Source organism: Magallana gigas, chromosome 3 (assembly GCF_963853765.1).
Source record: "Magallana gigas chromosome 3, xbMagGiga1.1, whole genome shotgun sequence".
NCBI lineage: Eukaryota > Metazoa > Mollusca > Bivalvia > Ostreida > Ostreidae > Magallana > Magallana gigas.
Window position 1 is genome coordinate 30298912 of NC_088855.1, and position 119433 is coordinate 30418344.

Sequence of the window (119433 nt, forward strand, 5' to 3'; positions counted from 1 at the left end):
GAATCTCGTTGTTTTCAAACGGGTCTTTTCCTTAGACCAGAGACATAAATGTTATTTATGTCTCTGCTTAGACGCAGAGAGAGATTCTATGAAATTACATTTGTCATTGATAAGTAATCAATTGATACTACCTAATGAGGAAGTATATGTAAGTAAACATTAAATTTAGAATGTTATATAGCATGTTTAGTGCAAATGTAAGGTAAGTAATGGTATAATATGTTTAAAAAAGACCAGTGACGTCACAACCACTATACTTGCCCAAACATACAAGGTTTTGAAAATCAATTTAAATGTCAAGAAGATAACTAAATGCCTGCCCATTATTTACTAAATAATAACATTATTTGGCTTTAAAGATTATTATTTGTATCTATGTTTACAATTGTACTTCAGACTATGTTAACTTGAAAGCAATATTTTTAAATTATAATTACAGAAACATACTTATACACATGTATAGAACTATACATAATGTCTTTATCAATATTTTTGAATTGTTTATAGATCCAAGTCCGTTATCCCCAAGATCTCCCAATATGCATTTTCCCAACTCTTCCATGTCAAAAAATTCAATCAGAAGTCCCAGCAAACAAAAGCTGCACAAGACCAAAGATGGGGGAGATGAAAAGGGGGGAATGGAAGCTACCTCCAATAAGGAGAATCCTCTGAAAATTAGTGTAAAGGCTCCAGATTTACAGGTAGGGTGCTCGAAAGGAGAAAACTATGAGAAAGGAAATGGCAAAAGGTCCGTGACAGACGAATATGATGAACCCCGTCCTTTGATGAAAAGTATGAAAACAAGCAAAGAAGATGCCAATGGGTATGAAGACGACGTAAAGTAGCTTGAAAGAGCTGCAAAAAGCTTATTATTTCCATTCCTTTCAACGGATTTCTGAAGTTCACTAAAGCCAGGTTCAGATTATGGAGTCTGAAAAAATCACAAGTTATCATACCCACGATACCAAACACATGAATTTGTGAGAGTGAAAATAGAAATATCAGCGAGTGACTTGATTCTTCATTGGACGTCATCGTGAGGGAAATTTTGAAGATTCCAAAAAAATTCCATAATGTTCTCATGTATTAACAAATGAAAAAGAGGAAAAATAAAAGGTTGTGGAATATGTACGGTTGCATGTGTGTGAAAAAAAATCTAAACAAGTGAAAAAAATAACAAAGGGAGAAAGAGACACACACAACCTTTAAAAGACTGCAATGTCAGATGTGTAAACATTTAATTGTTGTTTCTAGCAAATTCAATGACATAATTCTTTGATAGAATGAGAAAATGTTTACATAGCATATCAGATTATAAAAGTCACATTTTTATTCTGCATGTACTTTGTACAATATTGTTATTGTGTACTTGTTTGAAAAGCATGACTCTTGTTTGTTTAAAAAAAAAACAAAAAAAAACCCAACTAAATATCCAAAATGTTGTATTGCACTACAATCTACATGTATATTTGCAAATAAGTTATTGTACTAACAAAGCGGCAATGATAATTAAAGTGTAAGCCTTTTTTTTTATTAATCTTAGTCATGATTTTGTAGCGACTGTATTCAGGATTAGTCATCTCAGTAAATAAGTTATATCCTGTGCATTAAATTATGGCTGCATTATATGGGATGTATATAAAAGCTTACAAATTAAAATGTAACACTTGCTTTTTGTTTTTGTGTACATATAAGGACAATGTAAGATCAAAACGTCCTATTCTCCTGGTTCCGATGTATTTTCCAGTAAAAAGGGAAATCCCTTGTACAGAAATCTTTTGTTTGTTGTTCGTACATAATGCTCCTGATTTTTAAAAAACCAATTACATGGATTATAATCACATTTCAAGAAACTGAAATATCTTTTTCCCCAGGACTTTCTGTATTAAAAAAAAATTTTACTACACAAAAACCTCTGATATAATATTGATATGATTGTTAATCACTGTCATATTTCCAATTCCTTAAGGAGGCTGGATGGTCAACAAATTACCCCTCAGATTTTAAATTTTTTTGATATGGTATTTTTAGCCATAAACTACCCGTACCTATTATTCATCAAAGAAAAATTCCAACGATTTTAGCTTTAAAATTTGAATGTTTTCATACATGTCTTAAGATATAGCTCTTCAAAATAAGTTTAATGAAGTCTAAAAATTGCCAACCAACCAACCCTCTTTAGTTGTTTTTTTTTTAAAAATTCTCCAACAAAAAGGAAAAGATCATTTATGTACCCTAGCTTTGAATGAAACTTTAAGTTCTAGAACAATTAATTTTGTTTTAAGGTGGGTCGCGGGTTTGCTTTCATCATCAATTTCTGTACACAACTTTGACGACTTGAGCAGCCGTTTTGTGTACCGTGGGTACATTTGTTTATGACATCACGATCGATGGAGACATTTCACACTATTTACATTATATAACTTAACTCCACAGGTTATATTAGAAAAAGATATCGTTTGATTCTATGGCTTTTAAAATTCATGTATGAGTTATAAGGAGGAAGTGCAGGAACAATACTAAGTTTGAGGTGGTTTTGCATGAAAATAATTTAGGCTAAGTTAATAATTTTTTTATATAGCAAAGTTTAAATGCTAATAAACAAATTGACAAAATTTCAGGGTATGTTTTCTCGTGAGATTTTTTATGGGGTAAACCCGCGACCCACCTTGGATTATTAAACAAAATTCAACTCAGCACTTGTAGTATGATATTTATTAAGGTCAATAGAAATAACTTTAACAATGAACATTTGCATCATACATATTAAGTATACATTTGCACATGCTAGCACAGAATATCACATCATATTAAATATAAAATTTGGCTAGCTAGGATGTAAAAATAAAAGAAAACTGCAGATATGTTTAAAATAAATTAAAAGAAATGACTTAGTAAAAAACTCAACAATTTCACTGTAACTCAGCGAGTTGAACAGATCGCATTTGTTGAGTTTATTTAAGCCCGAGCTGCTACATATACAATATATATGATCAAAATATTGAATGCAGATATGTACTGATGTACTTTTACAAATACAGTAAAACCTGTACAAACTTACAACATTTCAAAAATTATTTCTGTAGAATGAACAAACTGTCATAAACGACAGTGCCATTTTGTTATCATAATGGACAGAAAAAGGGATTAAACAGGCTTCTCTAATACTTGAAAAATTCAAATAAATTGAAGGACACTGTACAATAACAACCAATATTGGTCCGTAAGATTTTCTTATGAATTATGGTAAGTATTCTCACCATTTGATTAAAATAGTATTAGGGACTAAGGCACCGCATTCTTTTGATACCATACTAGTGGCGGTGAAGATCAATTTAACATACCGTTTCTAAAACTATAAATACCTTTTTAAAAAAAAAAAAAAATATATATATATATATATATATATATATATATATATATATATATATATATATATATATATATATATATATATAAAATTTAATTCTAATTGTAACGCCTCATTTGATTGGCTAAACAAATTCATATATATCGTATAACATAATTTGCCTACGCCACAATAAGACGCGCCAGCAAAACGTATTAATCCGCTTGACGTTACGTTTAAATTTTGTACAAATTAACATTTTTTAATTAATTAATGGGCCTTAATATCTAATTTAAATAGTATATAATTAAATTATAAGGAATAAATTTAATTTCTACCTATGTTATACGAGTATAACATAACTTGGAACAGTTTACGCTTTTTTATAAATCGCTTCGCGGTTTATAAAGTGTAAACTGCCCCAAGTTATGTTATATCGTATAACATAGGTAGAAATTAAATTCATTCCTTATATATATATAAATATATATATATATATATATATATATATATATATATATATATATATATGATCAAACTGTTACCCTATACAATCCTGTCTGAAAATTGATCATACATGTACTAATATACATGTACATATGAATGAAAACATATCTATCAAATCAGAGATTTACGGTTAAATAAAGTGGAGCCTTTAATATCACATAATGACATCATGTACTGTTAATAAATACATGTACTTGATTAGGGGAAAACACATTCTATCCCATTGTACTAAAGATAACACATTACATAGCATTATAAATAAATTAACTTACCTCTGATAAAAATATCATTGGATGAGAAGATATAAATTCATTTCCCTCATCCAAATGACACAGAGACCAGAAGGACCCAAGTTCATATAAATTTGCCCAATGACTTGTAATTTTTTAATATGCCCATGTTAAAATTGCTATACATATATGTAATTGAAAATAATAAGTTACTAGACATTAGTATGAGTACTGTGTTCATTATATTCGCCCCATTTTATTTTCACCTTTTTACCCTTGTTTTCAGTGGCATAATTTAAGACTAGGTCAATTCAAAATAATTTTTAAATAACTGTTAATTTTTAATAAATTTTTGGACGAATTGGAGGCAGGATGAACTATTTGCAACTGTGGAAGGGCAAAATAAGCACAGGGAGAAAATAACCGTGTATACAGTATATTAATTTAAATATCAGAAGGCTTCTGCTGTAAAATACTGGGGCTGCCTAACAACCTCTAAGAATTCATGTAAATGACAGCAGCATTAATTAGCAGCAGAATACCTGATACACATTTTAAAGGGACTTGGACACGATTTGAGATCAAAAATTTTATTTTTATTTTACTGTATAAAATGGTTTACTGGTGCATTTTAAATGATTGACCAAAATATTGAACGTTAAATCAAGTTACAAGCGAGATACAGAGGTAAGAATTGGTTGTTATGTAAACAAAGCTCGAGTCTTATAGTTGTTTACAAAATATGTAATGCAGAGATTTACCATTCCTTTGACAAAATGACATGTAAAAAACAATTTAAACTTACCCAATATCTTCATAAATACTAGTATCAACAAAAGAAAGATACATTTGATTGAAACTTACACCAATACTACAAATGTGTAAAAAATGACAATATTCAGCTTTGTTTACAAAACAAAGAATTATTAACTCTGTATCTTCCTTATAACTTTATATCTGACTTTCAAATTTTTACATATAGCATTAAAAACTTCTATATTTATCAGTATAAACATTGAAGATGGAAAAATAAAATTTGAAAATTTGAGGTCAAATCGTGTCCAAGTCCCTTTAAATCATACATTAATACCTGGTGAACATGAATAAGTCTTGTCAGGACATTTTTTTCTGTATAATCACTAATTGATAGTTAAAATCCTCAATTCAATAAATTAAACCTCAGTCAAATTGAGAAATGGATATCAAAACATGCATACCCAGGTACGTCTTGTCAGGACATTTTTTTCTCTCTGTATAATCACTTGATAGCTAAAATCCTCAATTCAATAAATTAAACCTCAGTCAAATTGGGCAATGAATATCAAAAAGTCTTCTTTGGCTTATTGCATTCAATTCAAAACCAATTGAGTTCTAAAACAAACTGTCTCTGGAAAAAGGCCATCAACTCTGTTTACCAAAGTTCATTCCAAACATGTCATTTTGTAGGGAGGTTAGAAAGTCCCTGGAAATAAATACAAAAAATTCTCTAACTATCATGGATATAGATAATTAAACCCTTTACTAAGGATCAGATTTTCCCCAAACCAAATCTCAATCTATACCCATTTGGCAAGGTGGAGTCATTTTGAAGGTAAATATGGTATACACCTTCTAATACTGTGGAATCATTAGATTTTGTGGTGGCTCAATCTTCATGGAATTCGTGGGTAACTCTCAACCATGAATTAAAATCCTCCATGAATTAATAAATACGGGTTATAAAGTCATATACCTACTTTTGTAGGTATAAAAAATATAAATTTCACCAATCCACTAAAGTTACCCTCCACGAATTTTAATGATTCCACAGTTTTTCGGGAAATTGAAATGTCTTACCCTAAGTCTTCCTTGTCTTGTTTTCTGGTTGGGAGCCCTTCTGCTGGCTTTTGTAATCTCTCGTAACTCTCTGATATAAAGAAATATAAAGATGACTACCTATAGATCTACCAATATTCAATATTTCATGACCTGGTATATATTCTAAACTCTCAATAACAGGTAAATTATGATTACAATTACCAGTAATAAATTCTATATACTTATCAAGTACATTAACTATGTTCATGAACAAAAGATTTTATTGTCATTAAGACAAAAAAACTGCATCAATTACCGGTAACAAAATACATTCATGCATAAACTAAACGTTCAGAGCCAAGGAAGATAATTCATGTAATTGTAATTGTACATCAATAATTTGTTTTATTATTGGAATACAAAGGTTGCCAACATCTATAATCTATACAAGTATAAATAAATCTGTACTTGTACAATTATATATGATAAATAATGATACAAAATAACCTACCTCCAAAAATACTGCTAGTGTGATTGGACTGCTTTTTCTCTGTCTTCCTGAGTTCGTCATTTGACTCTTTTAACATCTGCGAGATTCGCTCCAGCTGTCGGTCATAGTGACTTGCACCTAACTGAACCACAGAGGAACCGTTCACAGGACTGCTGAGGTCAGCTGCATTTGGACCATTGGTGGCTCTCCTCAACTCCTCTAGACTTATCTGTAATTCAAACAAACATGTGACAACACTGTTGAAAAGAAAAGAAATGTATAGCTTAAAACAACTTGACACACTTTCTATAAACATGAGATAGAAATAAATGTAGCCTATAAATAAGTGACAAATATTGTTTTTTTTATTCTAAACACATTTTTGGAATAAATACAGTAATACTGTATAACGGGTTATTTTTGCCCCATGTTATTATCGCCCTTCTTCACTTGCAAACAGTTTCGACCCTTCTTGATTTTGCCCAGTTGTGATTAAAGAGAGATAATTTGAGACATTGGAATTAGCTCAATTTTTAAATTTGTCCGCTGACAACGAGGGCGAAAGGGACCAAAATAAAACGGGGATGAATATTTCCCTGTATACAGTATTCAAATGTGGTCTGACTTGTATGCTATATATTTTTGAACCAGTATTTGCAATTTCCATTTTACATGTGTGTTTACCTCTCTCTTGAGTCTAGGTTGTCTCTCCATTTCATCAAAAGAAGTGTTTTTCATGTATTCAACAGCTGCCTTGAAGGTCACCAAACAGTAACTGAAAAACAATCCATGATAACAGGTATTTGTCAACACAGAACCTTCATTAAAAACACATCTTGCTATACACAAAATATTATTAATATAAATTGTTCACAGATCTTTTTAATATTTCACTAAAGAGTTACTCTGCTCGATATAAACGTTTCACACACCTCAGGTTGCCTCTGTCGTTGGCCTCGGATGCCCAGTGGAATGTTTCTATGTAGTGGATGTTGCTGGCAAAATATCGACACTGGGCCTGGGCAATAACTGTCACCTACAGCAAAATTAAGAAACGGTTCAATTTCTTACAGTACATGTTAATAACTTCACCTCAAGAATTTCTTTTTCCACAATTATAATCCTACACAAGAGGGATGATTTTAAGGGAATGGGATAGTGCTAAAGTTCTTTTTTTTAATACATATACTTTATAAAAAATCAACAATCACTATTAAATGGAAAGTTTGATAAATTGCCTATTCTTACCAATATAGGAATGAGATCATCTGAGGTCAAACAATAGTCTATAAAATAAAACAAATTCATGATAATACAAAGAAAAATACTGTATTTAAATATGATACACATTATTTAATAATTTTTACATGTATAACAATTTAATATTTTGAAGATACATTATTCAAGTTTGAATGAATATTCTACAAGGTACAAAGATCAGCCCAACAGTTCAAAATAGTAACAAAAACTTCATAAATAAATAAATAACAGACTAACAGACAATATTAAAAAGCAGACTTTTATATTTCTTTAAGTTCTAGGTAAGAGAAGTTGCTTACTTTCCTCAGCGGCTGTTGATACAGGAGGTACTCGGTTTTCTTCTAAATGATTCTGTATGGTTTGGCTTGCATTGTCCTTCAAATAAATTCAAACATTCTCACTTTATAACATTTTTGACTTTTAGACAAAGACGTAGAGTATCTTCTAGTATCCCTTTTATTCTAAATTAAAATCATTGCATGACTTTCCCTAAAATAATACTTACAATGGTTGATTTCAGACAGAACAATTTTTCCAGTGGCGTCCGGAGTCCATCCAGATTTGCTAATTCTACAACCTTCAATAAAATACATCTTGCAATAGTGTATGCATCAACATTTTGATTTTACATTAGACTTTCATTGAACAAAATTTAAAAATTAGTCAAAAACATTTAACATTCATATGTCTATGGATTTGAACAAACAGCAATATTCCAATGGTGCATAAAATGCTGATTTATATCATGTACCATAATCAATCCAGCATATTTTTTTTATGAATTATAAAATTAAGACTAACCGCTTGAGGAAGAGGACATGCTATCTTCTTGTTGACCCCTAGCTGCTCTGCCGTCACATTGTGGAGTTGTCTGCTCTTGGTAAATAGTACTTTATCATCTCGCTCATATGTTTCCTTGACAACAGAAAACACCTTACTGTGGACTGTACCCATTACATAGCTGAAAGCAAAAACCACAGATTTGAAAATCCACACATAGTAAAATTATGACATTTTTTGTGGGAAACAATATTCCAGGAAATTTGTGGGTACCTTTTCCCATGAGTTTACGACAACACAATTTCATGTGTAGTGACCCACTTTTTAAGTTGAATAACGGTTTATTCAGGAAAATCATTTCTTTCTGCAAAATTACTCCCCAAAATCCGTAAAGTGTCCTCTTTGGTTATACATGTAAATGATTCTACATCAATAATGGCTTTAAGCTATAAAGTGAGAAAAGTGGAAAGTTGAATACACACCTTTCGACACTGTAATCTAATGTCTCTCTGAATTTGGGATCCTGCTGTTTAGCATACTGAGAACATTTTAAGCAATCCTGTGGATAAAAATATATACACACATTTACACAAACACTCAATAAAAGTTTCATCTAAACATCCACTGCACCTGATAAAAATCCAAGAAAAAATCTACCAGATGTGCCCTTAACCTATGGTATGTTTTCAAATACAGGAACATACACATCAGTATGAAATAATATTTAAGCTTTTATTGACTATGAATGGCAAATGCTATTTCACCTGTAATTTATTTACAGTGTCTAAATCATGGAGACAAATCTATACAATCATGTACAGGTAAAATAAGAATTACCTGAGTAACTTGCTGGCATAGAGACTTCAGTTTGTGCTGGACTTCAGAGAGGTAATCCTTGAGGATCATATAATTAGCATTAAACTGTTTCAGATTCTCATCCACCTGTCGTAAAACCTGCAAAATAAAGCCACACTCTCGAGTGACCACTCATATTTGTACACAATATTAGTTTTTTTTTTTCCTAAAGATTCTCCTTATTGTAGTCATACAATAGAAGTGGTCAGGGAATGGGGAATAAACTGTACTGAATTATGCTTTCCAACTTCAAAACACACAAAAAATCTAACAAAAATTTTAATACATGTAATAATAGGATATTTTAAACATCAAAATTAAGCATGACAAAATATTCTTACCATTTTGTACTCGGCAAAAGATTTTAGGAAGTTACAAGATCTGTAAAATTATAAACAAACAAATCACTCTTTCTCTTACTGTTAATTGGGGTAAGAGTGTAAATTCAGGGACTAAAATATGAATATCTTTAAAATTTATTATTTTGTAATGTTTAATTACTAAATAGACATAAAGTGTAGCAGACCACTAAGGCATGACATATGAGTTAAAAATACTCTGTAAAAACATACTTTTATACTCATTTTGATTATGCGTTGTTCTGATATGCTATCACATCAGAGTTGATTTAACTCTGATTAGTACATGTCATTAACAGAAAAGTTTAGAATTCAACAATTATAATACACATCATCGACATGTACTAATGCAGCACTTACTCTGTGTATGTTTGAAAAGCAGAGAAAGAATTAGTAGTGGCCGGTGTCCCATTCCTTGTTGCTTTAACCTAGACAAACAAGAAATTTCTGACAGTAAACTGCCTAGACTAATAAAACTAGAGGTACTGTGAGCAAGCTCACAATTGATACCCCCCGCTAAGAAAAATCATAACTCATGTATTTTTTCTATTATAGAAAATATTGAATGAATCTATTTCATCGTCCATTTTCTATAAATAACAACTGCTCTATTTTTTAAAACTGTTAATGCTTATATGAGTACACAAACCAATTTCTATTCTTTAAATTCCATTTTAGTTCAAGTTAACTGTTAATGCATGAGGACATTTGCATCCTTATGTTAACAAACATGACTCGAATCAACGAAATTCCAATTTTGAATTATTGGTATACTGAGCCCGATTTTTTTTTAACAATGACCTTGAACTTCCTCAATTGACCTTTGGTCAAGGTCATGACATACTCTCAGGTTATAAGCATTCTAGATGTGAATTAAGAACTTCCAAAATTTGTCCATTAGAAAGATATGGACTGGACACGAGTTTTATACTTTTATGCAAGTGACCTTGGCCTTGCCCAAATGACCTTGGGTCAAGGTCATGACAAACCCTTATCTTATAAGCAATCTTTGTGTGAACTGAGAACTTCCAATGTTTCTCCAGAAGAAAGATATGGACCGGACAAGAATTTTGCGTTTTTTTTCTGCCATTGAAATTGACCTTGTCCAAATGACTTTAGGTCAAGGTCATGACACACCCTTAGATCATAAGCAATCTTTGTGTGAAGTAAGAACTTCCAATGTTTCTCCATTAAAAAGATATGGACCGGACACGAATTTTGCACTTTTTTCTGTCAGTGACCTTGACCTTGCCCGAATGACCTTGGTTCAAGGTCATGACACACCCTTAGGTCATAAGCAATCTTTGTGTGAAGTTAAAACTTCCAATGTTTCTCCATAAGAAAGATATGGACCGGACACGAATTTTGCACTTTTTCTGTTGGTGACCTTGACCTTGCCCGAATGACCTTGGTTCAAGGTCATGACACACCCTTAGGTCATAAGCATTCTTTGTGTGAAGTAAGAACTTCTAATGTTTCTCCATAAGAAAGATATGGACCGGACACGAATTTCGCACTTTTTCTACCAGTGACCTAGACCTTGCCCGAATGACCTTGGTTCAAGGTCATGATACACCCTTAGGTCATAAACAATCTTTGTGTGAAGTAAGAACTTCTAATGTTTCTCCATAAGAAAGATATGGACCGGACACGAATTTTCCACTTTTTCTGCCAGTGACCTTGACCTTGCCCGAATGACCTTGGTTCAAGGTCATGACACACCCTTAAGTCATAAGCAATCTTTGTGTGAAGTAAGAACTTCTAATGTTTCTCCATAAGAAAGATATGGACCGGACACGAATCGAACAGACAGACGGACAGACGGACGGACGGACGGACGGACAGACGGACAGACGTACGGACGGACAAGGTGATTCCTATATACCCCCCCAAACTTCGTTTGCGGGGGGTATAAAAAACAAATAGTTAGGGGCTTCACAGGATTTGGTCATGTGACCAACAAAATTCATATCCTGGTGAACTTTTTTACTTTCTGTTTATTTCTTAACCACTTAGAGTTATCAAAAAAAAATTCTTACATTCAATCAGATGAGAGCATTTTATTGGTTTATATTGGGCATTGCACATTCTGAGAAATTGTATGCAGTCTGACATTTCCAATTTTGAATTATTGGTATACTGAGCCCGATTTTTTTTTAACAATGACCTTGAACTTCCTCAATTGACCTTTGGTCAAGGTCATGACATACTCTCAGGTTATAAGCATTCTAGATGTGAATTAAGAACTTCCAAAATTTGTCCATTAGAAAGATATGGACTGGACACGAGTTTTATACTTTTATGCAAGTGACCTTGGCCTTGCCCAAATGACCTTGGGTCAAGGTCATGACAAACCCTTATCTTATAAGCAATCTTTGTGTGAACTGAGAACTTCCAATGTTTCTCCAGAAGAAAGATATGGACCGGACAAGAATTTTGCGTTTTTTTTCTGCCATTGAAATTGACCTTGTCCAAATGACTTTAGGTCAAGGTCATGACACACCCTTAGATCATAAGCAATCTTTGTGTGAAGTAAGAACTTCCAATGTTTCTCCATTAAAAAGATATGGACCGGACACGAATTTTGCACTTTTTTCTGTCAGTGACCTTGACCTTGCCCGAATGACCTTGGTTCAAGGTCATGACACACCCTTAGGTCATAAGCAATCTTTGTGTGAAGTTAAAACTTCCAATGTTTCTCCATAAGAAAGATATGGACCGGACACGAATTTTGCACTTTTTCTGTTGGTGACCTTGACCTTGCCCGAATGACCTTGGTTCAAGGTCATGACACACCCTTAGGTCATAAGCATTCTTTGTGTGAAGTAAGAACTTCTAATGTTTCTCCATAAGAAAGATATGGACCGGACACGAATTTTGCACTTTTTCTGCCAGTGACCTAGACCTTGCCCGAATGACCTTGGTTCAAGGTCATGACACACCCTTAGGTCATAAACAATCTTTGTGTGAAGTAAGAACTTCTAATGTTTCTCCATAAGAAAGATATGGACCGGACACGAATTTTCCACTTTTTCTGCCAGTGACCTTGACCTTGCCCGAATGACCTTGGTTCAAGGTCATGACACACCCTTAAGTCATAAGCAATCTTTGTGTGAAGTAAGAACTTCTAATGTTTCTCCATAAGAAAGATATGGACCGGACACGAATCGAACAGACAGATGGACAGACGGACGGACGGACGGACGGACAGACGTACGGACGGACAAGGTGATTCCTATATACCCCCCCAAACTTCGTTTGCGGGGGGTATAAAAAACAAATAGTTAGGGGCTTCACAGGATTTGGTCATGTGACCTCCTGGTGAACTTTTTTACTTTCTGTTTATTTCTTAACCACTTAGAGTTATCAAAAAAAAATTCTTACATTCAATCAGATGAGAGCATTTTATTGGTTTATATTGGGCATTGCACATTCTGAGAAATTGTATGCAGTCTGACATTTAGAAAATGCAAACACTTAATTAATAACTTACTCATAGTCATATTACAAGATAGAAGTGTCATCTTACCTTTAGTGATGGATCAAATGGACATTCCAAAATAAGTATTTTGTATGGTTTATAATCCTACAAATATGAACACAAATATTATCACTTAACGAGGCCGAGTACAGAACAAGTACGCACGCTTTCGCGCAGCGTTTCATTTGTATTGTGACGTCTGTTTTTTGCGTTGTTGACGCCATGGCGTGATAGTTTCAACTGCAGATATTCAGCGAAATTTGCTGAAAATAGCTCATTTGCTGCGTAAAATTGATTTCATATTGTGGAATAAACATAAATGTCTCAAAGTATAAGCTATATTTGGGCTCGGGTCAAAAAGGTGAAGAGGGTTCAGCAAGCCTAGCCCTCTCACGTTTTCTTAACCTGCCTCAATATAGCTTAATTCATATATTTCAAGACAGAAACCATGTATTTTATATTAATGACCCTAAATATGTGATGTTATATATTTATTTATTACTTAAATATGTCTGAATGTTTTAATAATGCTATAAAGATCACCATTTCCATTTTTGTCAAATAAAAAATAGCCATTATCTGACAAACTGGGAAATTGGGTATAGAAAAAAACAACTTTGATAAGATCCCTAGAACAAACCAGGAGGTAAAAGGTTTTTTTTATTTGACCATTTGATGCCTTTTAGCAATAACTTTAATATGTAGAACAGAAAAAGAAATCTCTAGGGCAGAAGTTTAACAAGAGGCCCAGGGGCCACATCGCTCACCTGAGCAACAATTGCCTTAATTCTGATCAAATTAGCATTACAGTATCAAAATATCTTGACAACTAAGTACAGTAGATCTTGCTAAAAAAAATTGAAAATCTGCCAATTTTTTTTCCACCTCTTTCTTTTGGTAAATACCAAGCCCCTTTTGTTGTTGTACCTGTAAGATAATTTTTCTATATACCCCCTCCCCCCCCCCCCCCCATTTTGTTGCCCCACTTTTCTCTAGGGTATCATGGTTTCATCAAACTTATATCTGCATAACCTGTGCTTTCACACTAAGTACTGAGTTTTGGACCGAAAAACTTTCCCAGAATATTTTTAAAGATTTTCTCTATATATGTAAAAATTCAAACCGCCGTCACATCCCCCGCCCTACCACTAGGGACTGTGATTTTGAATTTACACTACCCGAGGATGCCTCTACACAAGTTAAAGCTTTTCTGGCCAAATGGTCTTTAAAAAGATTTTTAAAGATTTTCTCTATATATTCCTATGTAAATCTTGATCCCCCAATTGTGGCCCCACCCTACCCCCAGGGATCATAATTTGAACAAACTTGAATCTACACTACCTGAGGATGCTTCCATTCAAATTTGAGCTTTCTGGCCTAATAGTTTTTGATAAGGAGATTTTTAATATATATTCCTATGTAAAAATTGATCCCCCCATTGTGTCCCCGCCCTACCCCCAGGGACTATGATTTGAACAAACTTGAATCTACACTACCTGAGGATGCTTCCATTTTAATTTGATTTTTTCTGGCCTAATTGTTTTTAAGAAGAAGATTTTTAAAGATTTTCTCTATATATTCCTATGTAAAAATTCATCCCCCTATTGTGGCCCCACCCTACCCCCGGGGACCATGATTTTAACAAACTTGAATCTACACTATCTGAGGATGCTTCCACTCAAATTTGAGCTTTCTGGCCTAATAGTTTTTGAATGAAGATTTTTAAAGATTTTCTCTATATATTCCTATGTAAAAATTCATCCCCCTATTGTGGCCCCACCCTACCCCCGGGGACCATGATTTTAACGAACTTGAATCTACACTATCTAAGGATGCTTCCACTCAAATTTGAGCTTTCCTGGCCTAATAGTTTTTGAGAAGAAGATTTTTAAAGATTTTCTCTATATATTCCTATGTAAAAATTCATCCCCCTATTGTGGCCCCACCATACCCCCGGGGACCATGATTTGAACAAACTTGAATCTACACTACCTGTGGGTGCTCCCATTTTAATTTGAGCTTTTGTGGCCCAAGTGTTTTTGAGAAGAAGATTTTTAAAGATTTTCTCTATATATTCCTATGTAAAACTTGATCTCCTTCTTGTGGCCCCTCCCTACCCCCGGGGACCATGATTTGAACAAACTTGAATCTACACAACCTGAGGATGCCTCCACACAAGTTTTAGCTTTTCAGGCCAAATAGTTTTTGAGAAGAAGATTTTTGAAAAATACCAACAAATTTTCAATAATTCTCAATTATCTCCCCTTTAAAGAGGACGTGGCCCTTCATTTGAACAAACTTGATTTTGAGAAGAAGATTTTTAAAGATTTTCTCTATGTTCCTAGTGGTTCTTGAAAAGAAGATGAAAATGTGAAAAGTTAACGACGACAACGACGACGACAACAACGACAGACAACGGACAAATTGTGATCAGAAAAGCTCACTTGAGCCTTTGGCTCAGGTGAGCTAAAAAAAATGTAAAAAGTGTGCAAAATTGATACATTTCAAGCAAAATCCCATCGGGTCCTATGTTAAAAATTAACAAACTTTGAGATGACCCCTTAAACAAACGGTGTGGTAAATGTCTTATTTTTTTATCTTAAAATAATAATTATATCAGTAGAAATTCATGTAAAAAATTTCATTAAAAAATCTAGGGCAGAAAAAATTAGACCCGGCCTCGTTAATTCAAAGATTTAAAACACCTGCAAGCATGTAGATTATTTGAAAACAAAATATATATATACATATTTGACATTTTTTTATTTACCTGATTGTACCCCAACTCTTCATTTAAAATCTTCACAGCGTGTTTTTCAGAGAAACCTGATACAAACAAATATATTGTCAAAGGCTTATCAGTCTTATCATTGCTTATTACATGTACCGAGATTTATATTTTGTTATCCCATTACATCTATAATTTATTTATTTATCTATTTATTTATCTATTTATTTATTATTTGTTTTTCAATTCATTTGTTCATCTATTTTTATCTAGTAAGTACAAGCAAAAACATGAGTTGGCGTACCTTCCACTGTCTGAAATTCTTTTCCATTCTCTTCCAGCTGCACCACTTTGGCAGATGATTCCAGAGTTTGGTACTGGCTTAAAAAAAATAAAAATATTAAGGTCAAGTACCCGTACCCAGATTGGCAATATTCACTGACTTCGGGATTTTTTCTTTCTTTTAAATGGTATCACAAATTTTAATAACTCAAGAATCTTATTTTTCCTGCTTAAAAATACACACTAGAATACCGGTAATAGAAATTTAGTTAGTACATGAACACTAAAATTAATTACTGGCATATCAATTTTTGTTCAAGTTGATCTTTCTGAATATACCGGTAGTCGGTACATGTATTTAGAAAACACTTTTTGCTCAGATCAAAGGAATTCCTCACTTTGATGTTCTGTCTGGTGAAAGTTTTGTTTTCAACACTTGCCCATAGAAAAATCTTACCTTTTAAAGTATGGTGATGGCTTCAGAATATGAGTTTCTGTAATTCAAATTAGATACTCTCAATATCTGTTGAGTAATTTATGATTGATTGTTTTCACTGAAAATTGAATAGATTTTTTTCACATCATGATACTCCATTTATTTGAACCTATTACAAGATCCCTTGGGGTAAATAATTTATCTCATGTTAATTATCTCACTCATTGTATTCTATAGCCTACTGTAGAATCATCAGAATTCGTGTTTGCTCATTTTTCTTGGTATTCATGAGTAGCCCCCCCCCCCCCCCCCCAACCCACAAATTTACATCCTTGACGAATACTATTGAGAGAGTTACTTCTTTTACTGAAACTGAAAACCGATACATCCATGAAATTCCCACAAATAAGCAAAAAACCCAAAATCCACGAAAATTGACCCCCATGAATTAAAATGATTCCACGGTATCTATTTTTCCCTATGACATGCAAAGAACACCTTTTGCACACTGCTGAAATGAACAGTACATGTACCAGTATCAACATTAACCTAGAAACAGTAAATTTTATATGAAATTTTCAATTGATGTGAAAAGAGGTAGCAAAGAGTTGTAGGCTTATTTACTCTTCATTCAGTCTCATAAATGCGTCTAAATTATTTTACAACCATCACACTCATAAAATTCTATGAGGGCTACCTTACAAATTATCAAGGACCCACCCCTTAAATACAATCTGGGACAGAGTAAAGTATTATCATTATAATGTGACAAAATCTAGCAACTGAAAATATATCTTCTTCTGTTAGTATAATTAGTAATAATAATAACAGTACTCTCAAAAGGTCTATATAACAAGTACATGTACATGAAGTATTAATGACCTCATCAAGAGACTATAAAATTCATAGTACCATCATATCACATTACATAACAGTGGATGAGTCGGAGCATACCAGCTAGTTTCCTTGTGACTGTAATATTTGCCAAAGAGGAAGTCTGTGGAATACACACAATGTAACAATTCTCCTGTGCTTTTTCATACAATCCCAGGTATTCTTTCTGCAAAAAGTAACAGATTCAGATCAATAATCCATGATACTAGAATCTGAATATATACACATTTTTTGATTTAAAATGTGGTCTATTCATTGAAGTCTGTAATGCATATATGACTTAAATTCAAACTATCTAAAACATCTAAATAAATCCAACTCCTCACTATTTCATCACGTTAAGTCAAGGACCAATATATATACCAGTATAAGTTAGACCCCCCCCCCCCCCCTTGGATGAATCACTCAAAACCCTTAGAACAGTGTCCATCACAACTGTATATTCTGCTTCACACAAAAAAAAGTTGGAGTGGAGGTGTACTGACACTATCAATTCTTCACATGCTCTTAATTGTCATTACAATACCAGTAATAAACTTAAGTAGACATTGTCTTGATTATAAGTGGCTAAGATTTCGAATTTACCATACCGACTGTCTGTGCATGTGATTTGTATAACGTTAGTACATATATATATGTGTACACAGGTACAAGTGTCCGACAGTGTCACATCACATTTGATGCTAAAACGTGAGCTACACGGCCTTCTCCTTCTCGACATTTTACGCATCAAAATTGTGTTATAAAACCTAAATTACCTGCAATGCCCTAAAAAGGGGGTTAACATCTAACTCATCAACCTCTGTCATCTTATATCCAATATTTGTGTATTTCATGTGACTGTCATTTTCATCCAAGTTATGTTTATTCGGGTTTCCTCTAAATTTTTGCTCGTTTCCTTTTCCTAAATATCCGACGGGTACCGAAGACCAATTTTTTTCATCCGGGCAAGTTCAAGATGGAAGCGCAGTGATCAAAAGCGGGGAAAATTTCTTGTATGTTTGCATTTTATGTTTATATTGATGCATTATGAATATATTTTTAGTAAGGCAATTGCCTGTAACACATTCCAGATTAGAGCTGTTCTTGTTTATATAAATATGTTGAATAATCCTTTATCTATTGTAATCAATTTTAACACAAGACCTAAAACCATAAAATTTAGCGTCTATGTTGTCATATATATTTATGCATGATCTTACATATGGATATGCAACTTTCTATGGCCATGCACATGAGTAAGAAGTTCTCAACATAAGACATAAATGGAAAAATATTCTACACGTCTCTGAAAAAGTTTTAAACTCCAAGATAAGAATACAGTTTAACATTAGAGAGAATAATCTTTCCAAATTCAAGTTGATATGAAAGTGTTTTTGCATAGTGAAAATCCTAAAACATAAGCATTGAATCATCACCTCCACTCACATAGGCTTGTGTAGAAAAAAAAAAAAATTTAAAAGTGGGGACCTCGAAGGAAAAATAATAAGGGAGGATGCAACCTTGGATACCGCCTCGCTTCATCAGCTGATTTCTCTTTGAAAATGTAAACTAGAAACTTGCGCCGATTCATATTCCTTTATAACTGATTCTTCTTTAAGACCTCACCTCCAGTTTAACTCTATTTAACATCTCATTCAATAAATGTTCTCTTTTTCTTGCATGGACATCCGAAATCTACAACTCCTTAGCTCTTCCCAGAACAAATCGTATGGCAAGAGATTTCACGTGCTGTACTTTCGCTTTTTGCAGAAGCCAAGGAGTTGTCGATTTTGAAAACACAAGTAATCAACAAGTTTATTAATCTTGGTGTAAAAAATAACTAAAACAGAGTTAATATATCAAAGAATGCGAATCAGCCCATATGTCTAGTTTAATGTTTTAAATGAGAAATTAGCTGATGAAGGAGGCGGTATCCAAGATGACTTCCACCCATGTAATTTTTTGAGGTACCCACATTTTCTTTTTCTTCACAAGCATCTGTGCCCCACTGATTAATATATCAACACGCTAATAGGGTTTTTAGAGTCAATAATAAGTTATCAGTGTGGGGAAAAGTCTGAAATGGGTAGTAATCAAAAATAGAATCAAAACTTTTTGATTGTAAGCAGAGCAGAAATCACATTATAATGGATCTTGCATTAAAAACAGACTCCTGTGGTGTTTTTAAGAAATTCTTTAGCCTGCAGATTATAGTTCGAATGCAATTAGAAATATAACAATCACAATAAGAAGTTCAATTTACATGAATATAAAAACTAATAAGATGTATTAATTTAAGCTGAAAGTCATATTTGCATTTGTAATCAAATTACAATAACTTAATTCTGGTTGTTATGTACTTTCTCATTGGCTAAAAAATTATTTTATATCGTATAAAGAATGTTGCATACGTCATAGTAAGACTAACGTCAATAAATAAATAGCCAGAATGAGGAAAGTACAAGTTAGACTTTATAACTAATTTCTTCAAAGATGTTACTTTAAAATATTCAACCGTTTAGGATTTGGGTATCAACTTATTTAATAAATGAAATTTTGTGCTGTAATTATTATGATTTTATAATTAAGTATTATTTTTTTTAAAACCTGTCTTTCCAGAGTTGTGAAGTTTACTTTTCTAGAATAAAAGACAGTTGATGACACAGTGTCAAAAATCTTATATTACGAATCATTATTTTCTTGCAGAAATCCAGGATGTCATCCAAGCGTCCTGCTGAGGATCAGGGTGGGGGCTCCAGCTCTGGACCCCCAGCAAAGAAATTATTAACCAGATTTGAACCAGTGCGGATTGGCACCATTGGAAATCTTGTAAGTGTAACAAACATGTAAAAAGCATTGAAATGTTTGTCCTGGTTTATCTATTTCTGAATCGATATGTTGAGTTTTCTTTCTTGTACTATTTCATTAATTTGTTTTCTTAAAATGCTTGTAGGAAGAGCTTGATATGAAAGTTTTGAGATTTCAAAATAAAAAGCTGGCTGAAAGAGTGGAACAGCGAAAGAGAGCTGAGGATGAGCTGAAGCGACGTATTGACCAGCTGGAGAATCGACAGAGGACAGACGATGCTGTCCTCATGATCGTCAATCGTTACTGGAATCAGGTCAGTCTATTGTCTGTTTGCAAATTGATATTCAATCAATATGATTTTAATCTGTGAAACTGAAATGGTTTTTAAAAAATATAAAATGAATAAACAAGTAATGAATTGTTTTTTGTTTTTCTTTTTTTAGCTTGATGATGATATAAGACTTCTTTTGCAAAGATTTGATGCAGAAACAGCAGATGAAATAGAGACTAAAAGTGAGTGGGTGATATGTTCTACTGCTTTATTCAACTGGTAGAATCCAAATATTGTTCATTTGCAGTAAAGTATTCCAACAGTTTTACTGAACAATTCAATTGATTTTTTTGTTATTTTGTAGATGAAAGTGATGAAACAAAAGCATTTTTGACTCTTTTGTCAACATGGGATAAACAAGAGTTAGAGCAAAAACTTGGGCAGAGAGTGGAATTCTCTAAGCGTGCCATTGGTAAGTTACTGCAGGCATTTGATAGACTGTTACAGAGAAACGAAAAGCTCAACAAAGGCATCCAGGAAAAGGTCAATCAAGAGGTGGAGGGGCTGAATCTCTCGGCAACCTCAATCAAAAAAGAACCCAGCGATGTTAAGATGGAGGTGGATGAGAAGAAGGAAGTCGAGGAAGAGGCGGGAGAAAAGTCAATCAAGACCGAAGAGGATAAAGAGATCAAAACTGAGCCAGAGGAAAAAACTGAGGGTATGGATAAATGTTTTACAAATTACCAAACACTTTGCATAAGCTTGAAAATTTAGTTTAACTGTTAAATAAAAACATATCAAAGAAGAGCTGGAGAAAAAATCTCCAGAGGGTATAAATAAATTCTTTATTTCCAATTTTAAACACTTGAGACACTTCTTCAAGAATTGTAAACACAGTGATAAAATGGACAGGTTTTTTTTCCATTAATATATGATATACGGTGCACTGCTACATTTATTAGGTATTTGCATTTAATATACACATGTGACAGTTATCAATTTCAATGTTTTCTCTATTAGAAACTGAGAAAACTGAAGTCAAGAAAGAAGAAGAAACCTCAGAAACTGAGACCAAAGTCTCAGTGAAGGAAGAGGAGCCCTCTGAAGAAAAGCCAGAAATCCTGTCTCTCCAGGGGATTGTAAAGGAAGAACTGGCAGAGCTTCAGCGAGAGAATCGTCGCCTGCACAACACTGCCACCTATCTACACCAGAGACATCATGAGCACACACTTGAGGTTATTGTACATTGCAAAAAAAATATTATATCTGTCAGAGTATAAGATTTTTATCCAAATATTGCAACCATTTTTCCTACTCATAATGTGTTTTCTATCCGAGAGTCTTGATGAGAACTCACACAGATAAGTGGACAAAAATCATTTACCATCACATATCAAGAGAGATTCTTTTTATCACGTATTTTGTTGGGTTTTAATGTGAGCATTCCTATTTTATAGGGTTTTGATAAAACATAGATCCTAATAGCATTTCAACAGTATTGCGTAAATATCCAGTGTGACGTCATCACAATGTAATATGTTAAACTTATTGCATTGGTTATCCACTGCATATTGGTGCAAACGTGTAATAAAAAAAACATATATTATAACACTTTTAAATAGTACTAGTGGGTATAATGCAATGCTGATGTTATTTTTTACAGGTCGCTGAGTTGCAGGATAAATTGACAGCTGCAGAAACGGAGATTGCGGAATTGAAGAACAAAATGGATGACCTTGAGTATTACCACGGCTGTGCCAGTCAACAGGTGGATAAGCTGGACAGACATCTAAATGATGCCCTGCAGAAACTGAAGAGCTTTGAGGACACTACTGTGGTGCACGACGGCTCTGGCAAAGGTGTTACAGGTGTAGCCAAAAGCAAGGTAAATTATCATATATTGGCATAAGTCCCTCTTTGGACATTGTTTGTAAGCCCTTTCCTAACTCATTTGTTGATATTTTTATTTTAATTATTTCAAAGGTGCATGAAGATTCTAATTCGAAACTAGCTATATTTTCATTCGCCTAACAGATAATACTTAAAATGTTACAAAAAATATCAGAATCTGGTGTTTTCTCATCAGTTGGGTCTGATTGTTACTGTACATGTATCAAACTGTTGATTCTTTTGTCTGATAATATTGTATTTTATGTACAATAGTAAATTGATTTTGTAATTTGCTGTTTATAGTTTGATGAGATGATGTACGAGCTAGAAGAACAAAAAGAGCTGGCCACGAATCGACTGACGGAGCTAGAGAAACTCAGCAAAGATCATCAAGAGGCTTTAACTGAGATAGAAAAACTTAAAACCGATGTAAGTTACATGCATCATACATCATTGTATTGGGATAAAAGAACAATTTCTGCATAAACTAGAAAGTTACATCAAACTGAAAGTCTTACTGAAAAGGCTCTATCATTTTTTTGGTCAATATTGGGCTAGCCATATTGTGTTTGTAGCTTCAACACCTGCCAGAACATATAATCGTGGACAGCACAGAGTACAAATGCCTGCAGTCCCAGTTCTCTGTGCTGTACAATGACAGCATGCAGATCCGGACACAGCTGGATGACACCCGGAACTTACTCCAGACCAGCAAAAACACACATCTCAGGCATCTGGAGCAACTTGAAGTAATTGTTTTAATACATGTACTAATCTTCATATGGACTGCATTTTAATTGTGAATAAACTCTATGATGTTGCAGATGTGTAATGTTAAAAGAAATGCTAGATGCTTAAAAAGAAATATATTTAGAGAATGTTTTATGTTTGATAGTGTGATGAACTTGAGACTCAGAAAAAGCTGAGGTCAGAGTGCTTACAACTGGAAGACAATCTGGCTCAGGTCAGGAGAGAGTATGAAATGCTGAGGATCGAGTTTGAGCGAACACTGGCTCAGAATGAACAGACAGGTTAGTGTCCATAACCAGAATGACTGGTGTTCAAGAATACAATTCATTGAAATATATTTTGCTGATTATTTTATGATGACAAAGATAGTTGCATGTTACATGTTCTATTAGCTCCAATAAACCATGAAATGAGAAGCCTGATCCAGAGTCTACAGAAACATAACCAGCAGTTGAAAGCGGAGGCTAGTCGCTCCAGAAGAAGAGCTCGGGAAATTCAGGCAGATATGAACAAGGTCTGTTAATGCAAATAGATTTACAAAAAAACTGACAGGGATCTTTTTGTGAAAGAAAAAAATCGCTTTTTTATGTGTTTTTGATGACTCTTTCCAAATGTTTGAGAGGGTAAAAAGTGTGAAGTAACATACCCTTAGGGCTATTTATGTCTACAAGCAATAACTTTTGCATAAAAAGATTGTGGATAAGTTGATGAGGAGACAACCTATTTCATTCTGAACTAGATGAAGGCAGAAGGATTCAAACCTGAGGAGAAGCCAGAACAGACCGAAAATCCTGCAGGGGGGAGTGATCAGGGTGAGAGTGGGGGATCAGGAGGGGGAGGGGAGCCAGGGACCTCCACCCCCACCCAGTCAGCCCCCTCACCGCCCCACCCAGGCATGAAGACTGAGGGGGACCTCGGGAAGGAGGAGGAGAAAGAGGAGTTTGATTACAGAGAAAAAGGCAAAACAGACATGGAGGTCATCAAGGAATTGAGAGCTCAGTTAAAGTAAGTTGAGATTTATCTGTGATATTGTGTATATCCATGGATGAAATGTATGAAAATGGTTGGATTACATGTATTGTATTCTATTTCTGTACATTGCATATTGAATCAATCTTGAATATTTCAATTGTAGAAGTCTTTTTACATTAAGTTTATATACAGCATAAATCTGCATATTATATAGTGTAAACATAAATCCACTAAGGCCTTGAAGAAGCACTCATACTGAAGATACAGAGTACATTCATTTGATACACCTTGGTTTCATTAATATTTATGGAATTTAAAAAAATTCACAAATTTGGGGATACTTAAATTTGTGGACATTGGTACAATGTATTGCCAATACAATTTGTAATTGCATGTCTTATTTCTATGAGTTCTTGAATTTGACAAAGAAGTTAATGAAAATTGGATCTTTCAGATGTATTGAAGAAACCATAGTATATGATATTCCAGTGTTTCATACATTTATGTCAGCACATACATGTATATGAAAGAAACTTTTAATTGATTTACAAATTCTAATCTGTGTTGGTTGATAAACATTTCTTTATTAGGTTTTATAAAAGGTATGGTGTGAACAGCTGAATGCATTTTGATTTTTTTAAATTCTACATTGTATAGATTTTAAGAAGGCTGCGCAGTCATCAGATCTACCTTAAAATTTTAATTTAATTTTATCTATGATTTTTCTAGCTGTAAACTATTCTCTGGTAAAGAAAATTCCATATAATTTTAGTTTTAACTTTTACTTTCCTTTATCTGGATTCAGAGCTTTTCTTCTCAAGGAGATCATTTTAGTCCAAAAATGGCCACACCATTCAGCCTTCTTAATTCTCAAAAGTGGAAGAAAAATGATTTTCTATTTATATTTTCTGATGTTCATTTGTTTTATGCTACAATGATTTGGACAGGGACTGAATCAATAATTGCATGTAAAAGTAAGAAGGTGAAGAAACCGAAGATGTACACAGGAATGTACTTTGAAAGTTACAAAATGAGATAATACTCATTTTATGCCTTCAAAACTTTTGAAAACTTAGAAGTTGTTACATGTAAATGAAGAAAAAGGGAAAATCATCAAAACTTTAAACACAATATCAATATTTACTGACAATGTTATTTTGATCTTTTTCTGCAAATTAATTAAAGAACAGCTATGTATTTAAACTAAAAAAAAATTTTTATTTCTATGGGAAATTTTTTTTATTAGATTATTAGGGTTACTACTGTATAGATTTATTATATGTGGATATATCATAATATTCTAAAGCATACTGACAAGTTCTTTCCCAATAATTCAGACAGTCGCAGGCCAGTCAGAAGGAGCTGAAACTGTTACTGGATATGTACAAGAGTGCTCCAAAGGAACAGAGAGATAAAGTCCAGGTGTGTACATGTATTTTGTATCTGATAACTTCCAAAAAAAAAAACCACATGAAAATAAGAGACCTTATTTTGAGTGTGTTACAACACATGGCAATTAGCGACTTTGGTAAAGGCTAAAATAATATCCTTGTTTTGAATTGCCTCCCACCTATTTGAAACATTTTTTATTAGCAAAAGTTAAAGCTCTTTTTATCAATATGGAGATTTCTATTTTTTACCAATTTTTGATTGATGAAACTTCAGGTTTGAAAAACAAACAAAAAAATTCCTCCCTACCTCCTTGGTCTAGAAACCTCCAGGTAGCAATTCTAAACCAAAGAATTTTTAAAGTTGGCCTTATAAGACTGCATTTTTTTAAATACCAGGTAGTCGTTTTCATGTTAGTTCATGTACATGTTTATTAGCACTGAAGGGTATTGTATTATAACTGTTTTATTTTTTCTTTGGGTGATTTCAGTTAATGGCTTGTGAAAAGAAATTTCGACAAGAAATTGATGAACTCAAAGCGCAGATCAAGAGAATGCAGGAGAATGAGAGAAAGGAGAAGAGGAAGCTTGCGGAGGAAGATGCCATCAAGAAGATCAGCAAAATGGAAGAGAAAATATCTGAGCTGTCCAAAAACCTAGCTACACAAAAACAGGTATATTTATGGTGGTTATTATACAAATGAAATCATGCTCAGCTCCGTTAAAAAGATAATATTGAAACTGGGAATAAAATTTAAGTTGATGTACTTTAAAGAAGATTTTGTACAAACTGTAAATTGAATTTGTCAAGGCAATTTTTCATATCAAAAATTGAGAGATGTGCTTAATAGCAATTTCATAGAAGGACACCTACCTGAACTTGTAATTGTGAATTAGTAGAGTGCCGATTCTGTAAAAGGAGAGTACCAGTATTCTATGGAGAATAGAGTCTGACATGAAGGAGTGTGCACATAATTCAAAATAAAATTTAAGTTGATGTACTTTGAAGAAGATTTTGTACAAACTGTAAATTGAATTTGTCAAGGCAATTTTTCATATCAAAAATTGAGAGATGTGCTTAATAGCAATTTCATAGAAGGACACCTACCTGAACTTGTAATTGTGAATAAGTAGAGTGCCGATTCTGTAAAAGGAGAGTACCAGTATTCTATGGAGAATAGAGTCTGACATGAAGGAGTGTGCACATAATTCAAAATCATAGCATTACTCACAGAATTTAAGATCAATATATTTATAGCAATAGCAATGCTGTATTTCAGAGAGAAGAAGCCCTACTGAGTGAGATGGAAGTAACGGGTCAGGCTTTTGAGGACATGCAGGAACAGAACATGAGGCTTCTTCAGCAGCTGAAGGAGAAGGATGATGCTAATTTTAAACTCATGTCAGAGGTAATGAAGCAGCTGATATTTGATTTTACTCCTAAACTAATGGGACTCTGCCGGTATGAAGAAAATTGTGCAAACTTTTAGAGCTTTTATTACTTTATATGAAGCTTCTGAAGCTTGTTCCTTGAAGAATTAAATTAAAAACACATTTGGCTTTTGCACAAGGCTTAACCTGTCAAATTATAATTAATGTATGAAATTTAAGTAAGTAAAAGTAGCTGAATACGGATTCTACATAAGTTTTGACATCTCTCAGAAGCAATATCATAAGATACATGTTCTGTTGAATACACAGAGAATAAAAGCCAACCAGATCCAGAAGTTGCTGAGGGAGGAGAAGGAAGTTTTGGCGGACCAGGTGGCGACCCTGCAGTCTCAGGTGGAGGCCCAGAATCTGGTTGTACGCAAGCTGGAGGAGAAAGAGCAGATCCTGCAGAACACTGTCACCACCATGGAGAAGGAGCTAGGGTAAGAACTTTCAAGCCTGACACTCAGTCAGAAGAATGCACTTATGATCAAAGTACTTCGATGTAAATGTATTAAACATTTTGAAATAGGTCCTGGTCCTGTTCCTACAGTATCAATTGCACATCATGATTCATGACCACACTGATTATAGATGGGAGTTTTCGAAAAACTATGCATTTTTCATCATGATAAAGTCAACAAATCAACAACTCCCATCTATAATCAGTGTGGTCATAAATAATGCATAGTGTAGAATGATAATCTTTTGCATGGTCATTTCTTATCGATCAATTTCTTAAACTGTATGTGTGCTTCAAATGTTATTGTATGATGTTAGTGAAATTATTTATCTAAGCCATTGTGTTGTTAACACTTCAAACATTAGTATGACTTTTCTGTAGGTTAACACAGCAAGCAATGGAGATGCACAAAAGGAAAGCTGTGGAGAGCTCGCAAACAGCGGCTGATCTAAAACTTCACCTTGACAAATACCAAGCCCAACTCAAAGAGGCTCAAGTCTCGGTAGCTGAAAAAACAGGTGCTCTGGAGCAGGAATCTTTCAAATATAAACGCATGCAGGTAAATTTGTTATATAAGCAATGCAATGTTTGGTACTGATTTACATGTACATATTTGACCCCAACTTTAAGTATTATAGACCTTGATATTCAGAAAAAATTGAAGTTATGTTTGAGGTGCGCGACAATGATTGACATTTATTGATTGATGTATTAAGGAAATAATGAGTGACTTCGTTTTTTTAAAAGCATTACAATACATGTTTCACCTAGGCAATTGTCATGTAAATTGAAAAAAGAATCTCAAGAAAATTGAACTTTAGAATCATTTGATTTTGTGGTCAATTTTCTGGGATTGTTAATTTTCATATTTTTGCCTATGTTGGAATGTTTTTTCATCAATAAGCTTGAATGAAAACTAAAAAAAAACACTGTTTCTAAATTGCATAGGGATGGATGTAACGTTTTGGGTGAGGGTTATTGATGAAATCCATGAAAATTGAGCTGCCTGTGTGGCAATATATCAATTCTTCATTGGCGCATGTAGTTCTTCTTTATTACATGGACGTGCACTTATGATATTAAAGAATTATAGGTATTGAATGATGACATGTGTAATGAAAATGGTAAACAATATACCCTGGTAAACAAAACATATCTGTTCGTCTTTCATCAGGAGGAGATAGCTAAACTTCAGAGAAAGTTGGAGAGAAGCAAGAAAATTGAGATGGCGGGAGCTGCCGATGAAGTACTGATGGCAGAGATAGCCGAGTATAAGGTCAGTGGGGACTTCTTGTTTGACGTTTATTTCTGTGTCATAGGTGTTGTATTTTTTTACTGTCTGAGTTATACGAGGGATGATGGTTTGAATTAGATTGATACCTGTTAGTACCGGTAAGTTGAGTTAAAGGTCTGAGGAGTTTCCTTGATTGATATTTGCTGTGCCTGTATGCTTATCTTTAATTTGAATTCTAGGACAATAAATTTCACAAGGTCTGTGAGAACCTTATCCCAGGAAATATTTGTGAGCCTGATCTAGTAATTTAATGTCTCACACATTTGTTTAAGAGATCTTGCGTAGTCTTGTGTTTTAAAATAAGTAGCCTCAAACCAGTGTACCAATGATGAATTGCAGAATAAAGTAAACATGTTCTGGAGAAATGTTAGATGCGAATGATTTTGTAGAACTCCTATGTTTAGGAAATATGAAGGCAAAAGGTTGTATCCTGAGATCATATAAAAATCAGCAAAATCAGGTATTATGTGGACTTGTTATAGCTTGTAATTCCTTTCATCTACAGTACAACATAGTCCTAACACCCCAGTCTATACATCTATGTTTAAGACAAAGTGGAAATTTTGTTTATAAAACAAACCATATTTCATTTTGTTATACTTTCATGTTAAATACTGAAATCTGATTGGTTAAGACGCAGTTCATAATCCTTTCTATTACCCTTAGCGTTAGAAACGCACTTAGCAACAGGTAACATTAAAAATTGTTACATGCGCGAAAATTATGCGCGTATGGTTCGCTGTAGAATTCACGTTATTCCTATATGAAAGCAGTAAAATTTTCTTAAAAATTAAGACATTCAGTATAACAAAATAAATAGTGCCTGTTTGGGAGGATAACAGTTGAAATTGACACCCCTCGAAAACCATTGTCAACCTCCGCTTCGCGTCGGTTGACAATGGTTTTCGAGGGGTGTCAATTTCAACTGTTACCCTCCCAAACAGGCACTATTTATATAGTGTTGTACAAATATTAAAGTGTTAAATCACAAGAAAAAATGTGCATTTGCATTTGGCTTCCAGAGTAATAGACAAGTGACTGCTTTGGCATTATCGGTAATGGTAATGTTTCAAGGCAATCAACAACATATTTCTTTTAAGCATTAATTAGTTTAGTTTTCGTGTGATGGAACATACCCTTTTGAAGGACTTGCAAGTGTAACATGCTGTTGAATGATTAATAGTGTGGTTAGCATTCTATTGAATTTCTTCCCTTGACCCGCCCTCTAGATCCATGCAAGATTAAAAGACAACAAATCTTCATCAATAAAACTTGTTTTATTTTCTCCACAGGAGCAGTTGACTTGTCCGTCCTGCAAAGTGAACAAGAAGGACGCGGTACTGACAAAGTGTTTCCATGTGTTCTGTCTTGAGTGTCTAAAGACTCGCTACGAGACTAGGCAAAGGAAGTGTCCCAAGTGTAACGGCGGATTCGGCGCCAACGACTATCACCGACTCTACATCTCCTAGCAGGTATCGGAGAAGAGAAGTTCGCCTCACATCATTAATATTCAATATTTAAATCTGTTCATTTTTGCCAGAAAAACTTTGACTTCTCGTCTGACGGAAACATTTAAAAGTTATGCCTGTGGCCACATGATCATTCATTTATACAATCAACATTTTTATTCCATCATCATATTTGTGTTTGTTTGGACTTATGGAAGAAGAGATGCTTCATTTTGTAAGGATGGGAGATTTGATCCGGATTGGGATCTGATCTAGGATTCTATACGAACGTTTTAGATGTGTATGTTGTGTGTGAATTACGAAATTTGTTTGGAAGGCATATTTTGATGCCCTTGTATTATAAATATAGATACATGTATATGAATAAATTAATTTTATACATTTTGTTTGTTGTAGTGATTTTATAACCAAAAAAAAATATAGAGATCAATATTGTTATGATTGTATTCGTCAAAATATGAAGTAAGTTTACTCAGGTCATTTCGATTTTGTGAGATAAACGAAATGTAGTATTGTTTATAAAAATAGAATTTATATTCAATATTTTTAATATACAAAAAAATTAAAATACTTTAATAAAAAACAAGAAATGTTTTTGAAACATATACAGTTGAACTTTGGTATCTCGAACACTGATATCTCGAATACAATTGATTTGTCTACGTGATTTGTAAGTCCCAACCACTTATTTCTTCACTATTTTAACCTCGATTTTTCAAATACTCGGATATCTCGAAGTTTTTAAACAGTCCCATCTTGTTCTGTATACTGTTGACTGTGTACCTTTCCAAAGGGTCAACTTTTTCACAGAGTAGTGAGTGGACACGCATTCATTTTATCTATGACCCCACAACTTGAAAATAACTCCCTATTGGGTACCAGTGTCAAGGAAAGGGTTATCAGAATACTAAGTGTGCATTATTACAGTTTCACCATTGATCACTTCTTCACATGATACTGGGCCTTAGGGTAATATAGGACACCTCCATATTGTGACGTACTTCCTTTCAAAAAAATAAAAACAAATATAATTTTATATTTTTTTATCTTTCCCCAAGTTGTAATCTAACAGCATAACGAGATGGTTTAGATCGTTGACTACGAATATGTAAGTCATGAGTTCGAATCCCGCTGGGGCTTTTATATCTTTTACATTTCCAAACATTTCAAAAAACACGGGGTTTTTGGGGTCAAATATTGTAAAATTTGAAATTTCTAAATCGGTGAAAGTATTTGATTACAATGTACTTTTAACCACATTCATATCGACAGGTGTCCCATACCACCTCGAGTACATGCATGTATTAATGAAAAACAGCGTTGACCAACTTCTAATTTTATTGCATTTCATAAACAAAAACAAACCGTTGAATTCATCACCAATTGCACTTTATTGTGGCAGGACGTTTTCCTTGAGTTTCAATAGGAGAAACAGTTGCAACGTGGATGTGTAGTGTTTCTTCTCTTTTACTTTTGGTTTGTAAAAGTTTGTGTTTCATCTCACGCAATTTGTTTTTCTGGTACAAATCGTTGAAGTTCGTTGCAAGAATTGCCACCGGCATTGCTAAAATAAGCATCCCCGAGAAAGCGCAGACTCCACCCACAAAGTAACCAAAGGTCGATTTTGGGAACATGTCGCCGTATCCAACGGTTGTCATAGTTACCACCGACCACCATATTCCTATGAAAATGTCTGGAAACGTGTCGGTCACATAGAATTCTGCATAGTAGATAAAACTGGCGAAGAACAGAGACGCCAGAAGAAACGACAGCGATAACAGTAGAAGGTCTTTGAGGCTTGCGCGGATCGACATGATCATTATTCGTAAGCCTGAGTAAAGTTTCATCAGGCGGAAAACTCGAAAAAGACGCAACACAAACAACGATTTCATCACCAAATAAAACTGCACAAGTTCATATGTCGTCACTAGTAAGGTCAAGTCTTGTTCGAGGGCATAGGTCACCCACATGGCAATTACCAGCAGAAGGTCAATGACATTCAGTGGGTACGTGAAAAATCGGGTCTTTCTGGGACAAGAAATGAAGTGTAGCATTAGTTCTATGGTGAAGAAAACCGAGGTGAAAATTTCACAGTCCCTTATTGCCTGGTTCGGCAATGATGTTCCAAGCATGACTTCTTTCGGGTTTTGCAAATTTAGTTCATCAAAGAATCGAATGTTTGAGTACGCGATGATGAACAAGAGATAGCTGTGTGTCAGTTTTTTCTCTCTGAAGGATGGGTGTGATCCAAGGACGAAGGTTACCATGGAAATTACGACAACTGTCAAGAAGAAGAAATTGAATCCCTGAAATAGAAATTTAGCTGTAATGTTCACGTGGTATCAAAAACATATTCTTTAAATCGTCGTGTAAATACTCTCTTTGGTCCTGAAAAATGGTTGATGGGTTGTGCTTAATTTCATTTTTTGTGTTCGAAGTTGACGTAGCTCTGGCGTGCATTTTTTATAATTATTTGTCATTTTCTGAAATTTTTTTTTTAATAATTAACATTTTTTACCAAATATATATTTTGATAAGTGTACTATCTTTTTTATACTAATTAACGCACATTAATCGAACAGTTAAACAGCCCGTTTTGTATTGCATTTAAATATCGTAAAAGGTGCTTTTTTATTACATGTATATTACAATTCCTCTATTCGCTCAAGACCAGTTCACTGGCATAAGAAGTTCAACAAAAGTATATACAAATGAAAACAAAAACAGTCAAGGGTCACATGCATGATGTACAGTAGTAGTAATAAAGATTTTTTTTAAAGTTGAGTTGAACAATACAATAGGTTGTATAGGTTTGTGTTAGGAAGAGCAGACTGAGAAAATTTTCTTAACAAATCTTGACAATATTTTTAGTTTTTCTACATCATAAGTATTCATCAGCTCGTTAAATTTTATAATATTTTGGGTTTTCATAGTATTTCTTAGATAAAACATTTTTCTATCGTTTGCAAAATGTGAACATTCTAAAATATAATGAAATAAATAACGGATACATATCGGCTTAAAAAAATAAGCCATTTATTCTTACGGAACGTATCCCTAATGAAGGTAAAACGCAAAAAGATAAGCTAACACTTTCCTTAAATTCATGAAACCTACAAATATTTGAGGTCCGACCTCACAATTTTTGCCTACATCGCCTCAAATCAACCCTTTGGGGTTGCTTTCACTGTAGTGTAAAATGAAATGGTCCTTTGCTATGCCAATGCTAATTTAAAAAAAAAAAAAGATATTCCAACTGTTAATGTTGCTTTATATACAGGATACATTTTTTGTTACTTGCAGACGCTAAAATAAATTCCATTTGATAACTTTAGGTAAATTCTGATGGAATATAATGTAAAATCTAGCTTTTGTAAATTATCTTAAACAAAGATTTGCAGCACTTGACGGTCTCTAAAATTCAAATTTAAATAAAATTTAACAGTATGATTGTCATGACCCTGTTATTAGATTATATCTCAAAATAATGAAAATTTGACGGCGGCGGGTTTTATATTCATTGAGGTTTAAGTATATTTGACTGAGGTGTTAATTAATAAAAAAAAAACTTTGATGACGTCATCATATTTGACCTTTTGAAATGACCTTGAAATTTGATAGACATAAAGTCTGAACAATGGTGATAGATGTGTATAAATCTCAGGTTTTTACTATGAAAGGAACACTTTTTACTTTTTTTTATGATAGAAGGCCAAATTTTACAAAAATCAAATAAACACCATTCAATCGTAGGTTTTCAAATCACCAAATACCTCAGGTTTCTTTTCTGCATTGAGTAACTCATTGGTATTATTATTTTATATTTCTTAAGACAATGGATTGAAATTAACTTTTACATAATATTAAGCAATTAGTTTGTGTATATTTGAGAAAATATTTCAAATAATAAATTTCACCGGTGTTTCATACTACCTTCAAGATATTTAAAGTAATTGGTTATCTATAAAAGATATTAAACCCCAACATAAATTAGGAAATGTAACAGAAGTAAAATTTTAAACACGGTGATTTAGAAAATGTAAACATAAAAAAACCATGCGTGGATCTAGACGGACCCCCCCCCCCCCCTCCCCCCTAATACTTTTTGTTCGTTTTAAGAAAAAGATTTGACGTCATAGGCCTGTGGGATTAAACGTTGAAAAAAGGGCTTTGAAGATGGAAAATAGAAAACGCACAGCTCGCTGGATAAAAATCATATCCCATCACAAAACAGGAGGGGTGTTTTTATTACATGTACATACGAGATTGTGTACGTATCTCTTTCGTTGGCAAAGATGACGTCGCCGGCCGAGCCATTGTTCTGAACAAGTTACTGATGTGGTAATATTCATTGAAATTTTTTCCCGGTATGATATTCCCTAGGTGAAACTGTTTATAAATATTATATACTTTTTTAAAACAAAATTCACCGAAATATCAAGCACGTTTTAGTTCTACTATACAATATGCATTATTTATTATTCAAACGAACTCAAGTTCACCCCTCGGGTTTCGTTCAAATATCGCCATATATTGCGTAACATAGGTTATTATATGAAGAGATAAACTAGATACTGATCAATAAATAGATTTCAGGAAGTTCAGAGGAAATATTTTTGTATCATTACGGATATTAATATTTCATTTATTTCTTTGAAATAAGGCGATTGAAATTATAATAATTTGAACCACACGCTATAAATTGTGTCAATGTTGGTTAGATGTAAGGTCATCAACACAATCATCTGGAAAACGTATTGCATACAATCCCAAACTTCTTTATACCTTAGAGACGTGAAATTCTACAATGCATTCGATTTGCAAACAAGGGAAAAGGTTCAATTATTTAAGGAATAAAGAACCATTCTTTGATCGAGTTTTATGAGGTGATAATTTCGGTCAAAGCGTGGACAAATCCAATAAAGCCCGAAGGGCTTTATGATAGATTCGACCACGCTCCGACCGAAATTATCACCTCATAATATTCAAAGAATGATTTCTTATTACTTATATTTATATTATTTCGAATATCTCTACACTTTAAAACAACATTTTAAAACCAGTATTTTTTTTCATGTACAGCACATGTTATGCATGCTATAAGACACACTCATTTCATGAAAATGTAAACATTTTCCAGTGCCTTTGCCTGCACACATCAACATGATAACACTACGAATCAATTTTTGTACTATACATCCAATAAACTCAACGTGTAATTGGGGCGCAAGCGGGGTTTATTTATATTTAAATATTCAAACGTATAATTGCTGAATATAATATAAATATAAGTATTAAGGAATCATTCTTTGAAAATGTTGGTCGGGACGATATCAAATCTAACATAAAGATAAAATAAACCAATGAACCGGTCGGGATAACCATCACATATTCATGCATGGGGAGAATAGATATAAAAGTATATATGTATACGCTATGAACAGATTTATCAATTCACGAAATATCTCTACATGTATACTCAACAAAAGAAAAGAAATTTTCCCCAATCAAAACAAAAATTTTAGCAGGAAGTTTGGTTCCTGTAAAATATATTTCCAATGCAGTGAAGGGGATTCTTTTCATTACTTTGGGTTAAAATAGAATTGATCGGAATAGAACATCGCTAATGAGAAGAATACATTAATGAAATAGAATAGAAGTTGAAAAGTTTGATACTCAACATGATTTCTTGGTCTTAAAATATTCAGAAATGCTTTCAATCTCTATTTGATTAAAATTGGATTAAGTTAAAAATATGGGATTCTATTTTTGGTTTCTTTTATTTACTATATGCAACGGGTCTGTCTCGAAAACGTCGTTAGATGTTATCTAGTACTCATTGTCCATGACCAATTGCTGTTATTACAGTAGTATTTATTTACATGTATTAATTAATTAATTATATATCTGTTATTTATTTATTTATTGCGCTGCTTTTATCTAAAATAAAAGTGGTCATTATAGTTGGTTTGAAAATATTCTATTGTTAAGATGGTATATACAATAGGATCGGGTACAAATTCTGTAAACTGTAAACACCTGTGAAAACTTGACACTATAACGAAAAAATGACAACATCAAAGGTCATTATAAAATACCATCATTGAAGTTATGCTAATTCAACGATATCTTTTATGTTTAACGCTCTCGGGTTTCGTAGCAAAATGTTTGCCGATGAATTGCTTTAAAACAAATTATGGCCGTGCGTGTTAATAACAATTGTTAACTATACACCCATATACTCATGAATGTAAATTGAACACCTACTGTTCCGTGATTAAAACGTGCAATAGTTAAAAAAATAAACCAATCCTTTCATTCATAACTGTGCATTTGCTAAACACATAAATTTACTTGAAATTACAATCCATTGTTACATTATTAAAAATGTAGAAAAAACGATATCTTTCGATTTGGAGGTGTTCGTTTGATGATCTGTTATCTAAGTAGACTTCACAGACATCATCACATATAAAAGACGGGTTTTAATTGATCTGAACAATATTTCATATTGTTGCATGTTTACATACAAGTAAATAAAGATAATTGAATGCTAGTTCTAACTTACAACTTAAAAAAATTTGTTCTTAGACAATTATATTCAAATGTAATTTATGAATTAGGAAACAGAATAGAAGATATAAAAGAAGGAAAGTTGATACATGTAAATTGAATTAAATTTAGATTAAACAAATTATTAATTCAGATTAAATAAAATTCACTGATTCAATGTACACATAAAACCCATTGAGGTCATTTTCGTAGGGATATTTTTTTTCTTTTTGTGACATAACGCGAACTTTTTGCGAATAAACGCGCAACTTTCGTAAATAAACGCATTACTTGCGCAAATAAACACTAAACTTTGCACACAGTGTACGAAATGTGTTGCAATATAGAGCGTTCCACTTAAAAAAAAAATACTAGTAAGCATCGCCCCCACCCCCCATTCTTGACCACTTGGAAAAATGTACATAACCAAGTGTATCACCAAAAAAAACACGTTGTTCAAACTAAAAAAATGTAAAATGGTGCATGCTTTATCTCTGTATCATCTTTGATATTTTTTATTTGATATAATTTTTAAATGATTAAAAAAGGCTAATAATTTATATCTTTCTGTGAAAGAGAAATACGAATTTCGGCATGTGACTAGAAAAAAACCCCGATTACACCTATAAAAAACCTAACAACTTCTTTTTCGTATTCTTGACATGGTCGCTGTATGTTAAGTTTCGCATTAATCCGCGAACGTTTAGTGTTTAATTGCATAAAGGTAACATATTTTTGCAAAAAAAAAAAACACCAAAAAAAAACTTCATCATTAAGTAGCAAAAATATTTGAGCTCCAACATCTTTCGTACATGTGCACGTGCTGAATACTTGATTTTAAATGAGGAAACTAAAGTTTAAAATCAAAATTTTATTTTCATATCGCCCCCCCCCCTTTTTTTAGGGGGGGGGGGGGGTTTACATGAAACGGACTTATAGAGGTACATGTATGAAAAAGATCGTAGCCAATACCACCTTGTTTTCAGTATACCAATATTTATATGTAAATACTCAATAGGTATAAAATATATCAGTTTTGTTCCATTAAAGGACAAAGATAGTCGGACTGTTTAGCAGATCAATTGTTTTTGATCGTCCTGTCCGAAATATTTACAAGTGCTCCTATGTATTGTCCGAAAATGCAAAACTAATAATACGCCGGTTCAAAACGGAAGTTATAAATTGTATTCAGTGGACACGAGTGTCTATATAATATCTTTTACTGTATTTGTCCATTTAAAAAAAATGAAGTAAATTTATTTGTTTAATTTTTATCTTTAAATACTGATCGTACCTAACTCAATTTATTCATGTTAATATTGCATTATATAAATACATGAAACCCAATTGCTATTACCGGTATTTATTCACAAGGAAGCTATAGGCGAAAAATTTGAGAGTAAATATTCATAATTTTAATTATTTGTATACATTTTTAAGCAACCAAAGTGTTGATTTCAGTTCAGCCGACGATAAAGGTAAAATAAAAAAAAGTCGTTATAACGAGATAAAAAGTCGTGACGTGGAAACAAAAATACTTTGATAGTCGTTATTAACGGGATAAAATAATAACGTGACATAATGACAAAGAAAAGTTGCAAAATAATGTACGGTTTATATATATAATTGTTTCCTCTTCCTGTCCCTTAGAAAGTTTTAAAGTGATCCTATGACACACGAAGTCCAGCACGATACTAAGTACTTATACCCGAACTGCCGTCTGCTTTCAACATCCGACGCAGAACTAGAAATCGAATTGCATGCTCGTAAACTTCACAAAAATATATACTAGAATCAACGATATCTATTATCTACCATTTTCTTCTAAATAGAAGTTGTTCTGCTGTCATTCCAAGCAAAATTAATATCGAGTTCCTTAATGAACTTCACGGACATACTGTCATACACGTAATGACCTTTTCTGTAGTATTTTACGACGTATCTCATAAGGACTTACAATATCGTTATATCGTCAAAATAACTCTACATCTTTTAATTACTACTTTCAATCGTCTCGTTATGACGACTTTTCATCTCTTAATACACTTTTTAGACTTTATTTCAATTGGAATTCACTAGGAGAGAGAGAGAGAGAGAGAGAGAGAGAGAGAGAGAGAGAGAGAGAGAGAGAGAATGAGAATGACCTTGGCTAGTCTAGATGAAGATGGTTCTTCTAGGAGCAGCCAAATTTTCCGAAGAATTCGTTTCCGTTTACTTGTGCGGCACTCTTCATCCGTGTAATCCAGACCGTAATGCTCAAATGTCTCCCTCAGCGTCCGAGTAGAGTTCATGTCTCCCTCCGATTTCAGATACTGCTCAAAACAGCATTCACCCAATAGTCCGGGCGAAATTTCCCAAAACTCGAGTTCATCTTGAATGATAGTTCCACAGAGATACGAGGGAAAATGGAGGGATCCTGTACGGTAAAGATCCAGGATGGAAACAAAAATGTTGGGGTTTCTGTCAAAAAAGTAACATTTCCGTTTGTTATCGTAAAACTTAGACTTTTGCGAAAGTCTTCCCAGCAAAGTGTCCGGGTATCTTGCGAGAGTTGAAATCTTGGTTTCGAAAGATAATCCTCCAACGTTAATTTTGATAATATTTTCCGCCATCCTGCTCTCTCAGCGGCAGATAGAAATATGATTTCGAAAGATGAAAGTGAGGCATGATAGAGTAAGCGGCATTAAAAAATTAATACTCATTGATTTAAGTTAAATCACTACAAAGCAGACACTCAAGCTAACTCGGGCCTTGTTATTTGTAGTTCAACGTCAAAACTGATATTGTACAGTATCGATCACTTACACATACATTCACGAGAGAGAGAAAAAAAGTAAAAGAAAAACAAGACCATTTATTTTCTTTATTTTTAATTCGCTAAAAAAGTGATCTATATTTTAATTGAATATTTGCTATCTATACATAGATTGAACAAGAGACTAACCATCGTAATTATATAGAGGTTACAAAAGGCATTTTCATTTTGCCATTAATATCAGATTAGAAGAGCGTTTTCTGGGGAACAAGGTATTTTCTGTCAACAAACCCTGGGGTTCCGTAATTCCTGAAATCTGCATTATTAATCAACCAATAATGCACGGTCATTTTTTTCTTTAGAAATACATACATTTCTTTTCATATTTTCCCCCAATATGTATAATTGACCGAATACCCCTGCAATAGAATTATTGAGTTTGTAAACTATTAATTAAATAAAAACTGTAGAAAAAATGGAACTTGGGCGTGTTCAAATACTGTGTTATTAAATTATTAAATAATGTACAGCCCAGAATCATATTGATACTTTAAGCTATTCTAAAAAATAATAAACATTTGCTTTAACCTATTGAGTTTAGCTGAATACATAATGATAGATTTTTATAGATGCCTAAAAGTTTTAGTATTGTAACAGTATTGAATGAGATTTCTCCTGCTGGTAAAAGAAAACCGTCATCTGTGGCTATTCTGTTAAAGTTTGCCTTTTTAATATAAAATCAAAATGTTTAATACACAAACAGTTTTTCAATAAAAAAAAAATAATATATCATGGATTAAGTTTAACACAGCATTTGAATACTGGTACAATTGCCCCTAAAATCACATCTTTGATGACTAATTTCACCTGTATATAAATACATGTATACATAATATATCTACTTTATCTTTCCTCATTTTTGTTATATATATATCTTATACTAGTATATAATTTTACATACTGATATGACTTAAAAGTTTTCAAAAAAGATGGCCCTTTAATAATACAAAAGTTTAACTAAAATATGCAAAAAAACAAAGAAATGTATAATATCACAGATTTTTTTCTACATCAATTGACAGACAAAATTATTTGTACAAGAAAGTGAAAAGACCACGAGAACTTGATCTTTTCAATGGCTTAAAGAGGACTAGGCCCTATAGCTTGCAAAATCTAATACCATTCTAGAAGTATGAGTCAGTGCTTAACAGACTTGAACCCGACTACCTTAGACACCAGTTACCTCCATCCTAAATCTAATCGTTTATATTAATGTGACAATTACCATATTCACCTAACTTACATCACTCTCCCTTCATAAAAAAAAAAACTATTACAATCATGTAATGCCCCCCTTTTTATCACTGAGTTAAACTTATCATGTCCAAATTTTATGCATTTATTTCAATCCAAAGAGAATTTTGAAGTAATGGAACTGCTACAAAGCAAATCTTGATAAATAATTTAATGTTTTATCTGCTTTTTTGAACAATCAATATCGAATAAGATGAAAAAGCATTGTCTAATCCTAGATTTTTCCTGATTCTGTTTTTAAATAACAGACACAAGTCGCAAGTAGGGTGAATACAGAAGAGTCCTGCAAATTAGTACAATTAAAATTTCTCTTTTTCTAATTAAATACAAAATGAAAATGAATAAAACTTCATCATTCATGGAGTGGGAGTTGCTATGAGTGACTAATTAACATGTGCAACAATCAAAATACAACTGAAGAAACAGAAAAAGACTAAAGAAAAGAAAAATTAACAAAATAATACATAGGACGGCTTTACATTTAAATGTAGGAATGTAATAAACTTTGAATACAAAACTAGATAGCAATAAATAACACATCTTGTAAAATACCTAGAACAAACGTTTCAAGGTACATATAACACATATGGACGGATTTAATGACTACAATAAATACAAACTTTTCTTCATATCTATAATAAAATTTGCCATACATTCAAATAAATTTTAGTAAAAAAGAGGGACTGCAATATGTATTCATGTTATAATATAACAATGCATACCGTTTACACAGTGACTAAAAAAAAAATTCACTACCTGGTGTTTCATTGACAAACAGGAATATATCAAAAGTTAATTACATTCTGGTTACTGCTTAGTTAAGTTGAAAACATTTTTACCCAAATTCAATTTTGTTTATGAATACATGTATTGTCAAACATAACTGATTTTTGACCCAAAAAATTTATAAAAGAAAACTCTCTTTTTTCTGTTTCTAACTGTTTAATTGTGCTCCAACTTTGTGCAATCAATCTAGTAAGCTTAGCTATTACACATTGATTTATAAAAGACATTTATTATAAACATAGTAAATGTATTTTCATCAATCAAAGTCAAAATGTATAAATACACATAAATATTTACGATAACCTCTCTAAGTTGCACAAAACATGTACATGTATTCTCCGATAACACTCTCGACACCCACACATAATAAATAACTGTGCTCTAAATTTTCTTCGTTTTTTCTTTTTCAGACCAATAATAAATTAAAGAATTGAGAATATATACAGTATAATACATATCTTTTATATCACAGACTACAATTTAATGGAAGCTGCACTTCACATTACTTGACGTATAAAAAAATACCTAACTCCACTTTCTACTCTGGCTGAAAATAAGATACACGAGAACAGATTTGATAAATCACAGTTGATCGGTGAGGCACGGCGGTCATGATCGACCAGTAGGGGGGCGGGAACGTCTGGTGTGGGGGGAGGGGCTTTTCCCGTACGTACTGCTACGGGCACTGCTCCTGCCGGAGGGGATTGGAGGTTTAGCACTTGTGGGGGTCATTCTGGCGGTTCTGCCGTCCTACAATAACATCAAACAAAATGTAATATATACAAGAAATGTAATAAAAATGTAATGAAAATGTTATAAAATTTCTTTATCTAACAAAGACATCAAGAGCAGCAGTATATTTTACTCTTACAATAGTACAATCAACACTTTGAATCGAGTTGTGTTTTTTGTGGGGTCAACCCAAATGACAAAAGAGAAAAAATGCAGCTATTCCTTTTCTGTGAAAATACTGTTCATTTGCTTTTTACATTTTTTTTTTCTATTATGGGTAGCTATTATATCATGTCATGTCACTTAAAATTGGTTGTCATCTTTAATTGCAGAAAAATCTTCTGGTGTCTTACAGGTTGTTTCTTGTCTTTCCATCTTATGTTTCTGCAATTAAAGATGGCAACCAATTTTAAGTGACATGACCTTTTGAAAGTGTGGATTCAACAGATGTACAAAAGCTTTGGAAAACTCAAGATTTCTCACTGGTTTCTCACTGGTTATTAAATTATGCATATTTTCAATACTCCCATTATTAAAAATAGCCATACATGTAATAATTATTCATACACATATACATGAGAATTCTTGGAGAAATGAACACCACAGACTATATACCCATATTGATGACCTTTCAATATATGACTTTATTATTTTCAATATATATACATGTAATCTAATACTGTAAAAAGAAAGTTTTAGTTCATTTTTTTTTTCAGAAATAAAGCTAATTCACCCCAACTTTAGCCACAATTAAAAAGCTATGTATGAAAATCACTCTGATTTATGAATAATGCTCCCACTACAGAACCAAAAAAGTATAAAGTACTGTACAAACAATTACAAGACTCCCTTAACACATCATTTATGATTCTACTCAAAGAGTTTGACTTAAAAGCAAGATGTACTGAAGGCCCAGTATAATGCACCAGTTTCTGCAGTCTGTTCTAATTATATATCAACAACTCTAGCTTTGATTACATAGTAGATAATCAAATTGGTTAGAACTTTATAAAACATGTACATATGAAAAATATCTGTGGCTACTTAATAGATAATAGTTAATGGATCATTACTTAAATACACCCAGGCTTCCAATCCTTATATTTTACCATGAATGTTACCACATGTATTGCTGGTACAATGGATGATCATCTCTTCTAACCTTCATTCTTAAGAATAATGGAAAACTAATTCCAAATGAGTATACCGGTATTTTGACAGTATCGATTTTCTCTGTTATTTCAGAACTGCATTTCTAACAAACCAATCTAACAGTATATCTCCTTTAGTTTCATTTTACAAAATCAGTTTTCCCAACAGACTTTTTTTAGACTTTCACTATAAACACATACAATATCATGTTATTTGGCTTATTGTATACTCTGTGCGTTGCACTTCCTGGTCCTGGATTTTCTTTTATATTCAGAGAGAATTTAATAATCAACCTGTATACTTTTTAGTATGATTATAATTGTGTATTATACAAGAGAGTAGTGATGAACAACAGATTTGATAAAAATAACTGCTAGAATAGGAATGAAAATTCTGGTAGATAAAATGTTTACTAGCTTGCTCCCAAAAATTGTCACTGCTTAGTTGTCCATTTGCACACATAAAAGAAGTAAAGAGTATACTTGGCTTACTCCAAACATTTATCCAGTTATTGTTTTTGTTTTCAGACCTTAACTTGAGATAGCAGTGCAAAGTAATTCATGGATAATCAAATACTGATTAGATTTGACACATTTTGTTTTTTCTAATTCAATTCAAAATAAACAGTGTTTTGCCATTCTTCAACTGGGGGTTTTGTTCTGGTCAAAGGTACATTAATCGTAAATTCTTTGGCAAGTTTGCAATGAATATCATGTTGCTGTTACATTAACTTCGATTGAATTCATAAGATTGCTTGAATTTGCATGCCCTTGACCTTTGTCAGTCAAACAGTCAAACCTTGTTATCTTGAACTCAATAGGTCTATATATAGGAAAACCATCGAGATATCCAAGGTCTGTAGAATAATGAGGTTTAAAAACAGAGAGACACACTAGTTGAGACTTCGAACACATATACTTCAACATACTGTATACCGGTACATGGTTATTTTCGCCATTGAACACTTGCAAATGGTTTTGCCCAGTTTTAAATTTGTGTATTATAAAAGAGATAACTTGGAACGTTGGAATTCGCCCAGTCTTAAATTCGCCCGCTGACAACGAGGGCGAAAGGGGCGAAAATAAAATTAATATTTCCATGTATACTGTAGTCCATACTGCATACCATTTACATATGTTCGAGATATCAAAGTTTGACTGTATCCCATTAGTAAAAGCATTTCCCTCAAAGTACAAATAAATATGAGAAAAACTATGTTACCATGGATACATAAACCAGGTACACTAAAAATATGGAGTATGGTTGATTATTGTCATGAAAATATATGTAGCTGAATATGATACTGATCTTGAGTAATACAAAATAATTAGTAAATTCAAAGTATGTCTACATTTTCACAATGTCAAGGCTTATTGTAATGGTCCCGCACACTAACTCTTAAATAAATGGACTAAAAAAAGTACTAACTGTGTTCTGATATCACGGTTCCAAACTATTTTTTAACAAAACAAAGAAAAAACAAAAACCATACCACTATATCAATTAGTTTGAAAAATGTAATAATTTTGATTGATTATTTCTTACATGATTGTTTGCATGTTTAGCACACCTGTCAAGATTTTTTTCATTTCATATTGAAATGTCACCAAATGCTGGTAAAAGTCCTACATATGCTTCAATATTCCAGGACTTTTGGGCACACATAGGTCTTCCTGTTGTCCAACACTGAGTTAATATGTCCTTACCAGTATTATACTCATATATTTTTCAAAACCCCCCAAATCAGTAATGGGAATTAATTATAAATTTAGACTCTTAAATTATTAACATGAAACAGGACAATTTGCTGAATGTTTCATTATCATTTTAAAATTGTAACTACCAGTATGTAAACTTCTTAACCTGTTGTCTGTGCAGTCATCTAATACAATGTACAAACCGATCCCAAACAAAATGCAGCAATTTCTATGGTGAATCTCATATCATATCATGTTGTTCATTTTTATCAATTATCTTTTGACAACCCTGACTTTTTTTAAACAAATGAAAGTGACTTTTTGTCAAGGATTCATGCAAGGAATACACCAATAAGCCTTGACATGGCAGTGATGGTGTGTCCATTATACAGCTGACAGTAGTACTAGTGATATTACACACTACACAATGATGTACACCAAAAAAATGAGCCCTGCCACTGGTCATGCAACAACACTAAACATGCTCTTGATTACAAAGGTCAAGGTCACTTACTCTGCTGGTTTCTCAGTGAGATTTTCATCCTTATATAAACAAAGTGCAAAACATCAGCATTGGTTATATTCCATGATAGAACATTGTGTTGCAAACTACCTAATACCCCTATTTAAAATGCCAACAAGACAATGTTAATTAATAAAATGTACTTGTGATGTGCTCTGACATTACAGAATTTCAATTTCTGTAAGTTTTAATGATATTGAAGTCTTGCTTGGGTATTGCAGATATATTAAAAGCAACAGAGAAAACTCTACATACACAATTCTCTGACAAAAGTGTTACAAGTCATATTAGGTCTCATGGTATTTTTTCAATGATATTTTTTGCATTACATGCATTTGAAAATTCCATTGAAAGTGAATGCTTTATTGACCATTTTCAAACTTCATGACATTTATTTTTATGCAATGTGTTTTTCCTTCCTCAGTACTTTCATTATATCCAAACCTTTTTTTAAATCTATAAAAAATACTTTAGAGAAGAAACAAAGACCTTGTTTTGTATTCATTGACTGTGTGAAATGTGTGCCAGGTCTAGATTGAAATTAAGGTCGAAAGGAATTATAAATATTCTGGCTTTTTTACAGGTTACTTAGTACACAAACTGATAAGCTTGAATGTAAACCCCATCAGTGAAATCGTTTGAATAAACGAGGAGATAATTTTATTGAACGTTTTCAACATATAGTTACGTAAAACAAACAATCTATTTCTGAAGAAAAGTATTTAAAAGGATTTTGTAAACTTTTGGTATGTCATGAGACACACAATAAAATACACATATCCTGAGAGGCTTACAAAAAAACTAATATTGCCTACTTAATCAATCAACAACTAAATATGAAGGCTTTATGAAATATAGGTCTGTAGCAAATGGAAATGAATTGAAAGTTGTATTCACTGTGAGGGTAACCATCTGCAACTGACAGACAAGTATATTTCAATGATACTTGGAGTGTTTTGTGATGAAATTTTTCTTACATTGATAAAAAGGAAATGGAAAGTAAAAATCCAGGAAAGCTTTCTGTATCCATTTTAAAACCAACTCAAATTCATGTACCGTACTTTATCTTCACAACACACACAATTCATATTAAATAATTCAATCTCATTGAAAATCAGAATTTTATAATAACATCGGTACCTATTTTCATGAATAGACAATTTTGAAAGAAGATATGACAGATTGTATTATGGGACTTCACAAAATCCACAATTATGCTATTAATTATCAGTAAGCTTCCCAATTCAGATATTTAATCTAAAATTAGAATTCAAAACACTGACCTTTTGTGCATTTGTAACAGTGCTTAATATTAACCTTTGAGAGGCTATGATAAATTATTGACAACACAATAAACAAAATGGATGTCTCTTTCTTATCAAATTACAACATAATATTCTACATAGAAATATAAATCAATACTGATAATTAAAACTGTATGATGTATATACATGTAAGATAATAATAGGTACAGGTATTTGAGAAACAAAAATAGCAAGATGCCTACCTGAGGGATTGACTGGGACAACGCCCTACCCTGGGCATGACCCGGGCTTCGGAATCCCTGGGGTGGAGGTATCAGGGGTCCAGCAGTGTCATCTTCTTCATTGATGATGTCCTGTAATATTGTGTCCCCGTTTTCCTCTGGGTAGTCCTCACTGTCCATGCTCTGTAGGCGGGGCACGGAGGGGGATGGTTTGTGGGGGGACTCCCTCACTGGGACAGCATGGCCGTTCACCATGGGGCCCTTAGTGTCCTCTCGGTATTCCTCATCCATACTCTCATCAACATACCTGCAACAAAATATTCACCTTCTTACATTTCTATTTATACTCAATGCCATTTTGGAAGTTTCATAGAAACCATGACGATATGCTAAAAAGAACATGAGGATTTTTTTTTTTGGACAAAACATTTCATTTTTAGAAAATTGCTTAAGCTTATATTGTAAACCAAGCATTTATATATACATCATTTATTTTTATTTGTGATTTAAGAACTTCTCACTACAATCAATTTCCAATAGCAAGTAGTTTATTTAAAAAAATTTATTTTGTATCAGAAAGCAGAGACCATTCACAGAGTTCTTGAAATCTTTCGGTCCTGTCGGCAAGACCGATAAAAATAACCGAGGACCGATTACTTGAGGTTGCCTGTCAGTCCAAATGACCGGTAGTTATGGACAGAGTAACTTGCGAAAATATAACTAATTTTCGTACAAAAGCAACAGAAATATGATGAAAAACCCTAGCCTCCTTGTAATCACTGAGGAGATCTGAACGCATACGATAAATCTAGAGGAGTTTTTCGCGGTTTTTTCGCTCTCTCTAGACTTATCATACATTTTCGGAACACCTCAGTAATTATTACTTCCGTTGCTTTCGATAAGTTTGGCTAGTATAATTTCGTACATATTGATACGGTGCGTTTATAATGCAGCTAACAGATGTAGTCAGACAATAGGAAGAAGTCTTTCAATAATTTTCCAACCTAGATTTCGTCAGAAATCATGGGAAAAATTGGAGAACTTGTTTCAAACATAGCGTGAACTGAGGGCCCCCTATAAATCCAAGATGGCGAGTGTTGTCTCTGTACGTTTTTTCAATGTACATTGCATACACCGAAACAGGGTTTTCAGTGAATGTTTTTATTGCAATACACAGAAAAACACACACACAAATCCCAATGTAATCATTCATAATTTTTTTTGGGAAATAATAAGAACTCCGCTATCTGACAACCGAGCAAAGGCACTTGTTTCTGAGAAAAAAATTTACCCTATAGTATTATGCTATAGAGTAAATTTTTTTCTCAGAAACAAGTGCCTGTGCAACCGAGCCCTAGATACATATGAGATGTGCAGAAAAAGAACGAGAAAGAGAGAACAAGATGAACGTTGATAATGAGAGATGGAAGGAAATTAAAATAATTAATGAAGTGGTAAATAAGAATGTTATCAGGAGCCAGAATGTGAAAGTTAGGAGAAATCAGGTCAATTAAGATAAAAATGAGAGAAATTAGAAGGCAAATATACATGTACATGTAGTTTTTTTATCTTTCTATTGAAAATGTTTGGACTGACAGAAATCAGTCTGGACTGACAAACTTCTGATGGTTGTCAGTCCAAATGACTGACAGTGGAAAAAAGATTTCAAGAACTCTGCATTCAGGAATTCTGAGAGAGATCAAAGAAAATTATGAATTCATCTCATTTGATTCTAATATTAATCTCTTAATAAAAGATACTTAGTTAAATCTTGTAAAATGCGACTGCCAAATGATAATTCCTATGATCTACATGTGGTACCTAGTTGAATGTCCCAATAATGTTATTTTCCTCATAAACGAGCAATAAAAATACTGTTGGTTAAACAGGGATTGACCTACAAAAAGTCCTACATGAACTAAATTTTAGAAGAGTCTCGTATTTGTATATGTATAAACCAGTAACTGTACTGCAGAATCATATCTCCAGTTTGAATTTTTTATGTTGTATCTTAAATATATCTTCCCATTTATTTGACGCTCTTTCAAGTTGAGTTCATGTACTAATTAAAAAAACCTTAGATAAATCAACCCCACGGACAAGCGAGTTTTAGACAATGCACAAAAACTGATCACACGGATATGCCCGTAATTGATTCAACAGAATGTATTTTTCTCTTTATATTATGAGGAATTTTAAAAAAATGCTCAAAGTATAATTCCATTGTTGATGTTTCCTGCCAAGAAACCCTTAATAGGATGAGCATCAAAGGAATATGTAATTGTAATTATGTTTAATTCATGACCGTCAAATGAGTAAAGGGTTTTAGATGTTATAAGAAAACTTATCCAGTCATGCATTGTGACATTAACAAACTTCCTGAAATTAACTTGCATAATTTATGACACTTTTGTCATTTCAATGGTAGTTAACACAACAAGTAGGAGATGTATTTATGCATGTTGTTTTCAGTAGACTGAGAAAAGTATCATACATGCCAATTCAAATATCATGGTAATAAGCATACAGCACAGCTCAGTGCATTTACTGGTATCACTATATGTTACATCACTGAATTTCTATTCCAAAACAATCTGTAAATAATCAGTGAATTCCCAAGCAAATCATTTGAGACCAGGTCAATTCTTTAAAGCTCCTTGGTCTGATTTTTTTGTTATTACAGTATAATTTTTTTTCTATACAAACCATTTATCTTAGAGAGTTATGGACTTTCTCCTACTTACAATAGCAAAGTCAGTCTCCTTTCAAAGTTAGAAATATTCAAAGTAAATAAAAATAATTTCTTTTTGGGCAAACAAAAAAACCAAAATGCATCACCGGAATGTTTAGAAAAGGAAACCGTTTGGTTTCGTCCCCCGAATAATTGGGGTTATTCAACCGGCATGCTATGCATCGATTGTAAAGAAAGCAAACTTCAGAAATATTAGCAAACAAAATGTACACTTGTTTATTTGTAATTTGTCTAATCTTTTCGACCTTTATTTAAAGCGATGTCAAAGTCGTAATACAACCATTCCCGTCTCGTTGTCAGGGGTGAACTTTAACATGAAGCGAAATAATGCGGTACCCTTTTATGTCGTTTGTTTTGTTATCAAATTTTGTACATATTTTTCTTCATTGAAATTTGGCTTTATTGACTGCAAAGTCTATTATTATACATATACTTAGCAAAACCATTGTTTAAAAGCGTGCATAAAATTTGATATAAAATTGGACCAAGCAGCTTTAAAATATTTACTTTCAATACCATATTCAACAAGATGTGATCATGAACATGTGCTTTGTGCATGTCAGTACTCTCAGTACTTTGATTAAGGACAACTTACCGTGACTCGTGCCTCTGAGGTTGCTGTTTTGAGTATCTTGGTGCTGGAATCCCTGACTGAGCTCGCTGAGAGCGTATATTAGCTGAGGGTGGGGGATGCAGGGGTGCAGCATATCCCCTGGGCGGCTCTATATCCATTGGTGGAGATTTTATGTCACTTTCTCTCTCTTTCTCTTTTTCTTTCTCCCTCTCACGTTTCTTCTTCTTCTTTTTCCGTTCTTTCTTTTCAAATAAGTTGAAAGAAGGTGGCAATGGAGCATTCTCCAAAGGTGTGAGCATTGGGGGAGGAATTTTTCTGCCTTCAACCACACCTAAAAATACAGGAATTCCCAATTTGGTCTGATCTTAAACATATTCAAATATTGTGAATTAATTTTTCAATGCTTTGTTGTTTTTTATTTGTTGTTGTTTGTAAATGGATTTTATACATCAGTTCCTAATAAACATAGTGATAAAATACTGATAATATTGTTTGCTAAGTTTCATTCTTATCAATTTCAATGTCAATTGTACTGGAAATTTTAGTGTTACTTGATTAAAACAATACATATACATTTCAGATGAACAACAATATTATTGGTGAAGATCAATCTTAAAAGACTAACCTGGAGGTTTGCTTCCAGAGTCTGGCCTGTTCTGCTCGCTTGGAGGAGAGGGCTTCTTGGAAAAGTTCTGCTCTGGACTTTCTGGACTGAAACTTCCCCGGTCCTGGTCCTTGTTTCCAGAGTTCGGCCGCACTGGTGAGGGAGTCCTCCTAGGGGGAGGGGGTCTAGGGGGGTTCTGTCTGTAGATATTGGCCTGACGGGGGGCTGGCCTAGGTCGACTTGGGGGAAAAGTCTCTTGCAGACTCACATTCTGATTAAAATGAGGAGAAATCACCCTCTGGTTAAATTTTGGAGGCGGCTTTGGTTGCATTCCTCTCTGCACTTGGAAGCCATCTTGGTTTTCTTCCCTTTGTTTGGTCAAAGGTCCTTCCTAAAATTTCATCCAATTTATCTTTGTACAATGACATTCTTCTTGGGATGGTCAAAATATGTTTCAAGTATTTATTTTAAAAAAACTCTATAACACAAAAATTGCATCTATAATATCACTTAAAATAAGTGTTATTTTAAGGAAAACTGGAAAAGAGGTAAAATAGTGGTATAAAAAATTAAACTGTTATACATAATTATACATGTATTACAGAGTTTTATGCAGCAATCTTGAGTATTGGTATTCAATCAAACAGCAAGATCAAGATGCCAACGCAATAAGGCTTAACAGAGTTACTTCCCATGAGAAGCTACATTTCCTACCTGAGTCTGAGAGAAATGTTGTTTGGGTGGGCTGGGTTGGTGGGGGTATCGCGGGGGTGGACGGGGCTGTAGTGATCCCTGACTGTTGTAACTCCTCTGACTAGCATGACCCCCAGTCTGATGTGAAGCCATGGACATGCCATCATGCTCCTCATCTTCAATGTCTGACACATCCATCCCTCCTACACTCACTCCATCCACATCTTCCTCATCTACAAGAAAAATAAAAGAATTCCATCAGAACATAATTATTAACCTAGTGTATCTTCACTCATTTTTTTTCAATGCCTTTTGAATTGGATTATTTGCAATTTTTTTTTAAAATCCTAACCTTGCACAGCTTCATCATCTGACATCATTGCAATGTCCTCTCGATGACTTCGATTAGTGTACTGGCTTTCCCCATTCATCATACCTCTTCTGCCATGGTTAAGCTGAACCTGCAATATTTACAAGAGGACCTTTTAATAGATTAATCAAAACAATATCTTTTCTATTTGTGCAATAATTTTCAAAGTCCCAAAAAGTAAACGTGACTTGATCTCCTCAACCCTTTTCAGTAAAACAATTATTTCAAGGAGGCTTGGTGTTCAACAAATTAGCAATCAGAACTTCCTTAATTTTTATAGATATGATGTCTCTAGCTAAAAACAAATATTTAGTAAAGAAAAAATCCAAATATTAAGGCATTTTCCTGTATTCTTCTATAGAGCTCTTCTTTTACAGAAGGTCAATACAGTCTAAAATATGGCCATGACCATCGAGCCCTCTTAAAAAGAGGGAACACTGTTACCTCTATCCTTTCTTTCCTCCTGTTATTGAGTTCTCCCCCTGCACTAGACGACTGTCGGTTATCCTCCATGAAGTTGGAGGACTGGTTGTTCTCTGACAGTCCCAAACTCTGGGACCGCCTGAGGGGTGTCCGTGGGGTGGACATGGTTCTGGGTCGCTTGGGAGGGTGTGGGGGAGTGATGGGGGTATTGTAATCAGTGCTCTGTCTGCTACCCTGTAATTCAAATTTGTAAAAACATAAATTCATTACAGAGAAAATCTAATAAAAGTTAATAGAATCATAAAAACATTATCAATGATACTGAAATCTCTACCACTAAAAAATACTTCTTGGGAAAAAAATTTTAATTGCAATTTTAACAGATTTCAAAGAACATATCTAATTTACATGTAAATCTAGAATCTTTCACAAAGTACATATTTAAATTCTCACTGAATATTCAATGTTCTGGGTTCATACATATTTGCACTGTCTCACCATCATATATTCATAGTCCAGATCCCCGTTTCCTAAGCCATTGAAGCTGGTCATGGACAGACCCATGCGGTTAGGAATGGGGGTGCTGGGGTTACTCTGGAGGCGTTGTCGCTGGTGGGACATGATGATCAGTTGACAGTAATGGAGTTGCTTGTTTCTGGCATAGTCCCAAGCTGTGGCATTAAACTTGTCCAGCAAGTTTAAGTCAGCTGAAAAAAAAATGTATACCTATATAATGTTTCTGACATAAAAATAAATGTGGGAAGCAACAAAAATGTCAACACAATTGTTTGCTATAAGAATATTTCAAAAATTGGTGTAGTATTTTGGAAATGAGTCTAGAAAAGCCGAATAAAATTGTAATTACTAAATCTCTTCGATTGTAAATAAACTGAAGAATTGTTTCAGTTATCTCAAGTCAAACTGACTAGATGAACTCAGCTTACCTAAAGTTTAATAGAACAACTGCTTTATAGTTCACTTAGTCATCAGTTAAGGAATCAAATTTTTCACAAGCATCAAAGACTTAGCAACAAACTAATACTACATACCTCCATAGTCTAACAGATGATTGATGACATCCCCGTGTCCATTGATAGAGGCCAGGTGTAAGGCTGATCGGTCATTGTTGTCCCGGTCCACCACCCGCTGTCGTCCAGCTATGTCCAGAATTATTTTACAGGCCAGTAATGAACCTGTAGAGGACACATAATATTATATTAAAATCCTTAATACTCCATAACATAAAACAACTTTATTGTATATTTATTGTGTCGGGTCCCGTAAGCAATTTTAAATCAAATATGAGTTGGTTAAATTACCTGTTTCTGCAGCCAGTAGGAGAACAGTTTTACCATTTTCATCTTTGATCTTTGCAGTCTCTGAGGTCAGTAAGGTCTGTATGAAAACAAAAATTTATATCAGACAGGAAACAATTACATTTCAAGAACAATTGTTCTTGAAATGTAATTGTTTCCTGTCTGATATAAAATTTATTTATAAATACCTGCAATTGCAGGTACAAAGAACCTCATTATTCTAAACTTTAATAGAAAATTGTCATTTTTTTACAACCCCTAAAGTTTGCTACAGTTGTGTGGTGTTTATTGATAATATATGTAGTTTTGTCAGGAAAATCATTTTCACAGAAGCAGAGAGGAAAGAGAGAAAATCACGAAACCAGAGAAGAAAGAGAGAAAACTACCTGTAGGCACTCCAGCGGTTCTGTTCTTCTGACAGACCAATGCATCCACGTCTTGCCATTCAAGTCCCTCTCAATGCCATCAGCTTCATCCACAATAAAGTTTGGGGAGCTACTTAGTAACTCAAAGTGTTTGATGTGATCCAGTCGACACGCCCACATGCACGGTGTAAGGCCATCTTTGTCACGGATGTTGACATCGGCATTGTGCTGAATTAAGTACTGTAACCGAAAATTAACGACAATCCATGAATGAAAGGACATTCAAAGGCAATGCCTCAGTGACATCAGCATGTAGTACCTAATGACAATGCGTTTATCTCCTCATTAAGAAACAATAATAATAAATATATAAGTATTTTCAATCACTCAATGATTATGTGCTAATATCTTCTGAAATAACTGCACGTTTTCATGACGCATGACCCATCCAGCTTTTACAGGCGATTACCACTCCATTAGAGTATTAATTTAGTTTAAGTCTTTTGCATTGCAATGCACAAACAGTACATGGAGTATATGAGCTTTACTATCCCATACCTTCAGACACTCTGTAGACTTGGTCGTCACTGTCCAGTGTATGGGTGCTCTACCGTGCGAGTCTTGAATTGTGAAATCTCCGCCGTACTGAAGTAAAAGGCTGAGAGCCACATGGTTAGCATCGTGACAGGCTTGGTGAAGTGCTGTAGATCCATCTAAGTGAAAAATCAGATACAGATTTCATAATAAACTTATCAAGAGTATCTTTCATAAATAATGCATACAGCCACAAAGATCCACTGTACATGGCTGGCCGACTCTCTCATTAAGCTAAAAGCATAATGGTTTTCATGCAAAATTCTGATCATTATCATGTTTCATAGTCATTCTTTGTGCTAACTCTGTAAAAAATCTGATGTTCCATTATAATTTGGCATTATTAAATATAAACTACTATAGAGCGTCATTAACAAACTTCGATCATACATTTAAATGAATTTTGAATAAAGCAAAATGAATTTTCTCAAATTCTATGGCATAATGCCAAAATTCTAATTTACTTTCTCTTTCATGAAAAGAATTGCTAAAATTGAACAGACAAAATGCCTTTGTCAAATAGCATGGTGTTTACATTCAGGGATTTAAAAAAAAAAATAGCATTTTACCATGACTAGCAATGTTAACATCTGCCTCATTTTCCAGGAGATAGTTCAGCATTTCATTTTGATGAAAGTGTACAGCATAGAAGAGTGCTGTTCTTCCTATGCCGTCCTGCTCATCAATACAGCTTGGGTCTGGAAAAATGATTGAAAATATTTTCTCAAATCAGATCTGTGATAAAAACAAGAGCAATTAAAGTCAAACTTCTAATAAGGGTCCCACTAGTCTTAGCAGTCACGTGAGCACTGTGTTGAGAGGGCAATGATCAACAGAATGATAACTCTATGATCAATATGGTCATGCTCTCACAAGAGAACATAAATTCTTAATGCCACAGATCATATTACAGTAATATTATTACATATATTGGTAATACTGGTAACAGCTTAAATATCTATTGATCAAAAATATTTGTTTTTTACTCATGATGACATCTCTCTTTTTAAAGGTTTTGAGGAAGGAAAATTTTATTATAAAATTAATCCTAGATAATGATCAATTCCTGCACTTTATGCCTACTGAAATTAAAGTTTTGATTGAGATATATTGCAACAATCAATCTTATCATACAAAATATCCTACCTCCTTGAACAAGCTCCATAAGTAAATCTGAATCTTTCTGTTTTACAGCATGCATTATGTGGGGCAGTGTCGTGATATTCATACTTTCATCTGTCATAATGCCCTGCAAATTTTTCAGGTTGTCTAAGTTTACCCACTTCCATTGAAATTTATCCGGAGCATCAACAAATGGTGTCATAGGACTGAATCCTCTTGCTGTGAGTGAAAGTGTCTTTTCTGCATTCTTTTCATGTGATCTAGTTTGTAACTTTCGATAATACTTTTGCATATGCAGGAGAGCTAAATTTAGGGTGTCTCTGAGTTCTGAACCTTCTGCATCCTCATTTAGTTTCAGCAGAAACTCGTTAATGAAAGCAGCAGCCTTCTGGAAATCTATCAAAATTAATTGAAATTCATGGTAAATTATATATAATCCCATTCTCTGAATAAAAATAAATTGTTTACTGGTGTGCGACCAGTTCTCACCAGTGCATTTTTACATCATTTTCATACGTAATTTTATGTGTTGATAAAATGTTGTAAAATTGCACTGGCAAGAAATGGTACTCCGTGAGAACTGGTAGCACACCAGTATCTATACTATGTCTGAGATTCTTTTATTCTTAAAATTTATGATATCATGATATGTATCTGTTCATGGAGAAAAATTTAAAATTGACCTTTTTACCTAGAGCAATAAAAAAACAAAAAAACAAAACCAAAACAAGAAAAATATCTTTTATGCAGATGGAATAAATCTGTCCTTGTTTTTAATATTCTGAGGGTTTTTAAAATAACTTTTCAGCATTATCACCAAAGTACCCTAATGTCATTTGCAGTGCAGGATCTCAATAGTATGATCAAAGACATGCTTAACAGTTCTATAGCCATGTTCTTCAACCTTACATACAACCATGTACAACATAGCAAAAAGGCATTACAAGAAGAAAATATTTAAATTCTTTTATGCTAGTGAATGAGTATGTATCTTGAAATATAGAAAAATTAAGTAAAATGTGGTGCAGACTAAGGACAGGATAATTTAAAAGAAATGGATTTTGAAAATCTTTGTAATTAATGAAAAGATGCAAACATATAACGGATAAAATTGCGTTAGAGTAAACTGGCATGGTGCAATATAGCTGAAATTCTTCATTAATCCTTGAACTCGATGTCCGCACTGCTATCAAAGTTTGTTTACAGGATAAGACGTTCGTTGCGACCTGTTCAGCTTACCTTTCCGTTTTATTCCCATTTTGTTCAGTCACAAAAATTTGTCAAAAACATTGAAATTAATGTGCATGCTTAAATCTTGAGGACTGCGATAAATCGCAAGTACCCATCGTGGGTTTATTGACCTCCATCATGTTTACGATCCCATGTTAGGTGCCCTCGGCAGCCATTTGTTATTTTCCCATGATGCAATTGATGCGGAAGAGTGTTCCAATTGCCATCAAAATATCAAATAAATCCTAATATTTACTCTATTCTTTGAATAGAAATTTCATAATAAAAAATTGGATGCTTTATATTAGCAGTATTTCTTTAATTAAAACATTTTTATACAAAATAATATCCAATAAACTCGTGAACTATATTTTCATGCGCCATTCTGTTGCTATGTATTCGTCCGCCTTCGAAACGGCGGGAGGCATGTTTATTTTAGCGATAAATTTTCCTTTCGTTTCTCTTCAGAAGTACTTTTCATATAAGACATTGTAGAGAATTAAAAAAAGATAATACACATTCTTGTCATATTGAAAAAAATGATAATTTTAAGTATGTTCTTCACAGATCATCTACAAACACATAAATTAAAGAAATTAACATTTAATTTAATTAAATCGAATTTTTTTTTACAATGTTGTTAAAAGGTTAATAAGGGGAAATTTATCATGAATAAAACAGCTTTTTTCATCAAATAACCTTTGCTTTTTTTCTCTTCCCTCATAAGAGAAAAATTAGTTTGCGTTAGATTTGGCCATGCAGACAAGTATATATATTTGACTGACGTCCAATGTAAGATTTATTTGATAAAAGTAAAGATGATAATTTGCAGAAAATGCATAAAGTTTTTCTTATTTAGAAATCTTCAGTAAATGTTTTCTTGCAAGCAGAGACGTATATAAATGTGTCTGTTGTAAAGTCTTTAAATAAGAATAAAAAAAATTATTTAAAAAAAATATTAGAAATCCCATTCAAATCTTTTGTGGAAATATCATGCAACTTTTCATAAATGTCATACACTTAAAGTTGTTTAAAATTTTTAAAAATCCCCAGTTTCTTAGTTTTATAATATTCGATAGCCAATATTAGACAATATTTTCAGGTAGGTGAGTTTCGCCGGGTCAATGTCACACGAGTAGAACACGAACGACTTAACAAATCAACATCCTTCGTTACGTGCGCCATTTTCTTTCTTGTTTTGATTAGAGGGGGGAACCTAAATAAATCCACCATCATCTGCTTTATTTGAACTCCTGCAAGCCAAATAACTTATCGAAGAGGGAGTTCAGGCATTCTTGTTATGGCAGATACGGATAAACTTAATATAGACAGTATTATAGCTAGATTACTTGAAGGTAAGTTTTGGTTGTTAGATATGTCAAACAATCTTTCAAGTAGTTCTTCCGGCTGAAAAAGGTGAAAAACAGTTGCTCTAACCTACGCAGTTCCAAAGACTGCAGGCAAAACTTCACCCCTTTCAAATTATTAAAAACTTTCTATAGTAAAATTGCATGAAAGAATGTGTGATTAATGTTATTTTGCGCATTGTTTATTCGGTAGCAGATTCAATGGCAGATCTATGTTGATCAAAAACAGAGATAACTTTTTGTGACTGAACTATTTGATTTCTCATGTTGTCTTCACACAAATTACAAGAAAAGGGAATCCCAAGAAAATACTATTTTCTCGTTTATTGTCTCTTTTAATACCAGACTTACTATAGTTGCATTACTCGTACAGTATTAATGAATTTAATATCTATAGAGTATCTGAATGTAAACTGTAGGTTGAACATTTTACACCTAATAAAGAGCAAAGCTGTTTTTATAAAACATATGCTGCTCCAACCCAGTATGTATTTCAGAGTATAAAATATTCTACCAGTAGGTGGTAGATACTAGTGTTGTCATGAGAGTAAACAGATACGGAATTATTCTGTAGTGTAACATTTATTAGTATAGGTTATATAGTGTATACTCATCATGAAATTTTAATAATACATTTTGTTTTTCATTTTTTTCTTTCTATATAGTTAGGGGATCTAGACCAGGAAAAAATGTTCAGCTGACAGAGTCGGAGATCCGTGGTCTCTGCCTTAAGTCACGGGAAATTTTCCTAAGCCAGCCTATATTGCTGGAATTGGAGGCCCCATTGAAAATATGTGGTAAGTTGTTTGTTTAAAATATTATGGGTGTTTCTCACTTATTAGCAGGCACCACACAATTCGACTGCAACACAGTTATCAACATGATGTTCAGATATTGGGTCATATAAAAAACATTGGGAAGAAATATAACAACAACAAAAGAAGACGTTTGAGTGTCTGCATTTGCAACAAGGTTGAATCTTAATGAATAACAAATTAAAATAACTGAGGATATTGCAGTGAAACAAATCTTTGTTTTGATCAATATTTAGTTAACTGTTTGCGCAATATTTATAACTAATACATTCAAACATACTGTTGATTATCTTGGTAGGATATATGTGTAAAGTATTCAATTGAGCATAAGAGGGTTGACATTACATGTAAAACATTGGGGCCTGTATTGGCCATCACTTGACAATTTCTTCTCCTCGTTCATAATTGTTCATGACCCTTTGTTTTTTCATACTCAGTACTCCTTTTCCAATCCTAAAAAGTTAACTCAACCATCAATTCTTGAAGGAAAATGCACCTATTCTTTGAAAATCAGTGTTCCTTATTGTTATTCCATCCAATTTCGCTAAAGTAATGGGTATAGGAGTGGTTAAAATGATAGTGAAAATGATGAAACTATAAATGTACGAAAATAGTTAGAACCTCTATTGTGTACACTGTATGATTTATTCTACAGGTGACATCCATGGTCAATATTATGACCTATTACGATTGTTTGAGTATGGTGGATTCCCCCCAGAGAGCAACTACCTGTTCCTCGGAGATTATGTAGACAGAGGAAAGCAGTCACTGGAAACAATCTGTCTTCTCCTGGCCTACAAAATCAAATACCCAGAAAACTTTTTCCTCCTCCGTGGAAATCACGAGTGTGCCAGCATCAACAGAATCTATGGGTTTTATGATGAATGTAAGTTCCTGTTAATATTAATGTCTCCATGTTGCATAAGCAAAAGAATGTTTAACTTCTTTTGTAAATTTATATATGATAATGAACAACAGTATCTATATTAATACTTTTATTTTTTTTACAGGCAAGAGACGATACAACATTAAGTTGTGGAAGACCTTCACAGATTGCTTCAACTGCTTACCAATTGCAGCCATTATTGATGAAAAAATATTCTGTTGTCATGGCGGTAGGTCATTGTAATAGCTGTGTCAATTTTCATGTTAATAATAGAACATGAATTAATTGTCTGAAAATATATTCTTCCAGGTGACACATTGGCCATAACATTCTGAATCATGACATTTTATTTTTTTGAAAAATATGAATATGAAGAATGTATAACTTCGATCTCTGATATCTAATTTTAAAGTATTATCTGTTCTCTAATATTGAAAATTGAGAAACAGTTTTGCTTTATCTTCAATGACTTTTTATGTAGTTAAATTTGTTTCTAATTGAGTGATGTTCTACTTGAATCTAATGGAACAAATGGTTTTTCATTGCAATTTTATACATGTTTATTGTAGGTTTAAGTCCTGACTTGCAGTCCATGGAACAAATTCGACGAATCATGAGGCCCACAGATGTTCCAGATCAAGGTCTTCTATGTGATCTCTTGTGGTCTGATCCAGACAAAGAGACAATGGGATGGGGAGAAAACGACAGGGGGGTGTCTTTCACATTCGGAGCAGAAGTTGTTGCCAAATTCTTACACAAACACGATCTTGACCTTATTTGTAGAGCTCATCAGGTATGTATATAACCTAATCAATCTTACATTTCTTTTGAATCCTTAATTTTCAGTGGTCTTGTTAAATTCCTGTCTTGTAATGATTGTTAATTTTTGTGACAGGTGGTAGAGGATGGATATGAATTTTTTGCAAAAAGACAGCTGGTCACACTATTCTCAGCGCCCAACTACTGTGGTGAATTTGACAATGCAGGTGCTATGATGAGTGTGGATGAGACACTCATGTGCTCCTTCCAGGTGAGGGACCAGTTTGCATTTTAATGTCAGTTGTGTTTTATATGATATCGTTTTAAAAACTTTTAATATACATCTAGCACTAGAAGGTGATCTGTTTTATGACATGAAAGTTTGAAGTAGACATGCCTCTCTTTGGAGCTATTATGAACTACTCTCGTACAAACATTTGTGCATTAAATGCTTTGAATGTTTTCAGGACTAATTATTAAGATGTTATTTTAAAAAAATTCTTAAGAAGTAGAATTTGTAAGTAAAATATGGTATTGGGGTTTCCTACGCATTTTCGAACCCATTTTCATACTAATATTCAACATGTATTTGTTTTGCAGATACTTAAACCTGCAGACAAGAAGAAGTTTCCTTATGGTGGACTAAACGCAGGCCGACCTGTCACCCCTCCACGGGGTCAGGCTAAGGGCAAAGGAAAAATGTAAGGGACTGGCAAAACAAAGACCCACCTTCAAGTTTTTAGTGTAACTCAGACAACACAGAAATGTAAACACCATATCACCAGATTCATTTGATTTCACTGTACTCATCGGGCGACATGAACTTTGCGAATTGCATAGAACGGTTTTGTGAAGCCGACAGTGTTGTTATTGGTGAATACATTGTGATTTTAAAAAAAAAAGCTCATGGCAATCCAAGCCTAGGGAATTATTCATTTGTATATACACGTGTTGTGCATTTGAGATATAAAAAGAGTAATGACTTTCCTATAGCTTTTGTGTAGTGTAATTGATAGAATTGTGTAAGAGCTAGGAGCAAACTGTCAGAGGCCCTGACTATAATAGACTGGTGGAAATGCGGACGGGGATAGGAGAAAGTGCAAAAACTGTATATTATATCTGTTGTAATATAAGACATGCTTGGGCTCTTCGGCTTTCTTTCAAAGTCCTCATTTCCTCCAAAACTTGATGTGAGTTGAGATCTTTCGTGTAATTGCTGTTGTACTCAAATACTTGTAGATAATACTGTACACCTTTATAACTTTTATCTCAAATAGAAAGTGTTATTTTATTTTTTGTGTAAATAATGTTACTATCAATATTTATTGTAACTGCATGGTCATTTTACTGCATTCCTGGTAATAGTATGTGTACGATGAAATAGCAAGTAAGCCAAACATAAACTTTCACTCCGCATTAATAATGATGTCCTTCAGTAGAAAGCATCTCGATGGATGCATTTGCTGTTGAAAGAAATTTTTATAAATATGAAGAACAAATAAAGGATGTTTTCTATTTTTATGAGTTGTTTATTTTACATTCGTTAATGTTAAGGAAAATCTTTAGGTATGCCCAATCCAGAGTGGTCAAGCTGTCTGGAGGCTACCGGTACATGAATGTTCAACCAATCTTCACTCAAATAGATGTGAACAAATGTTTCATTATACATTATGTATAAGTTGTCACTGAATCATGAGGTCAAAGGCCACCTGAAGGTACATTTAATTTGCGAATGTTTTGAAATGACAAAAATGTTATAGAAGTATTTTTTCTTTAAAGCTGAAGGTTTATGGTAGCAAAGGACAGTTTCGGATAAAGTACCGGTACCTGTCAATATTTTTGTAAAATTGAGAGTTGCTGTACTTAAAGGCTTAGGAGTGTTGCTAAAATTCATGAAGTTAATACAAAATGTATGTCCACACAGGTGAGACCTCTACAGCAAAATACTTTGAACTGTTAAGAGGTCTGCAGCATACAGCATAGCTGCAATAGAATGCAATAGAAAAGAAATATAGGGGACAATGCCTTTTAAGAGTAAAGTGTTCAGCATTAAAGAAGTTAATTATATGTTGTTGGGGGGGGGGGGGTCATGCAGGAAGATTGGATTGTGTGTAAATAATGCAGTGCAGCTTGAATTAGAAAGAGCATGACATAATTGTACAACAATTTCAAGGAAGATTTATAGCTTGGTAATTCACAGCCATTTAAAAACCCAAGAGCACTTGTCTTCTTTGGACATGACCACAGATTTAGAGGAGTCTGATTGTTTTAGCAAGATTAGCAAGCATTTTATCTTATTTGATAATCTCCCAAGGTTCCCAATTCTCTTGTTTGATGCTCAACACAAAATGCAGTTCATCCTAGTTCTTTGTTCTGTCTGCACAACAGCTGAGATCTCCAGGATGGTTGTTTAACATGGTCTTGTGTGACAAAATCGTATTCATTATGCCTCAATGTTCTTTCAAACATGCTATACATACTGGAAACTTGTCAAAAGAGAACATTTCCACAACCCCCTCCAAAAACTCAAAAAGTCATTGTTGATAAATTAAGCAAATTTTACTCACAAATGCAAACTGGAAAGTATTTTTTGTACTTGTACAAAATTTAGACAAAAAATTACCGGTACACATTTCATACAATTTAAATTGCAAACATTCTTGAAACGCTTAAAATTTCTGTCAAATCAAGGTCACGTGAGCTCAATATGCACATCAAAGTGGCAAATGTGTGTATTATCCAACAAATACATAAAATGTGATAAGGGTCAAATGGTCCCCATAAATCAACGTTTTGACATTTTGCTTGTTAGTTTGTTTATGATCTATTTGTCTCTGCACTCACTAGCAATTTACCATAGTAAGATTTCAGAAATCGCCCTGCTTTAAGAATCTGATAAAAATTCATTTTAACTAACTTAGTTCTTCAAATAGAAAAAAAACACAGTGCATCTCTTGAACAGGCAAACTTTTATTAGTGTGTGATTACCTTGTAGTCAATGAAATATAAAAATCTGATTGATCAAGTGCTTTTAATGTTATCTGGATTGAAATATGCTTGAAAATATACAAGTATAATATTACCCAAACATAAAACCATAAATAAATTACATATGGGCCTATATACATGTAAATCTGTACAGAGTTTACCTATTATGATAATTAATGTTTATTTATGGGGACCATTTTTAGCCCTAAATTTACCTGTATATATAGCCCTAAAAGGTCTTTAGATTTATTTGGTACATGTATATATAAAATCAGAAGACCAAAGAATGAAAACATTGGTATTTGAATTCCATGCAAACGTGTGATGTCTTCACTTATCAGAGGCACCTAACAGGTAAATCTGTTGAAAACACAATATCATGTATGAAACACGAATACTGTAGATTCCTTATTTTATGTGAGTATTTAATTCCGTGATTTAACCGTTTTGAATCAAATCGTGAGAATATAAAATCGCAAACACAGATTTCTAATCAAAGTTACAGTTTGTTAACATCTTTTCGAAAAATAAAAGCGTGATTTTAAAATCTGCGAGATGTGCTTTTCGCGGATATTAATTCTTCACATCAAATTAAGAATCTACAGTAACATAATCTCAATTCCAAACCAATAAAACAATGCATGTTCAATACTTTGGACTCTGTCATGTCAAATACATGTACTTGTAAAATAAAATTCATAAATTCGTCAATAACATACAAGTAATTGACAAAATATACTGAATAAAATAAAACCATGGAGATACTTATAGATAATACATACATTTACTGGTATGTTCCTTAAAATCTTAAGTTGACAAAATAAAAAAAAAGAAAACTAATAATTAAATCAGCTCAGATTGCCAAAGGAATTTACAATACCTTGAGTTTATATCAACAAATCTTTAAAAAATATACATGTAGATAAAATATTTACACAAACATTTACATGTATTTAACAACAGGAATGTTTGCGATTACGATAAAATGTTTTCAATGTATGCCACAATGTTATTTAAAAATAAAACACAAGCAGAATTCGCTGTTTTCATTTTAAAAAATACACAAATGGAAATTCGCCTCTCTGCCATTCCAGGTGTTCTATTACACAGCTGCCTGTCGTTGAGATCACCAACTCTAAGCTCAATGAATTCTGGGAGTATCAATTGAATGCTGGGTTTGTAAGTCACACACAGGGTAAGTTCGGGGAAGTACTCTGCTTATAAATAACTTCACGTGGTGTCAATCCTGATCATTCTGAGCTTGTAATTGTCAGCCAATACACACGCCGCCTCGTTAGATCCTCCACAATAGTGGGAGGAGGAGAAAACTGTCATCAGCCGACCTTGTTGTTGTACCTGGACCGAAAAACAAATTACTATGAGTATCCTCAAATCTCATCAATCTGACAGAAAAAATCCACTTATTTGTATATGAATACTAAAATTAGTGGGTTTTTTGAGTAAGTTTGGTTTTTATATCCTTAAGTTTGACAAATCAATTTTTCATCTAATTAGGAAATAAGGCAAGCATTACTTAATAAATGTAGTTTAAATACAGTGACTGTTCTAGTTTACTTAGCTGCAATGATGTAGCCCTCTCTGATATATAAAATATATATAAATAAATACGTGTTAATGAAATGAGAGAGGGCAACATTATTGCAGCTACATTTTACTCTCCATTCTGATGGCTTGGTGAACAAATCTTGGCTTTTAAGTATAAGCTTTACCTGAAATCCATTCTCCTGAACTTCATGTGCTCTTATGACATGTGAGAGTCCGTTTTTGTCTAGAAAAGCCATTAGTGCCTCACAACTAAAGAAATAGGCAGTTCCTCGTCTAGTGTTGTAAATGAATCCATTGTGTTCCTTCAAGTCTTTAATATTTTCTGGTGTCATCAGATCCATGCTTTAAAATCAAAATTTTGTTCATTATATCATGAACATGTCATGCAGTTGGTTTGCTGATTTAATACTGCAAGGCATTTCTATTCATTTTACATAAGAAATATAGGAGTAAACTACTCAACTGATGTGAACATAAAAGTTTTTACGTAAACATAACAGTAGAGTCATAGATGTACATATGAATGACAGAAATCAAATTCACAAACTTTCATCCAATCAAATTTCTGATCTAGACAGTGTTGATTTTAAAATTAGATGTTCTTTTAAGAAAGAACAACATGTACCGGTATATTATGATATACAAAATATTCAATATGCAAAAGTGAAATAACTTGTGGATGTGTAGATTTTATACAGGACAAGATACATGTACATGTGTATCTACCTGACAGGATCACTCCACATGATTTCCCATGCCAAGGGACTTTCTAACTCTGGGTCCTTCAGGGGCACCGGGATCTTGTTAATGTTCTCAATGTTTAAATCCGAGCAGGGGATTCCACCATGAACACAGAATATCTAGAGAGAGAACAGGAGGCATAAAGTTTTCTCATCGTTCATGGACATTTTTAAAATGCATTAAAACAAGAATTAATCTTGATACTAATGTTAAATGATAGTATAAGTGTAATCCATGTACCTGAACAAATAGTCCATACTCATTTTATACTACCTTTTTCATCATTGCTTGCATGACTACAAACAATAGTAGTTCAAATCCACATGTGGTTATCTAACGTAACAATCCACTGTAACAACTCTTGGTTAAATATTTAGTACTCACTTTATCATCCACAGTAGCAGCTATATGCTAGAAATTTACTTACTTTATCATCCACTTTAGCAGTTGCTGGCAAATTATTTTTTATACTCACTTTCCCATCAACTGTAGCAGCTATTAGCTTTTTATTTACTTAATTAGTCTACTGTAGCAGCTATCATCCATTAAGCAGCTACTGCTATTCACTCACTTTATCATACACTATAGCAGCTGTTGGCTACCGGTATTTACTCACTGTATCATCCACTGTAGCAGCTATTGGCTATTTACAGTATCATCCACTATAGCAGCTATTGGCTATTTACTCACTTTATCATCCACTGTAGCAGAAATTGGCTATTCACTCACTTTATCATACACTATTAATGGCAGATATTGGCTATTTACTCACTTTATCATCCACTGTGGCAGCTATTGGCATGGCATCAAAACATTCATTGACAGCTTCCCAAACCTGGAGTCCAACTGACTCCCCAAACTTCTGAACACATTCACTGTCAAAACACAACATAAAAAAAATACACTTACAGTTTTATAAAAAAATTTCTAGTTGTTAAGAATCCTCAACATCCCATGACTTCTACTTTTTTATGACAGTACATCACAACACAGGGATTTTTACCCGTTATGGAACAGTTATTTTGCCAAATTTAGGTGTCTATCTCTGTAGCGCAATGGATGAAGCTTTACTCTACTAACCTGCAGGTCCCCGGTTCGAAAACTGCAGGAACATCTATTTTAATGAGTAGCAGTAAAATTTTAAAAGTTGATTTTTCCCCAAAATTGATTTTTTTAACTGTCATTTTCAAATTAAACATATGCAAGAAATCCATATCAGTCTTTAAGTACCAGTAATTTAGAAGTCTGGGCCTGTATGCAGAAGTTTTCTGGTGTAGAGGACCCTAAGACATGGTACTTGAATACAACAATTCATTGTATTGAACCTTACATTCTAACAGTGGTGGTTCTTTTGGTGGAAACTTAACACTTTACCTTATTGTATCAAAGAACAAAAAAACACCTGTCATGTGAAAGAATATTATAAGTATGAACAGGAAATATTCAGTATTCATACTTACTTTTTAAAAGAAAACATTTCCTGGACCGACCTCAGTTCATGGTTTCCTCTCAGCAGATAAAATTTATTTTGAGCTAGCATTTTCTGTGCAAACAGGTAAGAAATGACCTAGAAAACAAAACACAAGACTCGAAATTACAATTCACAAAACAAATAGGTATATTCAGATCTCTTTGTTATTATAAAATAATAAATACATGTAAAGAAAAACCTTTTGATGACAGACTAAATAGCTAGTTTTACATATATATTAAGTACAGTATCATGAATATAGCAGCATCAGAATTTCAAGTGTCAGTATTTTCAAATTACAGTAGTTAATAGACATGAAACCTTTGTTTATATGTTTGATTGGGTTTTAATAAACTTCAACTGAAAATAACAAGGATATTGTACATGAAGTGGCCAAATTAATAGGTAAATTCTAATTTTTAAGCAGATACATATTGTTGCATTAAAATTAAATCAATTGAGGAAGAAAATATAATTTTGAAACAAGAGACCAATTGGCCTTAACGGTCACCTGAGTAGCATATAACCCATACACAAACTTGTTGAGGAGTCTCATATATGCATCTAATTAATTAGGTTTCATACTGGAGTAGAAAAATTATAAATTTGTAATGAAGACCACCTCCCTGTCTGAAATCTTTCAAAAAGAACTGTGAAACCTATAATTTTGGTGAAAAACTTAAAGATCTGGTCTACAAACTCATAAATTCAGTTTTCCTTTCAGGTGTGTGGGAGTAAAGAAGATAATTTTTTAACATTATATGCATTAACACCTATACGTCCATTTTTGGCCCTGCCCTAGAGTCAAAACCCATCCTTGAGGGGACATGAAAATTTAAAATTTCAGTAGAGGACTTCCTGGTAAACATAATTATTAGTCAGTTTTTTATACAGATGTGTGAGAATAGAGAGATAATTTTTAAACATTATACATGTATGCATTAACACTATATTGCCATATTGCACCCCCCCCCCCCCCCCCCCCCCATGTCCTGAACCCCTGACCCAGGGGCCATGAATTTCACAATTTTGGTAGAGGGCTTCATGAACATCATAACTATGCAACCAGTTTTTTCCTCACATGTGCGGAAGTAGAGAACAAGATTTTTGAAAATTTGGCTTTTTTTTCATATTTGGCCCCACATGTGGCGCCCCGGGGTATTAGAGCCATGAATTTCACAATTTAGATTCCTCTTACCATAGAGATGCCTCATACCAAAGATGGTAACAATCAGCCTTGAAGTTTTTAAGAAGTTAAAAATGTAAATTGTTAACACACGACGACGGACGAAAACGGATAGCAATAGGTCACCTGAGTTTACTCCGGTGACCTACCGGTAAAAATGTACAGCTGAATATACCTTGCAAGAGATTATGATTATCAACGTAATCAAATCTCTTGAATATAATACACTGTATCTGTATCAATCTCCAATAGCTTGCTTTGCCATTGGCCAAGGTCTGATAATGAAATGGAAATGATATTCCTAACATTCCTATATTTGTTTTACTGATTCATACACTATACATTACTTACCTCTATTCCATACTCCCCTCTGTCTACATAGTCCCCTAGGAACAGGAAGGAAGCTGGAGTCAGCAGGGGCCCCATCCTCCAGAGAGCCTTCTCAAAACAGACCAAATCTCTGTAGTTGCCATGGATATCCCCTGTAACAGACAATAATCCTGGTCTTTAACAAGCCAAATAAATTTTCAAACATAACATTTCATTGTACATGTATTACATACCGTACATTGCACCATGAAAAATAAAATAATCAAATTCAAGATTAACTCATGTCCGAAACAAATTCATGTACCGGTACACGTAATTCTAGAAGTGGGGCAAACAGTAGGTGTACAAATATATAAGTTAATAGTACAAAGTTGTTTTCTTTTCAATGCTGATTGCAAAAATATTGTGATGATAATTGCAATATGTTCATGGCATTGATCATTTCCATGCAAATTAAGCTTGAATTCTGAAACAATAAATCTATCTTTGTAAATACCTGTCCATATACATGTACATGTATTTTTGCAATATGTTACACAACAATAATTTCTATTTTCCTATGTATAATTGTAAAATAAAACAAAAAATCCATGTATGTTGTATTTGATTATGTAAATAACCAACTTCTTACCAAGAATGTACACAGGGGATTTCAGTTTGACCAATCGTGGCTCCAGACACAAGGTGTCCTTGAGCTCTCTACACAAGGTCAGGAGACACTTGGCAAGGGCATTGGTGTCCACCTGTCCCCAGTCAAAGCCAGGCTGTACATGAAAGAGAGGAAAATAACATCAAAAATATGGGACATGTATTATACTTTCATAAAAAAAAATCTCATCACTAATAAAGTCTTGTTGAAAGTTTGACACCATTCACTCAATCATTAATCATGAAAAAATGATGCATTTATCTTTTATCCAATTACTTGTATAACTATATATGATAAAAATTACATGCATATTTCACTGAATCAAAGAAAGAGCATTGTCAAGCAAATTACATGTTAATGTGTTCCATTCTTATACATATATACTTGAATTCAGATTATCATGCGACACAAATTTTTACCAAAAAATATATATCGCAAATTACCTTTGCTGGGCCCCCATTATCTCCTTTGATAGCTCTCTCAAAATACCTCAGACCAGTCAGCATTTCATTGGGATGAGATTTCTACAAACAAAACCTTTGATGAGTGAGGCAGGTGTGAAAAGTTTATACGTATTTATAACTAAGCTTAGGCTATTGAGAATCTAAAGATAAAGGTGTGCATGTTCATGCTGTTTAATGTAAGCACATGAATTTAAGTTTTTAAAAAAATTTCAACACTCACTGCATTGAATGAATCTATTGATGGCATTCTCTGAAATCTTGAAATGTCTCCCTCTAAATGACAGGCAGCACTTTCTGTCACAGCAGATGTTCCTGCAGAGTGTCGTCAAAATCAAATCAAAAACAGAACAAATGTATCAAATGGTATTTTCATAAAGAAATAAATCTATCAACTTAAGTGAAACAATTTTCTAAAAATAAAATCTACAATTGATAGATAATTAAAATGCATTAAAATTTATTTTAAAAAATCAACACCAATAAGATTTGTTGGTCCCAAACCATAAAATTTCACACTAATCAAAACAATGTTAATCCTATATTAAAAGGAGATATCCCCCCCCCCCCTTTGAAAAAAAAAATGCCCACGCAAGTGAAATTTTTATATAAGGTTAACAAGAGCTTTGTCTTCATGAATATCTCTTGCCACAAACATGTCTTCAAATGTCTCGGGTATTTTATTATCCAGATTTAATATCTACACCTTGACTGTGCATGGTAGTTGCTGCAAACCAGTTTATCTCTAGTATAGTAAATTGCGAAATAAAGTTGGTTTATACCTTGTAGATCCCATAGTTTGACTACATCAGACAACACTCCTGTTCGCCGGACTTTGACAGTGTGTGTGGCTAGTTCATATCTAATGTGGGTGACGAACCTCCCGGCCGATAAAGGCCTCCCTTCAGGAAGCTTGAATACCTCCATTTCTGTATCTGTTCAAGAGAATGACATCTACCAGTACCGTATATAAAATTCTCATGACATCCACTATTACAGTCTGATTCAAGTCAGACCTCCCAGTTACTCCTATATTCTGATGGTTGTCACTATCATCAACAAAATACATGTACCGTATATCCAGTTTATTTTCGTGACACAAAATTTGCGAAAATGCATTTTTAATTTGCATCAATCGTTTTTGGTGATTTTAGAAGTTTCTTAAAGAAAATAATACAGGATATAATTTCTGTGTATTTAATATTTTTCGTTTTGAAAGAGATCGCGAAAAAAAGCAAAAATTAGATCATCGCGAAAATTACCGGATATACGGTATAGAAATTAACTTAAAGAGGTAGTGACTTTCACAAAACACTGGAAATTGTTAAACCATTTATAGTATCAATGTACATGTATATCTATGCTGCTTCTGGTACTGAGACAGTAATCTTACCTGTGGCATTCAATTTCCTTGGAGGAGATTTGACAGAATCCAAGAGCTTTGGTCGACATCTCTTCAAAGGTGGTTCCATAGTTTCTCCATTTTGATTTGCACTGTTTTCAGCTCTATAATATGAAATTACAATATTAGAGTCCCCAAATTACATGTTTTCAGGGGGCATGGGACATCTCTATATTGAGATATACTTTCTTAAAAAATGATCTATAAAATAAACAATAATCTTCTTTTTTCTTTCTTTCACAATCCCCATGTTGAACAAAATAGGTTTAGGAGTTTCTAGTAATGAGTTTAAAATACATTGTTTACCTTTCTAATAATATTAAAAAATCATTCAAGCTCATTTACAGTGAGGTCAATATAATTTGATTAATATGATCTAATATCTTCTACATTTATATCTAAAGGTGTCCAATACCACCTTCCACATATATGTATTTACTTGGTTAAAATGCTACCTTACTGACCCTTTAAGCAAGGCCACACAGGACTGGGGCAACCTGAATAGAACAGATGTCCCTCGGAACTTCAGCTGTCCGACAGCGGTCAAAAACTCCCCCAGGGGAAGCTTGTTCTTTGTCTCGTTTCCAAATAACCTACAAAGTAAGTAAGAAAATCAATATCTGGGGTCAAAGTTTCTAATTTATTACTATTTGGGTCAAGCCATTGCTAAATGTAGCAAACGAGAGGGTACTCACTTTGCACTTTTCTGAGCATCTTCAGTGACAGAATCGTCATCCAGGGATAGACCTTTGATTTTCCGAATATCTCTGACCATACATCTTAAAATCAATAACAAAACACTGTTAGTTACAATATTATGATAACTGAATTTTTAATGGATAAAAAATAAAGTTAACTGCAGAACTTTTCCCTCATATTATTTTGCAAAGATAATCAAGTAATCAAAGGTTTGGTAAGGTTCAACTTCCTTTTTTTTTCTTTTATTGTCAAAATGTTCCATCACTTGCCTACTACGTGAACTATAAATCAAATGATGCCAGTCAGGCAAACTTACTTAAATTCTTCAAACTGTAGAAAACCGTCCATGTTTTGATCATAGAACCTAAAGATATATCTGCATCTCACTTCTGCTGGCATTCCACCATGTTGAGTGGATGGCTCTAATGCTGCCAATCCGACCAGTATATCCTTAAACTGTAAAACATTCTTCTTGTGGAAATCAAAAGACCTGGAAACAACAAAATTAAACACATGTTTATTGTTTCCATTACTATTATTTCACTGTAGATCTGTATGGAACTAAATTTTTTTCTCTAGAAAATCTCAATATATTACTCACACTTTAGATACAAATAAATCTTGGAAAAATATCAACTTGCATGGACAAGCACGTGTATGACCCATGTAACATTTAAAGTACATGAAAAAAACAAAAGCTCAAACATATCTTCAACATATTTTTATTTAAATGATTTTTTTCTTTTTTCTCATGATTGCATCATCATCATCATCATCAAAAAACAAAGTCATCAAAAAATTACCTGAATAGGGCTTCGACTTGCTCAACCTTTGCCCCTTTGTGAACAATGTATTCCTTGAAGACAGTTTTGTTCATCATTGAACAGGGCAAGCACCAGTCCATGAACTCATAATAGAGAAGTTCTTGTTCTACAACAGACATACATGTAGTTATACATTTTCATGTAGTTCAAATTTGGTATCTCAAACATCAAAATCTTTTATACAAGTAACTATCAACTCTGTATCTTTAAGTAAAATTTTTGGGGGGATTACCCCATTAACAACAAGGTCAAATGGGTGAAAATAAATATAAGTGAAAATGACTAACAAAAGTTTCCAGCTAATCAGAACGAGATACAAAACTAAAAAATCTAATCCTCAAGATAAGAGAATAAAAGAGAGCTTAATCTGGCATTTTAGCTATTTCCAAGTCAAGAAGTACATGTATAAATAGTGCAGCTACACTTGGACTATGAACTGACCTTTCTTGCCCAGTTTGGCGGACTTGACCACAGCCTCCTGGGCTGAGAGCTGGGAGGAGTCTTCTTTTTCTGTGTCTATGTAGTCCACACCCATCTCACTCAGGGCATTCATTTGCAGGGTCTCTAGCAAAAAAAATCATTAAAGAGAACATCACAATCTTGTAAAACCATATAATTTCATAAATTATCATTGTTAATACTTAATCTCAGTAAGCATACATGCACTTATAATAGTCATTTTAACAAAAGCTTGGAGTTTCAAAGGAATGTTCATGTAACTATCTTTTTTTGCTCATCAATACAAGTACAAAAACAAATACAAAGCACCTTCTATCTATTTTGCTTAGAAAAGCTCATTGACATTTATAAACTGTTGAAATTAGAATTTTTTTCTAAAGGTGTTCTCTTTAGTGTGAAATTGACACTGTTTCAACTGAAACATACATCCCTGGATGAAGTCGGACAAATGTTGTTGTTTCCAATGTATTCATATCTTTTAAAAAATAACTGGACAGCTATAAACCATGAGCAGACCACACCTTCATCAAATTTGATTTTGACACGATCTGCCCAAAGTCCAAGCTCTTCTTAAAACAGCTGCTCTATAGTAATATACTGTATACAGGGTTATGGTATTTTTGCCGTGTGTTATTTCCGCCTTTCTAATTCTGGACAATTCCACTTGTCTATAATTCATCTGTGCAAAGATGTGTTTAAAAAGAGATCACTTGAGACATTAGAATTTGCCCGTTCTTGAATTTGCCCGTTCTTAAATTTGCCCTCTGGCATCAAGGGCAAAAGGACAAAAATAAAATGGGGGCAAATATTTTCATGTACATACAGTATATGTGTAGCTGTTTTTTTAAGACTGCCTTTCATTTTGCATACCGTAGTTCTTTGTATTGACAAGCATAAGATGACATTTATTACCCCCATTGAGGTGTTTAGCCAGATTAATTGGCTCCAATCCCAGAAGTCCTGGCTCAGCCTGCAACTGTTGTTCCATCTCTTCCACATTACACCACAAGGCATCATCACAGCACTATGGGTGAAAATAATATACAGAAATAAAACAGAAAATTTTGGAATAGCTGGTGAGCTACTTGTAAATACAATATTGACTATTTATTTATCAAAATATGATTTACTAGTCTCCTAAAAACCTTGACAGAAAAGGATATTTTTTTCATATTTCCAAAAGCTTAATAAATAAAAAATTCTTATATATATAGTTTAAACTTTAAATAATGTTTGGTTAAAAATTGAAATGCTGATTTTATTAAAATCTCATTTCACTCATTATCAAGAATTTTTTTTATAAAGTACCGATATGTTTCAAATCTGACATGTTCAATTTATACTAGATGTTTTGTTGATGGATGTTACTAAAATCAGATGTTTAAACAACAAAGAATTTTGCTTTTACTGTTTCACAGTTCTCCAAAGGCTTGGACAGAAATATGAAGTGTGTGACAGTGGGAGAGCCGCTGAAGTGGTAGAAGTTCATCTTGATGATCCCCTTACACTGACCCAGGTCCTGTCCAGTGGCCTACAATGTACAGCAACAAGGACACTGTCATTACACGTTCATTGTATTGAATGTAATTACTCATGGTACATGTAATCATTAGTACAATGCACTTAGCCACAAAAAATACTTTGTAGAATAATAGCACGAACTTTGGAGTATGCAATTGCTGGGCGGATAGCACGCGCTGTTACTCAGAAATAAGGAAACTATGGCAAGTTTTCACTCATGAATTAAACTGCTTTATAAAATAACTACATTCTTTTCCTTGAAGTACTGCACTTATCAAGTGTTTTTAGTCGGTGTATTTTTTTACTGACCCCAACTCCATCTTGTATTAAAAATGTTTCACAAATTAAATTACTGCAACACATCATTTACTTTTTACCAAATTATGCATTGTCATCATTTGTTTCAAGTATTTTATTGTTAAATTTCAGACTCTTACAAAGCATTTCATCTTGCAGAATTTATAACATGATAATTTTACCCTATCTTAAAAATTAAAAATCTAGCACATTTGTTTGGAAGCTTATTTAAAAGATTTTAAATTAATAGTATGGGTATTAATAACTTGAAGAAAGCTTTATCGATAAATCCTCCTTTTATGAATTATCTTTCCTTGGCATAGAATCCTTCATTTGAAGAAACTTGAAAGCCTCTCACCCAAATGATAGTTTGCCTTTCTTAGCAAACAGCTATAGAAGCTATCTACATGAATATCCATCAGAACCAATGAGGAATATATATTTAATGAAGATTAATTGCTTCTCAGTTCTCACTATACTATATACAAAGGAGTTCCACTTTGATACTTTTATAAAATTATGTAAAGAAATATCACAGCTGAAAATTCTGTATTTACTATATATAGAATCTAGCATCAAAGTAATGGAATGTGATCATCAAAGAAATTGCGTTTTTCCTATATATAGAATAAGCCTTCTTTACATATATGGTTGTGTGGTCACAAGCATGATGAAATGTAGATTTCATGTGACAATAGCATGTAATTAAGTTTAAAACAATTTATAAGAAGGTGCATAATCACTCAAGTGTAAAAATCACAACTTGGGCTTGGTGACAGTAAGAATTTCAGAATTTAAGCTCAGTTAGAATCATGGTAATTTTTGCTTGGATGGAGTTATTAACTTAATTACAAGAGAAAAGCATTCACATAAATATTCATTTGTGTATGAATTAACCTATAAGTACATATGAAGTATTGCACTTAGCTAAATAAAGATCCATTGCTTTTATATTGGGACTGGTGATATATCGACTTTGGTAAAATGTTTTTTGAGAGTCAATTAAGTCGTTCTGCCATCACATGAATTCACAATTGCATGCAGCCAAACATGACCAACTCTACAACTATTACTGTGACCAATTTCCTATTTAGTACTTTTCACTTATAACGAAAAAACAAACAAACCCAAAACCCAAGCAATAAAGACTTGGCATTTAGATACATTAGAGTAACATTTTTCCAGAACCCTTTTGATTAGCTGATTAATCCCCGAGAACATCCGAAATGAGGATTAATAGCCGCCATTCATATTCATAAAAGTTAAATGTATCCCCCTAGCTTTACTTGAAAACAGTTACTATCCTTACAGTATCCATTATTAGCAGTATTCCCCTGTAAATAATTTAAACCTTTGAAAGCGAGTGTCTTGACAGTTTAATTTGTGCCATTCTTTTATTGGCATCTCGAAATTTTAAAACTTTTAGTGTAATTTAGTCCTTAAATCCTTTCAATAGTATTTCGTAATTTAAAAAAAAATATATAATGACAAAGCTAGGACAAAATTAAGATAATTATTTTAAACGTAAACATTGTGTTTTTATATAAATTTGGTATAACCTGCCAGGACTGCCCCAAGAAGATGGTCATGTTAATTAAAAAGAAAAGGAATGATTTATTCTAATTGAGCCCACAATGACATTGTTATTCAAACATCTTTCATCAACTTGAAAGTCATCTATTGCTCGTCTGCCAACTAAATTGTATACTTCAATGTCTATACTTATGTGAATTTATTTTTTTTCAAAACCAAATATATAGTTTTCCACTTTCTGTAATGTTATATATCCCATGTTTGGCCACCTGGTGCCAACTTGTTTAAATGCACACACATGCACGCACACACACATGTATACTTTAAAACACCGTTTCAAAATATTTTGACCGTGTTACCAGTCTTCATCAGTCGGTGAAAAATATATATATAAATTTACTATCAACATCATCAACGTTCTCAATATTGAACTTTTTGACAGTCGTGTCTTCTTAAAAACGTAAGTAAACACACAATTCTTCACAACCACTCTTTCCTTTCAAATAACCAAAACATAGTATACATTGAGAATATACATGATATACCTCTGTTATAAGTTTACTGGCAACTGTTTGAAATGTGTCAGCATCCTGCCGAAGAGTCGTTGGCATCCACATGCCCTTTTCCTCTAAATTCACAAGAAGAATTCTTGAATCTCTTGTTCTTGGGATAAGAACGCTCACATATTCTCTGGAAATCTGACCTGCCATGACTTAATTTTCCTTGTACATGAGTAATATACTAGATATAGTCTCTTACGGAAACCGGTGATGTTTTGGCGATATCCTAGGTATTTCTATCTAGCATTGTAGGCCAGATCCCCAAGCAGATGCCATTATTACTGCCAACGTTAGATTTACAGTCGCAAGCACTCGATAACGTGAATTTCAACTATATCCTAAATTCTGCTTTCACTTTTTTCATGACGACCATTATGTCGTAGATAGCGCGTACGGAAAATGGTTCGTGTAACGCAAAAGTACGTGTATATGTACGTGTAAAATATATGTAGTATCATATTGTTAAATTTTTGAAACAAAAATGATATTACAACATGATAATACAGAAAATCTCTCTCTCTCTCTCTCTCTCTCTCTCTCTCTCTCTCTCTCTCTCTCTCTCTCTAAATTACTCAATGATTATTAATAACTGAAAATTTTAACACGACGGGCTGTCTGTGTTTTACAACTTGATTTTGTTGTAAAAAAAAAAAATGAAATACATGTACTATCTTTATTAAGCCGATAAAAGATCTACTTTCTTTTACTTTTCGAACGTATTTATTGATATTTATATCATAATTCAGTTCTCCGACACAGTATTTTTTTCAATGTTGTTTTATTATTTGTTGATGATAAAATTTATATAGATATATATCCTCGGCGTCCAGTATTAACAGCAATATTAAATAGAAGAATTCTTAAACTATTACAAATTGTTTGGACCTATTCATTCTTTTTGAGGTTCAATTTGAATTATGTTCTCTCTCCCCCCCCCCCCCCCCCCCCCCCCCAAACTGATACGCTGTTCAATAGACCTTTTTTTTTTTACTTTATTAAAGTTTGAACAAAGTATGGGCTAGTTTTCGTCGAAACTAAGTACATGTATATCGGAAAATAATCATGTAAATCAACCAAAAAGTAAGAAAAAAAATAAATATCCAGAAAAAAATCCAGATTGGAATGAAAGGAAATGCATGTAGACATTCTTTTATCTTGAATTGCGTAATAATTAAACACTGCGAACAAACCCCTATGAGCATGCATTAATTTCAACGCGGCAACCTGTATTTGTGGTTACATTAAAATTACTTTCAAAACGGACTTGCTCCCTGTATAAATAGGTAATATACGTGGTGTAGCTTGGATAATGACTTTCAAATCTTTCAATATCTTTTCAAAAAAATTCAAAAACATTCAGCAGTGTACCCATCACTTCCAGGAAATTTGTTGTCCTTCATATGTTTTATGAGATTTTATAATTACTTCTTTTTCTTAAAGAAAAAAACTTAAACCATTTGACAACTCATTTTCTAACTTTCTAAAATTGTAATTAAAGATAATATTATCTAATCAATTCTTATTAAATTTATAATATATTCATGCATGTTTATCATTTCGTAATGATGAAAAATAATTTTCAACTCATGACGGGATGCAATGACCAATTAAAGGGACTTAAACACGACTTGAGCTCAAAATTTTGAATTTTATTTTTCTGTTGTTAATGTTTAGAATTGTGAATATTGGTATTTTTAATGTTTTGTCAAAATTTGGAAGTCAAATACTGAGTTACAAGCAAGATACTGAGTTTGAAATTGTTGTTTTGTAAATATGTGTTTTATTAGCATAATTTCTATCAAACGTAGCTTTTTTCTTTTGATAATATTGAATCAGTTTATCGTGTTTGCCACGAGTCAGTTTGACAAAGAAATGGTAATTCCTTACTTTACATTATTTGTAAACAAATATAAGACTCGAGCTTTGTTTACATAATGTTCAATGAATTCATTCATCGGTATCTCTCTTATAACTTGAATTATAACATTCAAATTTTGCATGGTGAATCAAATAGCGCAAGTAAACTACTAGTATATTATACATAAAATATAATAAATAAAATTAAATCGTGTCTAGGTCCCTTTAAGAGTTGGAGAAAATAATGTTTCAGTTGTATAATGTCAAATCTAACAGAGGTTTCTGAAAACTTAATAAAAGCTAACCCCAATGTTTATACTAAAGCTATATATAGAAGTACACATATTTAAGAAGTAAAATGATAGAACAGTTTCATATGGAATAAACTAAATTAATATTTTAAGGGCAAAACCGAGGTACTTGAGAATTAAAACCAATTATATGGTAAGCTCTCTCTCTCTCTCTCTCTCTCTCTCTCTCTCTCTCTCTCTCTCTCTCTCTCTCTCTCTCTCTCTCTCTCAAATCTAGTTCTCTACGTACGCGGATAAAAAAAAATTCGGGGGGGGGGTGTCAAGGGATACATGAACATGCCAGGCCAGAGGGGTGAATGTTGGTAATTTTACTGTGGGAATTTCTTTAATGCTATTAAGTTTGAACTTTTCTCCAGGACCACTCCAACCCCACGACCCCTTCAGAACAGCGCATGCTCTGAACATACCCCGACCCCCCCCCCCCCAAAAAAAAAAAAATCACAAATTTGTTTATACTATACAAGTAGCATTCTTTGATCACCCTACATATTCTTAAAACAATACTTAAGGAAGGAGTCTTTTCTTGTTTTCGACTTGTCAAACGTAAATTTGATTAATTGTTCATTAAATCCAGATGAAAGGAAATTAAAATAGTATATTTTTCTCTCTTTTTTACTATCACACAACTTGACATAGAAAAAGTAATCAATGCATAGAATCTAACAAGGACTATATTTTTGGCGTAATATTGGCGTAGGAAAATATCACATGTTTCGCAATTCAGAATTGCTGCAGATTAATGAGTCTGTTTTAGCATTTTAAAATCAATCACATTTATGTTGGATTTTTTTTACTAATGTGAACTAATGATATGATACTTGGGTTTCAGAATATGTTTTAAAAATATGATTTGCCTATCAAATTACATTTTATAAGCGTTTTAAAGCGCCCTTTCTATACATTGATTTTTGAGAAAAAATCACTAAAATCAGTTTTTATCTCTTATTAAACGGTCAATATATTAGCTTTTCTGTCAATTTATATATTTTCATAAAGTCTCCATAATACATAAAAATCAGAAATATTTTATTATTGGAAGCATAAAAATTTAATCAAAATTTCTTCAAAATTTAAGATAATTAGAGGAAATGCGGGTTAAGCAATATCAATTTTAAATAGTATAAATATTCATTCCAATTTAGTAGGATAAGCTGATATATAGACATTCTTATATTCTATCATTTCATTGAAGAATAGAATCTTCAAATCTTAAACAAATGTCTACAGAACTACAAAGAGCTATACTTATTTTTATTATCCTTTACGTCGAGGAAAAAGGTAGTGACCTTGACCTGACCTTTATGCAAAAACAAAAAGGTCAAAGTTGATTAAACTGATAGAATCATTTGGAAACATGATCCGTTTGAATGTGTCAAAATTTCATGAATTTCTTATTATAAAAAGTATGTTTAATAACGAGAAGACTCCTTCCTTAATAGTTTTTGCGTTCTACGATGATACGAAACCTTTCACGAACGACTTGATAATTATTTACTGGTCCCCATCTCGCGGAGGAAAGGAGGGCCGAGTACCAGAAGCTTATCAACGTGCTAACAAGTCGACGCCGTCCATCAGGTGAGAGAACAGGTGAGTCTCGCTAATGAAATAATGTTCCAACGTGAACGATTATGCTCTACTCAAATTTCAGATGTTTTTTTTTTTAATTTTATGTGTATATTCAATGCGAAGAATTTGGCGCACAAAAAGGTTAAGTAATAATAATGTCATATTCAAAAACGAGAATTATAACCGGTGTTAATCCATTTGGACTTTGATCAAATTCTGTACAATTCACTTTTTTATTTTTCTGAACTTGTTTGTGTTGAATTGAATATACACCATCAAATTATATATTGATCAGTTTCTTTATATCATAATTCAAGTTACTTATATGATATATAACAGCATCATATGATAGCATATTTGAAAATTGTCTCATAGTAGAATTTAAAAAAAAAATCATTCAGTAGTTTGTCTATTCACTTTATGCATAACATACACAAATGAAAAAAACCCCAAACCTGCAAATATAAGGTGTACCCCCACTACAATATAATTGCTCTCTATTTTATACGACTACAAAAGTGTCATATCAAATTATAAAATATTAAATCTTTCAATAGTTTGACTACTGGTATTCACTTTATGCATTATGAATACTTATAAGTATGTACAACAAATGCCTTTCAATACCTTAAATTGTAATTGCAATGATACTTAGAATTGATTGGTCTTAAATGACAAATATATTCAGTTGCAGAAAAGTATTCAAGAAATTAATTAAAGTAGAATGAACTATGAAGCTTCAATGAAAATGTTTTATCATAAACATATATAAGGTGTACCTACCCCATTAAAATATAATAGCTCTCTATTTTACATCAGACTACAAAAGTGTCATGTCAAATTACTTTGTGTAAAAAATGGAAACCCAAACCAGTTTTGAATGACACATATATACAATTTTTTATGGAGTGTCTAGGAAAATTGATATTTAAAATTGATATATGTGTGAAAAATATATACATGTATGAGTCTATATAGTAGGAATTTTAACTTTTTTCTGAAAACAAACTTATGTGGCCATTGTGTATTGCATGTAAAGAAAAGGATAATATACTTATTCTGCCTTCAAACTTTAAACATGTTTAATGATAAAATTGGAAAATGAGAAATTATTTGAATTGATTATAGTTTGATATAATGGTAGACATTCCCAATTAAATTTGTGTATTGAAGTTAATGTATATAGCTATATTGCATTAAATACTGGTGCTCATTGTTCTATTTGGAAACATAGAACATCTGCATTTGAGTGCAATTCTGTCAATAGTTCACTTCTCTAGTTGGTACACGGGCATCGAAGGACACTGCATGCATGAGAAATTAAACACCCAGCATTTTTTGAATTATTTAAAACACTGACATTTTTAGCGGAGCATAATAGTTAATGGAGTGTAGATTATCATCTGAATGCCATCTGCTCACTCTGGTATTTCAATATTGAATACAGTGATGAAAAACAGACTCAACCAAAAAAAAAAAAAAAATTGCTTGATCCATAGTTTACTTTTCTTAAAATCTAGCTAATACACTTTAAAACTGTTTTGAAATCTATTCATTACTTAAATGCCTTAGAGCTAGACAACACAAGTGATAAAGTAAATACCCCCAGTATTGTCAGTAACGACTGGTGTAGCTACACTGTAGCTATAAAAACATTTTATGAGCTTGAAAAAAAAAAATAGCCATTGAATACTCATGCGATATATCTCAGGATTGCGGTTGATCAGGGTGCTAATAGTTATGATACATATCGATTAAAAGATTTCTATGCAGCAAAATTCCACAGCTCTGCTCCTTTAATTCAACGTTAATTGATAAAATGGCTCAATGTCTTTCAGTGACAGATTTGTCAAAAAGGATATTGTAGATTAATGCTTAGAAATTGCTTACTACTATTTTTAGACACACTCAGTCTCATAAGTTCTGTATGATGAGGCAGTGGTCTGGAGCAGGAAATAGACGGCTAATTTTAAAGTGACGCTATACATTCATTATACTATACCATCTGACTTTTACTGGTTTACTCATGTATTACAAGTATCTGTATTAAAATGGCTCTTGTGATTGAATGATATAATTTAATTATGTAAGTTTGTCATAAGTACAAGTACTTTCATTATTGCATTATTGTGTAACTGCACAAAGTACTTAACTTATAAATATTAAATATGTCTCTTGAATCTTCAGAAATTTATATTTTTTGGATGTTTGATGTCCATGCAGGTATTATCATAAATTATATGTGTACTGAGCATAAGATTCTGTGAAAAGCTGCAAGAAGAATTCCTTTTTCTAAAAGGTCTCCCTCTAAGTTATTTTGCATTGTCTCTGTAATTTTAGTGAAGCATAGTGATTCTACATCAAGTTTGGTCTGTTTACAATTACCCGGTATATGTCATGGACGATTTAGTATTTAACCCTCTTACGATCAAATTGGGATTGAGATATCACAGAGTAACATTGCAGAAAACATTGATCTCCTTCATAGATAAGGCTGTCTGCTGAATGGGGTTGCAGAAGATAAAAAAAATGTTAACAGATCAATTTTTCCATCTTGGTTTCGAAAGATGTTGGGGATGTGATGTACAGTGTACATGTGTGTCTGTGTAGATACTTTGAGGGAACTTCTAAAATAAACTGTGTGAGTAGCCATTTCCTTGTCTGTGTTCTGAGTATGTTTACGCATCTGTTAGACATTAATGATCTTTATGATTGAAGTTAATGAAACTCTAGAATCTCTGTAGGGGGTCTGAACAGCAAAACATTTGTATTTATTGGTCAATTAAGGTACCAGTATTACGCAGAAATGGATTCAGTATCGTAAAAATGTATCAATTACATTCCAGCAAGGAATTTATGCCCATGATTTTTATAATTCTTTAATATGTGTTGAAAAAAATATTTCATTATGGAAATTGTTTCTCTTGTTATATTTTATTTATCGCTGCAGATAACATTTCTTTTGACGTAAAGTGCTTACAGAGTACTAGTTTAAAAGAATTTGATGCAGCGTGGCCTGCGCTTATGTAAAGGAAAGTTGAAGGAAACTATATAAATTAGGTTGACACTCATTTATTATATTGTTATATTGCATGAACAGACTGTGTAAATTCAGGTTACAACTAATTCTGACATGAGAGTTTCAAGTTTAGCTCTATACAGGTAGGATTTTGAAGATATATATTACATGTAGCATGAAAATAAAACATCAGTTAAAGAATTTATCCCACATTGAAATTGAGATGGAAAAAAAAGGATGCCATGTTTTCCTTGAAAATAGAAAAGTTGTTAATAATATTTACAGGTGTCCATTTTATTGACAATCCTTTGTTGGTTGCTGTGAATAAAAAGTGATAGATGGTGTACATGCTTTTGAAGTTACTTGGGCACAGTTTGAATTATGCATGCATTAATCTACATTGGCCATTGTGTTAGCTAGCTCTTGTCCCTTTTCTTTTAAGACAAGATATTATCCCTTGGTCCTGTTTTTGTTTTTCTTTTTTTGCCCAAATTTGGCATCAGTTTGTATTAATGGTGCTTTGGACTAAAAGCAGGAGAATGTTTGAATTTTCTCAATGTTAGCAAAATTGGCATTGTAGTCTCTTTTTGTCCTTTACAACTGCTTGTTTAAAAACCCAAATAATTTAACCTTTAATATAGGAAGTTCCAAGTGTTGGGCTAGGAGTTTGATTAATTTACATATGAATTTATATGGACTGAATTGATAAAAAGGCTAGGGTTGTTTTATAGTGGCCATGTTTGTATAAGAATTAAAGGGTTTAAAGCTGATACTCTTGGTATTTAGCTCTTGATATATGTACCTGACTTCTGTTTTATTTTTAAAATAGCCTTGTTTTTCCATTTAAATGCCTGTTTCTTCTTGGTAAATCTATTTTAGTGAGATAAGACTTGCTGGATAAATAAAGAAGCCCTGAGAAAACTTTTATGTATTCTGCATTGTGTCAATATTAAATGCCAACATGTATGTACACACAGAGAAAGAAAGAGTCGAGGAAAACACAGCTAGTGTAACAACGATTTCTTCTTGAGTTTCTCAAGGTGAAACTAACTAAAGTCTCGACAGATTCTCCCTCACCATAACATCCTATAATGAAGACTCGATAGGATATAGTAAAATACTTACAGGATACGTATATATAGATACAATAGTGCATTTAAGGTGTCTGTCCCTGAAGATAAATCCTGTTATGTGAGTGCTAGGAATAGCAAACTTAATGATTCAATGACGGATACTGTGGTACAAAGAAATATAAAGATAATATTTGGTGGTCTCTGTGCTCAGAAACAACTTGGAATATACATGCATATATCTTAAGGTAATTTTTACTTAGTCTCACTTGTATGAAATAAGGACTGCAGTGACATTTTTAAGTATTCATTATTTTGAGTTTAAGACCAAGTTGTCATGAATTGTACAGGTACATGTACATGTATTTGATGTCAAAGAGAGAGAGAAAGAGTGGAAGGAAGGAGAGAGAAAGAGGAGGGAGAGAGAAAGAAATTTGAGTTTTTGTCCTGGTGGTCAAGTGTACCAACATCTTTCTACTTTAAATGACCCTCTGTCTGTCTGTCTGTTTATCTGTCTGTCTATCTCTCTGTCTCTGTCTTTCTCTCTCTCTCTCTGACAAATGCCATTAATATTTTCCGTCTTTGCTGGTATCATTCACTTTTCTTATAAGTAGCACAGATTTAGGGCAGAATTGGAGGTTTGAATGCCAGGGTTTTCCTAACAGGCAAGTGATTGCTGGAGATTTAGTTAACAAGAGATCAACTCTTTGAGGAGTTTAATGCTGAGATAGGCAGCCTTGTTTGTATTATCTGACATTACAAATTTAAAGTCTTCTTATTCATTGTTATGTCATCCTTAAAGCCCCCATGACCTTCAGTCTCTATTGTCATTCAGAAATCACTCATACATGTATACAGGATGTATAAGCCTTAATTCATGTTTTCAGATCTGTTATATCTGTATTAAATCTGAATCTCTCTCTTGATCTTAAACATATGAAAAAATACCGGTCACTCTGAAAGGATACATCAATTTTAAGGGTAGATACCAGTTATTGTGAAAAAAATTATTTTGAAAGTGAAGAAGGAAAAAAGTACCCTTTGGTATTGTGACATGGAAAGATGTGAGTAATTATCTTTTATGAACTAGTATTTAGAGGCTACAGAATTTAATAATTTAAAGGTGAAATAAGATGCTCAATATTCAGCTCTGCCTCATGTTTTAATGAAACGAAAAACAATTAACAGATTTAACATATAAATGCTTTAAATATGAAAATTCAAATTGTGTTAGATTAATTTCCTATAAAAAATCAAAGGCCAGATGTAAATGAAATCTTAAACATCAGTTAGAAAACTTCCTATACTGCCATGAAACCAAAAGTAGTCACTGGTACACGAGTTATTTCCCTTGATAACACACTCTGACATAAATTGCCATATTAGGGCAACCAGTATATAATTATTTTGATAATCTGAAAACCTCATGACTCATGTGGAAAAAAAATCCAAACAAAGTATGACATGTCGTATCAATCATGTGCATATACCAAGTGTAACATTACGTATGCTCTGTAAGCATATTTAAAGGTTTGACGTGTAGATTTAAACACTGAGTGACAATTAGGCTTGTTCAATACATTCAGAATTTTTTTTCCCCCTTGGCTTGCACAAATTTAGTCTGGTTTGTTTTCCTAAACTTCGGGTTATTTGCATATTGATTTTTATGTTTGAAGTAAATATTATTAGCTGAACGCAGGTATTCTTTAAATATTTTTCAAAGGCAATGTCCAATAATTACATCACGGTCGCTCTTATTCTGTCGTAACTGCCAATGTTATCAATCTCTACACTTTCAGACGCAAGTCCATCTTGAGTTTATCACATGCTTAGCCAACAGTTATTATGCAGACTATAAGCCTCAAGGAAATGCACCTCCTTCAACTGAAGATTTTTTTTTACTTTCCCATCAATTATCAGTTGAGTTCAACCCTGTAGTACTTTTTTTCTCTCATCTTTTTCTGTTCACCATCAGAAATTTCTTCATTCAGCTGGCTGTTTTTACCTTCTCAGACCTGATAATAGCAATATATAGTTATTATGTACATGTTATGTACCTGGTGACAATACACAGGTTTGACAGGTAAATGGAGCTTACCTGTATTTCAGATGTTATCGGCTGACTCTAATGGAGAGTAAGCTTAGGGTCAGGATTGATAGAATTTTGTTCAGTTGATGATTAAAAGTCTTTGTATGGAGATGTGTTTAGTTACCGTAACTGCATTTCCTTAGGTTGGCTATAGATTTATATTATATTAGGAAAAAGGAGTGATTTTTGTATGGACTCGCAATTCCTTTTCCCTGTGGAGAGTGTATCAAGACTTCAGTGATTTGCAATTTCGGAAATCGTTTTCATTTCGCCTTATTACTGGAGTATCAGATTGTAAGTGGGCTATTTTAAAGATCTTTTGAATTATTTGTTATCAGGTTCTGTGATAATTGAAGTGTGTGGATTGTATCAAGTGTTGAGGGGTTTCGTACCTGTTAGAGGTAGGTGACATTCCTTCTCTCTCCTTCAGGTAAAATTCTCATTTGTACTATGTAGTGTATGTGATGATACATGTTATATGGTTATAGGTAGTCCATAAACTATCAAAAGGTTATGGAAAAGTCTATCACTTAACTACCCAACCCCAAATCTCACACCATTTCACTAGTATATAATTTTTTTTTGGGGGGGGGGTGGGTTAGGGCTTTTTACCTGATGTAATTATAGTACTTTCAATAGATGGTTCATGTATTTTCAAAGCAAATCAATTTGATGTCCATGATGAACTTAGAAGTAGATGAATATGCTAACACCGTAATGCAATACATATGTTAAATTAAGACTTGGGTGTATGTTTAATACATTATTAATGGCTGGTAACTCGATGTACCTTGAAAAGACATTTTGCACTTTAGTGTGTCTGCATGTGCACTGTTTTCGTTTCATGATAAGGGATCTGCTTGCACAATTTCTGCCGGTAGTGAAAATAAAAGGAAAAAGATGCATGCATGAAAACTACACTCGTAATGGATAAAGTTCATGGCTACATGTATTTGTACGATATTCCATAATGGAAGTTTGGCCAGTTTCCAGATTTGTAACACTGTACATGTCACGAAAAAGTAAAATGATGGTTTAGAAAGCACAAAGCACATGGTTCTGACTTGTCATAGTTGCTTGGCCAGGAACTGATAGATCCCTGGTTTGAATCCTACATTGTGCTCTTAATAATGGGTATATCTTAAGTGCTTTTGGAAAAGACACATCATCAGCATATTGTCTTAATTAATATACCCAGCTGATATTCAGGGGCACTGGCTACTGCTGAGAGTTATTCTATTGGTATCTTGGAAATTGATAAATCTGACATCCACCATAGCATAATTAACAGAAAACGATTAATAAGATAATTGAAGCGCTGCGCATGGCTGGAAAATTATTCCACTACACTTGCTTTTCTAATTACTGGTTCACTTATTTCAATTCATTTTGAAGAGTTTGATATAAAAAAGAGGAAGCTGTGACTAGATAAATTTTAAGGACAGCACATCCTCTCTGTTAATTGCACCAATTGTGTATTTCCTGAACAAGGCATGTATTATTAATACACAATAGCGAATTATCTGCTTAGTACCTGGGTGTTCATAAAATGGAGAAAAAATATGGCAGTTATAATCATACATGAAGGAAAGGAGGCTTATATACTATTTTAGAATGGGTGTGTTTAGCTTATGAGATAATAGTATTGCCTTTATATTATCTGATTAAGTGTTTGAATTTTCTTTTTGCAAATGTTATTATGTTTTATATATAGGTAAACTTAGATAAGAAATGAAGACTTAAAATTATACGTTTCAGTAGCACAAAAGCACTTTTATTTTCAAAAGTGAAATCGTTGACTCATATCCCTCCGTCACAACAAATGCCCACTCATACACACATGATTGATTGCAGATTTCATAATTAGATTTTTTGCTAAGTTAATGCACATGCAGTTCTATCTGTTTGTGCTTGTACTTTGCAAAGGTGTGCCCAATATATGAGGAGACATGTTATAATATTTTTTTAAATTTTTAATACAGACCAAAAAAAAGGGGGGGTGGGGGCTTTCATCATACCTTGGTCACAGACAACAACCTAAGTAAACCTAGTAATTCGGCCAAAGAATTAATTAATTACCAGATAAGAAAAAGATAAATTGCTTGATTTGCGGAACTAGTAAGTACTTCATGATCAAAAGGACAGCGAAAAGGTCTTATCAATGAAATGCAAATGTCTGGTTGTGTGTGATTTTGTGTACAAATTTAGGGCCCTTTTTGATATGTTTATATTCATTACGACAGTGTAATTTGCATCAATCTGTTGTAGGGACAGGTGATATCATTATTTTTGTGTGTAGCTGTCATTAATCGGAACACTGAGCATTATGCAGTTTTTCTGCGGTGTCGCTCCTCTAGGATTTTTACGATGGGTTGTGGGGTTGTGGTCTGCATATTCTTTTTTTTCCCGTCTGGTGACTTTGCGTATATCCTAAAGGTGAGATCTCTATCTTTGCTATATAGTCTGATAGTAGCAACTTAATACGTTAACTTGATTCCCACACTCATTCAAGCACATGATACTGGAATATTTTTACTCAGTTGCTGACTCCCAGCTGATAGTCCGTTTTTGTAAAAATCTGCATGTGCATACCTGTGTTTCAGATTTCTTGAAAATACATAGTACGATTAGCACACTTAAAAGTAGTACATGTAATTATGAAGAAGAAACCACTTATTTGTTCAGGTATCTTCTATCTCGTTTAATGACACATTCAGGCGTCCATCTTAATCTCTAGCTGTTGATTGAAGCCCAGGATGTTTGTGCGATTGTTTATCTGTTTGTGTCACACAAAGCTGTCTTGTTTTGACAGTAACCAAAACTGTACAGTGAATTAGATTTATAAAATGAAGACTATATTATTTATATATACACATGTATTTGTATATCAAGCAAAGTGTGGATCCATAATTATCTTGTTGAAAATGAAAAACTATTCCTAATGTATTGGTAGATTTAAAATGCACCCCCCACCCCAAAAATTGTTTTTTAAAATTATATCCTGGTTTAAAAGATATATGTTATCTGTCATATGTGAACTTGGTTTGCGCATATTTCACATAATTGAAAGAATTTTTTGGATCAAAACAAATGTTAAATATCAGCGGTGTTGGCAGACTAGAGTTAAAGGTACAGTTCTTCATGAATTACATTGTAATCTGTACATTTGATATCTTTTAATACTATATTTTCGGATTGATATGTATAAGCTATACTGTCTCTGGAACGATTCAATACCCACAGATGATTATAATTTGTACAGGATCTCATTTTAATTAAACCTGTCAGCAATTAGTTTGGCCAGAGATGTTTTTTAATAAATACATTCTTAACTAAAAAAATATGTTGAATGAGTCAACATGAACTGACGTGTCCTCCAGACCTTCACACAAAAGTAAATCAATAATCTTAACAAACGGATGAGGGAAAGTGAAGGGGCTGCTTTCGTTTCTGCGGTGTGTATATAGCGACTGTTCTTACAAGATCGAGTCTTGCTTGATTGGTTTCTACTTGTCTTGAGAGTGGTGGTGTGGGCAACTTCTTCAATAAAGGCCTGTCAACAGTTCCATTAATCAAGTAGTCCCGAATACATTTGTGCAGATCGACAGGAGGTATTTCAAAATCTGCAGTGAGCTATTGGTTTATAATGTTGTGCAACAACTGGAAGGGATTTTCCTTTTATTTTTATGGTGCTTTGTTTTGCAAGTGACAGATGAACAATACATTCATAAGGGATTGAAATAAAAAAAATTGTTATGATCGTAGCTGAACAAATCTGGAAGGATCGAGCTGTTAAGAATGATAATTCACATGGACTTTAAATGTGTATTTCTTCTTTTCTTCCAGAAAGGAAACGAAAGTGGACTGCAACTAGACAGATAAAGAAGACCTTGATTTGAAAGGTCAAGGGCTTTCATCAGGGTCGTGTCAGGCCATAGAGCCTGCCTGTATCAAACTGTCAACCTAGATAGAGATATAGTGAAGATGGCAGAACAGAAAAGAGCTCATCTGAACAGGGTAAAATCTAGACACAAGCTCTTTATAACAGCATATGAATTATATCTTATATTTTACTTATATATCTATTTTTTGTTGTTGAAAATTAACAAAATGAATATATTTTGATGTACTGTACTCAATACTTATATTGAATATGTAATCAGATTATTATTATTATTGACAACAATTTTTATCATGATTCTGTAACATGGTCACACTATATATTATCTTTTTTTTCGTGTTTTATTCATATACATGCAACCCACATTCAGCTTTCCCACTATAATTATAGTGCAGGGTTCTCAGATGACTCGATCAGGATGTGCTTAATTGAAATACGACGTACCACTGTAATAAAAGATAGAGAGTAAGGGGAAGGAATGGTGATTAAAGATTAACATGTAGATGTTCGGGGAAAGAGTGATATTGGATATAGGGCTGCAGATATCGATCTATAAAATTAAATTAATTGATCAGGAAACATAATCAACGATCAATAGATTCTAAACATCAGTCTGAGAGACAATTGATGCTTGTGTCATGATCAATAGATCATGCATGTTGAATTGAAGCCGTATCAGTATTAGGGATAGCTAGAAAATTTGAAGCCATATTACATTAGAATCAATTTCCTTTAAGGTAGCGATCATCAAAACAGGAACATTTATTGATTCAGAATTATATTTCTACAACCATTAAAACTGCATGATATTCTTAAATAGAAAGGGTTTCAAATCCATTAATGAAACCAAATTTTTAATATTGATGAGTATGGTATGTAGGAGGGGTTACAGATAAATTTGTAATTATATGAAAGAGCCTGATCTATTATTGCAGGGAATCTTTGTTCTCTGATGCAACTAACCAAAGTTCAGTTCGTAGAGAATCGTGGTTTAGTGTTTTGAATGCATGACTGCATGGTTTATATGTGTCTGTTTTGTCCAGAGCATGGAAAAAAGCTTTGAGGATTTACTCACGGGGCTGGATGATGAGTTTGAGCCAGATATAGATGACATCTTCACAAACTATGATCATCTTCCTGAGGTTTGTCATCTTGATATATTCCGAGGCTAGCCATTGGCTGGCAGAATCTCTTATCTTGGTACTGATTTGCTAGACTTCAATCTTTGTAGTGTTAATTTTATTGGCCATCTCTTTACATTTCCAATCACTCAGCTTCGAGAAGGGGGATGTTTAAGACCACACAACCTTATCTCTGAGGAATTTTGCTTATTAGAAATTATATAGTAGATTTGTTAATCCCATCCCTTATTAATTCTAAAATTCCATGATGTTTTCTAACACTATATATTATATATTATAAGACTGTTATTTTTGAAAATTTTGACTGTTTATAATCATAACTTGTCTGATAAATTTCTTAAATGAATTTGATGTGTTTGCATATAGTGTTGCACATGCAGTTTATTCTGTATTAATTATTATAATATTTATTGTACAGTATTTGCCTTTGTAAGCATTTGACCAACTGATGTAAATATGTCAGCACATCTTTTCTACCATCACCCTTCAACCATTTCTGTATTATCTCGACTTACTCATTCTTTATGTAAAGCCCAACATTTCTAAATTCATGATTTTTTTCATTGCACAATTATTTATTTAATTGTAAAATGCAGAGTTCAAGGACAAATATTTATCTAATAAGTCAAGTAGGAAGAGATAGCTGTGAATAAAAAAGTTTTAACTGAATTTTATATATTTTAATAACATTTTGAAGTGTTATATTCAGATTTGAAATCATTGAATACCTTTAAAAAAGTTTAAAGTTTTCACATTCATTAATGAGGCATGGTAATACAGTGCATGTAGTAAGATAAACTACCAGAAACTTTATACACTTCTTATAGGATCAGAAATGAATACATTGGCATATACATGTATTGTGCAGTAATACCACCCCAAATTTACAGTAATTGTTTAAATATAGATAACATGACTTGTTACATGTATGCATTAGAAACGTAACTGTGTGATGATAGAAGCAATAGATGCTAGCATGTTTGCTTGGATTTGCAGAAAGTTACAGATGCCACATTTAATGCTATGGCTTTTCAAAAACCAAAAAGTCCTACCCCTACATCTTCACGGCAGAAGGAAGAGGTTGAAGAGGACGAACCAAGTCCTGGAAAAGTCCAAATGGAAGAAGACTTAGACATTCAGTTACCCAGGGTAGCAAAAAACACAGACCCTGGAATTCAGAGCGAGAGTGAAGATGAGGAGCATGAACCATCGAATGGGGAGTTGGAATTTGTCTCCTCCAATCGGGAGGGGGAGGAGGAGGAGGAGGGAGAAGGGGAGGTTTACGATGCCTCCAAGTTGATCTTGCCTTCTGTTGGGGAAAGCAGCACAGATGATACTCTGCTTGGAAATGTGGAGCTTGAAGAAGATGAAGAGGAAGAAGAGGAAGATCTAGAAGAAGGAGAAGAGAAGGAAGAAGAAGAAGAGGAGGAAAAAGCAGAGAGTGAAGATGACAGTGAAGGAGAGGACATGGAAGACCAGACCCAAACAAAGGAAGAAGGAAAGTTGAGGGACCAGAAAGACCTGACAATGTTTTCAGGTCTGGACCAAGACGACTCGGATCCTGATATTGATAAGTTGGTAGCAGAGTGTGATTTCCTGCCTGAGGTTTGTGCTATGCTCCTAGGTCTTGCAAAGTTTATTTTTGGACTTAAATGTTTGGTAGATCTTTTAGAATTCCCGTAACCTCTTTCTGAAATGTGTGTCGTGAAATGCTTAGATTATTTGTTTGAAATTATTTAGCAGCTTTTGTGTTTGGCTGTTTTGTCACAGCACTAATTTGAATTTGAACTAACTGCATCACAAACTATAGGTGATGAACATTGTTTATACAGTAAGTGCATGAAATGCTGTAACTAATTCTAATGATTCTTGCTTTGTAGACTGTCACAGACTCCACTATCAATGCAATGGTGGACAGGAATCGACCCTTGGCCAAGTCTTACAGACAGAGTCAGGAAGAAGAGAGTGATGAACAGGATGAGGAGGAAACCATGGAAACAGATTCCGGCCCAGAGAGCAGCCCTCCACCAGTAAGGGAATTATTAATGAATTTTATTTATAGTCTCTTTTGTTCCACTACAATACTTTTTACTTTTAGCTGAATTTTGAAAATTTCAGGAAGTAAAAATAAGAGTTCAAAAAGAGGCCAGTTTAGATTTCTCGGTTCTTGAGGTGAGTTATTTATCATAGAGTGATATATGAATTTAATGAAACATACCTAAGAGTTTATTCTGACATATTAAAGTTGAATAATTTATTGATTCTTGAATGTGTTTAGCCTGACAGCAACCATCTTGATGTGGATATTGGGAAGCAAAAGACCAATTTGAGGAAGAAGGGTTCTCTGGCCAAGAGGAGGAAACCCACTCGATCAACTGTCAGGAGCGCTCTTTTGTCAGGGGAGGAAACATTATTTGTAGATTCCACAGGTAAACTGCAAAAAATTCTCATAGTTTGGATTTGTGTAATGGTTTAGTAACATGGCAAAATAAAATCTAACAAATTATTTGCAATGAAATGTAAAAAGCAAGACATGACAGCTAAAAGATATGAAGATATTTTATAGAACTAAATACATCTCTATGTAGTTAGGAATTATAGCTTATTAATAAGTATTTGACCAACCATTGAATAATGTCATATAACTTTGGGATAAACTTTCATTGTATACAAAATTATTTTGTAAAAATTAGAATATGATTACTTTAGCGTGTTTGTTATAGAACCAAAAGTGGAGAAGACTAGTAGGAAGGATGATGAGGATGATGTGTTTGGTCAGAGAACTTCAACTTCCTCTGTTGAAGGAGCTCCAACTTCACCCCCAGCCAAGAAACCCAGTAAAGTCATGGTGCCGCTACCAGGATTCGGGGGTCCTGTGGTCAGTGTAATATTGATTTATCCTTAAACTCAGATTACATCTTGTGTTATCTTTCAATTATATGCACTTTGTCAATTAAAATTCAAATCAATGTAGGTTGCTTCTTCGTGCTTATGTATTTCTAACAGGAATGTCATTATTCAGTAGATAGATTGTAGTTTTAAAGAACAGAGTGTTTATTGATTTTAGCCTGCTCTTAGAAAGAGATCAGAGGAGCAGCATGAGGCAGAAATGGCAGTAGATGAACCAAAGAAGAAGGACTTCAGGAGTTATGGAGTTAAATTACCTGTGCCACAAATGTCAAGGAAAAGTGAATTGGAGGACACTCCAAGTAAACCAGTTTTGAGGAAAGTTCCCAGGAAAGACAGTGCTGAGAAGCAGGAGACGGAAGTACAGTATGATGTATCTTCTTTGAAATCTGTGAAAAAGGAAGCCAGAAATTCAAAAGCGGATTTGGAATCTGACGTGTTCTTTGAGAAGCCCGCTTTACGTCAAGTAGCTAGAGACGATAATAAGGATAGAAATTCTTCGAGTGAAATGACATTTGAAAAGCCTGCATTAAGAAATGTTTCCAGACCAAGTGTGGACAAATCAAATGAAACGGACATGAAGTTTGAGATTCCAGCCCTGAAACAAGTGTCCAGAGAGAGAGGAGAAAGCAATAAATCTGAGACAGATAGTGATAAAACATTTAGCAAACCACCTCTGAAATCAACACCCAAACCATCAGAGGAAAGGTCTGCACCAATTTCTCCTAAAACGCCAGAACCTAAAACATTCGAGCTGCCTAGTTTACGGCCAACCCCCAAAGCGAGCAGGAGCAAGCCAATGGATACTCAACAGGATGTAGGCTCATTCGAAAAACCGTCTCTGCGTAATGTGTCAAGACCACTGGAGAGGAAGAACTCGGGAGAAGCAGGATCATTTGAGAAACCTGCCCTTAGAAATGTTGGCAAACCTCCACTGCCTGAGAAAAGGATTTCCATAGCTGAAGATGATAGCGAGGACAAACACAAATTTGATGTGCCTTCTCTTCGAATGGTACCAAGGGACCAAAAACCTACCGAAACTCTAAGGAACATTTCTCGAGGAGAAAAGGAGTCTGATGTAGAGGTTAATCGTAGACCCTCTCTGAAGTCCACACCTCGCAAAGATCCCATAAAGGCAGAAGAAGGTAAAGAAAATCCATCTTGGCTTAAAGACATGAAACTGAGGAAAACTAGGAGTCAAGCGGACGACATCAACAATGTGGGTGAAAGCAGGGAGAAACCAGAATGGCTTCAGACAGCCACTGAAAAGAGAGAAAAAGCTTTAGAATCCCTCAATTCTAAGGGTAAGAGGACATCAGAATGCTTTTCCAAGAGTTGATATACCACTTTATTTGTTTATATCATTATCAGCATAACTACCTTTAACAAACTGAAGAACTTTGTATAGCTTACTTCAATATCATTCTAATATGTTTTACAGTGTCAATAGATGTATATTTCATTGAGTCATTTATTACTCTGACTAGTCTAAGAATAATAATTTTTAATCTTCAAAGTTACCAGTATCTGTTTAAATGTGTAATGAGATTTGGTCTTTAAAGGGGCATGGTCACGATTTTGGTCAAATTTTATTTTTCTGTTTTTATTATTTGCAATGCTTTAGAAATGCATTTCTAATAATCAAATGAAATTTGGGTGCCAGTCGTTGAGTTTTAAAAAAGATACAGAGCTCACAATTCTTCGTCATTTAAACAAAGCTTGTGCCCTGTTTTTGTTTACATAGGTTCAATATACCAGTAAAAAATCTTTTTAAAGCTGGTTAGTCTATCTTATTATTCATTTAAAGCATAAATAAACAGTTCCTAACGATTCACACATTTATTTAAGGTCTAAAACTAGACATTTCATTTCAACGTTCAAAATGTAAACAAATGCTTTGTTTACATAGCGAAGAATTGTAAGCTCTGTAACTCGCTTATAACTCATCAAATGACACTCAAATTTTGGTTGCCTATTAAAAATGCCTTACTAAAGCATTGTAAACATTAAAATCGAAAAAATAATTTTTGACCAAAATCGTGACCATGCCCCTTTTAAGAAGTATTTTTCTTATTGTATAGAAAATAAAACAAAATCTAGCTCAGAAAACAAAGTGCCTTGGTTAAGCCGAGACAATCTCAAGAAAACTTCCACTCCCTTGCAAGAAAATAATGACAATTCACATTCCAATCAAGATGAAGTCAGAAAGAGACTCAGTTCTGTAGATACAAATGGTGACTTGGATATTCCTTCAAGGGAAAGAACTCCATCAAAGAAGGGTATATAAACAAAGTTCAGCAATTGCAGTCTCTGGTGTGAAAATTGTCTCTCATTTTGTTCATTTTTATATGCTGCATGTGTCCTTCATTTTTGCTAATATACTGTACTTTGTACAATATTCTGGAATGATTTTTTTAAACTAATTAAGTGTTGAATTACTCCATGAATCAAGATATCAAATTAAATGAAATATTAAAACCTATATGCATGCGAAAAAATATATTTTTATGACACATGTAATAGTAATATAATCAAGAAGGTTGAGCTTGTTTTCAGACCTTAATACATGCTTGGAAATATGATTTTTAGTGATAGAAATATAACCAAGATTGTAGTTTGTTTTCAAACAAAATAATGAATTTTATCACATAATTGGCTTCTAATTTCTGTAGATGATACAAGAGAGAATTATGTGCCAAGCTGGCAGCGGGCCAAGGACAATCGTCATGCATCTAATCCCAACCTAAACTTTGTGACTCCTTCCTCCAACTCGGATGAACCTCCAGACTGGAAAAAGGCACTGGCCGAGAAAAGGAAAACAAGACGAGACTCTGATACTCCGGTATGTACAATATGATGAACTGATGACAATTTTTACATCTGTATTCGTTTGTAGAAATTAAACTCTAAGTATATATCTGGTGATTTTTCTATGTTCATTTTTCCTTTCTAAAATAGGAGATTTTTTCCCCAATTGAGTGTACTTCTCCTTCTCCCTCCCTCTTCCAATTGAAAAATTAGGAACTGAGTGATATTTTGTAAAACTTTGTGAAGAAAATTCACAATTGAAGAAATAATTCTAAAACAGCCCCTAAAATGAATAAACTCACTTCTTCAATTCAAAATTATTGAAAGCATTGATATGTATGAACATTGATCAAAATAAAAAATTAAAGAAGTTTAAATCAATTGTTTTGTGCTACAACATTTTGGTTAACTAAAAATGTTATTGAAATGCAAATACACTGAATCAGAGTGACAGAGAGTCTGTTTTTGGATCCTTAGGTCAAACCGGCCCCTGGGGCGGACAGTCAGGACAAAGGACTCCCTCCTTGGAAGAAGGAACTGGCCAAGAAAGGAATGAAGCCCTCAGTTCCTGTCAAAAGTAGGCATTTTAACAGTAGCACTATAGTACATACTGTGTTAGCAGGGAAACTTTTGATAATACCTAGAAATGTGTGAATATCAGATGCTATTACTTCAACTATGTAAAACTATTCAGTCAAGGTATATTGTATGCAAGCACGTCTTAATTATTCATGTTATACCTACGTTGTGTTCTCTGCCAGAGAGAGAGTATTTTATATTTTCATAATTATATCATACGAGTATTTATAGTTTATTTATTTGTTGTATTTGATTCATCATCTTGAATAACCAGAGCATGACAATATATATTGATTGATGTATCAGTAGTGTGCATTTATGTACATATTTCATTGATGTAGCCTCAGCAGACTCGAAGAAAGTTGAACCTGAATGGAAACAAAAGGCTGCTGAGAAAAGAGAGAGAATAATAAGTAAGGATTCAAGTGTTTGATTGAATGTTCAAAATAAATGAGTAGGTTTACTATGCAAAAATGTTCTCTGGATAATGACTCGATATATTGTAACAGAGGTGTACTCCGAGCAGAACTCATGATAGGTGAGTGGTCACATGACACTCGTAATATTGCTCACCTTATCACTACACACCCACAGAAGGACCCAAGTACCTGTCTAAATACCTGTCCCCTTGTACTTGTACCAATCAGCACATTCACTGGAATATTGTTTGTTACACATCAAGTCATTTATATTGGGATCAAAGTGGTAGAAGTTTTGTTGCTCTTCTTGCCTCTGATATTCTTTTAAACACCATCACCAGCCCTGTAAAGTGAAGTGGTGCAGTTTGTTACATATAAAAATGGTGACTGTTGAATTGTAGGTGAATTTAACATTATGATGCTTCATTTTTTGCGACCGGATACAAATTTTTTCCACAGAATTTGTGGAAATTAGATTATATAGCACATTTTATTTTGTGTGGCGTTAATTGCAGGTCTTTATGATGGTAGGCACTGTGGCTCCCAGGTCGTCCATCCAAATTTTTTCAGACCTGGAGCTACAGACCTGCAGCAACTTGTATATGACCACCATCCTTGATTCACAACAACCTTTCATTCTCCAAGATCATTCTGTACCTATTCTGACCTATAATTCATCCCTTTACATTAGAAGCATCAGTGTGAAAATAACTCAGTGAATTATGTACTGGTATCTAACAGGTTCAATTATCTTCCTTATCCTTATCCAATTTTTATGTAATGAAAATAAACCTTTTATTTCATCATTATCATGTGAATCATCTTTACACAGGTTGGTCAAATCAAAATGATGATTTCTAGGTAAAAATCAAAATCTGAGTGACTGGTGGGGGCAAAAAGCTAATGAGAAGGGAAATGAAGGGTCTTTGATCCCTTGTGACTTGAAGTATTAATGTCTGTGTAACTAATTGTGCCATTTCTGCTTTCTTGGTTGTTGAGATGTTTTGAATTTTCCAATTTTCCAGCCCATTTTAAGCCAGACCCAGATGATGAGGAAAAGGTATAGCATGGCAAGAGAAGCAGTTAGTTTTGGCCAATAACAAAACAAGTTAAATAAAAAAAAGTTAGAAACCATCTCACCCTTCAAATTGAAATGTACCTGTATATCAATATTTGAATTGTGAAAAAACCAGCAACAAAAAAATCACAATTATATGATTATCAAATTGCAGTGGACTTTAGATAGGACAAAATTCTCAGTTTATTAAGAAGAAAAAAAGAGCATTAAATATCTAGCAAGAGGGATAGTTTTTATCTCATTTTATGCAATATGTGGTTTCACTGTATGATTTTCCTGTATCCAAAGTCTACTGTAGATTCATTTTAAAGAATTTTTTTACTGCAAGATGTTTATTATTTAGAGCAAGATTGTAAATAAATTGTGTGTTACAAACATATATTGTCAACATATATTGAGCTGCATACTTTATTTTTGTTTATTAATGCATTTTATTGCATGTGCATATTTAGAATATGAATCAAGAATCAAGAAAAACAATTTAAACATAAAGAAATTTGTTCTGTGAGCAGTTGTAACAGTAAACAGCTTTAAATGGAGTTTGATAAGAAACTTGATTAAAACAGCTTTAGAAGCAGAAAATTTCTAGGGGATAAACTTTCATTTTTTTTGTGACATTTAACAGTTTTGTTGGTATTTAATGTCCTTGTTCAAAAATTAACAAAACTTTTAAACCAAATTTTTTAAGGAAATTTATGTCATTATTAAATGTTGTCATAATACTATGCCAAGGGAAGGAATTGATATAATTAAAAATTTCCTTTCTGATAAGATATTCAAAAAATTCAAGTAGTTTTGTTAATTACTGTAAGCATGTGTATGTTTTAAATAGATTGAATGAATTTTACCCATTATTGTCAACTAATTGCTTTCTATGTCTTGTTAAATGTCTGAACACAGATGAAAATTATTTTTATAGTTTAGTCTCTAGATATTGAATAGAAGGAATACATGTATATACATATATCAATATGTTACTGGATAAAAAGTATTGGAAATGCCGCCAGATTTTGTGAAATTTATTTGTCGTACAATTTTTTTCGGTACTTTCCGTCTCAATTTATTTCCAATTTTGTTTTTATCATAGTTTAAGTAACAAAAAGTATATTTTTTTTTTCAAAATGTAATGGTCAAACTTTTCCTCTACTTCCAGAAACAGGACTCTTCGATAAAACCCTGAGAAAGACGTAAAAGCTATGGAGGAAAGGACTACAGAGCTGCAATGACTACATTTAATCTGGTTCCTTTAGCATTTAAAATTGGAATGAACAATTTGCATCAAGTTTGTGCACATGCACTATTAAAATCATAGGGTAATTATGAAATGTAGCAACTCTCATACTTGTATAACCTTTAGCCTACACATGCATTAGCTAATTGGAGAGAGTGTTTGTGTGTGATAAGAATGATATCGATACCAATTTTATTTAATTTGTGAAAGAGTACTTCGATGGTATGGGAATTTTTTTTTATCATGCAAAGCATGAAGACACTTAATTGTAGCCCTGTCTGTCTCTCCTATAGACTTCCCAAAGTATAGTCACAGTGTAAATGCAATTGCAAGCAGTGCTTACTCCTTGGATTTTTCCCCATTCTGATATTAATTAATATATTTTCACTTTGTTACATAGCTGAAAGGTTTCTTATAGTGTCAACAAAATAAATTGTCATATGGGTCAACATACATGTACATAATTTTGCTTTGTTATGTTTTTTCATAAATAAGTCAACCATTTGTATTCACATCATATGCCTAGATCTCAAACAAAAGCTATTTGTAAGTATTTTATTTTCACCCTTACCAATTGTTTCTGCAATTCATTTTACAGTTTGACTCAGAAAACTTATTTTTTCAGTGATTGCCCTGAATGATAAATGTTCATTAATTAACAGTCATTGAAATCAATGGCATTTAGTTATCTAGAGAGATAGCCAACACTAGCAAGCTAAAAATATATTTATTTTCAATTGATTTAGTTTTTACATGTCACTGTAGATTTTGACATTGTGATGTATATTTTTTAAATTTCCTCTCAAAGAGATGGACTTTTTCTCTAAAACTGCTACCCTACTAATGCTTTATGACAGAAAACCTGAAAAATAATTCATCTTCACTACAGTATAAAGCTCAAACTGCTCTTAGTAACATTCCATTCTATTTATGTAATGAATTGTTTGATTAATTATCCGTACCATGGCTACGCTAGTTCTTCCTGCTGAAGAAATGGAAATGGGAAATAAAAATAAAGTTCGTGTTTTCCTGATTATCGTACAAGTGGAATAATGTAACAAATATATCTATAATACTAGAATTACCCTTTAGATTAATGAAGAGAGGTATCCTGCGAGAAAATAATTCCTGGTGAATGTTATGATGGAAATAGAATGGGACCATATCTATATATTAAGCTTGGTTATTCTTGGCCATGTTTGCTCATTGTGATAGAAAGTGCTGAGGGTATTTTGATCCCTGGTTAAATAGTATTTTATAGATGATTTTTCTTTTAAAACAAAGATTTATTTATATGAACTATGTATATTTTTTTTAGATATTTGATCATTATCCATTATATACTTCATCTTTTGGTTACGTTTACATGTGTCTGCATAAATTGTAAAGTGTCATATAATAAAGTCGTATTATGTATACAATTTATTTGATTTCGTTTATTTTTAGAATTGACAAGGAAATAAATGAAGGGAAACACATTAAAAAACACTAAATAACGAATGTTCTATCGAAACTTTGTTTCCAGTTTGACATAGGAAAATATCATAGACCTTCTATTAAGAAATGAAGTTATATACAAATAAAGAGATACATGAGATATGCAATATGCCACACACCTATGAAGGGGGAAATAAAATGACGTGCATGATTTAGCCGATCAATGATAGCTACATTATTCAAATTGTTCCATTTAAATGTATATGAAGAATCAACGGATTGTTCTGGTTGAAAAACACAAGTTGCTTTAGATTTTAACTTCATACCAACAAGGTTACTTCACCAGATAGGGATGACCATGCTATGCAGTGAAATAAATTTACATTGTGCAATGAGTTTTTTCTGTACATCTTTTAAATATTTTTGTAAAATAAAATTAACGATTTAACTTCAACAGTCGTAAAAGTATATTTCCCCGGAAAAAAAGTCAAAATTATTAAGTATTCAAATAGCATTTGTCAACATGTGCGTGTCATATATTTTGAACTTATTTGTTTAGTTTTGTAAACAGCGTGAAAACTCCTTGTGCTCTGATGGGTTGCTGTTTTCCTTCGTGACATCTTTGGCAGCCAATTGTTCTAGCACCAAATCCAAATATTCTGGATCTGGATAACCATACCTTTAAAAAAGGAAAAACTATTTAGACCAAATGTTCATCATAATACATATTTTATCATATTCGTCAGAAAGATAAATGAGAAGGAAGTATACTATATCCTTCTAATTTAATTTTTGAGATGAATGAGTTACGATGTCCATTGTTTCTTGTATGTCATATGTAGTGACGCATGTTTATATTAAATAATTCATCATAATTTAGTTGTACATAGTACTTAATTCGCGATGAAAATTGAATACTGACTCGTCTGGTCCTCCTTTGATGCTGGTTTTGTGAACGATTCCATTCCACGTGATGATGCCATTACAGGGCATACAACCGGACGAAGACTTCACCGTGAAAAGAAGTCCTCTACTGAAAGCAACATTAAGGAGGCGTGTCACCAGACGCCCTTTCTCGTTGTCAGGAACATAGGCCGTATGGGTAATACGCGAGTATTTTCTTCCGGGGAAAGGATGGAACGACTGAAACCAAGGAACAGATTTATTAAATTCACAGAAGTAAGATGCCATAACGATAGTGTATTACTGTATTGTAGAAAATTGATTTGCAATTTAAGTACCGACATTAAATGGATCGAAGGCATAATTTTATAATAAGAAGCTGAACATTGACCAGCAAATGTAAATTTCATATAAAAAGATTGCCGTGGTCTTATATTTTTTTAATCATAAAAGTGATGTGACTGTGCAAAATACATCCAAATTAAGAAGTTTTCTAGTATAAATGGTTTTTGAACTTTCACATATGCGGAGAAAGAGAAAATTGTAGTTTTTCTTAAATCGTTAATCTTTTTTTTTTTTAAATTATATTGTGCTTACAGTCTGGTATCCCTCCTCAAACACGTATGTAATAACAATGGTTCCATCAGACTCCTCATATCCAGGCAGTTTTTTCGGGTTTTCCCTCATTTTCATTATGCCAAATGGCTGGGAATTCTCCTTTTTGGACGTATCTTCGCATGGTGGTCTTGCTTTAGGATCAAGAAATTGACGGCCGTCGCACGGAGGACAAGATCTCACGCCACATTTGCCAAGTTTTGGGGATTTTTTAAAATTTTCTTTTTCATGACTGTTGTATGTTCCTTTTTTGTCGCAGGATCTTGTACCTTTACAGGAACTAAATGATTTTCCCGAATCTGTCTTTCTAGAATATTTTGGTCGCATATCCTTTGAATATTTCCAACATTCCGGTTTTGGTTTTGTTCGGCAACAAAAGCCTGCCCCAGTAAGCGCATTCTTTATTGAATTTAGAATGGTCTGAGACCCAACTACCACTGAAATGTTCTGCAAGGGACATTTTCCTTTTTGCAAATCTTTAACAACATCGACAAGACATTGGACACAGGTTTTCTCCAATTGCTTTGTTTTCATGAAACCACCTAAAATTTATATTTCAAGGTTCAAAATGACACAGTAAAATAAAATTTATAGAAAGCCCAGCTTCGAAACTTTTGAAAAAAAGTTAGGGATTGGAGCATCATTTTACTGGAATCTTTTTAAAATATAAACTCAAAGCGGTATCAAATAATTAAGAGTTACATTTTTAAAATTTGTTATTTTAAACTTTTCGGAATAAGCGAGCGACTAAAAATTAAATAATAATTATAATAAAGAAAAAGTTACCCGCTCCAAGAAGAGGACAGGCCAGACTTTTCAAACCAAGACACTCAGCCTCTTTGAAGACATTTCGTATGGTCTCCTTCAAGTCAAGTTCAAACTGGTCCATGGTATCCTTCTTTTCTTTTGTGGGACAGACAGCATGGAGAATATACTCCCAAGGCACAGTTAATTTCCCCTGTTTCATTGGTATGACTTTACCAGGAGGAACATCTTCTTTTGGGTTTACTGAAGGCATGTCTTGTTCCATGTTACCTAATCTATCAGATATTGCCTTTGCAATTCCCCCAAAAGACAAACATCTTGTATCTTGTGGACAAACTATTGCTGAACCATCAGTCGCAGCAATATAACCGACCTTTAAAGAAATACTTGTTTTGTCGGTAATATCAAATACGATGCCATCATCATCGCTACTGTTTTTGTTTGGACTTCTGCTTCGATCTTCCCGTTCTTTTTTCAAAACTCTCGATTCCCGAGAGGAAGGCAAATCTATCGTTTTACGAGTTAACTTCGATCCCGAGAGTCTCTCAAAAGTTGTTGTAATTAGACGAACCATTGTGAGATCAACATCAACGAAGTGGATTTCGTGAAGACTGGTGCCAGTGTATTGCTTACTGAAGGCAACGACTGCTTTATAGTATTGTTCAGTACAGCTTTCTTTTGGAACACCGAAGATACCTGTAGAATGTATAAACAGCTACTGTATGAAATTTAAAAATGAACCCGTATAAACAGAAATTGCCCCCACAATTGTTCCCACAAACCACTTGAAGCCATTTTATGATAAGAAACATTAAATAAATTCATATATATCTCATCATCACATAGCTTACCAGAACTTATAGCTGGAATAGCTAATGAGCGGAGCCCTAATTTATCAGCCCGTCTAAACGTAACTTCTACCGCCTCCTGTACATCGTTGAGACACAATTTTTTCTCTTTAGCATCGTAGTCGTACCAAGTTGGTCCTACTGTATGGATTACGTTTTTATAAGGAAGCTTTCCGGCTGACGTCACACAACAAGAACCGACAGCCAAACGTCCGTGTTTCTTCACGTATTCTTTACTTTCTTTATCAAATTCGTAACCGGCTGCATCTGATATAGCTCTTGCAACTCCACCACCATGACTGAGAGATTCATTGGCAGCATTTACGATGCCTTCTACAGGCAGATTTCGTATGTCTCCATAATAAATTTTGATAACCAACCCTTCTTTTGTTATCATTTCACTCATGTTTCCTTCTATTTCTGGTGTCGTGTCATCGTCGAGCTATAAAACATCAAATAACTAATAAACAAATCAATATTCATAAAATATATATTAATAAACGTGCCAAAGAACTCATTAAGTTTGAAATAACATTTGTTAAACACATACATTGGTTTAAAACAAACCTTTTTTGTTTGGACCGTTTCTTTCGGAATTATTTCCGTCTTCGCAGATTTCGGAAATAACTCGGGTAGCTTGGTACCATTTTCCAAAAACAACTGGATATTTTCAAAGGTCGACGCAACATCGCCTTTTATTCCTGTAATCCATACAACGGAAAGGCTTTTCTCCCAGTAAAAGCTTACATTTCCGTATGTTTTTGGGCACTCCTTTTGCACATCCGTCGAATAGGGATTGATTTTAAGAGCTTTAGATTCCAAAGTTGAGGTCTTTTGAACCAAAACATTGATGGCCCCAATTACCAAGGGTTCCAGATGAATGGGTCCCGAGTTGACAGAAGCAGGCCGATCAGAAATCGGTTCAGCTGATTTCAGAACTTCATTGATGGATCGTTGTGAGTGGACAAAATGAAGTTTCTGACGAGGAACGTATGGGAGCGGTTCGATGACCAGACAACAGGAGGGACTGATGTCATGAAACGTTGTTACCAAACGAATGTCTTTCCAATCATTTTCAACCTAATAACCAAAGTAAACCTAATCAAATCAAAATGCATAAATATCATTTAAATGAAAGTTTCTTTGTTTAAAATGGTTTTCTATTTATAAAGAATAAAACTTTGCAAAGGTATCCCTTTTTTCTTTTAATGTACGATATTCGATGATTTTTTAAAGAGGAAATTTATTCAAGAAGGCTATTTTACATGATTTATTATTTATATTATCATAGTATATGTGAATATTGTATCTTCTACCTTAAATGTCACTTCTCCATTTATGGTCCACAGAAAAGGATATTCTTGTTTTATTGCAATATACGCCTCTTCAACCTCAAATAGTTTGTATTTGTATCAATCAGCACATTCACTGGAATATTGTTTGTTACACATCAAGTCATTTATATTGGGATCAAAATGGTAGATGTTTTGTTGCTTTACCTACCTCTGTATTCTTTTAAACACCATCACCAGCCCTGTAAAGTGAAGTGGTGCAGTTTGTTACATGTAAAAATAGCGACTATTGATCTGCAGATGAATTAACATTATGAAACTTATTTTTCGAGGTCGGATAGCATTTTTAAGAGAAAGTCTGGTGCAAATTAAATGATGATATCAGAAGTAAATTGCCTGAAGAATTTATGGTACAAATTTTCTTCCACAGAATTTGTGGAAATAAGATTACTGTGAATTCTTTCTAAATTTGATTTCGTTGAGGATTTGAATTCGTGGGATTGGACTACCCACGAATACCACGAAAATTGAGCCACCACGAATATCAATGATTCCACAGTGTATAATCAGTCCAAACCAGCACATTTTTGTGTGTGGCGTAAATTGCAGTTCTTTATGATGGTAGGCACTGTGGCTCCTAGGTCGTCCATCCAAATTTGGAAGCCTGGGACCAAAGACTGGGAGCTACAGACCTGAAGCAACTTGTAAATGGCCACCACCCTTGATTCACAAAAACCTTTCATTTTCCAAGATCATTCTGTATACTGACCTATAATTCATCACTGAACATTAGATGCATCGGTGTGAAAATAACTCGGTGAATTATGTGGTTTTTAATTCTAACAAATAGGCACAATTATCTTCCTTATCCTTATCCAATTTTTATAATGAAAACAGGTTGGTCAAATCAAAGTGATGATTTCTAGGTAAAAATCAAAATCTGAGTGACTGGTGGGGGCAAAAAGCTAATGAGAAGGGAAATGAAGGGTCTTTGATCCCTTGTGACTTAAAGTATTAATGTCTGTGTAACTAACTGTGCCATTTCTGCTTTCTTGGTTGTTGAGATGTTTTGAATTTCCAATTTTCCAGCCCATTTTAAGCCAGACCCAGATGATGAGGTAAAGGTATAGCACGGCAAGAGAAGCATTTAGTTTTGGCCAATAACAAAACAAGTTAAATTAAAAAAAAGTTAGAAACCATCTCACCCTTCAAATTAAAATGTACCTGTATATCAATATTTGAATTGTGAAAAAACCAACAACAAAAAAATCACAATTATATGATTATCAAATTGCAGTGGACTTAAAATAGGACAAAATTCTCAGTTTATTAAGAAGAAAAAAAGAGCATTAAATATCTAGCAAAAGGGATAGTTTTTATCTCATTTAATGCAATATGTTGGTTTCACTGTATGATTTTTCTTGTATCCAAAGTCTACTGTAGATTCATTTTAAAGATTTTTTTTTACTGCAAGATGTTTATTATTTAGAGCAAGATTGTAAATAAATTGTGTGTTACAAGCATATATTGTCAACATATATTGAGCTGCATACTTTATTTTGGTCTATTAATGCATTTTATTGCATGTGCATATTTAGAATATGAATCAAGAATAAAAAAAACCAATTTAAACATAAGAAACTGTTCTGTGAGCAGTTGTAACAGTAAACAGCTTTAAATGGAGTTTGATAAGAAACTTGATTAAAACAGCTTTAGAAGCAGAAAATTTCAAGAGGATAAACTTTCATTGTTTTGTGACATTTAACAGTTTTGCTGATATTTAATTTCCTTGTTCAAAAATTAACAAAACTTTTAAACCAAATTTTTAAAGGAAATTTATGTCATTATTAAATGTTGTCATAATACTATGCCAAGGGAAGGAATTGATATAATTAAAAATTTCCTTTCTGATAAGATATTCAAAAAATTCAAGTAGTTTTGTTAATTACTGTAGGCATGTGTATGTTTTAAATAGATTTTATGAAGTTTACCCATTATTGTCAACTAATTGCTTTCTATGTCTTGTTAAATGTCTGAACACAGATGAAAATTATTTTTATAGTTTAGTCTCTAGATATTGAATAGAAGGAATACATTTATATGCATATATCAATATGTTACTGGATAAAAAGTATTGGAAAAGCCGGAAGATTTTGTGAAATTTATTTGTCGTACGATTTTTTTGGGGTACTTTCCGTCTCAATTTAATTCCAATTTTGTTTTTATTATAGTTTAAGTAACAAAAAGTATATTTGTTTTTCAAAATGTAATGGTCAAACTTTTCCTCTACTTCCAGAAACAGGACTCTTCAATAAAACCCTGAGAAAGACGTAAAAGCCATGGAGGAAAGGACTACAGAGCTGCAATGACTACATTTAAACTGGTTCCTTTAGCATTTAAAATTGGAATGAACAATTTGTATCACGTTTGTGCATATGCACCATTAAAATCATAGGCTAATTATGAAATGTAGCAACTCTCATACTTGTATAACCTTTAGCCTACACTTGCATTAGCTAATTGGAGAGAGTGTTTGTGTAAAAAGAATGATATTGATACCAATTTTATTTAATTTGTGAGAGAGTACTCTGATGGTATGGGAATTTTTTTTTATCATGCAAAGCATGAGGACACTAAATTGTAGCCCTGTCTGTCTCTCCTATAGACTTCCTAAAGTATTATAGTCACAGTGTAAATGCAATTGCAAGCAGCACTTACTCATTGGATTTTTCCCCATTCTGATATTAATTAATATATTTTCACTTTGTTAAATAGCTGAAAGGTTTCTTATAGTGTCAACAAACTAAACTGTCATATGGGTCAACATGTACATAACTTTGCTTTTTATGTTTTTTCATAAATTAGTCAACCATTTGTATTCACCTCATATGCCTAGATCTCAAACAAAAGCTATTTGTAAGTATTTTATTTTCACCCTTACTAATTTTCTCTGCGATTCATTTTACAGTTTGACTCAGAAAACTTATTTTTTCAGTGATTGCCCTGAATGATAAATGTCCATTAATGAACAGTCATTGAAATCAATGGCATTTAGTTATCTAGAGAGATAGCCAACACTAGCAAGCAAAAAATATATTTATTTTCAATTGATTTACTTTTTACATGTCACTGTAGATTTTGACATTGTGATATATGTTTTTTTAAATTCCTCTCCAAGAGATGAACTTTTTCTCTAAAACTGCTACCCTACTAATGCTTTATGACAGAAAACCTGAAAAATAATTCATCTTCACTACAGTATAAAGCTCAAACTGCCCTTAGTAACATTCCAGTCTATTTATATAATATATTGTTTGATTAATTATCCGTACCATGGGCTACGCTAGCTCTTCCTGCTGAAGAAATGGAAATGGGGAAAAAAAATAAAGTTCGTGTTTTCCTGTTATCCTACAAGTGGAATAATGTAACAAATATATCTATAATACTAGAATTACCCTTTAGATTAATTAAGAGAGATATCCTGCGAGAAAATAATTCCTGGTGAATGTTATGATGGAAATAGAATGGGACCATATCTATATATTAAGCTTGGTTATTCTTGGCCATGTTTGCTCATTGTGATAGAAAGTGCTGAGGATATTTTGATCCATGATTAAATAGTATTTTATAGATGATTTTTCTTTTAAAACAAAGGTTTATTTATATGAACTATGTATATTTTTAGATATTTGATCATTATCCATTATTTACTTCATCTTTTGGTTATGTTTACATGTGTCTGCATAAATTGTAAAGTGACATATAATAAAGTCGTATTATATATACAATTTATTTGGATTCGTTTATTTTTAGAATTGACAAGGAAATAAATGAAGGGAAACACATTAAAAAACACTAAATAACGAATGTTCTATCAAAACTATGTTTCCAGTTTGACATAGGAAAATATCATAGACCTTCTATTAAGAAATGAAGTTATATACAAAATAAAGAGATACATGAGATATGCAATATGCCACACACTTATGAAGGGGAAATCAAATGACCTGCATGATTTAGCCGATCAATGATAGCCATATTGTTCAACTTGTTCCATTTAAATGTATATGAAGAATCAATGGATTGTTTTAGATGGAAAAACACACGTTGCTTTAGATTTTAACATCATACCAACAAGGTTACTTCGCCAGACAAGGATGACCATGCTATGCAGTGAAATAAATTTACATTGTGCAATGAGTTTTTTCTGTACATCTTTTAAAACAATTTTGAAAATAAAATTAACCATTTAACTTCAACAGTCGTAAAAGTATATTTCCCCGGAAAAAAAAGTCAAAATTATTTAAGTATTCAAATAGCATTTGTCAAAAAGCCAACAAACACATGTACGTGTCATATATTTTCAACTTATTTGTTTAGCTTTGTAAACAGCGTGAAAACTCCTTGTGTTCTGATGGGTTGATGTTTTCCTTCGTAACATCTTTTGCAGCCAATTGTTCTAGCACCAAATCCAAATATTCTGGATCTGGATAACCATACCTTTAAAAAAGGAAAAACTATTCAGACCAAATGTTCATCTTAATACATATTTTATCATATTCGTCAGAAAGATAAATGAGAAAGAAGTATACTATATCCTTCTAATTTAATTTTTAAGAATGAGTTACGATGTTCATTGTTTCTTGTATGTCACATGTAGTGACGCATATTTAAATTAAATAATTTATCATAATTTAGTTGTACATAGTACTTAATTCGCGATAAAAATTGAATACTGACTCGTCTGGTCCTCCTTTGATGCTGGTTTTGTGAACGATTCCATTCCACGCGATGATGCCATTACAGGGCTTACATCCGGACGAAGACTTCACCGTGAAAAGAAGTCCTCTACTGAAAGCAACATTAAGGAGGCGTGTCACCAGACGCCCTTTCTCGTTGTCAGGAACATAGGCCGTATGGGTAATACGCGAGTATTTTCTTCCGGGGAAAGGATGGAACGACTGAAACCAAGGAACAGATTTATTCAATTCATCGAAGTAAGATGCCATAACGATAATGTATTACTGTATGGTAAAAAAATTGATTCGCAATATAAGTACCGACATTAAAGGGACGATTTTCTATACAGAACTCTTGAAGGCATACCGGTAATTTTCTAATAAGAAGCTGAACATAAACCAGCAAGTGTAAATTTCATATTAAAAGATTGCCGTGGTTTTATATTTTTTTAATCATAAAAGTGATTAAAATATCAGAACATCCAAATAAAGGAGTTTTCTAGTATAAATGGTTTTTGAACTTTCACATATGCGGAGAAAGAGAAAATTGTAGTTTTTCTGAAATCATTAAAAAAAATTATACTGTGCTTACAGTCTGGTATCCATCTTCAAACACGTATGTAATGACAATGGTTCCATCAGAGTCCTCATACCCAGGCAGTTTTTTCGGGTTTTCACTCATTTTCATTACGCCAAATGGCTGGGAATTCTCCTTTTTGGACGTATCTTCGCATGGTGGTCTTGCTTTAGGATCACGAAATTGACGGCCGTCGCACGGGGGACAAGATCTCACGCCACATTTGCCAAGTTTTGGGGATTTTTTAAAATTTTCTTTTTCATGACTGTTGTATGTTCCTTTTTTGTCGCAGGATCTTGTACCTTTACATGAACTAAATGATTTTCCCGAATCTGTCTTTCTAGAATATTTTGGTCGCATATCCTTTGAATATTTCCAACATTCCGGTTTTGGTTTTGTTCGGCAACAAAAGCCTGCCCCAGTAAGCGCATTCTTTATTGAATTTAGAATGGTCTGAGACCCAACTACCACTGAAATGTTCTGCAAGGGACAATTTCCTTTTTGCAAATCTTTAACAACATCGACAAGACATTGGACACAGGTTTTTTCCAATTCCTTTGTTTTCATGAAACCACCTAAAATTTATATTTCAAGGTTCAAAATGACACAGTAAAATAAAATTTATAGAAAGCCCAGCTTCGAAACTTTTGAAAAAAAGTTAGGGATTGGAGCATCGTTTTACTGGAATCTTTTTAAAATATAAACTCAAAGCGGTATCAAATAATTAAGAGTTACATTTTTAAAATTTGTTATTTTAAACTTTTCGGAATAAGCGAGCGACTAAAAATTAAATAATAATTATAACTAGACACGATCTCGTTGCGAGCAACGAGGAGGTCTTCCGTCCGATTTTAAGAAGAGGAAATGACATTGCCCTTAATATTCGTCAACGAAACATATCTGGAAATGGAGGCGGGATCTAAGAATTATGTATGAAAGACTATCTACCCCTCTCTTAATCTCATAAGAATGCTCTTGTCATTTCAAACACATTTTGTTCAACAAATGTTTAGGAATTTTGTAACGTTCTCGAGATATCTTGAAAGGGTCGTTTTAGGTGCCGACATGTAACTACTTCTAGGGACCGGATAACAAAGAAATTTTTGTTTAGCAACTTTTCCTCCACTTTGAGATATTGAGGATCAAAGTTTTTGACTTCGGGCCCTTTGAAATCCCTAATTACGTAATATAGGAGCAAATGATTGCCATGTATAGGTAAATAACCTTATAATGAACTTAATTGCTTCTATAACGTATTACAAAATATTTCACCGTAAAAAGATATAATTAAAAGACTTTAGAGCCCTCTCAGCCCCTTATTTGAAGGGCCAGCCCCTTTTTCTTGATGTCATAAGAATGTTCTTGTCAATTCAAACACATTTTATTCAACAAGTGTTTAGAAATTATGTACCGTTCTCGAGATATTTGAAGAGAGTCGTTTTAGGGGCCGACCCTGTAATTCCTTTTAGGGACCGCATAACAAAGAATTTAAGGTGGCATACTGTTGAGCTTAATATTTTGAGCATCTTCTGTTTAATATTGCTTTTCAGAATTTTCCTCCATTTTGAGATATTGAGGATCAAAGTTTTGGACTTCGGGCCCCTTGAAATCCCTAATTACGTAATATATGAGTAAACGATTGTCATGTATAGGTAAATAACCTTATAATGAACATAATTGCTTCTATAATATATCACAAAATATTTCACCGTAAAAAGATATAATTAAAAGACTTTAGAGCCCTATCAGCCCCTTATTTTAAGGGCCAGCCCCTCTTTCTTGATGTCAAATAAAAGCTCTTGACGTTATAAAGTTGTTTTGTTCTACATGCTTTAGCAAAATACTATCTAGAAAAGAGATATTGAAAGAAAACCACGAAAAATCACGACGCTTTTTCAACCGCAATTTTCGAGCTCGGACGAGCTTCGGCGCTTTTGGTCACAAAAAAAAATATGTACCATATTTCAGATCTTCAACCTTTCATCTACAATCCCTGAAAGTTTGAACTCAATATCTCAAATAGTTTAGGAGTTTATCCCCGGACAAACCGACCCTCTAAAAATCGTTAAATTGTAAATATCTCAAAACCGGAAGTGACGTCATCATTCAAAAAAATTTCCAACAAGGTTTAGATCAATCCCTATCAGATCTGAAAGTTTGACATAAATCGGTGTAGCCGTTTTTGAGAAATCGCGTGCACAAAATCGGTAAGAAAAAAAAGAATAATAATAATAGGGAAAAAGAAACCTAAGAAAAACAATAAGGTCTTCCGTTGGAAACGGAAGACCTTAATAAAGAAAAAGTTACCCGCTCCAAGAAGAGGACAGACCAGACTTTTCAAACCAAGACACTCAGCCTCTTTGAAGACATTTCGTATGGTCTCCTTCAAGTCAAGTTCAAACTGTTCCATGGTATCCTTCTTTTCTTTTGTGGGACAGACAGCATGGAGAATATACTCCCAAGGCACAGTTAATTTCCCCTGTTTCATTGGTATGACTTTACCAGGAGGAACATCTTCTTTTGGGTTTACTGAAGGCATGTCTTGTTCCATGTTACCTAATCTATCAGATATTGCCTTTGCAATTCCCCCAAAAGACAAACATCTTGTATCTTGTGGACAAACTATTGCTGAACCATCAGTCGCAGCAATATTACCGACCTTTAAAGAAATACTTGTTTTGTCGGTAATATCAAATACGATGCCATCATCATCGCTACTGTTTTTGTTTGGACTTCTGCTTCGATCTTCCCGTTCTTTTTTCAAAACTCTCGATTCCCGAGAGGTAGGCAAATCTATCGTTTTACGAGTTAACTTCGATCCCGAGAGTCTCTCAAAAGTTGTTGTAATTAGACGAACCATTGTGAGATCAACATCAACGAAGTGGATTTCGTGAAGACTGGTGCCAGTGTATTGCTTACTGAAGGCAACGACTGCTTTATAGTATTGTTCAGTACAGCTTTCTTTTGGAACACCGAAGATACCTGTAGAATGTATTAACAACTACTGTATGAAATTTAAAAATGAACCCATAGAAACAGAAATTGCCCTGTTCCCACAAACCACTTGAAGCCATTTTATGATAAGAAACATTTAATAAATTTCATATATATCTCATCATCACATAGCTTACCAGAACTTATAGCTGGAATAGCTAATGAGCGGAGTCCTAATTTATCAGCCCGTCTAAACGTAACTTCTACCGCCTCCTGTACATCGTTGAGACACAATTTTTTCTCTTTATCATCGTAGTCGTACCAAGTTGGTCCTACTGTATGGATTACGTTTTTATAAGGAAGCTTTCCGGCTGACGTCACACAACAAGAACCGACAGCCAAACGTCCGTGTTTCTTCACGTATTCTTTACTTTCTTTATCAAATTCGTAACCGGCTGCATCTGATATAGCTCTTGCAACTCCACCACCATGACTGAGAGATTCATTGGCAGCATTTACGATGCCTTCTACAGGCAGATTTCGTATGTCTCCATAATAAATTTTGATAGCCAACCCTTCTTTTGTTATCATTTCACTCATGTTTCCTTCTTTTTCTGGTGTCGTGTCATCGTCGAGCTATAAAACATCAAATAACTAATAAACAAATCAATATTCATAAGATATATAGTAATAAACGTGCCAAAGAATTCATTAAGTTTGAAATAACGTTTGTAAAACACATAAATTTGTTTAAAACAAACCTTTTTTGTCTGGACCGTTTCTTTCGGAATTATTTCCGTCTTCGCAGATTTCGGAAACAACTCGGGTAGCTTGGTACCATTTTCCAAAAATAACTGGATATTTTCAAAGGTCGACGCAACATCGCTTTTTTTTCCTGTAATCCATACAACGGAAAGGTTTTTCTCCCAGTAAAAGCTTACATTTCCGTATGTTTTTGGGCACTCCTTTTGCACATCCACATAGGAATTGATTTTAATAGCTTTAGATTCCAAAGTTGAGGTCTTTTGAACCAAAACATTGATGGCCCCAATTACGAAGGGTTCCAGATGAATGGGTCCCGAGTTGACTGAAGCAGGCCGATCAGAAATCGGTTCAGCTGATTTCAGAACTTCATTGATGGATCGTTGTGAGTGGACAAAATGAAGTTTCTGACGAGGAACGTATGGAACTGGATTGATGACCAGACAACAGGAGGGACTGATGTCATGAAACTTTGTTACCAAACGAATGTCTTTCCAATCATTTTCAACCTAATAACCAAAGTAAACCTAATCAAATCTAAATGCATAAATATTATTTAAATGAAAGTTTCTTTGTTTAAAAAGGTTTTTTTATTTATAAAGTATAAAATTTTGTAAAGGTATCCTTTTTTCCTTTTAAACTACGATATTCGATGATTTTTAAAAGAAGAAATTTATTCAGAAAGGCTCTTTTACATGATTTATTATTCATATTATCCTACTATATGTGAATATTGTATCTTTTACCTTAAATGTCACTTCTCCATTTATGGCCCACAGAAAAGGATATTCTTGTTTTATTGCATTATACGCCTCTTCAACCTCGTTTTCTTCACCACTCAGCCAATAACAACAGCTTGATGGATCCCACGTCACAAGGACGTTTTGCAAGTTCATCTCATTTAAATCTGTTTGGTCACCATTCAGTTTTGGTAATATTGGTCTTGTTTCAAATCTGGTGAGAAATGCTGATAAAACGTTGCAGAGATCGTTCCCAACGTTTTGAAGGATTTTTGGCGTTTTCCCAGAGACATGGAAAACATTAACATGCTTTCCATCGAATTCGAGAACATATCCACGCATCTGCAAGACACTTTGCAAGGATGATAGCTCCCTGGTCAAAACATACTGCATTATAGAGGGAGGAATCCATGGCGATAAATCGAACACTTCTGATTGATCTTTAGTTTTGAATAGGACCGATTCATTGTGTATCGTAATGTGAATCTTGATGTCTTTCCAAGAAGTTTCCATTTCCATCTCTACATGTATCTATTTATTCTAAATTAAATGAAATAATTTAAAGGGTGCTTGTGGTGTTCCCTTTTTTAAGATATTTCTTATTGTTGAAATAAAATTTTGGTCGGTAATTTTAATCAACGCCTGTATATAAGACTAAATCGTGTTAGATGAGAGACACTAAATTCGCGGACGTTTCTTTAAATATCGTTTTTTATAATGCCAAAACTTTCATAGGGAACATAATATTTACGGTCTTAACTCCATATCAAAGAATGTTTTCTTTTCTGATAAATAGAAATCTGTTGACTATAATGACCTCTACAATCTTAGTTTTTTCATAAAACTCTATGAAATAGTCTATACATAAATTAACATTCTAGGCCTCCATAGCACTCTAATTATACGCCAGTCATTATTGTAAGGAGCAAAGTGATAAAAAATCTACGGATCCATCGTTTTCTTTCACAAGTTAGCGACTTAGCTTGCTTTGGTTCAGTGTAGATCTGTACGTTATACCTCAACAAAACATTTCATTTTTCCTTTCTACTTTCAAATGTAGAAATATTATAAATTTAGATGGCTTTGGTAAAGATTTAAATAAAATAAACATTTACGCAAGAGTGAATTGACTTGAAAATACATGTTATACTTACCTCTAGATTTGTTGTGATTAAACAGAATTCCAACAAATTTAAGAGATCATATAGTTTTCTATAAGGAAGGATGTGGGCCAATATATAATATCTGAGAGTTATAAACATTCATCATTTGCGGAATAAAATTATAAAAATCGTGACGGTATTACTTTAAATAGAATCAAACCCAAAGTTGACAAATGAAGTTCAGCTAAATACAACATTAATTTGGTTTTTATTAAAAATAAGGAAGAAAAGTACACGTGAATGAAATGTAATTTTTTGTCAGAATTTATCTCATATATATATATATATATATATATATATATATATATATATATATATATATATATATATATATATATATATATATATATATATATATATATATATATGCAAATCCTATTAACAAGATACCTTAAATTAATTTCATTTATTTTAAATCATGAAATCGTAAAAAAGATGTTAAAGCCTCAATAAAATCATTGATCAGTCAGTGTCATTATGAAACAGCCAAATTTATGATGAAATATTTATTTCTAATTGCAATTGGAAGTAAAAGTCAATGACATAATTATATGTAACTATATTATATAACTTGTTACCTATTTTAACCGCGAAAAACAATTATTATGTTGGAATGACCGTAATTCCCTACTTTCTAATATTACAATTTATACTTGAAACCGATAAACTTTGTCTGTTAACGTTTCAGTAGTCTTCTATCATTTTACTTTCAAATTGTGTCTTGATTCCAATTAAGGATATACAAAGTTGTTTCATTTAAACAATAAAATGCTTTCTTTGGTGATTCATTTGGGATATGAAGGTAGCAACATTGCTGAAAAAATTCATAACCCGCGTTTGTTGGTTATGTAAATTTTTCTGCAATGATCGCTACCTTCATAACCTGCATGAATTAATGTCAAAGGAAGCATTTTATTGTTTATATTAACATCTTTCTTTGAACTAATTAATAAACTGATCA

General features: G+C 33.3%; 10 protein-coding genes across 32 annotated transcripts in view; 4 read left to right on the plus strand and 6 right to left on the minus strand.

The window, feature by feature from the left end:
* LOC105326208 (uncharacterized) overlaps positions 1-1671 on the plus strand; it is a 2330-nt gene extending 659 nt beyond the window's left edge. For both annotated transcript variants that reach the window (XM_011426089.4, XM_066079262.1), the window contains one exon: positions 508-1671. In XM_011426089.4, the coding sequence (XP_011424391.3) occupies positions 508-845 (338 nt within the window). In that variant the 3' untranslated portion in view covers positions 846-1671. The remainder of the gene's footprint in view (positions 1-507) is intronic.
* A 1029-nt stretch (positions 1672-2700) lies between these two features.
* LOC105326222 (ankyrin repeat domain-containing protein 27) lies at positions 2701-18360 on the minus strand. The gene is made up of 19 exons (XM_020066308.3): positions 18207-18360; positions 17509-17614; positions 16576-16612; positions 16141-16217; positions 15879-15934; positions 13157-13213; positions 9988-10055; positions 9610-9649; positions 9251-9367; positions 8896-8972; positions 8435-8594; positions 8139-8210; positions 7933-8008; positions 7622-7659; positions 7306-7409; positions 7058-7148; positions 6395-6602; positions 5923-5992; positions 2701-5548 (listed from the first exon to the last, which is right to left on the minus strand). Exons 1-19 carry the CDS (start codon positions 18282-18284, stop codon positions 5488-5490), a joined length of 1593 nt encoding a protein of 530 aa, XP_019921867.3. The 5' UTR covers positions 18285-18360; the 3' UTR covers positions 2701-5487.
* Positions 18335-30548, plus strand: LOC105326209 (E3 ubiquitin-protein ligase Bre1). 2 transcript variants are annotated; one of them, XM_066079263.1, is made up of 19 exons: positions 18335-18443; positions 20137-20259; positions 20384-20551; positions 20682-20751; positions 20874-21227; positions 21530-21744; positions 22173-22394; positions 22703-22828; positions 22975-23148; positions 23295-23430; positions 23542-23663; positions 23889-24154; positions 25459-25543; positions 26001-26183; positions 26790-26918; positions 27211-27383; positions 27785-27962; positions 28578-28679; positions 29990-30548. In XM_066079263.1, exons 2-19 carry the CDS (start codon positions 20146-20148, stop codon positions 30164-30166), a joined length of 2994 nt encoding a protein of 997 aa, XP_065935335.1. In that variant the 5' UTR covers positions 18335-18443; positions 20137-20145; the 3' UTR covers positions 30167-30548. The 2 variants fall into 2 exon arrangements, with proteins under 2 accessions (XP_065935335.1, XP_065935336.1); XM_066079264.1 differs by lacking the exon at positions 18335-18443 and adding an exon at positions 19123-19232.
* Positions 30549-31496: 948 nt separating this feature from the next.
* On the minus strand, positions 31497-39387 carry LOC105326223 (potassium voltage-gated channel protein egl-36). Its single transcript, XM_011426124.4, has 2 exons — positions 38863-39387; positions 31497-32472 (listed from the first exon to the last, which is right to left on the minus strand). Exons 1-2 carry the CDS (start codon positions 39328-39330, stop codon positions 31543-31545), a joined length of 1398 nt encoding a protein of 465 aa, XP_011424426.3. The 5' UTR covers positions 39331-39387; the 3' UTR covers positions 31497-31542.
* Positions 39388-39571: 184 nt separating this feature from the next.
* LOC105326210 (espin) lies at positions 39572-57413 on the minus strand. 2 transcript variants are annotated; one of them, XM_011426094.4, is made up of 16 exons: positions 57216-57413; positions 56001-56372; positions 55424-55552; positions 54819-54973; positions 54282-54500; positions 53899-53974; positions 53629-53772; positions 53078-53286; positions 52601-52813; positions 52139-52247; positions 51808-52019; positions 51115-51484; positions 50511-50820; positions 47185-47470; positions 45669-45697; positions 39572-42323 (listed from the first exon to the last, which is right to left on the minus strand). In XM_011426094.4, the coding sequence occupies exons 1-16, from the start codon at positions 57232-57234 to the stop codon at positions 42302-42304; spliced, it is 2874 nt and encodes a 957-aa protein (XP_011424396.3). In that variant the 5' UTR covers positions 57235-57413; the 3' UTR covers positions 39572-42301. The 2 variants fall into 2 exon arrangements, with proteins under 2 accessions (XP_011424396.3, XP_011424395.3); XM_011426093.4 differs by lacking the exon at positions 45669-45697 and having other exon boundaries at positions 57216-57412.
* Positions 57414-58349: 936 nt separating this feature from the next.
* LOC105326211 (serine/threonine-protein phosphatase PP1-gamma catalytic subunit A) lies at positions 58350-62008 on the plus strand. Its single transcript, XM_011426095.4, has 7 exons — positions 58350-58561; positions 59239-59370; positions 60044-60274; positions 60399-60503; positions 60844-61067; positions 61170-61304; positions 61634-62008. The coding sequence occupies exons 1-7, from the start codon at positions 58507-58509 to the stop codon at positions 61736-61738; spliced, it is 987 nt and encodes a 328-aa protein (XP_011424397.1). The 5' UTR covers positions 58350-58506; the 3' UTR covers positions 61739-62008.
* A 1979-nt stretch (positions 62009-63987) lies between these two features.
* LOC105326212 (uncharacterized) lies at positions 63988-78117 on the minus strand. 2 transcript variants are annotated; one of them, XM_020066309.3, is made up of 19 exons: positions 77706-78117; positions 75218-75340; positions 74722-74833; positions 73792-73914; positions 73330-73456; positions 72843-73016; positions 72523-72606; positions 72283-72420; positions 71819-71931; positions 71208-71360; positions 70649-70740; positions 70408-70488; positions 69947-70079; positions 69337-69467; positions 67789-67895; positions 67101-67203; positions 66314-66447; positions 65752-65929; positions 63988-65377 (listed from the first exon to the last, which is right to left on the minus strand). In XM_020066309.3, exons 1-19 carry the CDS (start codon positions 77868-77870, stop codon positions 65252-65254), a joined length of 2397 nt encoding a protein of 798 aa, XP_019921868.3. In that variant the 5' UTR covers positions 77871-78117; the 3' UTR covers positions 63988-65251. The 2 variants fall into 2 exon arrangements, with proteins under 2 accessions (XP_019921868.3, XP_011424398.2); XM_011426096.4 differs by having other exon boundaries at positions 72292-72420; positions 77706-78116.
* A 3219-nt stretch (positions 78118-81336) lies between these two features.
* LOC105326214 (nucleolar protein dao-5) lies at positions 81337-111347 on the plus strand. Of its 19 annotated transcripts, none has more exons than XM_011426111.4 (15): positions 81337-81475; positions 91479-91649; positions 92577-92675; positions 93672-94280; positions 94556-94705; positions 94794-94847; positions 94954-95104; positions 95399-95553; positions 95743-96886; positions 97664-97861; positions 98255-98424; positions 98868-98967; positions 99311-99382; positions 100414-100448; positions 101620-103122. In XM_011426111.4, the coding sequence occupies exons 2-15, from the start codon at positions 91617-91619 to the stop codon at positions 101644-101646; spliced, it is 2997 nt and encodes a 998-aa protein (XP_011424413.3). In that variant the 5' UTR covers positions 81337-81475; positions 91479-91616; the 3' UTR covers positions 101647-103122. The 19 variants fall into 19 exon arrangements, with proteins under 19 accessions (XP_011424413.3, XP_065935343.1, XP_065935340.1 ...); XM_066079271.1 differs by having other exon boundaries at positions 81442-81463; XM_066079268.1 differs by lacking the exon at positions 81337-81475 and adding an exon at positions 83952-84095.
* On the minus strand, positions 101644-106799 carry LOC136269531 (protein mono-ADP-ribosyltransferase PARP14-like). The gene is made up of 5 exons (XM_066079284.1): positions 106269-106799; positions 105439-106113; positions 104635-105194; positions 104057-104277; positions 101644-103813 (listed from the first exon to the last, which is right to left on the minus strand). Exons 1-5 carry the CDS (start codon positions 106669-106671, stop codon positions 103690-103692), a joined length of 1983 nt encoding a protein of 660 aa, XP_065935356.1. The 5' UTR covers positions 106672-106799; the 3' UTR covers positions 101644-103689.
* On the minus strand, positions 111329-118616 carry LOC105326217 (uncharacterized). Its single transcript, XM_034480608.2, has 8 exons — positions 118464-118616; positions 117316-117849; positions 116569-117078; positions 116005-116443; positions 115181-115855; positions 112889-113448; positions 112298-112518; positions 111329-112057 (listed from the first exon to the last, which is right to left on the minus strand). Exons 2-8 carry the CDS (start codon positions 117826-117828, stop codon positions 111934-111936), a joined length of 3042 nt encoding a protein of 1013 aa, XP_034336499.2. The 5' UTR covers positions 117829-117849; positions 118464-118616; the 3' UTR covers positions 111329-111933.
* Between the last annotated feature and the right edge of the window lie 817 nt (positions 118617-119433).

Coding starts and splice junctions, on each gene's coding strand:
- LOC105326217 (XM_034480608.2), bottom strand. CDS start 117,828: ATGGAAATGGAAACTTCTTGGAAAGACATCAAGATTCACATTACGATA. Junction 116,444..116,568: donor AAACGGTCCAGACAAAAAAG/GTTTGTTTTAAA, acceptor GATGTTTTATAG/CTCGACGATGACACGACACC. Junction 112,519..112,888: donor TTGAAGATGGATACCAGACT/GTAAGCACAGTA, acceptor CCTTGGTTTCAG/TCGTTCCATCCTTTCCCCGG.
- LOC105326209 (XM_066079263.1), top strand. CDS start 20,146: ATGTCATCCAAGCGTCCTGCTGAGGATCAGGGTGGGGGCTCCAGCTCT. Junction 20,552..20,681: donor TCAATCGTTACTGGAATCAG/GTCAGTCTATTG, acceptor TTCTTTTTTTAG/CTTGATGATGATATAAGACT. Junction 27,963..28,577: donor TCAAATATAAACGCATGCAG/GTAAATTTGTTA, acceptor GTCTTTCATCAG/GAGGAGATAGCTAAACTTCA.
- LOC105326210 (XM_011426093.4), bottom strand. Junction 53,975..54,281: donor AACCGCTGGAGTGCCTACAG/GTAGTTTTCTCT, acceptor GTTTTCATACAG/ACCTTACTGACCTCAGAGAC. Junction 52,814..53,077: donor TGGACTATGAATATATGATG/GTGAGACAGTGC, acceptor TTTGAATTACAG/GGTAGCAGACAGAGCACTGA.
- LOC105326211 (XM_011426095.4), top strand. CDS start 58,507: ATGGCAGATACGGATAAACTTAATATAGACAGTATTATAGCTAGATTA. Junction 61,068..61,169: donor TTATTTGTAGAGCTCATCAG/GTATGTATATAA, acceptor TTTTTGTGACAG/GTGGTAGAGGATGGATATGA. Junction 61,305..61,633: donor CACTCATGTGCTCCTTCCAG/GTGAGGGACCAG, acceptor TTTGTTTTGCAG/ATACTTAAACCTGCAGACAA.
- LOC105326212 (XM_020066309.3), bottom strand. CDS start 77,870: ATGGCAGGTCAGATTTCCAGAGAATATGTGAGCGTTCTTATCCCAAGA. Junction 65,930..66,313: donor ATGTGGAGTGATCCTGTCAG/GTAGATACACAT, acceptor TTGATTTTAAAG/CATGGATCTGATGACACCAG. Junction 65,378..65,751: donor TTCAGGAGAATGGATTTCAG/GTAAAGCTTATA, acceptor TTTTCGGTCCAG/GTACAACAACAAGGTCGGCT.
- LOC136269531 (XM_066079284.1), bottom strand. CDS start 106,671: ATGAGTGAAATGATAACAAAAGAAGGGTTGGTTATCAAAATTTATTAT. Junction 106,114..106,268: donor TATTCCAGCTATAAGTTCTG/GTAAGCTATGTG, acceptor TACATTCTACAG/GTATCTTCGGTGTTCCAAAA. Junction 105,195..105,438: donor CTGTCCTCTTCTTGGAGCGG/GTAACTTTTTCT, acceptor TATAAATTTTAG/GTGGTTTCATGAAAACAAAG.
- LOC105326222 (XM_020066308.3), bottom strand. CDS start 18,284: ATGAAATACACAAATATTGGATATAAGATGACAGAGGTTGATGAGTTA. Junction 8,595..8,895: donor TTAGATTACAGTGTCGAAAG/GTGTGTATTCAA, acceptor TTTTGCTTTCAG/CTATGTAATGGGTACAGTCC. Junction 7,410..7,621: donor ATGATCTCATTCCTATATTG/GTAAGAATAGGC, acceptor ATTTTGCTGTAG/GTGACAGTTATTGCCCAGGC.
- LOC105326214 (XM_011426111.4), top strand. CDS start 91,617: ATGGCAGAACAGAAAAGAGCTCATCTGAACAGG. Junction 94,281..94,555: donor AGTGTGATTTCCTGCCTGAG/GTTTGTGCTATG, acceptor CTTGCTTTGTAG/ACTGTCACAGACTCCACTAT. Junction 99,383..100,413: donor GAAAAGAGAGAGAATAATAA/GTAAGGATTCAA, acceptor CCAATTTTCCAG/CCCATTTTAAGCCAGACCCA.
- LOC105326223 (XM_011426124.4), bottom strand. CDS start 39,330: ATGGCGGAAAATATTATCAAAATTAACGTTGGAGGATTATCTTTCGAA. Junction 32,473..38,862: donor CTTCATCTAGACTAGCCAAG/GTCATTCTCATT, acceptor TTTCTATTTCAG/GGATTCAATTTCTTCTTCTT.